The following is a 140,327-nucleotide window of genomic DNA, read 5'->3' on the forward strand; positions in this document are numbered from 1 at the left end:
TTTTCATTTATTTTATTTTTTCCCCATCACCATTTATCCCTGCCATACCCTTTTCCACCTCCACCCACTCTAGGAAACTAATTTAAATATTCATTAAATCCCTTGTTTATTGAATTCTCTTTATTAAAATAGCTTTTTAAAATGGTGATGGAAGGAGCCCTGGCCATTGTGGCTCAGTTGGTTAAGCATTACCCCATGCACCAAAAGGTTAAGGGTTCAATTCCCAGTCAGGGCACATGCCTGGGTTGTGGGCTTGATCCAAAGTAGGGGGCAAGAAGGAGGCAGTTGATCAATATTTCTCACATTGATGTTTTTCTCTCTCTCCCATCCTCTCTCTAAAAATCAATAAAAACATAGTAAAAATATAAATAAGTGGTGATGGAAGGAGCCTTGACTTGGGGTGGTGAACACAATACAGTATACAGATGATGTATTATAGAATTGTACCCCTAAAACCTATATAATTGTATTAACCAATGTCACTCCAATTAATTCAATAAGAATTAAATAAGTAAAAATAAAAAATAGACTTTGTCTTTCATATAGTCATATCATTTGTAAATATTTTGCCTCTTTTCTAATTTCCCAGTCTCGTGTATTTTCCTGTCCAGTTGCATTGAACACCTCCTGACAATGTTAAATCATTGGGGGAGGTGGATGGGCCGTGGGCATCCCCACCTCTTCACTTTGATGGCACAACTTTCATTATTTGCCCATTAAACTCAATGCTGCCTTTGCCTTGAGGTTTTGCAATTAAATGAGGGGGAAAAAATCTCTCTCCCTTATTTTGTATACTGTTCAGCAACGTTGCAAAGCACCATTTCACCGTTTACTCTGGTTGTTTCCTGATGCATTCATGTGGCTATTGACAGGCTCCCTAATACCGAACCACTCCTGGGTCTCAGGCACGAGTCTCCTTTAAATATATATATATTGATTTCAGAGAGGAAGGGAGAGGGAGAGAGAGAAACATCAATGATGAGAGATAATCATCACTCCCCCTACTGGGGATTGGGCCTGCAACCCAGGCATGTGCCCTTGACTGGATTCAAACCTGGGACCCTGCAGTCCTCAGGCTGATGCTCTATCCACTGAGCCAACCAGCTACGGCTCCTTTTTATGATCTATTTTTAAAAAGCTGCCACTAGAGCTTCTATAAAGCTCTATCTGGTGGTTTTGCATCCGTGTCAGTGGAGGTCCATGTGGGCACCTCCACGTGTGTCCCACAGTGCCTGCTCACGTGCCCAAGTGTCTGAAACAGACACTTTCCGTGCAGCTGTCACCTGTCCACCCTTCCTTACTGAGCTGCCCTGGTCACCATCCTTACAGGCTTTGCCCTCAAAGTCTGAAATGGGGGTGGGCAGAGGCCAGGACCCACTGTTACCCTGGACTCCCACTCATGATCCCAACTCCAGTGACCTCCAGTTCTCATCTGAAATGATCAGACTATAGCCCAGGCAGGGCAGGGTCTCCACGAACCCTCCTGTTTGCTGAATGACTGTGTGAAGCACCTGCAGTGTCCTGAGAGCTTAGGCTGTGCTGAGCACTGTCCCTAAATTATCACCTTCAATTGCAAGGAAGGCCTAGCACTGATGCCCCCTTCTCTAGGCATGACCCCATTCCTCCCCCACCCTCCTGACTCCACAGGGCTGAAGGCATTGTTAGTTGGCTCTGAGACTGGGGGTGGGGGTGGGAGGGGGGCTCCCACCTTGTCCAGGGGAAAATAGGGGGGTTGCTGAGTCACTATCCTTGTCCCCAGCATAATCTCCCCCTTCTGCTCATGTAGTCTTTGCGGCTCTCGGGGGCCTCCAAGGACCTACCCATCTTGTCCACCCAAAAGGGTACCTCTGGAGAGGGGTGGAGGGCAGACAGAGGACAGAAAGGGTGGGCCAGTCCGGGTCTTTTTATTTTTAAATATATTTTTATTGATTTCAGAGAGGAAGGGAGAGGGAGAGAGAGAAACATCAATGATGAGAGAATCATTGATCAGCTGCCTGCCTCCTGCACACCCCCTACTGGGGATTGAGCCTGCAACCCCGGCATGTGCCCTTGACCGGAATCAAACCTGGGACCCTTCAGTCCGAAGGCCGATGCTCTATCCACTGAGCCAACCAGCTTGGGCCAGGCGGGTCTTTATTTGAGTTTGGGCATGATTCGGATGAAGAGGATCATGCTGATGAAAATGAAGCAGACAATGATAAGCATCGCCCAAAGCAGCCAGTTGACGGATTTCTGTGCGTGCTGCTCCAGCCGTTCTGATTCCGTCTTCAGCTTCTCCAGGTTCTGGTCGGCCATCTTGAGTGAGTGCGACAGGGTCTACGGGTGAGAGTATGAAGAGGACTGGGGTCGAGTGTGGACTCTCGCTACTGCCCTGGGGCAAGCCAGCACCTCTTGGCCCTGGCGGGTGCTGGTTCCTCAGCTGGGAATCTTGTCTGCTAACAAATTTGCATTTATCCAGCCAAGTCCCAGCCACAGTGCCCCTCTACTGGAAAACCTTCTCTGATGTCCCGGGGCAGAAGCCGCAGTTCCCACAGTCCACACCTGGTTGTCCTTCTTGATGACACTCTGGGCGGCCAGTGTGTTGGTCTTAAGGCTCCGGGCCAGGCCCAGCATTTCTTCTGCCAGCTTCTCCTGGAGGTTCTGGTGCTGCTGCAGGACGAGGTCTAGCTCGGCTGCCGACTGCTTCTCATCCCTGGGCCTGGGACCTGCCACCCCACTGACCTCACACACGGGTGGACAGGCAGATACGAGATGGGAGTGGGGTGGGGGGTGGGAGGTGGGGGAAGAGACAAACATGTTCCCAGGGAACCCAGCCATAACCCCACTTGGGACTGTTTCCCCTTCTTTGCTTTGGCTTCTGGGTAAAGCATTCCCAGAAGTGGCGTCTGATGGGTGATTTAGACGCTTGTGGTGGCGCCTCAGTGGTCCAAGATTTGTCCAGCGCCCCCCCCCCCCCCCCCGCCCCCCGTGCTGCCCAAGGGCTGAGGACACTCACGTTCTCTTCCTCACATCCAGCTTGGGCTCTGGAAGAGGAACAGGCCAAGCAGAAAGGAGGAGAGGATTGGTTCTCTGCATTCTGGTTTCTTGACCATTACCTGGGATGGGTCTGCTACACATAGGCCCTTTCCCAACTTGCCTGCTGCCCAGCAGGCTCCTGATCACTCCTCAAAGCTGTAGCTCAAATGCCCTTTTGTCTGGGATGTTTTCCTCACCCCCCTGGGCTTCCCCTGGCCCCAGGTCCCTCCCTCTGTTTTCCTCTGGGGACCATTTCCTCTGTCCCAGCTGCCCTCTCCAGACATGACGCGGTAATGCCCCCAAGGACACTCCCGGGGCTGTGGAGGACCCTGTGGGAGCCGGATGAGACACAAGGGATGGGGAGCAGCAAGGTCACATGTTATGTTCCAGGCAGTTGGGACTTGAGTCCTGTTCTGCTCAGGACCACTCACCTCCAGCAGAGTCCTGTAGGAAAAAGGGACAGGCAGGAGGTCATCTACCTTGTCATGCCCCCAAACCTGTCCTTTCTGCTCTCAGAACCTCTGTATCCTTAGTCAGGGCCCCGGGCAAGTCCCACAACCTCTGATCCTCAGTTTCCTCAACTATTAATAATGACAGCAGTTCATATTTTGAATGATTTAGCTGATCTATGGAAAGTTCTCAGAAAGGGAGCTGTCATCCTATTTTACAGATGGAAAAATCTTGTCTATCGGTGGCAGGTGGCAAGCCAGGAGCCAAATCTTGCACTTAACCAGACATGGGTACCTTTTGCCACGTACCAAACAAATTTCTCTTCCTCTAGCAAAACCTTGACCAGAATGCCCCTCTGGTGGGAAGCCTTGTTTCATGGCCCAGGGCAGAGGCCCCTAGGGTCCCTGTACCTGACAGAAGGGTTCCCAAGGACCAGGGAGGGTGCCCTACCATGCCCAGCAGCTCACTCCGCATCTCGCTGGTGTACCGTGCCCGTGACTGCAGATGGACCGTCTTGGTGGCGGGCACCCGCTCCCTGGCGGTGGTGGGCACTCGGCCGGGGGCCAGGAACTGGTTGGCTAGTGCCTTCTCGGAGGAGGACGTCTACAGGAGAGGGAGGAGGCTCACAACAGGAACAGGTCCTGGGGACTCGGAGAGCCTGCTGGGGGCTGAGGAAGCCGCGGAAGGGGTGCCTGTGCTCACCAGCTTCTCCGCCTGCAGCATCCCCTTCAGAAAGTCCACCTTGCGGGAATATTCGTTGATCACTTCACAGACCGGTTTGCTGGAGGGCGAGATGCAGAAAAAGAAAACCTGTCCGCTGTCCCCAGTTCAGAGAAAGGTCCCAGCAAGGACTGGAGCCTCGGGGGCCCCCTACAGCACCTGCCCCCGCCCCCCGCGGCCTCCACCCTCCGATAGGAAGCCCTTCTGGCCGTCTGCACTCACCTCGTCTGGGCTTTCAGGGCCTGCAGCATGTCCTCGAGGGCTCCCACGTACTGGGGAGAACAAGTGGGTGTCAGCCTGCACCCCGCTTCCTCCCCATCTTGCTCGAAGCGGGCAGAGCCAAGAAGGGGTTAGGGGCTGGAAAACGGAAGGGGCCCATGTAGAGGAGGCGGGGACCAGCTGAGCCCCAGGGACGAGGGTGGACGAAGCGGGTGGACGTGGCGGCGCCCACCAAAGGGGCGTGGCCAGGGCGGCTGGAGGGGGGCGGGGCCCGGCTGCTAGCCCCGGGCACCTCCCTAAGGGAGTCGAGCTCTAAGCGGCAATGCAGGGCCCCCACCTTCTCTAGACGCCATTCGTCCGGGTCCCGCTTCTCTGCTGCCATCGCCTCGCAGCGGCACAGCAGCCGCACCAGGTTCAGCTCCAGCCTGGACGCGGCCATCACCGACCGGCGGTACCGCCTCTTCCGCCGGCGGCACCCGCCGCTTCCGCCCGCGCCTTCTTGAGGGCGGAAGTGCCTTCATTTGACCTCCTTCCGGGTGGGCGTGCCCCTCTCTTTCGCAGTCCCAGCTTTAGGGCGGGAGTAACGTCTTGTTTCCTGGAGAGGCCACCGGGTCCATATTAACTCAGGGCCGGACCGCCAGCTTTCCGGCGTGGCCATCTCAACCCTTAACGAAAGGTTGAGGACCACGTAGGTCCTTCGGTGTCAGGCGCACGTGCAAACTGATCACTCCCCTCGCCCCCCCTTCAGTCTGATCACTTCCGACCCCACCCCCCCTTCAAAATTCCTCACCACACTCACTCCTGGCTGGGTTCTTCCCACACCCCAGTAGCCTTCCCCGAGTTCTCTCGGGAAGGGGAGGAGGGAAGAGGTTCGGAATCCATGGGTTGGGTTCCCATCCGAACTTACGTGGTTATGAGCACCTCGTTCCCAACCCCGACTCTGACTCAAACCTCCAGCCCTTCGGAAGTGGGCAGTGGGACGGTGTCACTTCAAGGGGGACACAGGTTAGCCCTTGGAGTGAGATGGGGCTGGGTCACCCCTAAGGCTCAGACCCCCATGGAAAGAACCCAGTCCTGGCCCCCCGGCCCCCCAGGGAGCCAAGGCTCATCCTGAGCAGACAGGGTGAATGAAGATGGAGGCTGCACAGGGACAACCCTGGAGTGCAAACGTTTTATCTTCCCAGCCCCAGGTCACCTGTGTTCCCATCACACCAGTAGGCCTGGTGTCCTCAAAGGATACAAGGGATGAAACCAAGCCCAGGACGGAGAAAGGGACACTCTAGAGCAGTGGTCCGCGGACCACTGGCGACAGCTGCTCCAGAGGCAGTAGGTTTTGAATCCCAGCCATGCCCCATCCCAGCGTGACTTTGGACAGTTCCCTAACACGTGCAGTCTTCACTGCTCCCACCTGCCAGCCAGCTCCAACTGCCCCCGTTTGCAGCCTGGGAGCTTGTGTGTGGGGACGCTGTTCCTGGCTCTGAGGCCCTCAGGGTGGATGGCCCTGGCTGGGGTTAGGCTGCAAGAGGGTGACAAGAGGCAACTCCCAGGACAGCAGGCTCTTCTCACTGAATGCAGTTCCAGGTACTCCCTGCTCCCTCTGGTTTCTGGATCAATATGCATGAGCCTCCAGCAGGCCCAACCCCCCTAGGGATGGATACCTGTGAAATTCCAACAGCAGTGTTTGCTGCAGGAGCAAGACAGGTCCTTCCAGAGACCACAACCCTGCTGCCCCATGCTCCTCCCACCCAGAGCAGGTATCACATCAAACACCTCAGTCACCTTTTCTTTATTTCACATGGTTTGTAGGACACCTCTAGTCCCAGACCCAGGGCCATCTGTCCAGGTGTCCAGGGAGTGAGAGGAGCCTGAGAGACAGGAGCCCCGCTCTGGAGGTCCCCAGGCTGTTCCCAGGGATGTGCAAACTCAGGCCTCGCCCTCCTCGCTGTCCTGAGTTCCTGTTCTGCCACAAGGGGCAGGCAGTGCCAAGGGTGGCCTCCTCCACTCAGGGAACAGTGGACAGAGTGATGACCACATTTGAGTCACCCTGGATGTGAGGTCTGTGGTACCCCAGGTGAAGGCTTCCCCCCACCTCATGTCCTCACTCCAGCCAACAGCCTGGATCACCATGGAAGGCTCCACTGCTTCTTTGAATGCACGGGGGCTGATGACTGCTGGCCAGGCCTGAGGATGAGACCCAGACAGACTGGGGGCAGTCAGGTGCCCCAATTGTCCAAACCCCTGGTCCAAGCCGTCCTCACTGTGGGCCTGAGCCTTCGAGGTGAGGCGGCGGCCATGTGGGTTTTGCTCTGAAGTCCGTATCCAGGTTATAAAGGCGAGGCAGGGCGTTAATACAAAAGTTTGTACATACACATATAAAAAACAGTTTGGTCTTCTGTTAAGGCTGTTACAGTTTAAAGTTATGTAAACCAGGCACAAGGTAACAGTTAACTGTAAAACCATACAAAACGTACAAAACGGGGTGGGAGAGGCCAGGCTGCCTGCCAGGATTTGGGGCTCTCGGCGGCACATCTGTGTGAACCGGGGCTCAGCCCTGGCCGGCCTCTCTCTGCTGGACTCTGCAGTTGGAGCCAGTGCCCACCTCACACTGCTCTTGGAGCTTTTCATTCCAGATCCTTCTCGGAGAGCCGAACGCTGGCGCTCCGGCACACGGCTGTCCTCAGATGTTCTGACTCTGGTACTGCGGGCCTTCAGCCATTGGTCTGGCCTGAGGTGGGGGGCAGGCAGTAGGTCGGGGGGTCCGAGTACCTCCGTTTGGCCCCAGGTGGCTGGTCATCCTTGTCCAGGGGCTCCTGAGTGCCCTGCACAGGCAGGTGTGCACCCGGTGTGATATACACAGAGTGTATCTGGTCCGGGCGTCGGGCAGGTGTCTCTCGGCGCCTCACTAGCATGGCAGCCTCCTGGGCACCTGGTGCCTGACCAGGGAGGTAGGAGGGCAGGCCAGGGGGGAGCTTGATGTTGGCCGTGGGCATGATGGGGGTCCGCCGGGGAGTCTTCACTCTGACCGTCATGAAGGACGACGGCCTTCGTCTTGGAGAGGCGGCCACCTCGGGGAGGGGGCTCAGGGCAGGTGCACTGGGGCAGGGGAGAGCAGGTACGGGGGGTCCTTTTGAGAGACAGATGGCAGGGTTACTGCAGCTTCAGGCTGGCAGACAGACCCTTGCCCGGGGGCCTGCCAGGGGTGGACATGGGAGGAAAAAAGCAGACGCTACCTTAATACTGACCTTCCGAGGTCCCCCGCCCGGCCCGCTCTTCCAATAGACTCTCGGTGCTGGCCGAAGTCTCCGAGTCCAGGTTCTCCTCGTCAGAGCCCCGAGGGTCCAGCTCTGGCAGCCGGTAGGTGATATCCTCCCTGGGAACGAGAGGGGCCCCAGGTCCCAGGCTGTTCCCATAGTGACAGACCACCCCATGCAAAGTGCCAGGACAGTATGGGACAGAGCAGGACATCCTGGTCCTGGACGAGACTCCCTGCCTCCAGAACGCCCCACCCCCAAAGCATACCCGGCCCCAAATGCCCCGGCCCCGCAAAGCTCACAGGAAGGTGTCGGGCTGTTGAGGGAAGCCAGGCACCTGGCCCAGGACTGAGCAAGCGAGGAGCTCCTGCCTTAGGCGCCCTACTCTGTAAGACTAGGGTGGCCAGCTGCCCTGGGTCACATCTGTTCTCCTGGCACAATTTCACACTCACATCTCAACTGGACACAAATGAATCAGTCACCCCAGCTAAGGCCACCTTCAAGACAAAGTCTGAACATCACCCCTGTTGCCCTCTCTCTCCCAGTGGGCACCATGGTTCCCTGTGGTGAAGAAGGAATTTAAACAGAGCTCCAGGCTGTGTTTTAGGAGCGCAGCGCTCCTCCATGAGGTGGGTCCTGGGCGGCAGGACTGAGCCTGGCCCATCGGCCCCAGAGTGCATAGTGGAGGGACTGGTGGATGGGGCTGGATGGTGCAGGCGAGGGCGGGAAGGGGACGGAGGGACACTTGCTTCTCCTCCTTGATGGACTGGATCCGCTCGATGAGGATCTCCTTCTCCCGGTCCTCGTCCTCATCGTGGCCGGCTGCCTCCTCCTCTGGCAGCACCGCTAGCTCCTCTGGGCCGCCGCTGCTTCCCCGGGCTGTGGGGCTCTTGTTCTGCAACAGAGAAGCAGCAGGTTTGGCGGCCCCTCCAGGTGGGTGGGGTCAGTGCTTGTGGGTGGAGAGAGGGTGGCGTGCACAGCTCGAGGGGTGGTTAGTTCTGCTGTGGCTGGCTGGCTGGGCTTAGTGAGGCTTCTCCAGGAACCACTCTTAACCAAGTGGCCCTGGCAGAGCTGGTTAGTTGTCCTCAACACAGGTGGTCAACAGGCAACAGGCCTCCCCCAGCATGCAGTTCCAGAGGTTAGGACATGCTGGGCCTACCCTACGAGGACCCTGGGGGCAGAGGGGAACCCCAGCATGCACGGCACTGAAGACATGCAGGGTGGGCCCACCAATCGTGTACATACCAGGACCCCCTCATAGGGAGACGAAAACCCCAATTTGAGAGGCCATGGCTGGGGGGAGAGATGAACAGAGGGTGACCACATGGGACCACGACGAAGATACCAGTTCTGTTATGGTCCATGGGGACAAGGGCATGTCCTCCCATGGAAGCGCAGGACCTGCCCTTTTGAATCCCTCCACCCCCCACTCTGGGGCCACTTCTGAGGGATCAGTCCCCTATGGGCGGGGCCCAAGTCAGCAAGGACCAGGGCTGGAGGATGTAACACCACCAAGTGGGTGACGGTCTCCCACTGCCCTGAGAGGGGCAGTCGGCAAAGAGGACAGGGCAGTAGTCATTTGGCTGAGGTAGGAATCGGCCCTGGACCAAGCTGCCTGTGGCAGGGGTGTTGGTGGTAAGGGAAGTGAGACCCCGCCCTGACACCCAAGCCCTGCTCACAGGGCCACTCCCACCCAGGCCACATTCCAACCACACCCCCACGGAGGACCCCACCACACAGAGTGCTCACAGTGTTCTGTCGCAGGAGCGAGAGCCTGCGGAAGGCAATGCTCTCGGCGGCCTCCAGCTGGCTGATCTCATCCATCTTCACCTTGTACTTCCTCATCTGTTCTTTGATCAGCATCTCTACGCACCTGTGACGAAGGCCCACGGAGAGGGTGACTCAGCTACGGTGCCAGGCTGGCTGGCCGGGGGACCTGGTATCCAGGGAGGTGTTGGCTGGAGATGGCACCATGGCCAAGGCAGAGACCCATCCGGAGACCAGGCAGGGCCAGGGATATGGCTGCAGCTGCCATCTTGACCCCAGCTGACTGGCTGGGTGACCCTGGACAACTCACTCCACCTCTCTGAGCCTGAGTTTCCACCTCAACACGCCTCCTTGTCGGAAGGAGGAAGTACGCAGAGGGTCGGAGTGAACTGACTCCTGTCACACTGCAGGGTGGGGATTATCGCATTTCACAGAGAAGTACTAGTATGAAGTGCAGGGAGGCTGGGCGACTGGCCCCCAGGGCTCCAGAACATGCACTGTAACCAGCAGTTCATCTGCTCAGTAGTCAGGGCCAGCCTGGAGCGGTCAGTACTGAGGGACTCCACCTGGAGTATTCAGCACGGAGGGCACTCGGCCTGGATGGACGACCAGTCACACGCATTTTCCCGTCACCAGAAGCACAAAGGAAGAAAGGAGCACAGACGGTGCTGGAAGAGGCGGGAAGCAAACCTGTCGGGCCAGCCAGGCCCCTCTGTTCCCACTGCCTGCCCGTCACCTTTCAGTCGTTGTGACAAGTGTGGCCTTGGGCTCACTGTCAGGCCTTCTTGGTGTGTTTGCCCCATGAAACCACCTACAGTGACAGGTTCTTGTTTTCTCAAGTCACCTACACTATGTCCTCTTAGTGACTGATGTCTGATGATCTTCTGAGGAACATTTAAAAAAAAATTTTTGTTTAAATATATTTTTAATGATTTCAGAGAGGAAGAGAGAGAGAGAGAAACATCAATGATGAGAGAGGCCCTAACTGGTTTGGCTCTGTGGATAGAGCGTCGGTCTGCGGACTCAAGGGTCCCAGGTTCGATTCCGGTCAAGGCCATGTACCTTGGTTGCGGGCACATACCCAGTGGCAGGTGTACAGGAGGCAGCTGATCGATGTTTCTCTCTCATTGATGTTTCTAACTCTCTATCCCTCTCCCTTCCTATCTGTAAAAAATCAATAAAATATATTAAAAAAAAAAAATGATGAGAGAGAATTATTGATCGGCTGCCTCCTGCACGCCCCCTACTGGGGATCAAGCCCGCAACTCGGGCCTGTGCCCTTGACTGGAATTGAACCCGGGACCCTTCAGTCCTCAGGCCGACACTCTATCCACTGAGCCAAGCCAGCCAGGGCCTTTTGAGGAATTTCTGGAGAATTTTGCAGAAGGCTCAGGGGAAAGGAGAAACCTGGAGACCAGCGCTTCTGTTTGCTACCAGCTCTCTGCTGCATGTGTGTCCCTCACCCTGGGATGAGGGGTGAGGTCTTCCCCTCCTTCATAGTCTTCAGCCTCGAAAGAACTCGGAAGGGTCCCTGGCAGGGCCACCCAGAGTGTGTGTGGGGGTGGGGCTGGCCTGGCACTCACGTGGTGATCTTAAGGACGTCCTTCATGCTGGTCAACGGGTCTGAGTTGTCAGGGCAGCGCAGGAGGCAGGGTGCAAAGATGATGGCCAGTGCACTGGGCGACATGCGGTTCACGTCCTCGAGCAGGGCCACCCTGCGCAGCGAGCGGCAGTTAGGGGGGGTGGCCGGGGGATCCCCCAGACCCTCAACATGGACCCACGTCCTGGTACAGAACCAGCAGAGAACACTCGCCAGGAGTGGGCAGTGGGGCCTCCTGCAGGGACCCCCCATCCCACAGAGAGTGGCACTTGCTTGACCAGGTGGAAGATGAGCCGCTCCAAGGAGTTGTGATTGGCTTCCGGCAGGTGCTCCAGGACGGCATAGATGGCGGCCAGCTGCTCCTGCTTCTCTGGCAGCTCTAGGAAGGCCAAGGTATCAGCTCCCCACAGGCCCCACCTCCACACACCATGGGGACAGGAGAGCCTCCACCGTGTGGGGCAAGAATCAGGGCCACAGACGGTCTGGGTCCCACCCCAGGCCTTGGTTTCTTAGCTGTGACTGGGTGGCCCTGCCTCCCTGGCTGGCCACAGGGTGCTCATGCCTACGACCCTGATATCAGCCCCCTGCCTGCCCTTCCACCATCACAGGACTCACCCACAGCTCGGAGGAAGTCGCCATACTGGGCGAAGGTCATGAGGGGTTCGGGCAGCTCCCTCAGCCACTGCTTGAGCACCCCGGTGATGGCGTGGATGGGGAAGTTATCCAGCTTGACTGTCGAGGGGTCTGAGGGAAGGGTGGGCAGGGCCGGTGAGCACAGTGCAGGCAGGAGCCCCGCCTGTGCGCAGGTCCCACCTGCCGTAGCACCCACCTGTCTGCAGCGCTTGCCGGAGCTCCCGCGTGCGGTTGGCGGCGCCTGACTTGCGGTAGAGGCCCTCGGTGTATAGGCCGTGCATCTCCACGTGTTCCAGAAGCTTCTCCAGTACGATGGGCACCGAAGCCTTGTCGCTGGTTAAGCTGTCCACGCACACGCCGAAGTGGCCCGGCTCGGTGCCCGGCTCACTCTGCAATCCCGGGGTTGGGGGGAAGTCTGGGTGAGCTGTCCTCCTGGCTGCCCTCAGGCTCCTCTGTGGCTCCACCCCTCTGTCCCTCATCCCCCACTGCAGGCTGCAGAGGTCAGATCAAGGACCACGGGGCAGTGTCTCCCTATGAGGAGCACCCATGGTCCTCTCAGAGCCGTCAGCCCCAGCTCCTGCCTCCGCCCAGTGCTCAGGACCCCGCCTTCCTCGGGGGCACAGTGAGGGGGATCCCCTCCACCACCCAGGGAAGGGAAGAGCAGGGCCAGGTCTGAGATGCCACACAAGCCTGGCCCCTGCCTTAGGGGCTGAGGCAGAACCGGATGTGCTTGGTTGGGGGCACCTGGGCCTGAACCTAGTGTTGTTTTGCACAGCTCCCGGCCGCGATGGGCTCACCTTCCTCCCACATGGATAGGAGCAGTAGGTCTGAATCTTGTGCATGCACTTCTTGTGGCAGGTCATCTTGCACACTAGGAGGTCATGGTGGGGCAGGGCGGGGGAGGGTGGTCACAGGCGGAGCATTAGGGACCCCAGGTTCCTGTGGCTGCCCGTCCCAATGGCCAAGGGGAGAGGGACCCGCCGAGTGAATTCTAAACTTGCACCACACAAATCTCTGCCCTGATTCCCAGGCCGGGGGGCTGTGTTGGCAGGTGTTCGTAGCTGGTGGTCCTCAGAGCCAGCCTGACTAGTGAGACAGGAGCAAGGGCTTAGGGGCCTACGCCTCAGTCCTGCCAGGGGTAGCCCCTAGGATTTGGCCTGTGATAGTGGTATGAGTGATGTTGCTTTTGTTTCTCCCAACCACACCAAACACCAGACTAGGGGAATGGCATGCATGGAAAGAAGAAATCAGCTACAATAAACAGTAGGTGGCACCGGGGTGCATCCTCATCTCAGCACAGTGACAGCTGCTGAGGTATTGATGGCAGGTATGGCAGGGAGAACTGCTCACACATGGCCCAGAGGGAGAGGAGGAGACCCTGTGTGGAAAAGAAAGCCAGGCCTGGCTGGTCCCAGGAAAATGCAAGTGCTTGGTTGCTCCTGTCCACCTGACCGAGGGTCTGTTGGTGGGGGCTGATTGGCTTCCCCTGGAACAGGTGGGAGGGGCTAGCAGCTCAGGTGTGCGCCCATAGGCCCAGAGGTGGGACACAGGGTGACCTGCTCTGGCGGGGGGTTGAGTGGGTGAGATGTGGCTGGGGGGAAGGCCCTGGTGCTCAGCAAGGGGTTGGGAACATGGTGGCAGGGTTGGGGGCACTGTGAGGGGTGAGAGGGTACCGAGGGGTCAGGAGGTACAGGGGTAGTCTGGAGATTTGGTGGAGGGTCAGGGGTTACCATGGGTTATAATGGGTAATCAGGGGTTTGGTGGAGGGTTGGGGGCATGGTGGAGGGGTCAGGGGTACAGTGGGGAGCGGGGGGGAGAGCCGGAGTTCTGGGACACTCACCGCTGCAGATCAGGGCCTTGTCCATGAGCCAGATGTAGGAGAGGCACTGCTCGCACGACTGCGGGATGCTCACCTGGTAGCTGGCGAACACGTGCCCGTTGTGCTGCTGGACCTGGGGACCGAGGAGGGTGCTGAGCAGCATTTCAGGGCCAGGGGCGACTCATTCATTCACAGCTGGTTTCTTTAGGACCAGGCGGGAAAACACACGCTCACCTGCACACACACACACACACACACTGGTTTCTTTAGGACCGGGCGGGAAAACACACGCTCACCTGCATGCGCGCGCACACACACACACACACACACACACACACACACACATACACTGGTTTCTTTAGGACCGGGCGGGAAAACACACGCTCACCTGCACACACACACACACACACACACACACTAGTTTCTTTAGGACCGGGCGGGAAAACACATGCTCACCTGCACACACACACACACACACACACACACACACACACCCCCGAGTGCGCACACTCGTACTTACAGCTCGTTCCTGCTTCCGCTTCTTCTTCTGAGCTTTGCTTTGCTGTGAGGGAGCACAGGCAGGTCTGTGTGGGCCCCGGGGTAACCCTTTCCCCAGCTGCCCCCCACACCATGCTGGGACCCTGCTTATACTCAGAGTGGCTCCACCAACCTTGGGCAGCTCGAAATCATTCTTGCTATGCCCACGGGTGAACTCGTCCAGCAGGGACTGGAAGAGGTTGAGGACCAGGTTGGGGTCCTTCTCGCCGCGCTCGGCCGCCAGGTTGCTCACAACAATCTGGTAGTTCTCCATCAGGTCCTTATAGCCGACGTGGATCTTCCCATTCTGCCAGGATGGAAGGTGTGACTCCCCTGGACAGACTGACTGATGGGGTGGGGGTGGGGGCAAGGTGCGTCCTGGGGAAGGCTGGGTGATTGCCAGGGCCCCCTGGGGGCTGGGGTCACACATACAGGGACTGAGTACATGGTCTTGAGGTTGCTCCTGAACTTCTCTGTGGCCTCGATGAACAAGCTCTCGATGGGTGTCTTCTGGGAACGCAGGTCATTTATCTGTGGAGGGGGCGGAAAGGAGAGACCCACTGACCCTGTGCCTCCTCGGGGTGGGCATCTGAGTGGTCACCACTTGGCCCCATCCCAGACCCTTCCCTGGTTCCCCTGGGCTCACAGGATAAAATCAGGGCTCTCTGGCCAACTCTGGTCTCTCCGGTCCATTTAGCCCAGGTTCAAACTGTTGACATTTGGGGCTGGATCACTCACTGGGGATTGTGGTGTGGGGAGGGGGCAGGGGCGGAGAAAAGCAGGACTCCTGGTCTCTACACACCAAATGCCAGTAGCACTCTCAACTGTGAGGACTAAAGACATTTGTAGACGCTGCAAAGTCCCCTGGAGGCAGAACTGCCACACGAGCACTTAACCCTGGACAGGCCCCAGGACCAGGGCTGCTCAATAGCCTGATTATTTCCCGATGAAGCCACCCTCTGCAGGGTCCCTGCCAGCCTGCGGTGCCTCTGAGAAGCTCCCAATCCTGTTCTGTCTGCTGTGGGCTTTTCCACAGCCGGAGCCGTGAGCACCACGAGGCCACGGCTCAGTCACCTCAGTGGCACAAGTAAGCGTCCAATCAGTATCAGCCACGAGACCCAATGCATTTTGTAAAAGCTTATTCTAAACAAAATGAGTTCATGGCCACGGCTGGGCCACCGCTGGGCCATGGCTGAGTCACAGTGAGGATGATGGACTGAGAGACAGTCCAGTGGGACATAGGTGTGTCCTGTGCAGGTTATTCCGGATCTTGGTGTTTCTTTCTTTCTTTATTTATTTTTAATTTTTATTTTTTTATTGCTTAAAGTATTACAAAGGGTATTACATATGTGTCCATTTTATCCCCCTGCCCTAGACAGTCCCCTAGCCTCCCCTATTCCCCAGTGTCTTATGTCCATTGGTTATGCTTATATGCATGCATACAAGTCCTTTAGTTGATCTCTTACCCCCCTACCTCCTGCCCCCCAACCCTCCCCAGGATCTTGGTGTTTCTGTGTCCTTGTGTGTGTGAGCAAGAGGGGCAACTGCCCCCAAAGGTCACCGCAACACAACAGATGAAGCGTCTAAGTGTCTTCTAACTGCAGGTTTCAAACATCCTGGGCAGGAACCACAGGATAAAACGCACCTGCTGGGCGTGTGCAGATGAGACAATGCCTGAGCGTGTGCACGTGAGACAATTCCAGCAAAGGTTGCAACCCCTTGCCATGGCCCCTGGGTCAGGTTCATCCCTGAACCAGATGCTTTTTAAAAATATATATTTTTTTATTGATTTCAGAGAGGAAGGGGGAGGAAGAGAGAGAGACAGAAGCATCAATGATGAGAGAGGATCATGGATCGGCTGCCTCCTGCACGCCCCACACTGGGGATCCAGTCTGTAACTCAGAAATGTCCCCTGACCAGGAATTGAACCCTGGACCCTTCAGTCTACAGGCCGACGCTCTACCCACTGAGCCAAACGGGCCAGGGCTAAGATGCTTTGGATTGTAACACAGTTCTGCACGTTGTGTCCAGCCCCTAATAAGACCTCACAGACATTTTGCAGAGAAATTTAAGTAAAGTTGGCCCTCCATAGCCATGGCTTCCATATCTGTAGATTTAACCAATTCAGAAAACAAAAACAAAACACAACACCCTGGAAAGTTCAAAAAGCAAAACTTGAATCTGCCACGTGCTGAGCACGACTCGGAATCCACGTGAGTGCGGTGACGTGTCGGCACACCCTGCTGTAGCCCACATACAAGTATAAGGGACTTAAACATCCACGGATTTTGCTATCCACAGGGGCCCTGGAGCCAATCCCCTCAGATGCTGAGGACACCTGTTCCTGGGCTGACCAAGGTGAATATAAGTTACAAGTGGCCTTGTGTGAGCCCAGGCCAGGTTTTACAGGAAACGTCACTTCCTGTGCTAGAACGGTGCCCCTGAGCACTTTGCTGGGTGGTGACAGCCTGGTGGCCCCGATCTGAGCCTGCGCACGTACCCCACCCTGTGCCTGTCTTGTGCCCCCCGAACCCGCGCTGGCCGACCTTGTTGAGCAGGAACTCATCCAGGTACTTGAGCTCGTTGGCATTGGTGATCTGGCGGAACACCGACTCCCGCCACTTCTCTGACACCGTGATTCTGCCAATCTTGAGGTTTCGGTTTTTCTTCCCTTTGCCTCCTGTCTCCTTGGTGTGCTTCTCGCCCGTGGTGTGGCGGTGCTGGTGGCCCGATGGGGCTGTTGGGGAGAAGGAGTGGCTGGTGAGGGTGGGCTCTGGGGGGGACGGTGGTCAGCCTCTCGGGCCTGGTCACAAAGGGAGCCAGGACCCCTATTGCTGTAAACGGATCCACAGCCAGAAAGTGCCTCCAAGGGCAGAACCAGCCCCGAGGGTGTGCCGAGGCCTCACTGGGGATGGGTGTCCCCAGGGCCCCCAGGCTCTGCCGTCCATCCCTGAGGCTTCGGGTGACCGACCTTCGAGATTCTTCTTCGTGGTGACGGCTTCCAGCACGATGTGCCCGGGGACTGAGCCCTCTGCCTCCTCCGTGCCCTCCAGGCTGTACTTTTTATCCTTGTTCTTATGCAGGAAAAGTCTCTTAAATGTGGACCTGAAGGAGAAAGTCAGGGTTTCTGTTTAAGCCTCAGGAAACAAAAAAAGATATAAAGCCAAGGAAAGGGCCAGCTTACCATAAAGACAAATACCCCTTCTCTGTTATCGATGGAATCGGGTGCTACTAAAAATGAGGTCGCCCTAGCTGGTTTGGCTCGGTGGATAGAGTGTCGGCCTGCGGACTGAAGGGTCCGAGGTTCGATTCCAGTCAAGGGCACATGCCTGGGTTGCGGGCTCGATCCCCGTAGGGGGCATCATTGATGTTTCTATCTCTCTCTCTCTCTCTCTCTCCTTTCCTCTCTGAAATCAATAAAAACATATTAAAAAATTTAAAAAAAAATAAAAATAAGGTCAATTTTCGTGAACTGACGGTGGAGTCAGGTGAAAAAGCAAGATGCCAATCAGATGCTGACCCCATATTCATACAAAAAAATAAATAAACGCACCCCATCTTCCTCATGTTTTTACGGTACAAGGTTAGAGGGAAAATATGACAAAAAATAAACACAAAGTCGTGCGCTGTGGCTAGTGTATGTGGGGGGTGAAAAGCTGTGTCTAAGTGCTGACCCTCAGAGGCTATGAGCATGATCTTATTTGGGGAAGGGTCTTTGCAGATGTGAACACGTGTAATAGACTGTCTCTGTGTGTCTCCCCAAATTCATACGCTGAAGCTGATGCCACCCGCCTGACTGTGTGCTGGTCGCCAGGATGGCACTTCAGAGATCGTGATGGGCTGGGTTTGTGAAAGGATCAACATGCCTTTGGCTAGAGACTTACTACATCCATCCTTGGAAGAGGAAAGGAAAAACTTTAAAAAATTGCTAGTTTAAATCCAAATTCTTACTTTATGTATGTAAAATGTCCAGGTTGCTGCAAGATCACCACAATTTTTTTTTTGTTAATCCTCACCCGAGGATATTTTTTCCATTTTTAGAGAGTGGAAGGGAGTGGTGGAGGGGAAGAGAGAGAGAGAGAGAGAAATGTTAGAGAGACATATCGATTGGTTGCCTCTCGTATGCGCGCTGACCAGGGCCAGGGATCGAACCTGCAACCCAAGTATGTGTCTTTGGCCAGGAATCGAACCTGTGACTCCTCGGTGCCCAGGCCAATAGTCTAAACACTGACCCCAAAGAAAAATAAAATAAAAACAAACAAAAATACAAAAAACAAATAAATAAGATAAACACTGACCCACACCGGCCAGGGCAAGGTCACCCCTTTCCAGCCAAGCTCAGACAGTGGCTCTTTGTGTAGGTTGTTAACAGGGTTGTGCCGCTGACAGGAGGAAAGGCTAGACTCACAGCAGGTGGGTGATCATTTAGAAGAACACAACACTACTGATCCACACAACTTCCTGAATTTTTGTTACATCACAGAAAACCTTATCAGCTCAGTAATTCTAGTTAATCTACCAAGATAATGTAACTACATTTAATTTTGTGAGTATACAGCAGTGATCTCCTATTTTGGTGTCAGTTTTTCAATAAAGTTTTGATTATTGGCAAAAAATCCAGTCATATGCTGAAGCCTAATCCCCAGTGTGATGTTATTAGGAGGTGGGGCCTTTGGGAGGTGAGTGGATTGTTAAGGGTGGAGCCCTCAGGAATGGGATTATGCCTGCCCTTTAAGCTGCTCATTCTGTGGTATTTTGTTATAGCAACTGGAATGGACTAACACACTAAGTGAAAGATCTCAAGATGAGGTCATCTGGGTTACCCAGGTGGGGATAAGTATCCTTATGAAAGAATGAGAGGTGACAGAGAAGGTCATGTGACAACAGAGGCAGAGACTGAAGGAATGCACCCACAGCCCAGGGCACCTGGAGTCCCTGGAGCCGGAAGAGGCATGGAGCATGCTCCCTCAGCGCCTCGGCAGGAAGCGTGCCCACGGCGCCTGGATTTTGGACTGGTGGCCTCCAGGACGGTGAGGGGAAAACTTCCATGGTCTGGAGCCACTCTACTGGTGGCTCTTTGCTTTGGTGGCGGGGTGTCTGCAGTGGGGACTCTGCCTCCCACTCCAGCCTGCTCTTCACCTTCCCTCTCCACAGCCCACCTTCTCTGCTCTGGGATGGAACCAGCCGTAGCTCTTGGGCAGGAGCTTCTGGGGATGGAGTCTTGGCCTAGATTTTCTATCCGAGGACCCAGGAGGTGTTGGAGGTAGGGACGGGGCAGCTGGTTCTGATTCCATAAAAAGCCCAATGGAACCCATCTGTGACCCTGAGGTGACCCAGATTGGCTCTAGGCATCAGTGGCATCGTTTCATCCTGATGCTGACAGGACCTGGGCTCCACGAGGGCCTCTTGTTATAGATCTGCCACCGAGCAAGCACCTGCCTGACGCAGCTTTGTAACTGTCATTGGTGTAGGAGACCAGAGCGCTCCAAAACCGGAGGCCTGAGCCACCCCCAAACCCCACACTCACTTAGAGTCCGCCTGGGAGCCCGGGGACAGCCCTGAGTCTGTGCTGGTAGATGCATCGCCCGACTTCTTCTTCTGGACGGCCGCCTTCTTCGTGCTGGGCTCGCCATCCACGCTTTCCGACAGAGGCTGGAGAGAATGGGGCCAGGTAAGCAAAGGCGGCGCCTTGCTGGAGGAAAGCAAGGGGTCCCAGCTTCACCGTGTGCTCTGTCCACTGACTCCCCTTCTTGCTCTCTCTCTTTTCAATGGATTTTTTGAGAGAGAGAGGAAGGGAGAGGGATAGAGAGAGAAACATCAAGGGTGAGAGGGAATCACTGATTGGCTGCCTCCTGCACGCCCCCTATGGGGGGTTGAGCCTGCAACACGGGCATGTGCCCCAACCGGGAATTGAACCACCAACCTCTTGGTTCATGGGTCAGCGCTCAACCAGGTGAGCCCCCTTCTGTCTCCAGCTGCCCTTTGGGGCTGAGGTGAGCCTGGACCCTGAGGGGAGAGAGCTGCAGCCTGAAGCTTTACCTGAGTCTTGGCCTGGGCCGGGAGGAGCTTGGAGACATCACTGGTGGATAATGAGATGCGCCTCTCCCTGCGAGATCACAGAAATGTGGCTTTTATAGACAAGAAAGAGTTTGGATGTGTTTTTTGTTGTAACAGGAGGGTAATTCTATTGGCATCTGGTGGGTAGAGACTGGGGATGCTGCTCTGTACCCCGCAGTGCACGGAGAGCGAGCCAGCCCCAGGTGCGGCCCTAACAGAAGCCCGCCTCCACTTCACTCTTCTTTCCTCCCACCCAGTGGGCCTCTGGGACAAGGGTCTGGTCCTGGAGTCACCGATATTTAGGTATAGGGTCAGGCAGGGCATGCTGAGAGCAGGGTGCTCCTCTCACAGCTCCTGAGCAAGTGCAGTGACCCCCATTCACTGATGAGGAAACTGAGGCCCAGGTGGGGTGGGGAGTGGGGCCCCTGACCGGAGGGGCCTCGTCCCTGGAGGCCAGGCACGTTTTGAGTGAACACAGCTTATTTCCATGGGAAACCCAGGGTTCTGGGTTTTGTCAGGCAGCCTCAGGCAGGTGCCTCATCCTTGCTAGACCCCTCTCCCTCCTTCCTCAGGGTCTCACACACCTGGTGTCAGATCTTGGACATGGAGCTGCTCATGTATTTTGGGGACACCTGCACCCCACAGTGAACAGGGTGGCCCCACCCAGAGAACAAGTGGGCCCCAGATACTGTCGTGTCAGCTGGTCCTGCTGCCAGACCTTTGGCGGCGAGTCCCCTGCCCTGCCTGCCCACTGTGATAGGACAAAGGAGGGTGCGGGGCTTACTCTGTGGCCGTGAGGGAGGTCCCCGTGACCCGGTGCCGCTCGCTAAGGTCCAGGGACTGGCTCAGCACAGCGCTGGGGCCAGTAGCCATCAAATTCTTGCCTCGCCACAGCTCCACGGCACTGGCCAGCCGCTCGGAGACTGGTTCACGGTACCGCTGAATCTGGGTGGAGCTTCCGGGGCTCAAAGGCCTGTCCTGAGCCCTGGGGCCACCACTCGGCTTGCTCTTGTCCTGGGGCTTCTCGGGGGTGGTGACGGGGGCCGGTGCGCTGACCCCGCTGTCCAGAGCCAGGCTGGTGGGCCGTTCCACGCGGTCCTGAGGTGCCTGCGGGGTCTCCCCGGGCACATGGCAGGCTGGCAAGGCTGGAGGAGGCGCCCCGGGCTGATTTTCAGGAGCAGGGCTCTCGGCCTCCGGCCCTGTGTCTGCGAGGGCTTCATCCTCCCTGCTCTCCTTTCTGTCCCGGGGGAGGCGCTCCTCCTGCTCGGGGGAGGCCATTTCGGAAGGTTCCCCCAGGGCGCTCTCGTCCTTACAAGACTGCATGTGCTTGTTCTGGAGTTCCACGTGCTCCAGTCCTCTCTGCCGCCGGGACTCGCGCTTCTCCCGGCTGCTGGGCACTTTCTCGTGACTTTCAGGGGGCGTTTTCTGGGACAAGGGAACCTTCTCTGGGCTGGGGCTCTCCTCAGGGTGGACGCTCTCCGCAGGGGGCCCGTGGCTCAGCCACACCCCGGGTTCCAGCGGCGAATGCTCGCCGTCCTCCGGTGGTTCTTGGCTGGGCCTACCCTCGGCAGTTCCTTCCCTTGAGGCTTGCAGGGCTTCCCTCTCCTCTTCCGCCTTCTGCTTCTCTGCGACCATCTGGCGGAAGCTGATGCGAGGAGAGTAAAGGGGGTGGGTTCAGGAACTACCATACTCGCAGCCCCCAGAATCCACCCGGTTTGTCGGGGGCCTCCGAGCCACACTTTGGTGGGACCCCCGTGCTGCTTGCATGCTGGCCAGCCAGGCACAGCCTCCGGCCCTTAGAGAGGCTTCCAGAAAGGCGGAACCTCCTCAGCTAGAATAGGGGGATTGGGGAGTGGCCCTGTCCTCATGGCTGTCCCTGCCCCAGGTTTGCCTGGCTAGCTCAGGGGTACCTTCATTGTGGGGGAGGCCTGTTAAGAAACCCCGGAATTCCTTTGGAGCCCCGGCCTGGTGGACACCCAAGCTGCATGTGTGCGGTGTGGTAGGAGGGGAGCCCAGGGTGGCCTGAACCCCCTGATTCCAGGTGCTCCAGATGGGCCTGGGTGAGCAGGTGCAGATGTCCCTGGTGGTGACCAAATGCAGTGGATGGTGACTTGGGGCTTTGCCGTCAGCACCACCCACCAGCCCTAGAATGTCTCTCTGGGATTTGTGTCCAGATGGCTGGATCCCACCAGTCCCTCCCCACCCTCCCTGCATTCAGAATGATATTCTGACAGCTCTACCTGTATCTCAGGCAGCTTTAGGGTGAGTGAACTTTCTGGCTTCTGGAACATTCTGTGGGGAGGGCCCTGTTCTGCTCACCTCTTGCGCTGCAGGTGCCCCCGGCAGAGGCTCTGCAGGCGGATGATGCTCTGTCTCTGGCGCCGGTAAGCTGCCCGATGCCGGTAGCCCCTCCATGTGGCCTGGAGGTATATGGCTGCCTGTGTCCGCTCCAGAGCCCGTCGGACGCGGTAGGACCGCCAGCAGGCCTGAGAGCAGGGCAGGTGTTCAGGGGCCAGGTGTGAGCCAGCCTGGCCAGCCCCACACCTGGGCCCTTCGGCCTCTGCGATACCTGGATGGTAATGGCCGCCCGCCTCATCTGTAGGAAGTGCCGGCGTTCCAGCACCATCCGGAACCAGCTCTGCAGGAGCAGGATCTTCCGGACGACCTCCCGGTGCAGTGTTTCCTGCAGGGCCTGCCGCTCTGTCTCCTTCAGGAAAACCTGGGTAGGGGATGGGGGTGGGGATAGGAGCGGTCAGAACCTGAGTCTAGGAGGTTTGCACAGCCACCTCGAGAGTGAGTGCTGACTGACCTGACCAAGGGGAGTGTTTTTTGAAATGTACGGAGATGCAATTCCTGTAATATGAAATTCAGTGCATTTAGAACATTCACAGTGCTGTGCACCATCGCCTCTATCAGGTCCAGAACATGTCTTCACTCCAAAAGGAGACCCTGTCCCAGTGAGCAGTCACTCCCCATTCCTCCTCCCACAGGCCCTGCATCTGCTCATCTGCTTTCTGTCTTTCTGGATTTGCTTCTTCTAGCTATTTCGTCTAAATAGAATCACAAACTATGTGGCCTTTTGTGTCTGGCTTCTCTCACTCAGTATGAGGTTTCCGAGGAGGCAGGGCTGAGGAATATTCCGCTGTGCGGATGAACACTGTGTTCACACATCCACCAGTTCATGGATATTTGGGTTGTTTCTACCTTTTGGCGATTGTGACTAATGCTGCTATGAAATGTACAAGTACTTGTCTGAATGCCTGCTTTTAGTCCTTCTGGGTCACTATCTAGAATTGGAATTGCTGGGTCACATGTGTTGGGGAGTCATGAGGGATTTTGCACAACAGGGAGGTGAGCTTGGCACTTGTTGGACAAGAAGCAAGTAACATACATCCAGAGGTGGAGACGGTTTCTGGAGGGAAGACGAGTGAAGGGAACCTGCCAGATGCTACAGTGGTTGCTGCCTGGCCCTTGAACACCCCGTGGAATGCTGTGATGGTCTGTGGCCTCCACGTGAGGAAACTGGAAACGGGCCTGAGGCTTGCGCCCAGCCCCATGTGCTCCCTCGGCTTCCAGGATGCCCGGGCATCAGGCCTCAGCAGAGGCCTCTATTTCCCAGTGTGTGACCCAGGGGCGTGGAAGGACCCTGTGTGACGGAAGGCGGGGGGGACGCTGACCTTGGTCTTTCCGATCTGGTAGCTCCTCTTGTCGACGTTCATCTTCTCCAGCAGGGCAGAGATGACCTCCCTGCAGGGCTGGGCGTTCTTGGGCAGCAGCACCTGGAACTGCTCTATGAAATCCTGGGTGATTTAGGCAGAGAGGGGAGAATCCGAGTGAGCAGCACCAGCAGGGATGGCAGTGCCCTCATCAAGCGGTTCCCGAAGCCGAAGCTTAGTCTGACGTAAATGGTGTGGGAGCTAAAATCGTGGCGTTTCTGAAATCGTCTGAAACCTAAGAAAGCCTGTCGCAGACACAGAGCACTGGGTCTTTCAGTCCGCTGTGCGTGGCCATGGAGGGCCTGCTCGGTGCTGCTACTGTTGGGGGGAGTGCCCAGGAGACGGGCCACCTCAGGGAGGACTCAGTCTACGGCTCAGTAGAGGGGTGGACTAACTGGAGGCACATGCTTTTTAGGAGAACAATTATGTTAAATTTCAAGAGCCAGTCATTAGTAAAACACACTTAGCACTTTCTCCCTTTTCTGTAATTTTGCCTTTCCCATTTATAAGGTTAGAAAAATCATACTTCCATTCTGTGGATAAGAAAAGAGAGGCACGCCATGATGCAGTCACGTCCCCACAGCCCCGCGGGTAAATCTGAACAGAGACCAGGTGTTGCCACTTCTGGCTCTGGGGCCACTGCTCAACCTAGCACCTCACAACTGGTGCCAGCTAGCATAACGAACCTGGGGTTTTCAACCTGGGCCATGCTGACCTGTGGGGACATTGGTGATGTCTAGAGACATCTTGAGTTGTCAAACTTGGGGGCAGGGGTGAGTGTGCTACTGGTATCGAGTGGGTGAAGGCCAGGGAGGCTGCCCAGCACCCACGGTGCACAGGATGGCTCTACCATAGAGAACGACTCAGTCCCACGTGTCAGTGGAACCACGACTCAGAAACTGCTCTACAATTTGATCTTCACCAACGTGAGGTTACTAATGACCCCTGTGTTTTGAGAATGCCCAGAGAGCCCTCTCTGAGGCTGCCATTTCCCTGGGCCTCAGTTTCTGTATCAGGAAAGTAGGAACCCGGCCCTCTAGCTGCTGGTGGGCAGAATGAAAGAGTTGGGTATAAAAGCTGGCAGAAGGTGCTCAATAAAGGGCAGGCCACACGGGGTCTGCTTGTGCAGATCCCTCCTCCTGGCTCGGTCTCACACCTCCGCATCCTTTATGGCTTAGCTGTGGCCCAGACACCTCTTCTGAGGAAAGCTGCCCTCCTATGACGGAACGATCCGGCGGTGCCGGGTGGAGAAGCCCTGGCGTAAATAACCGGATGGGCTCGTGCTCCAGAGCAGCATCCGTCCGGAAGCAGAGGTGGCTGGCCCTCGGCCCTCCGCTGTGTCGTGGGCAGCCACGCCTGTCAGCCCACCTGGAACGTGTACTTGGCGCTGTAGCCTGACCTCCGGATCCGCACCGTCTCCAGCATGCCCGTGTAGCGCAGCTGCTGCAGCACCAGCTCCTCGTCGAAGCACAGCTCTTTCTGAAACGGGATGCAAGCAATCAGGGCAGGTGCCTGTGGCCAGATGTCCAAGCCGGCAGGCGGCGGGGGAAGAGGGACTGTGGGACAAGGTCCTGGGGGATTCCAGATACGGACATGGTCCTGGCTGGCCTGGAACTGTCCCTAGCACAGCAGGCATGGGCACCTGAGGATCCGCCTTTCCTTTTTGGAATAAAGGAGTGCTCAGGGCACTCATTTTTTTCTCGAAAACCTGATATCTGATTTGTTCTAATCCTGGTGTTGAGGAGACATATGTCACTCCTTACTGCCTAATTCAAGGTAATGTGTTGCAAAGAGCCCTTTTCTAGGGGCCCAAACCAAACCTGGGCTGAACTTGTCCTCTGTGCCAGGTGCGTGGGTAAGCACTGAGGATTCCACAGAGGAGAGCATAGCCTGGGGGTGGGCAGCCAGACGCGTGTGTGAAGGGTGGATGCCGCTGAGGTCCCTGTGGGAGGTGTCATAGGAGAGGGGACCCTGGGCCGAGTGCTGAGGTGGAGGGCGGGGAAAGCCGGGTGAAGGCCCAGAGAAGGAGGTGGAGGCCGAGGGGCTGACAAGAGACGTAGGGAGATGCCTGCAGCTACGGGGCAAGGGGAAGGAGGGAACAATGCTGGCTCAGGGGGCTACAAGCCCGGAGCTCAGGGGCACGGCCTTCACGCCAATGGGTGTTGTTTTAAGTGGATGGAAGGGAGGGAACGGCACTGGGGACGGGGTGGTCATGACTGGGTGGGGGATACTGCTTCTGGCATCTGGTGGGCTCTTGGAGGCCAGGGATGCTGCTTAATACCTTACAACGCACAGGTCAGGCCCCCGCCCCCCTCCCCAAGAACCATCTGCTGGCACAACCCTTGCCCAGAGCAGGTATTGGGGGAGCATTTCCCAGGTTGCCCGAAGCTGAAGTAAGAATCCCTGATGGAAGAAGGAGGGTCATACTCTGTTGCCAGAAGAATGGGGGTGGGGGTGAGGGGAGGAGAAGACCTTCTCTGAGACCCCACTGGGAGAACTGAAAGGCAGGAAGGGAGAGGAGGAGAGGAAGCCACGGCACCCGCAGGGAGAGCCGGGCTCTGGGTGTCAGTGGAGCACCCCAGGAGCAGGGGGGAGCCAGGGTAACAGGAAGAGGAAGGGTAGAGGGTACGGGAGAAGAGAGCCACCAGGTCCCCTGCCCCGGGGTCACCGGTACCAGAGGGAGCCTAGATCCCAATGGCCCCTGGGGCAAAGGAAGCTGGCATCGAGGGCCGAGCCTGCCGTCAGAGCCCCACCAAGGCTCTGTCTTTAAAGAAACTTCTGGATGAGTGGCAGGCTCTGTGCTCCTGCTGCACCACCTCAGGCCCTCCCTTCAGGCACACTGTGCACTGGCCGCTTTTGGGATGTATCTGAAGAGCATCGAGACCTGTCCCTCCTCCAGCAAGCCTTCTCCGCGGCCCCTTCCTGTTCCAGATGACTCCTGCTTGTGGTTGCCCGTGTTGACCGCCCCCTCCCCCCCCGCCCCCCAAACCGCCGGTCATGACACTGTTTACAGTTCCCAGAACTCAGGTGAACACTTGGCTCCTTGAGGCTTTTCCTGCCCCACCTCCCTTGGCCACCAGACCTCGGCCTTCATCTCCCGCAGACACAGGAGCCCCTCACCTTCTCAGCGTTGGAGCGGATGCAGCGGATAAAGAAGGGCTCCGCCTTGCCCAGCGCCTCCAGGAGCTTGTTAAGGGATGTCTGGGGAAAGAGAAACAAGGGATTTAGCTGAGGCCCCCGAAGGCATGCCTCCCAGTGAGAGGGGATCCAGGTCACCTGCCTGCATCACCACGGGAGTCCGTGCTGACGTGAGACATGGGAGGTCACAGCTGGACATTCTGACCCGAGGCTGCGCCACTCTGGGGAGCCCCTGAGGGAGTTGTGGGGTCCCTGTGGCCGCCACCTTCCTAGGGTCATCCAGCTCTTTGCTTCAGGTAGAAGTGGAGAGGGACTAGATAAACTCCTTCTGGGGATTTAAACATGTGTCAGCCTCAGAAGGGACCACGTATGCAGTGATTTTGGTCTTTGGTCTGCTGTTTCCACAAAGGATTTGTGGGAGCTCTTGCATGAGGTAATTGTAAAAAAGCTGAGGTGGGAACAGAAGACTCAGATTGAGAAAAGAGAGAAGGAATAAAAAAACCTAATGGTGAGGCTCAGCAGCCATTGGACTCCCCACAAAAGGTGTCCTGATGTCTGCTGACAGCCAGGGAATAAAAGGAAAACATGAGCTAAGGGCACAGCTCAGTGGTTATATTAACTCACATACTGACTCATGATATTTTTTAACTTTTTCTGTCTTCCCTGGGGTATTTGGTAATATCTGGAGACTTTTTGGTTGTGTGATGACGGGAGGATGCTACTGGCATCTGGTGGGTGGAGGCCAGTGATGCTGCTCAACATTCCATAGTGCACAGGATGCCCTGCCCCCCTGGGAGAATGACCCAGCCCCGATGTCCAGCCCCGCCAGGGGCGGGAACCCTGGGAGAATGAGTCTGTTCTGGCTGAGCCCGGGGAGCCGGCCACCCACCTGGAACTGGGCGCTGATGCTCGGGGGCTTCTTCTTCTTGTGCAGGTGCAGCAGCGACTTGGTGGTGCGGTCGTGCAGGGTCATGCTGATGATGAGCTTCAGGGACTTGGAGTCCAGCAGGTTCTAGGACGGACACACAGGGTCTGGCCTGCCCTCCTGAGGCCCCAACGGGCACCAGGAGGCACTGATTCTGGAGCCAGGACCATGCTCCCGGGGGTGACAGCTTAGTATTGGTTTCACGACTGCTACCGGAAAGTGGGGGCAGGCGGTCCTGGCGGGACTAAATCTGGGCTGTGCCTGTGAATGGCACTGGCGCCAGGAGGGCTGATTACAGCCTCTCTTGCGGCCCAAGTGCCTGGAAGGCCAGGGCCATCACAGCCTCCCGCTATGCAGACTCTCACTGTTGCCTGACGAGCACCGGCACTGTCTCCTCTGCTGACCAGACTAGAGGCTGCTCTTACTCGTCTACCAACTTCATGATCGTCCACATGCTGCATGTGGAGACGGAACACCTGGGTGCCCGTTGCCCACAGCCAGCTGCTGGGGTCTCGGCTGCCTGGACATGTGCAGCAGGTGTTGTGTCTCCTGGAGATGGCTGGTGGCTAAGACCCCTGCTGTGGGTAGGACGAGGGTCTGTTGCCTCCGAGTAGCATAAACTCTGTGGCGGTTCATACTCTGGGCCCCGCTGGACCAGGCCGAACCCGCCTCCTGCTCAGTCCTTGCCCAGCCCCTCAGGCTTCTCCTGGGATTTCCTGCCTTTGTACCACTTGTGCAAACTCTACTTCTAAGAAACCCAACAGGAGGCATTTTGGGGGGTGGGGGTGAGGGGGGAGAAGGAGATGAGGGAAAGAAGAAGGAAGTCAGAGAGGTTAAAAGCCAGCCCCCGCCCCCCACCCCCCCCCAACCCGTCCCCATTTTCTGGAAAATGACATGAGCCAGGTGCTCTAGACAGAAAAAGCAAGGCAGCGTTAGACGGCGCCGCGGGTGTTTACCTTTGGAATGATCTGCTTTTGTTTGGTACCTTTACTTTTCCTGTCAAAAATATTAAAAATGGTTTTGTGAACAGAAGGAACATGGGGTCTGGACCTGGGTTAGTTCAGCAAGCCACGCCTGGCGGGTTAGACGGAGCGAGAGCAGAGAGAACAGAGTCGAGAAGCACAAGTGCAACGAGGCCATACCGCTGCCTCCAAGGACCAGGCGGTGCTTCTGCCGGCTCTGCACACTGGCCCGGGGGGAGCCGGGGAGGCGGGCTGGTAACCCACACGGCAGAGCATGCGCCTGCACAGGGCCGGCTACGGGGCAGCTGATGGGTCTCACAAAGTGATGGGGATCCTCCGAGAGGAGATTGAGGGGCCCTGCAAGGCTCGGACGCCTACCAGGTGCCCCAGCTCTATTTGCTACATGTTGGCAAACCTGAAGCAGGCCCGCAGAACCCCTTCTGGACCTCCCGCCCTGCAGAACACTGAAATGGGGCCTGGGAGGAGCGCCATCTGAACTTGTGCTGGCGCAAAGTTAAGAATGAAACCTGATCTTTTGGTGGAGGAAGGAGGGATGGCCCCCACACTGTCGGACACTATGGAAACAAAAGAAACATTTTTTTTAAAAAAGTGCAGCTTAGCTCGTTTTTTACGACCAGCTGAGGAGTGGGGCCCGGTCTGCACAATGCATGGCTGTGAGGGCCTGTGTGTGTCAGGTTTCATCTTAACCTCCATGGCGTGGAATGAGGCCTAATAAAAATGTACTTGGCCCTGGCCGGTGTGGCTCAGTGGATAGAGCGACGGCCCGCGGACTGAAGGGTCCCAGGTTCGATTCCGGTCAAGGGCATGTACCTGGGTTGCGGGCACATCCCCAGTAGGGGGTGTGCAGGAGGCAGCTGATCAATGTTTCTCTCTCATCGATGTTTCTAACTCTCTATCCCTCTCCCTTCCTCTCTGTAAAAAAATCAATAAAATATATTTTAAAAATATATTTGGAAATTGGCCGCCTTGTGGGCACTAGCCAGCCCCAACTGTCTCCCTGGCGCTGTGGGCATGAAAATCATCACCCCCGCTTCGCAGACGAAGGCTGAATGCTTGGAGCACTCAGGCCAGGCGTGCGCAGGAGGGGGTCCAGGCCTAATTTATGTGACTTCTGGGTCCTTCCTACCACATCGCACTCCTGTCCACAAAATCACATGCCCGACTTCTGACAGCTTTTTTGTGAGCTCAGTGGCAAGGGGGGATGGAAGCAGGCCGTGTCCTGCGTGTCTGAGGGGAGAGACGTAGACTGTGGGAGGCGCGGTCCTGTGAAGCTGTGCAGGACACGAGGGAGCTGGTGGGGATTTGGCCACAGCAGACACTAGGGTGAGCGTATTACGAGGGCCACTGAGCTGAGCAACTGCTGGTGTGAGAATGGAACCGCAGACAGTGCAGCGTTTGCAGCAGCTGATGCAGCGTTACGGGTCCAGGGAGCAGGGGGGGCAGTCGTTGCACTTGTGGGGGTGGCACCCGCAACCTTGGGGGGGACTCACAGGATGAAGGTGCGGGGTTTCTGGAGCCGACTGAGGGACTGGAGAAGCCTACGGGGGTCCTCACCCTGCCAGGGCAATCCTTTGATGGTCTTGATGATTTGGTCATGCAAATCGCTGAGAGCGAAGGGGTAGAGGGGCAGTGACAGAAAGGAAACCAAGTTAGAGCAGTGGGTCCCCCACCTTGGGGTCCCTGGCATGGTCGGGGCTGTCCCCAGGCCACTGGAGCCGAAACATGCAGCTGGAGGGCCTGCTCACTGCTGCCTCTCCCTCTACCACCGAGAAGGCGCCAGGGGTTCAGCCAGGAGCGGCCCCCACCCCAAAGAGGCTCCCCTTCCTCTGAGGGAGTTGAGGCCACTTCCAGCTCAATGGTTTCGCCTATAATTGAAAAAGGCCTCACACTGAAGAGCCTTCTGGAATCTGCAGAAGGCATCAAGGGACTAGAAGGGGGCTTCTCGGAGGAAAGCGGATGAGTTTCTCTCGATGTTCCTGTGGCCACACGTCAGCCTCCTTGTTGCCTTCAAGAGGCCTTAGGAAGAACACACTGAAATTCACACAGGGGTTCTCAACCAGAATGGTACTGCCCCTGCCCTCCCTCTAGGGGACATTTGGTGGCCACAAGGCAGGGGTCAGTAGGGGGAGGCCAGGGACGCCGGCCACCACCACAGGGAGCAGCACGGAGCAGAGGGCGGGAACCCTGGCTGCAGGAGCTCTTTACCCCAAAGAGTTCAATCTTATCAGCTTCGTTTTGTTCAGTGACTGTGGGTTCAGGTTCAGATCTGAGAGTGTTCTAGGCCCAAACTCGGCACCGGCGTGTGACCATGAGAACCTAGAGGGGACCTAGCGCTCTGAAAAGAGGTATTCGTGAAGGACGTCTAGGCGACAAACGTCTTTGATAGAACTTCGGAAGTGAGGAGGCACTGACTACAGAATGAAGACGGGAGGTTCCGGTTTTTGATTGTTTTGTTTTTGTTTTAAATTCCTTATTCCAGTTATTTCAAATGCATGTTTAAGCTCTGGGCAGTTGGCCTGGGAAGACCCCGACTGGCAGCCCCTCGTGTGTTCCATGCACCAGGCCCAGCTGGACAGCCTCACTTACCTCTGTTCCCTCACCCTCCAGGGAGGCACGGAGGGCAAAGACAACAGAGCGGTCACATTCACTTCCACACCCCGAGCAGTCAGTGCAGCGGCCGGGGCTCTGCACAAGGCCTGTGACTTCCGTCTGTACCCCCCTAACTTGATTAAACACGGTGAGAGTGCCCTGGTCGGAGTGCCCTGTGGCTCACCAATCCCCTCTCCCCTGGCCCTGGACGCTGCACTGAGAGCCTAGGGACCAGCTCCTCTGTTGTGCCTCCCTGGTCTTGGGTTGGAAGGCCCTCGCTCTACTTACTTCTTGCTTTCATAGAAAGCAAAGATGTCCTCAAAAGCGTTAATATCGAACTCCTCAGAGCCGTCAATTGAGAAATCTAGCATTGAGCAGCTGAAAGGGAGAGTCTGTATGAACTGAAGCACTCCAGGGGCGGGACCCACAGCCCGGGGGCCAGGCCCTGGGGAGACTGACACTGCAGAGACTGCCAGTCAGGGGCCACCGGTCAGTCTTCGCAGGAAAACAAACAGACAAATCAACCAACCAACCAACCAACCAACCAACCAACCAAAAAATACCTTATAAGCAAAGGGGGGGACGGTAATGTGATTTTATCTTATTCTCTTTTGGATGAAAAAGCCGATTTAAAAATGCACCTTTATAAAAGCAGGGAAATGACACACTATGCTTCCAGACAAATGACAGCAGTCACTCAGTTGCTAGTTGTACCTACACACACACACTTTTATGTATCTCTTAAAATTATTACAAAGGGCACAAAAATAACATTTTGATGTTGGAAAATGTAGTGACTTGTGCTTTGGGGATTGATGTTCAGGGACTTGGTTGCCCCAGAGCCGGGGCATGTGCTGCCCGCTGCTGGCATACCCCGCTCCTTGTCCGGCTACACAGCTCCCTCTCTGGCTTTGTCACTGCCTCAGCCATGTGTCCGGGTGGCCTTTTCCACCCCACCTTCCTGGGAGCACTGCCTGATCACTCTTCCGCTTGGTACAAACTGGGGAATGTGAAGGCCCTGGGTCATTCCTAAGTGGCCACAAAATAGCCCACCTCATCTCATGTGCAGAAAAGAGGTATCGGCGTTTCTGACTGTGAATGAAGTATTGTAGCGTCTGCTTTCAGGACAGCCTGGCCGGGCTGCGGGAGGAAGTGCTTTTAAATCAAGCCTGTGGATCTGAGGGAGCAGTGGCTCCTTGACCCCTCCCACAACCTGCCACAACCCAACCATGGGAAGGATTCTTTGTAAACTGAGCCATCTCACATCTAAAGCAGATGGCCCGGGTGCAGAAAAGTGGCGGCCAGGTGCTGCTGCTTCTGGGTCTCTTTGGTTCAAGCAGTTGCCGGGTAAGGGCAACCCCAACCTGGGTTTAGGGTGTGGGGTTTCTGTCTTAAAAACGCTGCTGTCTACCAGCTTCGGTTGGGACAGATCAAGGTCATGCTCACCGGTACAGCTTTTCCGAGGGGGTGATGGCTCCTCTCTGTAGCTCCCCCAGGTGACTTCGGGCGCCAGGGCTGCACAGATTTGCTGGGGACACAGATAAGATGGAGTCGGGGATGTGGGGTTGCCTGGAGCTCGAAGGCCTTTGTCTTTGCTAGGAGGCTGAAGTCCTGACCTGAACTCATCTTAATAAAATAGCCTGATACTAGAATGTGGGCAGAGTAGGGAACTGTGAAGTGTCTGATCTCCAAACAGCAACCATTTATTCCGATTTCTCATAAAGGCCTTAAGCTTTTGGTCCCTTTAATCAACGCCCTTCGTAAAACAGAGTCCCAAGGTTGGTGTCTAGAGCCCAGTGGCCCTAAGGGAGCCACTGAACAATTCCGGGCCCCAGGTTGTCACAGAAAAGCAGGGTTGTGCCTTCCTGCCTTGTGAGGGTGATGATGTTAAATTATACACCCGGCAGAGTTTCTGTCTGGGATGACAAAGAGCTCTGGAACCAGGCGGTGGTTGCACAACACTATGAATGCGCTAACTGCCTCTGAAAGGTGCACCTCAAAAGGGACTCCAAGGGCCCCCCTCTTGAAGGTGACAGGGGACCCTCCTCTCACCGGCAGCCTTCTCGGCCCGCTCGGCCCGCAGGCGTCCGGCCTCCCGGAGCACGGCCATGGCGCGGATGGCGGCCCGGAGCATGGCCCAGCGGAACACGGCCACCGGGTCCATGCCGATGAGCTCCCGCACGTAGGAGCTGTCACTGCCCCGCAGAAGTGCCACGATATCTGGCCGCATGTAGTCCATGTTCTTCTCCCGGAAGTCCTGGTGGGAAAGAGGCAGGCAGTCACTCACTGGTCTAGAACAGGGAGGGCTGGTGAGGGTGAGGGACCCATTGTAAGAGAGAGTGGTTTCTGCCTGTGGAGCGGAGATTCAGGGGTCGGGTCTGAGCACCCTGGTGCCTGGCCCAGAGTGACCGAGCGGAAGGGAAAGGGCCAAGCAAGCACCAGAGAGAAGGGGCCTCCAGGTCACCCACGTGCTCCCTTTCCCACCTCCGGGCCCGACTCGTACCTTAATCTGGTATTTCACCTTCCCTGCGAAGTGCTGAATGATGAATGCTGGCTCCATGATGGGGGTGCCGAGGAAGTACCTGTTGTCTTCGTGCTGCTGTTTGAACTTGGCCAGCAGAGTCTGGCTCGTGGCGTGGGGGAAGCTGGGAAGATGGGAAATTGTGAGCTGTAAGAACGGTGGCTGATCACCTGCTCTGCATGGCAGGTTGCAGGTCCTTTGACACGGAGGTGGGTGGGCAGACAGGTGATTGGGTTGCCCTGAGTGTTGAGGTTTAGGGCCAGGAACCGGCTGCTGCCATGAAGGGGCCGAGGGCGAAAGGACGCACTCAGGGCTGTGACGTGAGCTCAGAGCAGGGCAGAGCTGTGAGACTGGGACTTGGACCTACCACGGGCAGCTCCTAGGAGTGATCCCAGGACAGAGTGACTCTGGCCCCGGGTCCTCTGTGCCTGGATGGTGTGTCTTGGAGGGGGTCTTGCCTGGGCTCCCGTTAGAGGGAGGAGAGTGGGAGCAGAATAAGGAACCCACTGTACCTGGCCGTATGTGCCTCCCAGGAAGGATATGCCACAGCCAGCTTTGGCATGCCCTGCCTGTGCGCCCCCAGCCTTGCTGCAAACACAGCAGTAAAACATACCTTTGAATCCCCAATGCCTACTGCTTAAGAGGAAGACCCTATAGCTATGAAGCACATCATTTCTAGGTATGGACAGTGAGGGACCCGTTCGTGTAGTCATCTGGATAAATAATACTTTTGTTGTTGTTAATCATTACCCAAGGATCTTTCCTCCCCCACTGATTTTTAGAGAGAGTGGAAGGGATGGGGAGAGACACAGAGAGAGAAACATTGATGTGACAGAGGCACATTGATTGGTTGCCTCCTGTATGTGCCCTGACTGGGGCCAGGGATCCAGCCTGCAACCAAGGTACATGCCCTTGACTGGAATAGAACCTGGGACCCTTTAGTCCACAGGCTGATGCTCTAACCACTGAGAAAACCAGCTAGGGCTGGATAAATACTTTAATGCACTGTTTTAGAAAATCCAAATCAATATAAAAATGAAATCCTTGATAAACCAAAATGGGGAGATTTTAAACAAAGACAGATCTGACCCTGGTGGGCCTGGTCTTGCCTCCCACGCTTCCCCCACACGCAGGTCTGGGACCATGTAGCTAGCCCTTCCTAGCACCCTGCCCTTTCTCTTATCTGAAGGTTCTCTCTTTGAGTTCCAGTGTGAATGAACCTGTCTGTCCCCATCCTGGATGGAGACCTGGTGTGAGGCAGGAGGTGAGCCTAATTTTTCCAGCCCCACAGAGGCCTCAGCAACACACAAGGGCCCAATAAAGAGGTGTGATAAAAAGACGTGTCCTGATACCTGGGAGCTATGAATGTGACCTTATTTGGAATTAGGATCTTTGTAGATGCAGTCAAGTTAAAATGAGGCCATGAGGGTGGGCTGGGCACTAATTCAAATGACTGTGGTCTTTGTAAGAAGAGGAGACGAGACACTGACAGGCAGGAGATGGTGATGTGACCACAGTGGTGGAGGTAGGGGTGATGCAGCCAAACACCAAGGGTATCTGGGGCTGCTAGACGCTGGAAAGAGGCAGGAAGTGTTTGCCCCCTAGAGCAGTGGTTCTCAACCTTCCTAATGCCGCGACCCTTTAATACAGTTCCTCATGTTGTGGTGACCCCTAACCATAAAATTATTTTCATTGCTACTTTGTAACTGTAATGTTGCTACTGTTATGAATCGTAATGTAAATATCTGATATGCAGGATGTATTTAGGCGACCCCTGTGAAAGGGTCGTTCAACCCCCAAAGGGGTCGCGACCCACAGGTTGGGAACCGCTGCCCTAGAGCATTTGGAGGGAGAGCGGCCCTATCAACATCTTGATTTCAGCCCTTTGACACTGATTTTGGACTTCTGGCCGCTAGAACCATGAGAGAATACATTGCTGTTGTTTTAAGCCACCCCTTCTGTGGTCATTTATTACAGCAGCTGCAGGAAACTAATTCAGTCAGTGAATTTTAGTGACTGCAGCTGGGTGACCAAGCATGAGGCACCTCATAAATATCCCTTCCAGCCGTCGGTGCATCCGGGACAAGGGGCCAGGCTCTGCGGAGAGTAGGCGTCGGGGCCCCGATTCCACATGCTGCCCTTTGCAAGGGTGCACCAAGCCCGTTCCCATTTTCCACCATCCTGTCCCAAGGACTCGTGGGCGGGCGGGTTTCAGTGATTGCATGTGCTAATATTTCCATGGTGAACGGGGCATGCATTTCGCAAATGTGAGGTCAAGATTTATGGCCAAATGAGTTTGAGAAACTCAGAAGCTCTTGGGCTGTTCGGCTTTGGGGTAAGGCTCTGGGGGCTGCGGAACTGGACTGAGAGGCCGGGTTTGTGGACACACCGGGACATGGACACTCACTTGCTCTCTTCATCCAGCAGATAGAAGAGGCCGGTGGGCTTCTTGCTGATCAGATGGATGCAGCCGACGTTGTCTGTGTAGTCAATGTTGTGCCACGAGATCCCTTCGCTCTGGTACTCCTCCTGCAGAGTTTGGGAGGGGCATCCGGTAAGTTCATTATTTCATGGCCAATTTTTACATATAAACATGTTATACAAGGGTGGACAACAGTAGGTTTACAGCTGTGAGTGCACTGTCCCATTGAGTTAATAAAGCTATTGTAATCATCATAGCCTGCATGTGTTTTTCCACGAGCAACTGTAAACCGACTTTTGCCCACCCCTGAATTTATATATGCATGCACATATCTACCAGATGTACCGGTTAATAATGGCAGATTTTGTAATCAAAGAAAACACGATAATTTCAAGAGAAACATCAAAAATGCTTTCTTATAAGTAATGTCCATCGCTAGCTACACAATTTCCTCATCTTTCAGGTAATTTGTAGATATCATCCCAATAGAACTTTTCTTGTTTTGAGGCAAACCACTCAGAGACCCAATTTTCCACTTCTTCATATGTTTTGAAGGGCTGCTCAGAAAGTACATGTGCCATCGATCAGAACTAGTGGTAATCTGAAGGAGCAAGGTCTGGTGAATACAGAGGGTGGGTCAATACTTTCCAGGCAAAATCTTTTAACATGTCTTTAACTGGTTTTGAAGTGTGTGATGGTGAATCATCATGAAGCAAAATTACTTTGCCGTGTCTTCTGGAACATTCTGGTTGTTTCATGATCAAAGCATGGTTCAAATAGATTATTTGTTGTCGGTAGTGATCAGTATTAACGGTTTCACCTGGTTTTATTTATTTATTTATTTTATTTTTTTAAAAAATATATTTTATTGATTTTTTTACAGAGAGGAAGGGAGAGGGATAGAGAGTTAGAAACATCGATGAGAGAGAAACATCGATCAGCTGCCTCCTGCACACTCCCCACTGGGGATGTGCCCGCAACCAAGGTACATGCCCTTGACCAGAATCGAACCTGGGACCCTTGAGTCTGCAGGCCGACGCTCTATCCACTGAGCCAAACCGGTCAGGGCATGGTTTTAGAAGCTCATAATACACCACACCTTCCTGATCCCACCAAACACAGAGCATTGTCTTCTTTCTGAAGCGATTTGGTCTTGCAGTCAATGTTGATGGTTGACCTGGATCAACCCATGATTTTGTGCATTTGGGATTCTCAAAATAAATCCACCTTTCATCACCAGTCACAATTCAATGCAAAAAAAATTTTCTTTCGTGCTGTTGAAGCAACATTTTACTGATGACTTTTTGGTTTTCCATTTGTGGCACCCATTTTCCTTCCTTTAAAATCTTTCCTATTGCTTGTTTGCTGAGCAACGTTTAATCTTTCTGCAAGTTGTTTTTGAGTTTGAGATGCATCTTCATCCAATAATGCTTGTAATTGTTGGTCTTCAAACTTTTTCGGTTGACCTGGATGTTCTTTGTCTTTCACATCGAAAGCATCACTTTTAATGCGTTTAAAACAGCGTTCACAAGTATCTTGAGATGGAGCATGTTCACCATAAGCTTCCCGAAGTATATGATAACTTTCAGCAGCACTTTTCTTCAAAATAAAGTAATGAATTAAAACTTCCGGCAGATGGTCTTTTTTGGGGGGCATGAAATTCAACATTTTTAAGCACAAAAATATCTATGATGTTAACACCTTCAGAAAATTTGACATATGAAGTTTTGAAGCTTGCGGTCAATACAACAAAAGAGCATACATACCAAATCGCATATATATCAACATATGTGTAACTCCATCTATTGAAGAAAATCCGCATTATTAACTGGTACACCTGGTATATATGGATGTGTAAGTAATAAAAAACCTATTATTATATCAATAGAAGTACATTAATAACTATATGATTATTACGTAAGTTAATAATTAGCAACATGAACAGCACACTTTTTTAAAAAAAATAATTTTATTGATTTTTTACAGAGAGGAAGGGAGAGGGACAGAGAGTCAAAAACATCAATGAGAGAGAAACATCGATCAGCTGCCTTCCGCACACCCCCCCACTGGGGATGTGCCCGCAACCAAGGCACACGCCCCTGACCAGAATCGAACCTGAGACCCTTCAGTCCCCAGGCAGATGCTCTATCCAGTGAGCCAAACCAGCTAGGGCCAGAACACACACTTTCAAACATCTAACACAGCAAAGTACTTAACATCACACTTAAAGTCACCGAGGAAGCCAGAGAACGTTCTTTATCAAGAGCCAGACTGTAAATATGTTAGGCTGTAGGAGTTAGATGATCTCTGTCACAATCACTCAGTTTTGTTGCTGTAGCTTGAGAGCAGCCAGGGATGATAGGTAAATAAATGGGCATGTCCATGTGCGAATAAAGCTTTATTTATGAAAACAGGCAGTGGGGCTGAATTTGACCCCTGGGCCCCTGCTCTGAAACTGTAATGTCTATAGTAGCCATATAATGTAAGTGACCTATGTAACTTCAAATTTACTCATAGTCACATTTTAAAATGTAAAAAGAGTCCTGGCCAGTGTTTCTCCGTGATCAGAGCATCAACCAGAGCACCAAGGGGTCTCGGTTTTGATACCCCATCAAGGGCACGTACCTGGGTTGCAGGTTTGATCCTCGGCCCTGGTTGGGGCATGTGCGGGAGGCAATCAATTGATGTGTCTCTCGTTCTTTCTTTCCCTCCCTCCCTCCCTCCCTCCCTCCCTCCCTCCCTCCCACTCTCTCTAAAAAGGAATGGGAAAATATCCTTGGGTGAGGATTAATAACAACAAAAGTAAAAAGAAATGGGTGAAGATAGCTTTAATAATATACTTAATTTAACACCATTTATCCAAATCTTTGCAATTCACTGTGTATTTTGCTCTTCCCGTTCAACTCAATTTGGACCAACAAACATAATAGTAAAATCAGCTAAATAACTACATAACCCCATCAGTTCTTTCCCCTGTCAGAATCATCAATGTGAAGGGTAACATGTGGATAAAGTTGTCTGAGTATTTAGAACTGAAAAGACACATAGATTATAAATATTGTTGACTTCAAAGGCAACTCCGTTTCTCCCATTAAAGGACTTTCACGATGGAGCAGAGAGAAGGTGCAAAATTGACCTGTGGCCAAAAACATCCCTGACAGTTTGCCTCATCGCAGGCTGGGCGGAATTTTCCCCGGACTTTCCTTTTTTGCAGAAAAAAATTCTGGGCAGGTTTGAGGACAACCCAGGCCCCCAGGGAGATCCCGGTTCTAGCACATCCTGTCCTCCCTTGGGCTGGACGGGTGACAATGGCACTTCCTTACCTGCTCTAGTTTGAAAATGTGCTGGTTGAAGTAGTACTGGAGCTGCTCGTTGGCATAATTGATGCAGAACTGTTCGAAACTGTTCCTCTCGAAGTCCTCAAACCCAAAGATGTCAAGGACCCCGATAGACAAGCACTGGGGGAACAGAGAAAACACTTGTTACTGGTGGGTCCTCGCTTGGGAGCACCTGTTCTGTCGTGTCCTGAGGGCGCTGTGCTTGGCATGCTGCACGCTCTGCTATCGCTGCCTTGGAACCTGTAATATTTGAACAAGGAGCCCGTGTTTTCATTTGCGCTAGGTCCCGAGAATTGCATTCTGTCCTGTACCCTGGGCTGGGAGGAACTGGCCGCTTGCCTGACACTGGCTACAGCCACCTTGGCTCCCGATGCCACAGGCCATCCACCTGTGTGGCAGCAAGGGCACAACCTTCCCCAGCCCAGCTTGGCTGGGCGGCGGGGTGGGGTGGGGCACTCACCGAGACAGACTCTTCCATGTCTTTCTTATTGAGGAGGGCGTGGTTAATGCGCAGCACAATCCAGTCGAACAGGGCACTGTACAGAGACTTGGCCATGGAGTCTCGGGCGGTGATGGCCTGTGGGCACAGAGGAGCATCATACCTTAGCAAGGTGGGCCTGAACAAACCACCCCAAGGTCTGCACACAGGGGAAGTGGAGGCAGTGATTTTATTTTATTTTTTTTGTTAATTTGCACCTGAAGGTATTTTTTCCATTGCTTTTTTAGAGTGGAAAGGAGGGAGGGAGGAGGGGGGGTGGAGAGAGAGAAACATCAATGAGAAAGAGACACATAGATTGGTTGCCTCCCGTACATGCCCCGATCAAGGCTGGGGATGGATCAATCAATTGATCCTGCAACCCAGGTACATGCCCTTGACTGGGAATCAAACCTAAGACCCCTTGGTGCGAGGGCTGACACTATAACCACTGAAGAACACTGGTCAGGAGAAGGCAGTGAGTTTATTTTATTTTATTTTTTTAAGAGAAAGAGGAAGAGAGAGAAATGTATAGGTGACGGTCCAGTGCACAGGAGGGCACTCAAGCAACTGAGCCACACTGGCCAGGGCTAAGGCAGTGATTTTAAATATCCAGCTCATCTGACACTTCCCTTATCAGTTTGCATGCCACCCTGTCAGCTCAGACAGCCTTGCCCACCGAAGCATGAGCTGAAAAGCCTTGACCCAGCAGCCTGTGGTTCAGCCAACTCATTCCTCAGAGCTACCGGGGACTGGTGATGCTGGAACGCAGACTCAGGGAGGCCACTGGGCCTGCCAGCCTGGGAAGTAGCCAAGAGGCCCAGTGGGTTCAAAACCTGGCCTCTTGCTGTTCTTGGAGCATCAGGGGCCAACATTGTAAAAGTGATAACGGCTTTAACAATTTTTCTTAAGCTTATGGAGGTCTAATTTACATGCAAGAAATTCCTTCTTTTTATGTGCTCAGATCTAAATTGTGACAGACGGCCCTAGCTGGTTTGGCTCAATGATAGAGCTTCGACCTCCAGACTGAAGGGTCCCAGGTTTAATTCTGGTCAAAGGCACCTGCCCTGATTGCCGCCAGTGTGGGGCGTGCAGGAGGCAGCCGATTAATGATTCTCTCATCATGAATGTTTCTATCTCTCTCCCCCTCTCCCTTCATCTTTGAAATCAATAAAAATATATTAAAAGAAAAGCAAAAGCAAAAAAGAAATGGAGCCTCGAGAGTCGTAGCCTGGCATCTTTCACATGGTGCCTCGGGAGCAGCCGTGCTGCTGGGGCGGCAGGGGTCCTGCACACTCCAGGGGACTTTTGCCCCTGGGGGCTCCGACTGTCCACAGTGCCCTTCTGAGATGCCAAGCAGCCGTCACCAGCAAAAAATCCCCCCTGTGGCTAGGTGCTTTCCTGCTGCTGTCCAAGCTGCAAGCTGCAGTCACATTGCTCTTGAGATAAAAACGCAGGAAAAACACACCACACACATCCAGGCTGGGGCAAAGGCCAGAGAGAGGCACCTTATCAATATTTAGGGACCACATAATGGTTGTAAAGGTCATGCTCTAGCTCTGTGATCGACCGAGTTTTTCTGCAAAAGGCCCGACAACCCACATTTCAGCCTTTCGGGCCAGATAGGGTCTCTGTTGCAACTCCTTAGTGCTGTGCTGTAGCAGGAAAGCAGCATGTAAACGAATGAGCATGGCTGCATGCCAATAAAACTTTATTTACAAGAGCAGGTAGGGGCCGGATTCGGCTGCAGGTCTCACTGCCTCTGCTGGTGAGAACCAGGACACCCACGAAGCAGCCGGGAATACAGAGATGAACACACAGGCCTGAGCTCTGACTCTTAGGCTGCGGTCTGCTAAGCGGGTCTGTGCTGAGCCTGAGCTCACTGAGCACCGGAGGCACCACAGGGCTCCCTGTCACTGCGCAGGAAAGAGATCGCCAAGCTGGCTGTTCCCAAAGGACCTCCCCTCACTTGTGTTTGGGGACCCGATGCCTTGAAAGCCCAGGGGAGTGCTCACCTCGCTGAGACTGTAGGGAAGGATGAGCTTGTCGTTGGCGGTCACTGTTTTTCTTTTGGTCAGAACCTCCACCAAGATTTCTCGCTTCACCTGTTTCAAGGTCAAGGAGGGAGATAAAAGGAGGGTGGGGGTGGAGGACTTGTCTAGTGGGTTCTTATGTCATTGGGACAAGGCCTGAAGCATGAGGAAGATCAGAGAAGGACCACCAGGGGCTGTGCCAGGAAGTGAGCCCAAAGCCCACCCTCAGGGCTGCCAACCCATTACGCTCAGTGCATTTCAGAATGATCGCACTCACAGGCTTGCTCAGCACCCATGATGACAGCCTGGGTGCAAGGCTGCACAGCCTGGGTGTCACTGTGGGCCTCAGGTTCACTGCTGTCTGGTGACCTGCACTGATAGCTGTTCCAGCCTGTGTGCCGGTTGTCAAGGGCCTTGACCCTGCCTGACTGCCAAGCCCCCTCAAGCCAGCAGCAGTCAAGAGTAGGAACTGGGGAAGCTGCCCTGATCCCCTCATACGTGCTCTTATTCATCCCCATGAACACATCAGAAGCCAGGGCTCCTCCTTTAAGAAAAGCCAGGGATGGAACACACGATTAGAGAACAGCAAGACTGAGGGCAGGGCTTCTCAGCCTTGGGGCCACTGACATGTGAGGCTGTATCGCGCTCTGCTGTGGGTGGCCATCCTATGCATTATATGATGTCAAGCAGCACCCATGGCCTTCACCCACTAGATGACAGTAGCCCCCGAGTTGTGACAACCAAAAATGCCTCCAGACACTGCCCCTGGGGTTGAGAACCAGGGAACAAGGGGATGGCGGGTCCGATGAGAAAATGACCTCGCTGATCAAACTATGGTTTTTAAAGAGCCATTTGCATGAGGAGCTGAGGTGGGAGGTGTTTCTGTCCAGCGGGGAGTCCCTCAGAAATGAGGAAGGGACTCTGCAGAGATGGTGTGAGGAAGCAGGCGCAGGCCTTGGTTTACAGAAGCACAGCCAATGCAGGAAGTTCTGGGCCCTCTGAGGCCACAGTACCTTCAGAAGCTGCGACAGCGTGTCCAGCACCTCGGGGGGCCCGACCTCCAGGCCTTCGTCTCGGCCTGTGGCTCGCTTCTTGTACGTGACGTTGCCCAGATACAGGATGGCCGAGAGCACAGAAAAAATCCTGGGAGAGAAAAGAGGTTCGATTGGGGCAGTTTCCACAATTGTGAGATGATGGAGGCGTCCAGCCAACTGGGCTGAATTTGAAACACCATCAAATGAAGTTTGAAAAATATAGAATCCTTTTGTCGGGGACTCTCTCTATGCCATGTGACTTGATAGACAGATATCTCTATTTTTCTTTGTAAGGCGGGGCTAATAAATATTTTTATGGAGGCATAAGGTGTACATGCAAAAAACTACACAATTCCCAAGTGTAGAACGAATTACCACAAAACGTACAGATCCTCGTTAATTAGCACTCAGACCAAGGAATATAACATTCCTGGTCCTGGAACCACCCAGCCCCACAGAGCTGAACTGTTGTCCTGAAATCTAACATCGTCCATGAACTTAATGTCCAGGAAATCATCGCATGTACTTGTATCTGGCCTGTCACTGAAAAACTGTGCTGTGGGCTATGATGCGGGCACTGCACATAGTCTAGGTGTGTTCACTCTCAATGCTACAGACCAGCATCTCTCAGCCTTGGCACTGCTGGCACCAGGGGCCAGACTGTTCTTCGCTGGGGATGGAGGGTGTCCTGGGCACGGTGTGATATGGAGCAGCATCGCACGCTCATGCGGTGTGACAACTAAATATGTCTCCAGACAAGGGCCCCCGGGCACAGAATCGGCATCTCCAGTGAAAACCACTACTGTGTGGAGTAGCCCAAGAGTTGGCAAACTGGGGCCCATTTCTGTATGGCCCCTGAGCTAAGTTTTTGGTTTGGTTTTTAAATGGTTATTAAAAAGCAAAATGAAATGCAGAGAAGAACATGTAACAGAGACCGTCTGGTTCAGGAAGCTGAAAATACTGACTCTCTGGCCCTCTCCAGAAAGTTTGCTGACCCTTGCCTGGATAGATTGACATTCATTTATTTAATCTTCTGTTGGTGGGCATTTTGGGGGGCGGTTCCCAGGCTATGGGGCTGTTATAAAGGAGGCTGTTGTGTGCATCTGTGTGCGTGTCTTTGGGTGAGCAAATGTATGCGTTTCGTTGTGTACACACAGCTGTGGCAGAAAACAGCCAAATAGTTTTCCGAAGTGGCTGGCCCAGTCTGCACTCCCCCGGCAGTGAGGGGGTTCTCGCTGGATATACTGGCAGGTGTGGAGAGCACCCTGTATGGTTTTCAAACATTAAAACATTTTTAATGGCGTAAAATACACATCATGTAGAATCTACCATCACAGCCATTTTTAAGGTACTGCTTGTTGGCAAAAGCCCCTGTGGTTTCAACTGGCATCTCCAAATGACTCATGACGAGAGTCCCTCCCCATGTGCTTACTGTCACTGGGCTAGCCTCCTTCCTGCAGCTCCCAATGGGGGTGTCAATCACATCTCAAAGTGACCAGTGAGACCTGGGAGTGCCCACGCGGAGACGGCGGGATGGCTGGCCAGCCCACTTACTGTTTCTTGGTGGCGGGAAGGAAGCCCACCATCTCCATGGCCTGCTTGAGTCTTTCAAAGTCATGTTTCAGGTCTTCTCCGTCTTCGATCTTCAAGTTATGCTAAAAAACAAAGTCATCAACACTCTGGGTATTTCTGGGTCAGAGAGGGTGGCGGCGTGTGGGAATGGTTTTGGCTGGAACTGATGGGGCAGGGCCCAGGACATGGGGAATGAATGGGCTCCTTTATGCTGCCTCCTGTGGGCCTCCTTGGAGCCGGCCTGGGGGCCGGAGAGGGCCAAGGCAGACGGCACAGAGGCGGTGTTTGTGGCTAGGGCTTGGTGTTTACCTGGTTGAGGTAGAAATAATCTTCAGGCTGTTTGAGCTGAAATTCTTGTCGCTCTTCCTCGCTGACGCCAAGTAACAAATAATAAAACACGTGGTAGTTTCTGCAGGTCAAAATTCGGGGAAAAAAGTCATTTTTGGAAGCCAAGCAACAGCAAGTCCTCAAAACCGCTACTAATATTGCTTTGGAGAACACACCAGGGGGAAAAAGCACCTCAAATATATTGTCTCAATTTAGAGACAATAAGTCGGTTCTTAGTATGTTTTAAAAAAAGCCTCCCCCTTGCTCTCCCTCCCAGGAGCATTCCTGTGCCTTCCATTTCCCTCCCTCTCCTGCTTCTCCTTCTCGTCTTCCTCTCCTCCCTTCTCCTTCCCCCAGGCGCTCACTCCCAAACTTCTAGGGCCCTTCCTTTGCCACCATAACTCTTTTCCTTAGTCCGTCTCTTCTACGAATTATCTTCCCCCACGCTGTGATTTTACCAAATACATGTTCTCTTACCAAAAAAACAAACAAAAAAACCTCCCCAAACATGAGCTTCTCCAGTGAGATTTCTCCAGGGGGGTGGTAGTGGTGGATGTGTGTCTCCCTCACAGGTCAATTAGAGATGCCTCTAATCTAAGCACAGGGGTCAAAGCCCTAGGGAGGCACAGAACTAAGCACAAAAGGTGACTAGGAGGTGTGAGCACAAGGCTCGGGGCTACACAGCTGGCCGCACACACTGGGGAGCTGTGCCTGGCCTCCTGGGAGAGTCCCTGATCTCAGGATGTCTGCTTCTCTCCTGTGTGCGGAAGGCAGAGCAGATGCTCATGGAGGAGATCTCCTACCTCTCATCCTTCTCCTGAGAGACCAGACGAGACTTTTCAAGCAGGTATTTTTCAACAACAGCTCTGTCATGAAAGGAAAAAGAAAGAGTAAATCATTCCATTTTAATTATCTCCTTAAAGAACTAGAATAACTTGTTACCCATGATAAAGCCAGCTGTGCATTAACTTCCTTAAACACAAAACATATACAGGTATGTTGATATAATCACCCTAAATGTAAATACAATCACACTGAATGTTGTAAATCAATCTAAATGTTGCAAAAACAAATATCCTACATGTTGCCTTGCCCTATGACCACCATCTGTAAAAACAAAGAACTTGGGCTCTAGCTGGTTTGGCTCAGTGGATAGAGCCCTGGCCTGCGGACCAAAGGGTCCTGGGTTCGATTCTGATCAAGGGCACGTACCTTGGTTGCAGGCCCCTCCCCAGCCTGGGCCCTGGTCAGGGCTTGTGCAGGAGGCAACCAAACGATGTGTTTCTGTGACATCAATGTTTCTGTCTTTCCCTTTCTCTTCCACCACTCTCCCTAAAAATCAATGGAAAAATATCCTCGGGTGAGGATTAACAAAAAAAATAAATAAAAAAAAGGAACTTGGGCCGGCCACTTCTCCCGAGACCAGATCACAGAAGCCCAGTGGCATCATGGGGAACCTTCCTCCAGGGAAGCGGGGACTGGAGCGACTGCACCCATGTGAGCCTGGATGTTTCAGGAAGCTCTCCCCTGCTTCCACCAGCTCCCTAGCAATTAAATGTTTCTCCAATTCATAATCTAAATATAAGATGATAACAAATTCATTTTTCTATTCTTTTTACAGATTTATTGAATAAATGGTACACAAAGGGTACAATGTGATTAAGTTTTGACTGGGTCCTTTCATAATCCATATCTTTATTTGTTTATTTTAAATCTCCCCCCAAGGATATGTTTTTATTACTTTTTTTATTTTATAGAGAGAGGAGCAGGGCAGCAGGGGGGGGAGTAAGTGAGAAAGAAACATCAATGTGAGAGAAACATCAATTGTATGTGCTTGCAAGCTAGGTATGTGCCCTGACCAGGAATCAAACCCACAACCAGGATGACGCTCCAACCAACCGAGCCACCGGGCCAGGGCCCATATCATGCTAAAGCAGCTTTATTAAGAGTAATCGATGCACAATGAACTTAAAGTGTGCCCGTTGATGAGCTGTGACAAATGCAAACACCCATGAAACCCACCACCATGATCAAGATAGTGAACACATCCACCACCCAGAAAAATTTCCTTGGCCCCAGTATCATTCCTCCCCACTCCTCATCCCCAAGCAGCCACCGACCAGCCCCACTTTAGATTAGTTTGGATTTTCTAGAATTTTAAAGAAATAGAGTCATCAGTATGTATACTGTGTCTGACTTCTCTCACTCAGCCCAGTGATTCTGAGGCTGAGTCACACTGTAGCATGCAGCATTCATTCCTCCTTCCGGCTGAATAATATTTTACATATGTGGACACACCACATTTTGTTAGCCATGTGATGGACATCTGATGACCATGGGTCCATGAGGCTATGTGGGTGCCGTGGCAGGGACCGGGCACCTCTACAGCCACACTATCAACACTAAGAGTAGTGATGGCAAACGTTCCAGGCACTGTTTCACACACTGTATGCGGGAAACGTATTTATACGTTTTACTTATACGTTTTCCGTTGACTAGTAGTAGAGCGCGGGACACGTATTAATACGTTTTTTATAGCCTAGCGGTAGAATGCGGGTAACGTATAAATACGTAAACTAAAGTTATCGTAATTTTACTGAACGTTGCCATTTGCGCAAAAAATTAGCAAAAATGGCCCGCGCCAGCTGTTAGCGTGTGATAAAAACTACCCGCAAACAATGTGTTCATAGGATTTAACACACTGACTCCTCCCATCCCTTCGAGGTGGGCACTGGGGCTCCTGTTAATGAATGAGGTACTAAAATTGGAGAGGCTACACGCTGTTGGGGACCCCACAGGAGGGAGGTGGCCCAGCAGGGACCTGAGCCTGGTATGGGCCCTGCTGCCTCCACACCCACTGGGGTCGGAGGGGCCTGTCTCTCAGGGGATCCACTATTACCAAGTAAGGGAGCCGGGCGGGTGTGTGGGCCAACTTCACCCGAGCCCGTCCTATTTTACAGGAGAGGCAGCTGGGGCCCCAGGGGTGGCAGGGCCGGGCCCCTGGTCCATCACTTGCTGGGTCAGCTGGCCTGTCCCTCCAGGATGGCAGCCGTCTGTGCAGCCTTGAACAACGACACGCCTACTCCATGCACAAGTGGGTTTCCAAGGGCGTGGCCTGTGTTCTCTCTTCTTTCAAACCCTCGTTTTCTTCTATCCCTGCCCCTGGCTGGTAACTATTTTGGTGAGCAGCAGTTTGTTTTCCTGGCACGGGAGGCTGCTCTGGTTCCAGAATCAGACGTCTGTTGGAATTTCAACCTGTGGCCAATTTCCTGGACTGTGTCAGCAGACGGGGGAGAATGGCAACCCTCCCAGCAGGGAGCTGTCATTTCATTGACAACAACCTCTTTCTTCTTCTTCTTCTTTTTTTTTTTTTTTTGTTGTTAATCCTCACTGGAGGATTTTTTCCATTGATTTTTAGAGAGAGTGGAAGAGAGAAACATCGATATGACAGAAACACATTGATTGGTTGCCTCCTGCACGCACCTTGACCAGCAGGGTTGGAGGAGCCTGCAACCAAGATACGTGCCCTTGACTGAAATTGAACCCAGGACCCTTCTGTCCGCAGGCTGATGCTCTATCCACTAAGCCAAACCCGATAGGGCAGCCTCTTTCTTCTGATCGTCTTGGAGACCCAGGTACCTATGGCGGTTAGTAGGTAGCCAGGAATCCCCCGGCACTGAGGTCCTGAACCCACAGGAAGACTAGGTCTTACAAACTGGAGAACTGGGGGAAGGCTTGGATTGCCCTTGACCCTTAGCCTCGGCAGGAAATGGCATCAAGAAGTGTCACCTGCCCAAAAGCAGAACAAGGTCTGCGACCGATCCTTGTGAGCAGCTCCCTGGACGGGAAGTACACCTCCCTCCTCAGAGTGTGGGCAGGCCATGGTCGTGGGCCAAGAGGGGACTTCCTTTCCTGAATTCAAGACCACAGATATGACTCTCAAAAGCTAGTCTATGAGACCGGCTACTCAGGGCCACTGGCCTGAGCTTGATGGGTGCCTGTAGTGGCTGGGCTCTTTGGTTATGGCCAACCCTCGCTGGGTCACATGGTAGCCCCCAGAAGATACGCGTATATGCTTGGAACCTGTGACTGGAATCTTATTTGGAAAAAGTCTTTGCAGATGCAGTCAAGTGAAGGCTTTTAAGGTAAGATTATCCAGGATTATCCCATGGGTACTAAACCCAATGACAAATGTCTGTCTGAAAAGACAGAAGAGGACACACAGACACCGAGGGGAAAGCTGTGTGAAGATGGAGGCAGAGACTGGAGTGATGTAGGCACAAGCCAAGGAAGCCTGGGGCCACCAGAAGCTGCAAGAGGCAGAGAGGATCCTCTCCTACAGCCTCCAGAGGAGGCGGGGCCCTGCCGACACCTTGATCTCAGACTTCTGGCCTCCGGAACCACGAGAGAAGAAATTCTTGTTGATGTAAGCCACCGCTTTGTTACCGCAACCACAGGTCACCAAATGGAGACCATGCGAAGGAGAGAGCTAGGGGGCAGGTGGGGGAAAACAGTGCCACTGGAAGCAAAGGCTCTGGCGTCCAGCCTGAGGCCTGTAGAGCCAGCCCAGGACCCAGGCAAACATGAGGCAGCCTGTCGGCATGTCTGCTTTCCCCAAGGGAGCCCCTGTAACTGTACAATTAGTATGTGTCTATGTTTTCTGCCCATTCAGATACTCTGGGCAAATGTGCAAGAAAAAAACCCCTTTAAATCAGGAGTGAGGGTCTTTGTGGAGAAAAGGTGAGGACTGTGGAGCAAGTGGATGGCTCCAGGTGTCTCTGAGTAATTGGGGTGCATGCCCTATGAGTGAGTGGTGGTGCCCATGAAGGTGCCAAGCTGGAGCCCCGCAGTGCTCGGGGAGGGACCTTTGCACGGCTTGGGAGGGGGTCTGAGGAGGTGGGAAGAAGCACCAGCTGCTGAGCACCCCTGAGGACTGAGGAGCAGAGCAGACCATTTGAGGGCCTCTCATCCACACCACTGCCTGTCAGAGCTTGGGCAGCAGGAAAAAGGGAAGAAACCAGGGGCTGAAGGATTAGCAACAATATTAGATTTTTAAAAATATATATTTTTATTGATTTCAGAGAGGAAGGGAGAGGGAGAGAAAGAGAGAAACATCAATGATGAGAGAGAATCACTGATCGGCTGCCTCCTGCACACCCCACACTGGGGATAGAGCCTGCAACCTGGGCATGTGCCCTGACCGGGAACCGAACCATGACCTCTGGGTTCATAGGTCAACGCTCAACCACTGAGCCACGCTAGCCAGGCTCCTATTACATTTTGAATATAAACAGTGATTGGAATGATCACCAGTCAGGTTAAACAAACAGGAGAACCTAGACTGAAATCCCTCCCCAGTCCGCCACATTTGAGGACCCTTCTTCTCCTGAAGTGCTGGTGCCTTTTCTCGGCCTCCAGGAGCCTAGTGTTCAGGTCTCCCCACCTCTAACATCCAGGGCTTCTCACCCTGCTGTTCAGAGCAGCGGTCGCCAACCGGTGGTCCATGCGGTCGGAAAGGTTGGCGACCGCTGGTTTAGAGCATCACCTGAAATCTTTCCACTGTCACCACAGACCCTCATACCAGATTGTGATGTGGAGGAGGATTCCAGGCAATGGACTGTGCTGAACTGGCTCTTTTTCTTTTACTTTGAAATAGTTTTACTGGCTCATAAAGCCTTTGCATATAAAAACAACCCCAACCCTGGCCAGTGTGTTTAGTGGTTAGAGCACTGGCCTGCGAACCGAAGGGCTGTGGGTTCAACTCCCTGTCAAGGGCACATTCCTGGGTTGCAGGTTCCATCCACAGCCCTAGAGGCAACTAATTGATGTTTCTCTCCCTCTTTCCCTCCCTTCCACTCTCTAAAAAGTCAATGGATAAAAATATCCTCCAGTGAGGATTAGACAAACAAAAAAACAACCCCAAAACACTACACAGTATTAAATCACAATTAAATTTTAACAATGGAAACTATACAGAATATACATTTTTAATTTTTTAAAAAATATATTCTCCTTAAAAAACTGAAAATGGAACTCCCATTTGACCCTGTGATCCCACTTCTAGGAATATATCCCAAGAAACCAGAAACACCAATCAGAAAGGATATATGCACCCCATGTTCATAGCAGCACAATTCACCATAGCGAAGATCTGGAAACAGCCTAAGTGCCCATCAGTAGATGAATGGATTAGAAAACTGTGGTACATCTACACGATGGAATACTATGCTGCTGTAAAAAGGAAGGAACTCTTACCATTTGCAACGTCATGGATGGAACTGGAGAGCATTATGCTAAGTGAAATAAGCCAGTCAATAAAGGAAAAATACCACTTGATCTCACTCATTCATGGACAATAGAGACCATTATAAACTTTTGAACAATAATAGATACAGAGGCAGAGCTGCCTCAAACAGATTGTCAAACTGCAGCGGGAAGGCCGGGGAGGGTTGGGGGGCAGGAAGTAGGGGGGTAAGAGATCAACTAAAGGACTTGTATGCATGCATATAAGCATAACCAATGGACATAAGACACTGGGGAATAGGGGAGGCTAGGGGACTGTCTAGGGCGGGGGGATAAAATGGACACATATGTAATACCCTTTGTAATACTTTAAGCAATAAAAAAAAATATATATATTCTTACTGATTTCAGAGAGGAAGGGAGAGGGAGAGATAGGAGCATCAATGATGAGAGAGAATCATGGATGGGCTGCCTCTTGCATATCCCCTACTGGGATGGAGCCCGCAACCCAGGCCTGTGCCCTAACAGGGAATTGAATAGTGACCTTCTGGTTCATAGGTTAATGCTCAATCACTGAATCACACTGGCCGGACCAGAATATACATTTTTTAAAGGAAAAATAAAATCCTACAGAACTGAATTTAGAAATGATGCTATGGCTTAAAAACTATAACAAAATATATAATTCTTTATAACATTAATTCATTTTACAATGCTGCCAGATAGTTTCATAGGCATAACCAGTGCCCAGAGCACAAGTAAGCACAATTTCAGTGTTACATTTAGTTGAAGTAACTATGTCCCCACCTAAAGAACTCACATTTCTGGCACAAAATGTTGGTCTATTTTAACTTCCACCAGGCAAACAATTTCACAATCCAGTTATGCCTACCCATTCATCAATCCATTCATCTATCCATCCACCCTTCTCTGGACAACTGCCTCATTTTGCTATCCAAGATCACATATACTTCTGGCTAAAGAGACACATTTGGCAAGTGCCAGAATCAACAGCGACTCTGCCTATGGCATCCCAGACCGACCGAATTAGAACCTCATCAATACCAAGAAACAGGTTGGTCTGTCCTTGCCTGTTCTTGGCAAACCCCACCACACTAGTACCTACAGTTCATTGCACTTACTCCCTTGGTGCCTGAACCCACACTCAATGCTCTGGGGCCGGCAGGGTCAGTTACCAAAGTGCTACCCTCCCACACCTTCACTTCCCACCTTGACCAATGCTCAGATCTTCATATCAAGGACTTAAAATCCCACTGGCTTCCTGTGGGATTCACAAATGTAGCTCTTGGGCTGGCTCCCGCTGCTGGGTTGCCCAGGATCCCACACTAAGGCTGGAGGGCACAGTACAAGTGGCTGTCAACTCACCCTCTCACGATGCCACTCTCTAGGTAGTTGACCTGGATGAATTTTCCAAATCGACTCGAATTGTTGTTGTGGGCTGTTTTGGCGTTTCCAAAAGCCTGCGAGGAAAACAAAAGTAAGTTTTCAGGGGGTGAGGATGAAGTTCCTACAGGCCTCAGGCTGGAGCTTCAGAGCTCCCTCTGGGCATCGCGGACACCTGCGTGCTGGAAGTCACTCAGTGGCCCTGGGGACAGCTAGCGAACAAAGTTGTGCAGTCCAGGTGCGCTCCAATGTACTCACTCGTTATCTCTATGTTTGGGTTGTGGGAGAGGCTAAAGTTTTAAGTGTCGGACATTAAAAATTACAATCATTGGAATTCTTTCCCAGTCATAATTGTTCATACAGCATACTCCAGTCTGCTGCATGTTTTTCTTTGCCTACAGGCAAGAGTGGTTTTCACATTTGTAAATGGCTTTAAAAACCCAAAGAAGAGCAGTGTTTCCTGACATGCGAAAATTCTATTCACGACTCAGTGTCCATAAATGAGGTTTTCCTGGCACACAGTCAGCCTATTCATTAACGGATTGTCCGCGGCTGCTTCTGAGCTGCGAAGGCAGAGTGGCTGAGATAGAGACCATCTGGCCTGCAAAGCCAAAAACATTTATTGTTTGGCTCCTTCCAGAAGGAATCTGCCAGGCCCTGGTAAAATATGAGCTCTGGGCTCCAGGAGGGCACCAGGCTGGATGTGAGGGAGCAGAGGTGAGGACAGGTTCCACCCTGGAGGGATCCTGCAATTCTGTGGGATGACAAGCAGTTCACAGCAAGTTTTTTAAAATTGGGGTAAAATTGATACAACATAAAACTAACCATTTTAAAGTGAAGAATTCAGTGGCATTTAGGACATGCAGAATGTTGTACAGGATGCAGAATGTTGTCACCTCTACCTAGTTCTAGAACATTTCACCACCCTAAAAGGAAATCCCATTAGGAGTCACTCCCCATAATTCCTCTCCTAATCCCTGGCAACCTCTAATCTGCTTTCTGTCTCCACTAAGTGGGGGATACCCTCTGTGGTCTTTTGTGTCTGTTTTCACTCAGCATAATGTTTTTGGGGTTCTCCCAGGTTGTGGCATAAATCAGGGCTGCATTCCCAAAATGAAGAGGAAAGTATGCATAGTGCACGGAGCTTGCAATCCAGTGGGGTCCCCCTGGAGCCTCCCAAGGGACCACCACCCATATAACAAATGGGAACACACCCTCCCCCCTGCCTAGGTTCCCAGACTGCCCCCTTCCCACACGGGACCCACTGTCTCCCGAGGGGTAAACAGACAGAGAGGATATGATAGAGCCTTGAGGGAACACAGGGTAGGGAAGATGCTTGGGAGTGGGGTTCACTGTTTCAGGGAGAGGGAGGCTGGCAGAGGTGGGGCTGGGGAAGGGATAATGATGGGGGTAACACCCCAGAGTCAAATGGGGAAAGCTTGGTGGCAGTGAGAAGGGTGTCAAACTGACAATATTCCCATTTGAGGAGGCTGAGCTGTGTGGGGAGCTGACTGTGGGCAAGGGCGGCAGGGAGAAGGGGGCAAGGCCACTGCAAGGTCTGCTGGGGGGGGGGGGGGCAGGTGGTCAAGGGCAGGGTGGGGAGAGGCAGCCAGGCTTGCAGGCTCACAGAACAGGGAGATGTGCTAACATGGAGAGGAGACTGGATTTTCTTGAAGGCCTCATTCTGCAAGGGATGGATGCAGGTGGATATCAATCGGAGTTCCTGATGGGGCAGCCTGAGGCAGAAACCCCATAAAAAAGCATCTGTGGGAAGGCCTAGCACATTTCCTTGGAGAATGGCTCCATTCAGCACAGCTTGAGGCAGGACGGGAGACCAGTCATGCTCCTGGCTGATGGGGTCACAGGATGAGCGATTTCCTGCCCCACTGCTCCAGGAGCTCCAGACCTGGGCAACAGACTTCCCTGTAAAACCCGAGTCAACAGCCAAGTCATCAAGTAGGAGAGTGACAATGAGAGGGAGGCCCCGGAGAAGCGACCTGGCCCCTTACTATGAAGGGGGGTTGCTCAGGGCGGGAGCGTCAGCTAGGTGCTTTGGGGGGCTCCAGTGGCCTTTCGAAGTGCAACCCAGCCTGAGAAGGCGCTTTCCTGAGTCAGACAGCAGCCACAGAGCCCAACCCACTTCTTCACAATCGCTATCTCAGGGTTCATCACCGGGTGGGTTTTGACAAAATCTTTGGTGGGACTGATTACACACTGGGGCTTGTCACCAGGTCCTGATGCATGTGACCAAGCTGTTGGCCAGCAGCTGTGCACCAGCCCTGGGTCTGCCCTTCTCTCCCAAGTGTCTGCAACCCAGTGGGCTCCTGGCCTGGGCACTGCTGACACTTAGGCCATCCTGGCACTGTCAGATATTGAGCAGTGCCCCTGGTTTCTACCTGCTAGATATCAGTGCATGTGGGACAACCAAAAATGCCTCCAGAGGTGGCTGAGTCACCCAGGCTGAGCAGCACTGCTACACACAGATGCAGGTACAAGGGGTTTGCACGCCAGGCGGTCTGAGCCTCACTGGACTCTTCCCCCGTTATGAGGGCCCCCACGTCTGTTGTAGTTCTGAGGGCTCCTCTGGGGAAGAAAACTGTCTTTCTAGGTTTACTCTCCAGTTTCGCCTAAGTTCAGCCTTAGAATTGTGTTTGTTGTTTGGGGCAAAGCCTGTGGGTCAAGGCACCGCTCCTGGAAATGCAGACAGTGGCTCTATCTCCTTCCATTCCACGCTTACCAGAGCCTGCAGGGTGGCATCTGAGCTGAGAACAGGCCTGCTCTGTGCTAAAACGAACTCCTGTGGGTGAGCCTGCAGAGTCCTGCCTGTCCTAACTACAAGCAGATGGCGAAGCAGTGCCCAGTCCCGTGTGGGCTCCTTCCTGGAGCAACGGGCCTCTCTCTCTGCCGGGATCCTGGCAGCACCCAGGTCCAGGGCCTGCCACCAGGCAGCCCAGACATGCACATTCGCACCCTGGAGAGCCACAGTGGTCCTTTTTGAACGTGGGACAAGTCATCGTGGCGATTTCTAAGGAAACAGCCAGGCCTGGCATCCTGGGGACAAGAGGGAACGTTTGGGGATGTGGGGCCCGCTTGCTCTCTGGTTCTGCAATTACCAGTGCGGGGCCGGGGTGACTTCATGCGTCTGGTATGTGGTCTCAGCACACTGCGGCTTTTCAAAGCCGATCTAAAAATATCCGGTTGGTGCTATTATACGTCCGAGGAGGAGGAAACAACGCTGGCCTGGCCTTCGAGGGGAGCTATTGTGTGGCTGCTCCTGGGTTGGCCAGGAGCACTTGCAGGGATGGCCTCCACGCACCAGAGCGGCTTGTGTGCCTGTGGGTCATGTGAGACTGGGGGTGGACAGGAGGGAGGAAGCGGGAATCGGGTGCCAGCAATGATGCGATGTAACCTGGCCTTGGGTCTGGGGAGGTCACATGCTTATGCCATTTGCCCACCAGGCCAGAAAACCCGTAGCCCTGGATTTTGCGGGAAAGGTCTGGGCTTTCTTGCAAACACGTTTTCCCCTTTTATAACATAAAACATACGTTTCTAATACAAGCACACACTTTGGAAAAAATATGTAGAGCTACACTAAAAGTTTACCGAACAGAAGAAAAAACATAACGAGATAACCCTATAATTCAATCTTGAACTCCGGTCACGGTTTAACGCACTGTCCTCTGGCGGGCAGAGCAGGCCAGGACCCGGGGGGCGCTGTGTGCTGGACAGGTGGTTCCCACTCTGCCAGCGATGCTGAGAGCAGGGCAGGGGCTGTCTGGTGGTCTTCCAACTGCCCCTGTCTCTGAGGTTCTTCTTTTGAGTCAAAAAAGTTTTTAAAACTGGAGACATTCATGATTGAGCATCCTACCTAGCCAGAAATTTCTAGAAGGTGCATATTCTATGTAAACAGGATGGCTCTTTTCTCGGTTGGGATGCATGATAAATATTTTAAGAAGAATGGTGATGATGTACAGATAATGTATTGTAGAAGTGTGCACCTGAAACCTGTATGCTATTATTAACCAATGTCACCCCAATAAATTCAATTGGAAAAAAAAAGATAACATCATACAATGACTATGGTATGTACTGGCCCCACCTCAGGCTCACTGTGGGCTTTTCTCCTCTAAGACACAGTCAGACGTGCCATTCCCATTTTAGATGAGGAAACTGAGGTGCAGAGGTCAGCCAACCTCCCTGAAGTCTGAGAGCGGGTGGTCAATGTGGCCCCGGACTCCCATTCCCAGCCTATGCCCTGCCTGTCTGACTCTCAGTACCCGAGGCCTGGGCTCCTTCTTCAGACCCATTCGTAGTGCCTGGAGTCGGGCAAACTGGCCTAGGACTTATCGGGGTGCCTGTCCACGCTGGCCCAATCCCTCTGAGTTCATACCTGGCCTCTGGCACATCCAACCCAAAAAAACGGAATAAGCCTTGAATCAGATCGCATTAGGCAAATAATGTTCTGTTTTCAGATGTCAGAACCCAAAGCTGTGTGTAATGAGCTAAAAAGGCAACCTCACTCGCCCATCTCCCATGTTGACAGGTGAGCCCTGGGTCAGGATTTCCTGAAGAGAAGTTCCCTAGCCTGGCCATGCATGGTGGTCCTTCCAGCCAGGCTGACATGGCCAACCCTGGCATAACATCATCTCCAGATTTACTTACGCTCATCCTTTCTCGGAGGAAACTTCCAGGTCATTCTTGTGACTTGGTCTAGGTTGTGGGGTTGGCCATCTCTGTTTTCCTGATCTTCCGGCCACAGGGACCTCACTTCCCAAGTGTTTATGGTTCATATGTGGGCTCATTCATTCATTCATTCATTCATTCACCTGATAACAATTGATTGACTACCTGCTGTGTGCCTGGCACCATTCTAGCCTCAGAGACTTCACCTTCCCTGAGAGTCTCTGACAGGCCCTGGCGGTCTATTTTGGCCAAGACTGGAAGCCCTCTCAGCCCACTCGGTTGCCTGCCACCTCCTCAGGCCTCGATGCTACCTTCCTCTCCAATGCCACCTCTGGGTGAAGCTTCTGTTTCCCCCTCAGACCATGAGCCACAGAGGACTTCAAGATTTCTTGTGTCTGGTCAGGGCCAGGCACTGAGTTGAAAGAGTAACTGATGTTGCCAGGAGAAGCTGAGATTGGTAAAGAACATTGGCAAATATTAGGCCACCATGGATCATAAAGATGGGGCTGACGGAGAGAGTGAGATCGTCCGCCGCTTCCTGGCCTCCCAGTCCAGCCGGGTGGGGAAGAGAACGAGACACCCAGCAGTAACTGAAAGCTGGGGTTGGCATGGTGGCCCCATTGCTTGGAACCCAAGTAATTATTCTCCCAAGTGTTCCCCATGTTCCTGGGTACCTTTCTACATAAAGGAGTGCGTGGCCCAAGCCCTCTGATAGGTGGTGCCCCTCTGGGGACATGGACAATAGTCAGACCCGGGAGAGGAGGCCTTAGAGGTGTCCTACGGCTGTGCCAGGCCTGCATGGAGCAAGGGGCCGTGTGGGTAATGTCCCTGCTCAGGTGGCCCGTGATCCAAGGACATGGGAGGATCTGCTCCACCTTGTCTGCTGAGCAAACAGCCCTAGGACATCGAGTCAGGGCTGGGGTTTTCCTGCGTGGAAATGTCGGGAAATAACCCCTGGCCTTCCTGGGAGGGCTGGAGGTATAAGGCTACTGTCCGCTGTGTTAACTGGGACCAACTGGTTTCGGATTCCTCTCCTGTAAAATTAGGGAGAAAACCCCTGCCTCCCAGGGGAAGGATGAAATGACTGTGAATCAGGGGCGGCAAACTTGTTCGATGAAGGGCCAAGTAATAAATATTTGGGCTCTGTTGCAACAGCTCAACTCTGCTGTTGGAGGGTGAAGCAACCACATACGATCTGTACACAGCGGATGTGGAGGATGCCCTCCTGAAGCGGGGGGTGAGGCAGTCCTGGACAATGACTTCTGGGGGGAAGGGGGGGGTCCTGACAAATGACAGCCAGCCATTTGTTTCTATTTGGCCTGTGAGTAGTGTCCACGAGTAAGGTTTTGTGGGCATACAGCCACGTCTGCTTACACATGGTCTGCGTCTGCTTTTGACTAAAGAGCACAGTTGAGTCGTCACTGTGTCAGAGACTGTTCCGGTAGAGCTGAAAATACTGACCCTCAAACGGGCTGTTTACAGAAAAATTAGGCCCCCTCTCCCCATGGGGCCAGAGCAGTGCTGGGGCTGGGAGAGAAGTCGCTGACACTCAGACACATGATGGGTGAGCATGCGAGGGCGTGAGTGTCACACAGGCTGACTGGTCTACCCCGGGGCATAGCTGGAACACTGAGAAGAAGCCAGAGATCGCCAGAGAAGCCTGCTCCCTGGGAACTGGAGGGGATAGGCGGTGGGGAAGTGAGAAACACAGCTGATTTGCTTTCCACAGAGCTGGCGCGGAGGGAGCATTGGGTTTAGGAGGGGGTGGCCTGTTCCAGGAAGGGAAGATGCCGGGTAAGGACAAGGAAGTGGGGCAGGAAGTGGAGGAGTCTCCCCCAACCTCATGGCTCCCCGACTCATAGATGAATAAATGGAGGCTCTCCAGGGCCTGGCTGACCCAGCCTCTGGCCTGGTTCTGTTCTCTTCCGGTTGGTTGCCCATGGGGCTTGGGGCACTTGGCGGGCTCTTGACAGCCAGTGGCTAACTGGATGGACAGAGGAATGGATGAACAGACAGATGGGTTGCAGGCATGTGCAGGGAGCCAAGTGATGATGGGACATGATGCTCACCCACCTAGTGCTCCCAGTGTATTACAGGTTGTGTCAGAATCGAGATTAGTACCAACTATCAGACACAGACATAGACAGAAACATTGAAAACACAGACAGAGAGGACTCCTGGGGCAAGGACCAGACCCTTTAAATAGGCAGACATCCACCAAGGGGCAAAGTTTCAAGACAAACTGTGCCAGAGTGGGGGTTGGGAGGGAGGTGGAGCAGGGGAATCTTAAAAAAATAAATAAATAAATAAAAGAAAAAGAAACCAATTATAAAACAAGTTGCTGCATCTCATATTTCCCTAAATTTTGGTTTAGGTTATAATGAAACCATGTGCTAGATCATAGAAGGAATAAGACCCAGATCTAGCTTTGAGTGGGGAAGGGGTCCTGCTTGCTTCTTACTGTATCAAAAATATTTGAGGAATGCATAAAAATCCTTGAGGGCTCATCCACTGCACACCCATATCATTCTCTTTTGGGTTTGGTTGGTTCTTTTTCTCAGGTTTTTGAGTTGCAAAATTAATATACTTACTTCCACTTATTCATATTTATGGATATTATAGTTATGAAATGCCCTCTCGTTACTGCTTTAAATACATCCCGTGGTTTCTAATAATAATGTGTTTGTTTTTTTAAAAAAAGTGTTTTTATTGATTTCAGAGAGAAGAAGGGAGAGGGAGAGATAAAAACATCAATGATGAGAGAGAATCACTGATCAGCTGCCTCCTGCATGCCCCCTACTGGGGATCGAGCCTGCAACCTGGGCATGTGCCCTGACCAGGAATCAAACCTGTGACTTCCTGGTTCATAGGTGAATGCTCTGAGCCACTCCAGTCAGGCTAATACTATTATTTTTGTCACTGACTTTTAGGAAATCTATAATTTTGATTTGTAGATCCTCTTTCATGCAAGAATTATTAACTGAACTTTATTTTTTCTTTTAAAAAAATTTCCACATGGAAGGGCCTTTAAAAAATTAATTTCTAGTTTTATCACATTAAGAATGTTGCTTGTAATATTTCTACTTTTGGAAGTTCTAGATACTTTCTCTGTGACCTTATAAGGAATGGATTTTGTGAATATTTCACGAATACTTAAGATTTATTCTCATATGAGTGTGGAGGGTTTGTAATATGGCCACATAATCTGTCTTAAGCACATGGTTTTGCCATCTTACATTCTTGCCTTTTGCTGTCTACTCAACCAGCTTGTGCTATACAGAGTGCAGCAAAAGTCGGCTTACAGTCATGAGTACATGAAACAGAGTTTATTCTTGTATTATTACTTATTAATTATTGTTATTTTACCCTCCCCTGTATGTTTGTACCTGTTTCTCCTGGTATCTTTTATAATTTCCACTTTGTAAAGACAATAGCTATGTTGTTTGATGCATATACACTGAGTGGCCAGATTATTATGACCACCTGACATTTGTAGGTAAATTAGCTATAATTTTGCTCTGCAGTTGCTAGCGGGCCAGACCATTATAAACAGTTTGTTTACCACGACAGAAGTGATTTTTTTTTCTGAAGATATGGGTAAAAAACGCGATTTAACAGCCTTTGAACGTGGGAGATATATATATATATATACACATATACACACACACACACACACACACACACACACATACACACACACACACACAGTATATTGACAAATATTATACCAGGTTTTTGGCACTGTGACAAAGAAGATTCATAAATGTAAAGTTCAGAGGCCCAATTTCTACCTTCTCCATGTCAAAATTATAGCCCTGCTACTTCTGTTTCTACCTGCCTATTCCACCTGTGCCTATCCCTTTATTTTTAGCTTCTGGAACCACTTTAGTTTAGGTGTGTCCTGTTCATAAGGCATGGAGTTGAACCTTGCTTTGTGAGCCAAGCTGAATATCCTCTCCTTTAATAGGCGGATTGAGCCCATTTAAACTTAGCAGCACATGGACTCATTCCTTCCATCATTAGCTCTCTGCCCTCTCTGCTGCTGAGTGTGGCTGAGTGACTGGAGGCTGGAGCAATTCTCCAGGCCATTTTGGATGACTTCTTAAAATCCTGCACCCTTTGCAAGACTTTCAAACCTCACTTTGCAAATCATTTGCATCCAAGAGAGAGGACCCACCGGTTTTGGTGGATGGACAGGAATAAGCCATGTTTAGGCTGAGCCAAGATGGGAGTGAGTGAAGAGCTCATTCTGTAAGTGGGTGGCTCATTATGGAATCTTTCCTCTTAGGATGACGTTTGCTTCCCTAAATAATTCCTACACTGCAGGGACTCTAGTGCTGATAATGAGAAAAACAGGGCCTTCTGGTACATTAATAAAAGAATTTGGCAATGTAGCAGGATACAAAATCAACACCCAAAAATTGATGGCTTTAAATATATATATATATATTTTTCTTGATTTCAAAGAGGAAGGGAGAGGGAGAGCAAGATAGAGACATCAATGATGAGAGAGAATCATTGATTGGCTGCCTCCTGCATGACCCTTACTGGGGATCGAGCCCAAAATTTGCACATGTGCCCTTGACCAGAATCGAACCTGGGACCCTTCCATCTGGAGGCTGACACTCTATCCACTGAGCCAAACCGGTTAGGGCAATCGATGGCTTTTTTATACACCAATAATGAATTCTCAGAAAGAGAAACTAAACAAACAATCCCATTTACCATTGCAACAAAAAATTAAGATACTTCATGGATTGGTAGAATTAATATCATTAAAATGTCCATACTACCCAAAGCAATCTACACATTCAATGCAATCCCTATTAAAATACCAATGACATATTTCACAGATCGAGAACAGATACTCCAAAAATTTATATGGAACCAAAAAAGACCCCAAACAGCTGAAGCAATCTTGAGAGAGAACAAAATTGGAGGGATCACAATACCAGATATCAAGTTATATTACAAAGCCACTGTAATCAAAACAGCCTGGTACTGGCACAAGAAAAGATCAATGGAACAGAACAGAGACCCCAGAAATCAACTCAAGCCATTACGCTTAATTAATATTTGACAACGGAGGCAAGAACATACAATGGAGTCAAGGCTGTATCTTCAATAAATGGTGTTGGGAAAATTGGACAGATACATGTAAAAAAAATGAAACTAGACCACCAACTCACACCATACACAAAAATAAACTCAAGTGGATAAAAGACTTAAGTGTAAAAATCCTAGAAGAAACCATAGGCAGGAAAATCTCAGACATCTCTCATAGCAATATGTTTACAGATACATCTCCTAGGGCAAAGGAAACTAAGGAGAAAATAGACAAATGGGACTACACCAAAATGAAAAGCTTCTGCACAGCAAAAGAAACCATCAACAAAAGGAAAAGGGAGTCTACTGCATGGGAGAACGTATCTGGCAATGATACATCGGATAAAATAGATGAGGAATTCATGCAACTTAACAAAAGGAAGACAAACAATCCTATTAAAAAGTGGGCAAAGGACCTAAATAGACACTTCTCCAAAGTGGACATACAGATGGCCAAGAGATATATGAAAAGATGTTCAAAGTCACTGATCATTAGAGAGATGGAAATTAAAACAACAATGAGGTATCACCTCACATCTGCCTGAATGGCTACCATCAACAAATAACAAGTGCTGGTGAGGATGCAGAGAAAGGGAACCCTAGTACACTGCTGGAGGGAATGCAGACTGGTGCAGCCATTATGGAAAACAGTATGGAGTTTCCTCAAAAAGTTAAATATGGAACAGCCATTTGACCCAGTGTTCCCACTTCTAAGGAATATATCATATCCTAAGAAACCCAAAGCACCCATCAGAAAGAATGTATGCCCACCTATGTTCATAGCAGCACAATTTACAATAGCTAAGATCTGGAAACAGCCCAAGTGTCCAGTAGGTGAGTGGATTAAAAAGCTGTGGTACGCCCTGACCGGTTTGGCTCAGTGGATAGAGCGTCGGCCTGCAGACTGAAAGGTCCCAGGTTCGATTCCAGTCAAGGGCATGTACCTTGATTGTGAGCACATCCCCAGTAGGGAGTGTGCAGGAGGCAGCTGATCGATGTTTCTCTCTCATTGATGTTTCTAGCTCTCTATCCCTCTCCCTTCCTCTCTGTAAAAAATCAATAAAATATATTTTAAAAAAAAAAAGCTGTGGTACAATTATACCATGGAATGCTATGCAGCAGTGAAAAAGAAGGATATCTTACCCCTTGAAACAGCATGGAGGGACCTGGAGAGTATTATGCTAAGTGAAAGAAGACGGTTAGAAAGACAAGCATCACGTGATCTCACTCAGATGTAGAATCTAATGAACAAAATAGACTGATTAACAAAACAGATCCAGAGACATAGAAGCATGGGACAGACTGTGGAATCTCAGAGGGAAGGCGGGGGCGTGTGGGTGGGTGGGAAGAGATCAACAAAAGAACTTGTATGCATGTATGCATCACCCATGGTCACAAACAATAGTGTGGTGAAGGCCCTGCGTGGGGGTGGGGGGCGCGGCTAGAAGAGATCAATGGGGGAGGGGGACATAGGTAATACTTTCAACAATAAAGATTAAAAAAAAAAAAAGTTTGAAAATCAAGTGGAGGCTGTGGGGGCTTATTAAAATACAGTCTTGGGTCCCCCACCAGACTTGTAGAATTTCTGGAAATGCCGAGAAATCTAAATTCTTAAACCAGAGATAGAGGAGGTTCTTGTGATTCCTGGAAGGGTGTAAACTATTGCTCTAAGGTGTATTATGGGTGTGAAGTCTCTTTGGGGAGAAATAATGCACAAGGATGTCTACTTACACCACTCCCTCCTTCTTGAGCATCTGAAGTAGGGGTCAAGATAGTCAAAGGCTGGGCAAGCGAAGAGCTTTGTTCTCGGCATACTTAGTTTAATCAGACGTTTTCCTAATGCTTAGCCCTGAGATGGGAAACTTTCGGACTCCAGGGCTTCACCAAGATCAGTTGCTTCCCACTTGCACCCCGATCCCAGGCAGGTCTAATCCCCATCTGCCGCGCAATGGCCTTGTTCTACCAAGCACAGTAAGGTGAAGGGTTGAGGGAGGAGAAACCAGGTCTCCATGATGATGCAGAAATAGGCACAGGAGAATAAATCATTGCTGAGAGCTTGCCTCTTGGCTTTGCCTCCTCCCAGCCCTGAGAAGCAAGGGTTTGCCGGCTCATTAGAGAGGCAGGGAAACTGAGCTCCCTGCAAGGGACTGCACTGCCTCCTAATGAGGGCCCAATCAGCAAACCGGTGCTCTGGACACCACCCCGGCCGCAGGACGCTATCACCTGTACACATCAGGAGGGCCTTGTGGCCAGAACGCAGCCAGCGGTAGAAAACATTTCAGAGGAAGAAGCAACAGGATATGGTGACAGCGAGGAAAGACCAAAGACGGCTGGAGATGGCGCTGGTGACTGAAATGGGGAAGCGGAGGAAGGCAAAGGTGCGTTAGGTTAGAGTTCAGTTTGCCATGACCTCACTGGCCTGAGATCTGCTTTACACACCTCACTGAGGCAGTGAGAGCTTGTCTAAGCTGGGTGTCCTCAAACCTGTTGAACAAATCAGGTTTGATGCCTTTTTTTTTTTTTTAAATAAACTTTTTAGATTTACAGGGAAGTTATAAGAATATTACAGCAAATGCCTATATAACCGACATTTAGTTTCTCCTGTTGTTAACATGATAATGGTGCATTTGTCACGACTTATAAACCACTACTGATTGATATGTTATTATTAACTAAGTCTACACTTTATTTATTTGAAAGTCCTCAGTTTTCTCCTAATGTCCTTGCTTTTGAGACCTTAACAGGTTTTTAATTTTTAAAATATTTTATTTATTTAATTGTAGAACCTCACACCCAAGGATATTTTTCCATTGATTTTTAGAAAGAGTGTAAGGGAAGGGGAGAGACTAAGGGAGAGAAACATCTATGTGAGAGAGACACACCGAATGGTTGCCTCCTGCACGTACCCCGACAAGGGAGGGGAATGGAGCCTATAACAGAGGTACATGCCCTGGACCAGTATCGAACCTGGGACCCTTCAGTCTGCGGTCCGACGCTCTATCCACCGACCCACACCTGCTAGGGCAAGTCCTTGGCAGTTTTGAGGACAGTCTGATATTTTGTAGGATGTCTGTCAATTTGGGTCTGTCTGATATTTCTTCCCACTGCCTGTTTTGTAAATGAAGTTTTATAGCACACAGCCCCACCCATTCACCACATACTGGTACAGTCTATGGCTGCTTTTGCTCTACAATGCCGAGTGAGTGAATAGAGAGCTGAGTGGCCCTAAAATCCAGAAATACTAATTATGTAGCTCTTAAGAGAAAGTTTGCATATCCCTGGGCTAAGCTACTCTGCAAGGGATTCAACTTAAAATGTTTAATATATACCTAAAGAGTGACCACTGCAAACCACTCTAGCTAACTTTATCCCTCATCTTTCTGTCTCTATTGATTTACGTTTTCTGGACCTTTCACATAGACGGGATCCTAGAATACATGACCCTCTGGCTTCTTTCATTCAAGGAGTAATCTCCACTGCAGCCACTCTGCTTTGAAAAGGGGCAGTAGGAGCAGCAACAGCCTGTTTGCCCTGTGGGTCACTCCATCTTCCTTGGGTCAGGGAGCCATGGCTGGTGCCCAGGAAGACCACTGGATCCAAAGCCATGTGATAACCCCAATCAACCGTTGGGGAAAGTGCCCCTAGCCACCTCTTTTTCGGGTGGATGCAATTTTCTGACTTTCTTTTTTTGCTGTGGTTAATCCTCACCCGAGGATATTTTTCCATTGATTTTTAGAGAGCGGAAGGGAAGGGGAGAAACACAGAGAGAAAAACATCAGTGTGAAAGAGACACATTGACTGGTTGCCTCCTGCACACGCCCTGACCAGGGCTGGGGATCGAGCCTGCAACCAAGGTACATGCCCTTGACCAGAATTGAACTCGGGACCCTTCAGTCTGTGGTCTGACACTCTATCCACTGAGCCAAACTGGTCAGGGCCAATTCTCTGACTTCCATTCTTTGCTTCTTTGGAGAGCCCCTCCCCAGTGTCCACCATTCTCCTGATGGGGCAGCCCTGGAACGGACATGGAAGCCTACCCACACATCGGAGGACTGCCCTGGGATCTCCACAAGGTGTCCCCCTCCCTTGGTGTCACTGTGACCTCATCTCAGCACTCACTCACTCAGCTGACACCCGGGGCTGCTGAGCTAGAAGAGCTTGCTGCAAGAAACAAATGGCCCCTGAACAACAAACGGCCCCTCAGAGCATAAGGGTAGAGTGGCAGGAGCCACACTGTGTGCTAGCTCTGCAGGCCACAGGACATTCCAGATTTCTCCCAGCAGGCCTCGGGGCAGGACTTAGCTAGATGACAAAGGCAAGAATATTCCAGACTAAGGGTATAGCACATGCACAAAAGCCCTGGGCAGGAGAGTCAGGAGGCAGAGCAGAGAGGTTGACTTGCTACAGGTCACACAGTATACTGGAAGCTGAGCTGGGCTGCCTGGTCCGACTCTGACTTCCTGGCAGGGGGCAGCTCTTGGCCCTGAGGTCCTGCAGGTGGTAAATTGCACTGGGAGGTGCAGGGTCACGTGCTGAGGGTAAAGAACCAGTCCGGGCATGTTGGCAGGATTGGAGCTCTCCCCTCAGGGGCTGTATGTGCTTGTCATCTCTCACCTCTCCCCACAATCTCACCGAGTAGCTCTGTCCGCGTTATGGGATCTACGTGGCTCCCTGTCCAGAGCCCTAGGCCAGATTGTCAACTGCACATCCTAAAGGCGCCTAAACTAGAGCAAGTTTCTCAACCTTGTCACCGCTGGCATTTTGGGCCTGGATCATTCTTTGCGGAGGGGGGTGCCCTGTGTATTATAGGATATTGATTAGCATTCTTGGCCTCTGCCCACTAGTTGCCAGTCTCCAGATGTTGCCAAACATCCCCAGGGGTAGAATTACCCCTGGCTGAGAACTGAGCCTTAGATTCAGTTAAAAGTGGCTTCTCTGGAGATCCCCATGTGGCCAGGAAGGGCTAAATGGGACTCTAAATTCTCAAAGGTTGCTGTGACTCACTCTGCCAAAAAGGGGTGATGATAACATCTAGTCTTTCCCCAGGAGCCTGCCCCACCTGACCACTGGCAAGTGGGGCCACTCTCTCCTCCACCCAGGAGCAGCTGGTCAGCAGCCACAAACCAGGGTCACAGGGCTGGGCAGGTGACTGTGAGCCTCAGACTTGGCCCCTTGGCCTTTCCCAAAGACAGGTCACCTCTGAAGGCCTCAGGTAACCAATATCTTGATGGGCAGCTGATTGACTGACACAGAAGAACACTTCAGAGGGCAGCCCCAGTGGCTCTGGGGACACTTCATCCTGGATAATAGCTAGGAAAGAAATGGGCTACCAGAGCCTGTGGTCGCTCAATGCCCGGCCATGTTCCTGCCTCAAACAGTGAGGCAGATACAGCCAATAGATAGACAGACTCCCCCTGGCCCAGCCCTGGTGTAACGAAGCGTCCAGAACATTTGGAAAGGGCAGTGGCTGTGGAAGGAATGTTCTGGGCCCAAGCAATGCTTCACCTTTTAATCAACTCTTCCTGCAAATTCCAAGGAGGCCTTTCTGGGTGCCTAAAATATACCCCATAATTTCACTCTTAGATGCAGCATTCCCAAAAATATAACTTCCCCCTTTGTCTAAAATAGCCTTAGATCACTGCAGAGTGTCAGGGCTCTGTGTTTTTGCACAGCAGGACAGAAAGGCAGCCTCAAAGCTCTGCAGGGCACAGGAGAGGCAGGAAGCGCTGTCGCCTTTTGGATGGCCACCTGTCCCTGGTTCTCTCAGAAGCCCTCGACACCCCAGTCCTCCATGTACTCCCCCACGGATACCCTCTCATCCTTCTGCACTCCCTCCCTCTCTGGTGCAACCCCGCTTTTCAGCTAGGCAGTCTCCCAGCAGTCTGTCGCGCTGTCTGTTCCCTACTTCTGATACAGGTGGCTCCTAAAGCTGCTCTCGGTTTTCTTCATTTTGCGACATCCTTGTGGTAAGACTGAAATACCCATGCCTACTAGTTTGTATTAGGCACTGGGGATGGGAATGCTGCCACGTCCACTGGGGGCCATGAGAAGCTTGTCCTCATGTCCTTTCTCTGGCTGAATAATTCCCCTCCTCCACCCAGTCCCACCCCCCAGCTGTGAGCTTCTGAACATCCTCATGGTCTTACGTCCAACACCCAAAATGCCGGCTTTCTTGGAGGGTGCCATGACTCTGGGCACACATTTCTGGCCTGGTCCTGTCAGCCCCAGTCCTGTTAGCATCAGCCTCTCCTAGCAGCTCATGGTGTCCTCATCCCGTTGTGCCCCCGGCAGACTAAGTTGCCCCATAGTAAGGATCCAGGTGGCCTCAGGGCCCAGGGTGCAGCTGAAAACCCTCAGAGGGCCTTCCATGAGGGTGCAAGATGGGGATGAGCTCCCACACAGTCCCTGCCACCGTCAGCCAGAGTTGTAAAAATTCTCTGTGCCTGTGGGACACAGCTAGTGAGTCCCACATAGGGCGAAAGGCGAAGCCCATCCTGTCAGGATCTTAGGGGACTTCTACACCCCAGTCCTTCTTTGCAGCCTGTCCAAAACTGCTTTAAGACCCTATGATCCTGATACCAATTCCAAGGACAGTTATTTCCTCCACACCAAGCAGTTCTCTGACACCAGCTGGGTGTCCTATAATTCAACCCAATTCTGATACTATCTACCTGGAGACAGGCTCAACCTCACAGGTAAGGGCTCAGCTCCACAAGACTGCCTCCCACATCCCCTCCAGGTGCCAGCTGCATGTCTAAGTTGTAAGCTGTGCTTCTGACCAACTGGCTATAAATTGAGGTTCCCATGACCCTCTCCTTGGATTCTGTTAACTTGCTGAAGCCCGGTGGACGAAAATTCATGCACTCGAGGGAGGGGGGTCCCTCAACCCAGCCGGTGCCCTCTAGCAGTCTGGGACCCTTCGGGGGATGTCCACCTGCCGGCTTAGGCCTGCTCCCCAAGGGATTGGGCCTAAGCTGGTAGTCAGACATCTCTCTGGGAGCTCTCAGGGGATGTCCGATTAACGGCTTAGGCCCGCCGTTAGTCAGACATCCTTAGCGCTGCCACGGAGACCGGAGAGGCTCCTGCCCCTGCCAGTGTGCTGGCCAGCCATGAGCTGGCTTCTGCCTGAGCGGTGCACCCCCTGTGGAAGCGCAATGACCACCAGGGGGCAGCTCCTGTATTGAGTGTCTGCCCCCTGGTGGTCAGTGCGCATCATAGCGAGTGGTCATTCCGCCATTAGGGTCAACTTGCATATTGCCCTTTTATTATATAGGATACAACGCAGTAAGAGCCAGATGGAAGAGATGCACAGGGCAAGGTATGGGGAAGGGGCAAGGAGCTTCCATGTCCTCTCTGGGCATGTCACCCTCCCAGAAGCTCCACGTGTTCACCAAGACAGGAGCTCTCTGAACTCCCTCCTTTGGGTTTTTATGGAGGCTCCATTACATAGGCATGATTGTTTAAATCACTGGCTATAGGCTAGTGAATCTATCTCTAGTCTCTCTGCCCTTCCCCCAGGTCAGGACGAAAATTCCAGCCCTCTAATCAGATGGCTGGTTCTCCTGAGAACTAGTCCCCATCCTTAGGTACTTTCCAAGTCACCAATAACAAAACGGAAGACCTCTTTCTCATTCTCTTTAGTTAGGAAATTCTAAGGGTATTAGGAGCTCTGTGCCAGGAATAGGACCCTGAAAACCCCCCAAGTGTTTCTTATTATAAAGCACAAAATCACAGACTGTCGTAGGTAGATGTCTGCAAAAGGATTTGATGTGGTGATACAAGTCACCTGAAATGAAGATGGAAATCTTTTCCTTACATTTAGGAAGGTAGAGTTCAGCAGATGAGAAGAATGACTGTGGAATGATCTAGAACAGCGGTCGCCAACCAGTGGTCTGAGGACCACTGGTGGTCCATGAGGTCCGAAAGGTTGGCGACCGCGATCTAGAATGTTCTATGGGTACTATAGGTATAAGGGCTCAGTAAACCTTTCCTGCAAAGAGCCAAGTGGTAAATATTTTCAGCTTTGCTTTCAGATATGGTGTCTGTCACACTGCTCTGCTTTGCTTCTGTGGCCTGAAAGCAGCCACACACTATTATGTAAATGAGTGGGCATGGGTGGGGGCCAATAAAACTATTGAAACAGGTCAGAAAATATGTAAATGAAGGTGTGTCTGTATGCCAATAAAACTTTATTTACAGAAACAGGCAGATTTAACCTGTGGGCTGTAATTTGTCAATTCCTGGTATGCACAAAAGGAAATTAAACCTCAAATAAGTGCAGTGGATAACCATGCGTGCTCCCCTGCAGCAAAAACCACCACAGCAGCCCTGGTTTGTTTCCTGTTGGGGAGATGCTTATAGGAGAGCAGCTGAACCATAGCCAACACCTGGCATTAGGTTCAGAAAGTCACCCCAAAAGAACAGGGATGGAGGGGTGATAAAATCCCAGTGCAAAGAAACCAGTGCTAACTGCATCAAAAAAACCACCAAAAGTGCTTTCATTACATTTGTCTGCAAGAAACCCCACAGGGTGCGTATGACTTTTCAGCTCTAGGGGTCCTCAAATCAGCCACTGCATTTTTGGGCATTGATGAGCAGCTTTAAAAAAAAAAATATATATATATATATTTAAAATATATATATATATATATATATATATATATATAAATAAATAAATATATATATAAAATAAAATATATATAAAATATATATATATGTATATATTCTATTGATTTCAGAGAAGCAGAGAGAGGGAGAGAGATGGAAACATCATTGAAGAGAGCATCATTGGTCGGCGCTCAACCACTGAGCCACACCAGCGGGCAATGAGCAATTTTTAAAATAATATTTTAAGAAGTTGTTCAGTTCTCCTGGAAGACCAAACTCGGATGGAAAAGCCGACCCTTACACCGAAGCATGCTTTATCAGTGATGGGTAGCAAAGACACCAGGACATTTCTGGTTGTGGGTGGTCAGTAACTATTCTCTTGGCTGTGGCTGGCCTGGAGGTGGGGATGGGGGAGTAGACACCACCAGTCACCTCTTCCAGAGATGAATGAGAACACTAGCCGGGATCGTTCCCTGGCTCGACGGCCTCCATGAGATGGAAGAGATGGCACTAAATACAGTTGGGTTGATGTGTAACAATAGCAAAATATTACTGAAAAAGAAATTGAAACTATTAAGGTATAGAACACGGAACATCTGTTCAACTGAAATCAGTCTTTGCATGCAGTTGGCCTGAAATTTATTCTCAACTGGTGTGCTCTGCCACTCCAGAGACACTTAGTGATGTCTGGAGACATTTTTGGTTGTCACAACTGGGGAAGGAGGTGCTACTGGCCCCTGATAGTTAGAGGCCAGGGCTGCTGCTCAATACCCTAGAGTGCACAGGACACCCCACCCAGGAGGAAGGATCCATCGGCACCCAGACGTTGGTGGCCTTTGTCCTTGTGTGTTTCTGTCTGTGAGGCCTTACGTCGACATAAGGCCTTAATTACCTTCCGTTCTCTGTGCCATTTGCCTGCCCCTGCCCCAGGGTTCCAGCCTTAGCACCTACCTCCTTGGGGCTGCTCTGTCAACCCAAAGCCCCCCAAACATCCTCGGGAGGCCACCCTGGGGACAGAACCAGCCAGAGATTCTATTCTTTACACTCTGTAGCTATTCAGGTGGGGCCCATCTCCCTTATGGGCTTTCCATAGCCCATCTCCAGGACACAGGCTTCTTCTCCCATCCCTGCACCACCATATTTCCCTATACCAGTGATGGCGAACCTATGACACGTGTGTCAGAGGTGACATGCGAACTCATATTTTTGGTTGATTTTTCTTTGTTAAATGGCATTTAAATATATAAAATAAATATCAAAAATATACATCTTTGTGTTACTATGGTTGCAAATATCAAAACATTTCTATATGTGACACGGCACCAGAGTTAAGTTAGGGTTTTCAAAATGCTGACAGGCCGAGCTCAAAAGGTTCGCCATCACTGCCCTATACTGTCCATTTTTCTAGGATCCCATCCTGGGCTCTCACTCTCCCTCCCACGCTGATGGGTGACACGATGTTGTACTGATCTCCCAGCCAGCCAGAGCCTTGACCACGGGCCAGGGGCTGGGGGCTGACTTCTGAGAGCTCTAAGAAGCAGATCAGCGGTGACGAGGCTGGGGGAGAGGAAATGGGGAGTGGCTGCTAATGGGGTTTCCTTTTCGGGGTGATGCAAATGTTTTGGAATTAGATAGAGGTGCTTGTTGAATAACATAATAAATGTGCTCAAAAATACTGAATTATTCACTTGAAATGGATGGATTATATCTCAGAAAGGGTCTTAAATAAAAACCCTAATTGCAGAGGCATGCCTCCTCATTCCAGAACCTTCCATCTCTGTCCTCCTGGCTGAGTGTCTTTGCCTATGCACTCCCAACACTGGGTAGTGACTGACCTATCAGTGCCCTGTGGAGAGAAGGATATGGTCTGGGTAGGTGTCCATGAGGACATGGGTCAAGGTGGATGATGACATGTGGTTCTGTGTGACCTGCCTAGGCTGGTGCCCTGGTGCTGACAGAGGGTAGTGGGAACAGCAGCTGGGCAGGTGGAAGACGGCTGAGGGCAGTCTGGGGTCATGTGATACTGGGTCTGTGGGGCCCTAAGAAGGGGTTTGGTGCTCAGGACCAGGTTGGCACAGATGCCAGTTCTAGAACAGGCTCCTTTGGGGCCCCACAGGCAGATTGGAGGCAGCAGCAAGTTCCAGGAATCCCCTGGGTCCTATGTCTCGCTATCTTGGGTCACCAGTCTCCTATGAGTATGCTGAGCAGATTGGGGCGTCACTGTTTCTCAGCTTCCTCTCTCTGTGTGGGCCAGGGCACAGCGGCTACACGAAGGCCTGAACCCTGGCACACAGTCGCCTCTGGCCGCTTGGGAAAGCAGCTTGACCAGCAAGGATCCTCATTTCATTTCTGCTTTCGAAATTAAAACCCTATGTGCATTTGCTAATGTCGGTGGCGTTGTTACAGTTCAGGAAAGACAAAGAGAACCGAGGCCTTAAGCCCTCCATGCTAAGCCTTGATGGTGAGGTCTGTGGCCAAGGAGGAGGCACAGGTCCTGGCAGTATTTTGTGGTTGGTCCAGTGGCCAATGCTATGGGCTGCTGCATCTGGAGGGGCGAGTCTCCCTGAGAAAGACCCCAGACTGCTCAAGGCCCTAGTGAGTCTGCCATCTGCACCTTCAGTCTTCCTGAGCTCAGGCAAGTCCCACATACATGTCGTGTTTGGGAAGGGAGGGCGGTTCAGAGGGCAGGCTGTAGCTGAGCACGGTCAAGTGACACCGTGTGAAACTGTGACAGTAGCAGTTAAGTGCAGCAGGCGACGAATCAGCTGATTGGAACTGGCTTTCCACAGTGCCCCCTTCCTGTTTTCTGGTCAGAATTGCACAGTGAGACTGCAACCCGCGTCCGGGGGATGGGGGTGGGGGCTACAGCAGGGAGGTGGCGCCTGGTGACACTCAAACCTCAAAACAACTCAACTTCTCCTTTTGTAGAGCTGTAAAAAGTACCAGACACGGCCAGTGGTGCCGATCTTTGGCCAAGGTGAGGAGGGAATCCTTCATGGGGATGCAGGGAGATACCATGAACTCAGGCTCATCTCCAGCTGGCTTTGAACCCTGGTCCAGCTATGGCTGCCTGCTGTGTGGCCAGGAGAACCCAGACTAGAGTGGGTTGAGTTGTGTCTCCCTGCCCCCATGTCCCAAATATGTCCAAGTCCTCATCCCAGGAGCCTGTGAATGGGTCCTTATTTGCACAAAGGGTAAGGATCTAAAGGTGAGCTCATCCTGGATTTAGAGTGGGCCCTAAATCCAATGACAGTGTCTTCATAAGAGAATGGAGAGTAGAGACATAGAGACACATGGGGAGAAAGCACGTGGCGATGTAGGAGGAGACTACAGTGATGCGGCCACAAGCCAAGTAATGCCAAAGGGCTGCTGGAAGCTCCCAGAAGTCGGGAGAGAGGCCTGGCTCTGCTCTTCCTCAGAGCCTCCAGAAGCCAACCTGCCCACGCCTTGACTCCAGACTCCTGTTGTCTTAAGCTCCCCAGTTGGTGGTACTTTATAATGGCAGCCCCGGACACTTGCATCCTAGCGTGCCTCTCTGCAGCTCTGTTTTCTCATCTTTAAAACAAGCAGAGCTGTTTCGAGGGCTCAGGGAGATGACAGATGGAAACTGTGGCACCTGAAGCTTGAGACCCAAGTGGGTCCCGAAGGCCGATAACCAATTATTCCTGTTATTAGAAAGTGCCTGTTGGATTAGCACAGGAGGGCTGGGACTTACTTATGGACAAAATGGTTGGCACCTGAAAGAAACAGTGACTGGGTCTCGTGGGATCCCAAGCTGTGACTCTAGACAGCTGTTTTCACCCGAGGAAGACTCTGCCCCCCAGGAGACACTTAGTGATGTCTGGGTACATTTTTGGTTGTCGTAACTTGGGGAGAGGTTGCTTTTGGAACTTGGTGGGTAGAGGCCAGGGCTGCTGCTCAACACCCTGCAGTGCACAGATGTCCCCCACAGAGAATGACCTGGTTCCAGACACTAGTGGTGCCTCAACTGGGAACCCCAGCTCTAAATTAAAATAACCTTCTCCCTTTCCAAAAGGTCGCCCCAGGAAGCATGTTTATGGCCCCGATGTGGATTTGGCTGAAGCCAGTTTTGGAAGCTGGTGCGGGCACCGCCCTCCAGCAGAGCACCGCCCTCCAGCAGATTCTAACTGCTGGGGAAACTTGGCTGTGCTGGCTCTTGCTGAGGCCCGAGGGAGGCAGCCAGGTCAGAGGCATCTGACTCATAGGGTGCAGATGCCTGCCACAGAGGGTGACTAACGGCACTCCAAGAATGTGCCAAGATCCCTTGAGGCAACTGCAGGGGGAGGAGCAAGGATGCTGATGCGAGACACTGAGGGCCTCCAGGCTGACTGCTGAGCCAGGCGGCCCTCAGGGGAGAAGGCCTCAGACACTGCCAGCTGTCACTCAGTGGGGGCTGTTCTGGACACGTCCCCCAAAGTCACGTCCATGTCCTGATCTAGAACCTGTAAACATGGCCTTATTTGGAAATGGGGTTGTTGCTGATGTAATTAGAATGAGGTCATCCTGTGTTAGGGTGGGCCCTAAATCCAATGACTAGTGTCTTTACAAGAAGAGAAGGCGATGTGACGATAGAGGCAGAGATTGGGGTGATGCAGCCACAAGCCAAGGAATGCCTGGAGCCACCAGAAGCTGGAAGAGACAAGGATGGGTCCTCCCCTAGAGCCTTTGGAGGGAGCGTGGCCCTGCCAACACCTGCATTTCAGACTTCTGGCCTTCAGAGCTGTGAGAAAATAGAGTCGGCCCTCTGAATCTATGGGGTTTGCACCTGTAGATTCAACTAACCGAGGATCAAAAATATTCGGGGGAAAGAATTCCAAAAATTTCCCAAAAGCAAAACCTGAATTTGCCAGGTACTGAGCACTATGCTGAATCTACGTGAATGAAGTGATATACAGGCATCCCCGGCTGTAGCCTCTGTGTAAATATAGGCTATCTGCAGTTACTGTGCCATTTTATAGACGGAACTTGAGCATCTGAGAACTTTGGTGATTCCAGGGGTCCTAGAACCAGTCCCCTATGGATACTGAGGGACAACTTTAAAGTCCTGTTGCTTGAAGCTCCCCGTCTGTGGTAGTTGGTTATGGCAGCCACAGGAACCTCCTCCAGGTGCCCTGGATGGTCCTTAGCTAGAAGAGGAAACTACACCTGATGTCAATCCTGCCTCCTCACCATGTCAGGTTGATACCTCAGGGCTCAGCGTCCTCACCAAGCATGGGCACACCCACCTGCCTGCCTGGTTCCACGAGGGGTGAATGACCACTTGGCAAAATGCTCCACTTGGTAAACACTGGGTCTGCCCTCTCATTGATGTTCTTAATTTCTAACGTCATTGACAGCCTGCAGCATTTCAGTCAGGACTCTGATTGGTGCCAGGAGCTAATGCACTGGCCTAGAGCACATGCCACGGCTCCTGATACTTGTTGGGAGGGCGGTGGGGCCACTGGCTTCACCACAGCTGAGTTTCAGAGCTGGGATGGAGCCAAAATTGAACCTGGGACAACCTCCTTAGCTCCCATGTCACACAGGGCCGTCCCTGCGGCCCACAAGGCCATGAGTGATTTCCCTGTCACCTCTCTGTCCCCACTGCCTCCCACTCACCCCACTCCTGGGCCCTTGCCTTTCCTCCAACACACCAGGCACAGTCCAGCCTCCCGGCCTTTGCACTGGCTGTGCCTCCTCCTGTATGGATCCCCCTCTTTGCAGGTAGGTCCAGCTCAGCAGCACATCTTACCTCCTACCCCCTCAATCCTTCTTCCTTGGGCCTGCTGGCTTCTTATTGGCTCCTAGCTCTGCCTGCCTTCTCATCATTGAGGCGACAGTTCTCCTCAGGCAGCCTTTGTGTCCACTGTGGCCACCACATAGCCCAGTGCCTAGAACAGTGCCTGGCACATGGCAGACATGTGTGCGAAATATTTGTAGAATGAATGAGTGATCAGAATAGAGGAGGGAACATACACAGAGTACACAGCATTAAAGAAAAAAGTGTTCATTCTGCAGCTGGGTTACTCAGTAATTTTTAAAACATTTACACAAAAAATAATAATCTTTACATTACATATATAGGAGAAGACAGAAACAGGCTATCCATGTAGGCATAGGGCCAGGCCATACAGCCATTTCCAATGAATTTCTTGCTGATGATCTCAGAGATCAACAGGGAGGAAGAGGAACTGAAATGCATTCAGCAGGCGCAGTCTAGATGTGATTTCAGTGAATTTGCACAGCAGCCCGAGGTAGCTGCTTTAGGCCCTCAGCTTGGGGGGAATGGCAGAAGCTGGAGGTCAACACTCCAAGGTAGGCAAGGCTACTGCACCCTCAAAGAGGGGGGTCTAGATGGACAGGTTATGGCACATCCAGATTGTGAGGTGTTAATTGGCAAATGAAGTCTCAAGCCAGGAATCTTACACGCATATCGCTGAGTGGAGGAAACTAATCTGGAAAAGGCAAAATGATGGAGATAGTGAAAGATCAGTGGTTGCCAGGAGTTTGAGGGGGAGAGGGATGATCAGGCGGAGCATGGGGTTTTTTTAGGGCAGGAGAACTACTCTGTATGATACTATAACAGTGGATAAGTAACACTGTACATATGTCCCAATCCACAGAATGCACAGCACAGAGTGAACCCTAAAGTAAACTGTGGACTTCAGGGATCTCTTGTACTCCCTGCTCATTATTGCTATAAATCTAAAACTGCTCTAAGAAACACAATAATTTATATTATAATGGATAAAATTAAATCCTTAAGATTAAAATTATTTATATAATAATTATTTATTGTAAAATCTTTTTTAAAGAAGAAAGAGTCCTAGATGCCAAACCCAGAGCCACACAAACTCTGGGCCACACAATGCCCGGGCCCTCCCCGGCGATGACGGTTGGGCCATGTTCTGAAATGTGAATGCCTCTTGTCTCAAGAACCCGAGAGTGAGGAACAGTGCATAGTCATTTCTGCTGCCCCTGCATCCAGAGGGCTTACCCACAGCAACACATCGATGGCTTTCACGGGGTTTGGCCATGGGATACTGGACAGAGGGCCGAGAGGGATTCCGCCCCCACTGACCATACAATGCTGCCCGGTGGCCCTCTCCTCGCCTCACTGTCCCTCGGCCCCCAGGCCTGCACTACGCCTTGATGGCTTTCTTCCACGCCACAGCCCCACTGGAAACCCTCCATCACGAACTGCTCGGTTTGGACATGCCATCCTTTTATTTCTGGGACCTGGAGTACAGATTGCTGCCTCCCAGACGTCAACAGCGAATATCAGGCCTTTTTTTCCCCCCTACCTTCTGATGTTTTGACATCTGGGGCCTACCTGACCCTGGAGGGATTGCCCCTCCTCGGGTTAGCCAATACCTAGAGAGGGCAAAGGTCTTGCCTGTGAGCATATCTCCCATATGCAAACCCACCCAGTCAGAGCCCACACTCCTACCACCTCTCCTATCAAGCTTTCACAGTCAGGACCACTATCCACCTGCCCTGATCACCCAGTGCCAGATACCAGACAACCTGGGCAGCCCCTATGTCCAAGAGCCCTCAAATGATTGAAACCAGCCAATCCTAAACCTGCTCACCCTGCCTCACCCATCCCTTCCCATGAAAATCACAATAGGGACTCTTGTCCATGATTCCCCCTCACACCTGCCTATTCCTGACCAGCCCTGGTGCCTCCTCGTGTGGCCCTGTTTCTAGCAAAGCTCCTGTTTCTAGGGAACCGTGCGTATAACAAACTATCTTCTCGCAATAATAAAACCCCCATGTTAAGGCCCCTTCTGACGCCTGCCCTGCTCACCTCTAGCACGGGGCCGGCGCCCAGGATGGTCCTCTCAACACCACTGGCGTAGCCCTTCTGACTCAGGGCGGTGAGGCAGTGGATCAGGAAGTTGGTGGTCTGTGTCTTGCCTGAGCCGCTCTCACCCGAGATCACAATGCACTGGTTGACACGTTTCCGGAGCATGGCGTAGTAGGCCACGTCGGCCAGCGCGAACACGTGTGGCTCTAGCTTGCCCAGCTGCTGGTTCTCGTACATCTTCACGTACTTGGGGTTGTAGATGGGGAGGAACTTGAAAGGGTTGACAGCCACAAGGATGCTTCCCGCATACGTGTAGATCTTCTGCTGTAGGAAGCGGTGCTTGAGGTTCTTCAGGAGGTTAGCCTCGGTCAGCTCAGGGAGGTTGCACAGGTCATCAAAGTCCGCCTGCTGCCTGGGCAGGAGGCCGCGCTCCACCAGGCGCCGGGCAGCTGTGGCCTGGGCCATCAGCTGCATATGTACATATTTGATGGCCCCATCTGAGTCACGCTCTTGCAGCAGGAAGTAGTAACCATCTTCCTGCGGGTGCTCGTCCTGTGCCCGTCGAGGCCACAGCAACACGCGGTGTACAGGCGAGTCGTTGGCGTCCAGCACCCACTCCTCCCCGCCTGTCTCCTTGACCTCCACCAGCACATAGCGCTTGGTTCCATCTAGCCGCAGGCTGGTGACAGCGTCCTGAATGACGTCGGACGTAGTGCTGTCCTTGGTGGCTGTCACACAGCACGGGGCCTGGCTCTCGCTGGTGGCCAGCTGTGGGTAGATATGCAGGTGATAGGCCGCCTGCCTCTGGCAGCCGGAGCTGCCTGCCTCGTTCACACTCATCTTGCCAGCCGCCTGGCTTCAGCATGCCTCCCAGGCTCAGGGCACGCTTCTGGAGCTGAAAGGGAGGGGGCAGCACCGTCAGTACGGTAGTTGTGGTAGGAAACACTGACGCCCACCCTAGACAAACAGCCCCTGAATACCCTGCCAGATAGGGCTCTCCCGAAAAGCCAACAAGTGGTGAGAGCCTCTGTCTGTCCTTAAAGGTGACCTCTGTGACTCTTGCAGAGTGACAGCACCAGACCCCCTCCTCTCCAAGATCAAGCCCTTCCCCTGGAGTTTACACCATCCTAACCCCCATCCCTCCTCACCCAGGGTCAGCCCATGACCCTGCAAGCCCTATCATCACAGTCATGTCTCAGCTAAGCCTTTCCCAGTCCACATCCTTCCTGGCTTTTCCTCTTGGACAAAATCTCCCCGCCAGCTCTCCAAGATGAAGACTTGATCCCACAGGCCTTGGTTACCTCCCCACAATATACTGGGACAGCAAGAACCTACCTTGAAACTCAGGGATTCTGAAACAACAGGGTACCCCAAATTCCAATGAGGAGGGCCAAGTCAGGAAGAGCCCTCAAAAACTCACTCAAGAAAACTTCTCAGAATGTATTTGCTTCTAGAACCCACAACCCCAGTCTCCTATGGAGAACATCAGATGGATGCCCAGCCCGTCCTCCTAAGGCCGCCAAGGTTATGAGCAACAAGGAAAGACAGAGGAGACGTGATAATTAAATTCAACGGGGTTTCCAGGACGGGGTCCTCGACTAGAAAAAGAACACAAATGGAAGAATCGGGGACATCTGATAAGGTCAGGAGGTTGGTTAAGAGCAGTGTATCAATGTCCATTTCTTAACTGTACAATGTGCCTGATAATGTAAGATGATCGCGGTAGGGGAGGGTGCGGGAAGAATTCAGGGAACTATCAGTACTGTATTTGCAACTTTTCTGTAAATCTCTAATGACTCCAACAGGAAAAGTTTATTTTCAAAAAATGCATTTGTTTCTGAAGACACTGCAGAAAAAGATAAACTGCAGCCAATGTTGGCAACAGTGACTGTCTCGGAGTAAGAGGCATAAATACGTGTGGGTCAGGTGCGTGCTCAGTGTGCCACCTAAGCATGACTGAGGATACAAAGATGAACCAAACTTGGCTCAAAGCCCGGTGAGAGAAACTGATATGCAAACAAATGTGAGAGAGTATAAACCACAAAGACGCACATGCATGGACACACTCATATGAACACACCCACACTCCTGCACTCACACACAGAACATGCGTGCATGTTTGGATGCACATATATGAAAGCACACAAACATGGACACATGTGCACAGCACTTTCATATGCACACACATGTGTGCGTGTACACACAGAGCCAGGTCTTTAGGAAGAGATGACACCTCTGTGACTTGCACTCGTGGAGACATGGCTGATAAGCACCACAGTTTCCGGAAGGGTGAACCAGCTCACAGGCTGGGGGCTTTGGATTGTCTCACTCTCAAGCTGCCTGGATGCAGGTGGTAGAGAGGTCACATGAAGAGTCTTTCTCCCTCCAGCAGACACCAACCTCAACAAGAAGCCATCGGAGGCGAGTGACATGAGCCTGCTCCTGCAGTTTCACCACCTGCCCTGACGAGGGTCTGGCCGAGGCCTGGATGGGCTGCGGGCCACATGACCAGCGGCACTCAGGGCCACCCCACATCCTCCAGGGAAAGCTGATCATCAGACGCTTTCGGAGCCCCGCTGTGAACAGAGGCCTATAGGAGACATTTGCAGCTCCGGGGCCCTTGGTGCGGGTAGCAGGAGACCCTGCGCTCAGAGACTGGAGATTGGGGGGCGAGGGGCATTAAAGAACTAGTTGATGCATGCCCCACCCCAGGCCAGGAGGAAGCAGATAAAGCTTGCTCCAGGCAGCTGCTGATAGCCAGGGCTGCAGGGAGGGGAAAAGCCTTTGAAAGGGGGTAGGGCCAAAACCAGCTGAGGCCGCTTGTCCACCAAAGGGTCCACCCGACTGCCCTGCTGCAGCTATGCCTCTAGCCGTTGTCAGAGCCCACCCAGGCCCACCATGTCTGCGTCCTGGGAATTCCTCTGCCAGACCTGTCTGGTGGCCCTTACTTGCTTAGCCCGGCCTCACTTGGCCCTTCTCTCCTCCCAGAGTAGCCTCCTTCCCCCACTTCCCCAGAGGTTTTAGGGGGAGGACCCTCCCAGCAAACAGCTCACGTTGCCTTAAAGCCAGAGACACTAATAAATCCTTCTCCAGCCCAGGGTAAAGCCCGGTCACCTCCTTGCTTCCGCACAGCCTGAAGCCAGACTTCCCCATTCCCACCATGGAACCACTGCCCTTGCCCCAGAAAGTACCACCAAGCTCCTGCTGCCAGCAGCCTCTCCCAGGCCTGCTCACTTGCTGTGCAGCCAGCATCACCTCTGCCTGCCCTGCCCCCGGGCTCCATTCCCAGGACACTGACTGCACTGCACCCCCTCAGGGACTGTGCTCATGTCCAAGGACACCTGCCCCACCTCCAGCCCAACACAGCCACCTCTATCTGCCCTGCCTGGAACATCCAAAGGGCTAGATCTCTGCCCCTCTCACTGACCACATCATATCTGCTGTCACCATGTCCCCAGAACAGCTGTCTCTTCCCATCAGCCAGCCAGGTCTTCCCATGGAGTCCCTGGATGCATCGGTGTAGATGTGGGTGTCCCAGCACAAAGCCCCTTGGGCGCATCCCATAGCTGGTCCTCAGAGCCCCTGGTCAGCGGGGTCCATACAGCACAGCACTCTTCCGTCTCCACACTGGCTGAATGGCACCCTGTGGCCACTCCCAACCCAGCCCAAGGCCAGGCTCGGAGGCCAGACCTTGCAGGGTCTCTCCAGCCCAACCATGGAGAAGCTGCCGAGAACCCCGACCCACCGGAGGACGTAACATTCCCCAGTGAGCCAAACAACCATTCACCTACCCCCAGACCCTGCCCACTGCTTTGCATACCCAAATCCCAGATGGAGGTCTGCCCCACCCTGCTGCTTCCTTGCGGTGCCATCCTTAACCTCAGGTTGGCATGCCATTCAAATCCCTCTGCCAGGTCCCAGGCAATAACGTTCCTGGTGCAAAATCTCAGGACGGACCTTCTGGCCCAGCAGCCCTCATTCCATTTAGGTGGCACCATTGTGCCTGTAACACTCCACTGATCAGACCCTCTCTGGGCACAAAAAAGCATCTTGCTACTCATATTACTTTGACTGTCAGGCTGGATTTTTTAAAAATTATGTCTCTTGAACAGATGTTTTTCTATTTTTCTAAGTTGTTCATGCCTATTGCCCATTTCCCCACTGAAGCATACTACTGCTTTGGGGGGCTTACTGTGTTAGAGGAGCTCTGTGTATAGGAAGGCTATTAAACTCTTTGCCATGTTTGATGAAACTAATTCATATCAATTTACTTTTGAATATGGTGTTTTTTGAGACAAATATTTTACATTTTCAGGCTGTCAGATCTGTGGTTTATTATTATTTTTATGTCTACTGCCCATTCCTTCCCCAAATCTGATTAACACAGGACTATACCTTTCCTTCCCAGATTTATTCCTTTTGTTAAATGTTACCCAAGGATATTTTTTTCCATTGATTTTTACAGAGTGGAAGGGAGGGAGGGAGAGTGAGAAAGAAAGAGGGAGAGAAATTGAGAAATAACTATGTGAGAGAGACACATCAATTGGTCGCCTCCCACACAGGCCCTGAGGGGGAATTGAACCTGTTACCCAGGCATGTGCCCTGGACTGGGGATCGACCCTGAGACATTTCCATGCGCAGGCTGACACTCTAACCACTGAGAAACACCAGCCAGGGCCCAGATTTATTCTTTGCATTTAAGCCTTTATCCATCTGGAAATTATTTCAAAAGGTATCTGAGTCTCCTAGGGCTGCTGTAACAAAGGACTGCAAACTAGGTGGCTTAAAATAATAAAATTAATTGTCTCACATTCTGAAAAAGTCCAAAACCGAGATGTCAGCAGGGCTGGCTCCTAATGGAGGCTCTGGGGGAGAATCCATCCCAGGCCTTTCTCCCACCTTCTGGGGGCTGCCACCAACACTTGGTGTTCCTTGGCTTGTAGATGCTTCACTCCCATATCTTTCTCCATCGTCACATGGTGCACCTCTCTGTGTCCTTGCCTCTTCTTATACAGACACCAATTATTAGATTCAGTATGAGTTCATCTTGAGATCTTTACATCTGCAAAGACCTTATTTCCAATCAAGGTCACATTCTGAGGTTCTGGGTGGACATGAGTTTTGGGGACAATAATCAACCCAGGAAAGTGTGGGAGGGTAAATGGGGATCCAAATGATTTTCTCTAGAGAGTGAAGTGATTGTTTTAATGCTTTTTATTAAATAATCCTTCTTTCTCTGACCAGGAGCCCCCTCTGTTTGTTAAATATCACATATAAGTTATTTGACACACGTGAGTCTGCCTCTGGGCTGCTGATGTCTGCGTGGTGCCATGCTGTTTTAATGATCACAGCTTCACAGCCATGATGATTCATGGGTAACTCATTAACTAATTGTCATTAAACAATGACATCTCTGTTGGAGGGTTTTCTTTGGCTTCCAAGTATGCCTTCCTCATTGAGTCTTAACAGAGTCTGAGACCTGGAAATCCCTCACGCTATGGCTTAAATTCCTTGTTACAAGTGGATGTGAAACCTGTGCCTCAAGAATCCCCGGACTGAAAGGAAGCAGGTCAGGGGCTGAGGAACTGGAGGAGGCAGGTCTGGGGGTGGAAGGTGATGGTGGTGAGACACAGCTTGGCAAGCGGCAATCGCAGGCTGCAGCCATGTGTCGGGGCAGCAGGTCCTAAAAACCCATGGGTCCGTCCTTCATACAAGCCATCTCACCAAATATCCTGAAGTTAAAACGCCCATTCTATCCTCCAACTAATACTCTCAGCCGTGCATACAATGTGAACAGAAGCAAAACATACCCCCACATTGATGGAATCTGCCTCCCCAGGTCTCAGGAGAGAACTATGCCACCAAATGGAAGTCAAGCTGGCAGACTATAAAATTCCCGCTGAGAGGACCAAAAGGTGGGAATGAAATGCTCATCAAAGGATGAAGAATAAGCAAAATGTGGTCCAGCCACACAGTGGAATATTAATCAGCCATAAAAAGGAGTGAAGCACTGCAATATGAACTTTGAAAACATGCCGGGGGAAAGAGGCCAGACACAAAAGGCCACATGGTAAATGATCACATTTATATGAAAAGTCCCGAACAGGCAAATCCAGAGACTGAAAGCAGATTAGTGGTTGTCAGGGGTGGGGGAGGGGAGATGGGAGTGACAAACGAACGGGGATGGGGTTTCCTTAAGGGGTGATGTAAATGTCTTGGAACTAGATAGAGGTGATGGCTGTATAACACTGTGAATGCACTCAATGTTATTAATAGTGAATTTTATGTTATGTGCATAATCAAAGTTCCCACTGTAAAACCTGAACTGTGAAAAATTAAGGCTTTGCAAACGCCACACTCGTATACTTTCTGCACTCTGAGAAGACGTGAACCTCAATCCAGGGCCTTTCTCTCATGCTCCTAGAGAAAGGAGGCAGGGGAGAAGGGGAGGCAACCACAAATACAGCCCCAGGGGTGGATGAGTGGACAAATGTGAATGAGCTCAAGGCCTGGCCAAGGCTTTATGCATGAAAAAGCAAGGTTCTGCCTATAGGTTTGGCGAACAATTTGGAATTTACTGGAAAATAAGGCAGACGGGGCCTCCAGAAAGTGTAGTGGAGCAGCTTCGTTTATATAAGGCCATAATTTGCAGCCACATGTTTATCGGATGAAATCATTCTCAAGCTAAAAGGAGGAGGCTGGCATGACTGTAGAATCATGTAGGAGGTACCACTTAGAACACACAGCATTTCCGCATCTCCATGCGGGTGTCCTTGAATTTTTTAGGAAGAAATGATCATGTGACATTATTGGGAAGATGGATGCTGAGAAACAGCTACAAAACAGGTGTGTTTCTCAGTCAAGGCAGCTCAGAGCTGGAGGACAACTTAGGGTTTAGATTGGGGTGATGCAATGCGGCCACAGCCACGGGAACACCTGGAACCCCCAAAGCTGTAAGAGGCAAGGGTCTCCCAGGGAGGCTTAGGAGGGAGCCATGGCCCTGCCGACACCTTGATTTTGCACTTCTGGCCTCTAAAGCTGTGAGAATAAATTTCTATTGTTTAAGTTGCTTGGTTTGGGGTACCAGCTTATGGCAACCCTGGGGCACAAATCCAGGTCCCCAGTGCAGAGGGTACTGGATACTCCAAGTATAGACATCCTCTCTTAACTGTTGCCTGAGTGTGTCCCTTTCTTCCCTAAGACATACCCCTCAGGCTTTCCAGTCTGGCCCAACCGGTCTGAGCCCTGGAGAAAGCCCCTCCCCAGGCATGTGCTAGGGCAGCCACCTCCTCCAGCAATTCCATTCGTCTGCCCCTCAAGACCTATCCTTCCCCCAGGGGTTTGTAGCTACATCCTTCAGCCTGTCCTGTCAACAAATGTTTCTCCAGTCCCTCCACCTAGCCAGGCCAGTTGGGCACAAGAGAGTGAGAATGCCAAGGTGTCTTGGCCTTCAGGAACCTTGACCACAAACCAATCCACGAGCAGAGGCATTTCCAACCAGATGCGATGTGTGTCACACCCAGGGCCTCCCCAGTGGACACTAGGACATGGTGGGAGACGTTTTTGGACCTCACCATAGAGAGGAGGGGTGGTGTGAATGGCATCTGGTGGGTGAAGGCCAGGCACACTGCTCAGCACCCTACAGTGCACAGTATGACGCTACAGTGCACAATATGACTGCAGAGAATGATTCAGCCCCAGATATTAAAGGTGCTTTGGTGGGAACAAATGACCAGGGTGGCTTTTTTTTTGGAACAGGAAGCAGGGAAGTGATTAGAATAGACAGTTGCTGAGGCCTGTGCAGTGAGAAGGGGCGGACAGGCCTAGCCCTTGGGGATGGCGGCCCAGTGCGGGTGGTGAGCTCCAAGGGCAGAGGCAGCCTCAGAACAAGGGGACCAGTGTGACCAACAGAATGAGGCTGGAGGGGGAGGGGCCAAGGTTGAGGAGGTCAGATCCTACCCAGTAGCCTGGTGAATGTGGGATGTAGTTGAAATTTTCATGCAAGTTTGACGGGGAGCCCCGGCTGGTTGGGCACAGGGAGCACCAGGGCACGAATGACACAAGGGGTTAGCCAACCAGCATGTGACAGCTGGATTACCAGGGGGGAGGGGGGAAGAGGAGGGTTTCCCCATTGGGTGGCTCCTATAGCAGTGTGTGGGGGGACTGATGGTAGTCAAGCCAGGCACTTGGGATGCAGGTGGGTTCTGGTTACGGGGGGACAGGGACAACAGACCTTTGAGGCTCTGTAGGAGGCTGGGTTCTGGGTCTTTTACAGGTGACTGGTGGGCTCATAAAGACATGGAAGGCCGCCAGGGAAGAGGGTCTGGATGGGCAGAGGAGACCCCTTTGGGATCTCCAAATCACACAGTCCACCTGTCGTCACGCTCTGGTGGAAAGCCACCTTGAGAACCTCCTGTGGGCAGAGCTACAGTGACAACACACGAAAGCCCTGCTTCAGACCTCGGCTCGGCAGCCCTGGAGAAGGAGGAAGCCCTACTCAGCTCTAAGGTCCACAGGACCCGCCCCCCTCTCCCCCGAACCTGGGACATGTCCCCGTGGATCCCCTGTCGCAAGTCTGGGGACACACTCTGCCTCACTAGCTGCAATGTGGGATTTGGGCAACAACAACCATGCAGCTGTGAATCTCATGCCTGGAACTAAACAGCCACTCAATTAACACTGGTTGTTTCAGAGCTCTTAGCGCAGTGGTTCTCAACCTTCCTAATGCCGTGACCCTTTAATACAGTTCCTCATGTTGTGGTGACCTCCAATTTCATTGTTACAAATTGAACATAATTAAAGCATAGTTATTAATCACAAAGACAATATGTAATTATATATGTGTTTTCCGATGGTCTTAGGCAACCCCTGTGAAAGGGTCATTCGACCCCCAAAGGGGTCACAACCCACAGATTGAGAACCGCTGTGATGAATTATTTCACAAAAGCCACCTGTTGCCTCCCACCAGGAGTCCCTGTTCCAGTTTCTTTAATAACCCCTCCTTGGACTCAATTTTAGAACATTCCCACCATCACAAAGAGATCCTGAACCCTTTAGCCATAGCCCATTGTCCTAACAAGACCCCCACGTCCATCCCTGTTTTCCATTCTTGACTGTGGCCACCCCAACAGCATGGGGTGCTCTCTGGCCCAGAGTCACCCCCTCCCACCTGTCTGCAATCCCCGTCTCACGGTCTTCACATGAGCAAGGCCCCCTCCTCACAGCTACGAAGCACACCCCTTGCCCAGTTTCTGACACAAAGATCTGGTTTCACTTTCAGACCCAATGATACCCTCCATCACCTGGGTGGCTGATGGTCCAGGGTTCTGACCTGTTAATAACATCCTTGGTCATAGCCACCAAACAGCTCCCTTCCCAGCCTATCCATGTGCTGTCATGGAGGCAGAGTAAAGGTGATCCTTTAGGCTGGTCACAGGTTTGGCAATACTCAGGACAGAGACCACAGTATGTCCCGATTATAAACCTTGGCCGGACCCCTGGTGGACGGAGGGACACACACACACACACACACACACACACACACACACACACAGGCCTCCCAGGTCTGGCTCCAAATATGCCCCTTGCAGAGTCTGAGATACACTCCTTCCCAAGCCGGGTCCTTGCCTCTTTACAGCCACCCCAAGTGTAAGGAAGGACATGTGCAAGATCTGGAAAATTCCCTAGCAGGGAGCTGCCAAAGTTGGCGTGACCAACCTGCCCACCACCCCTAAAATGTTTACTTAAATGAGTGAGACAAAACAAAATGTACTCACTCCCTATTGGTCCAACTGTTTGTCCAAAACCCCTTTACTAAATAAAAATAAAATTGGCCCCTTACCCAGTGGTATGGGCTGAATTGTGTGTCTCCACCCCCTCCCCCAATTTATTATGTCGAAGTCCTAAACTCCAACATCTCAGAATGTGACTGTCTTTGGAGACAGAGCCTTTATTATTTACTTATTTATTTATCCTCACCTGAGGATATATTTTTTTATTGCCCCCCCCCCCTTTTTTTAAGAGAGAGGAAGGAAGGGAGAGAGAGAGAAAACGAACTATTGATGTGAGAGACACACATTGATTGGCTGCCTCCCACATATGCCCTGACCAAGGCTGGGACAGAACCTGCAACCCAGGTACATGCCCTTGACCTGGAATCAAACACCCAACCCTTTGGTGTGCAGGCCGACACTCTAACCACTGAGCACCACCGGCCAGGTCTGGGGTACATTTTTATGGCAGCCACAGGAAACGCGCACAGCCAGCAGTGACAGCAGTGAAAAGCTCATTCTCGCACATACAGACCCATGAAGCAGGGCTGAGCTGGGATATAAATGAATGAGTCAGACCAGGTCAGCTTATTCATCACTCTGACTAATCCACAGGCCAAATGCTTGAATCACCACTTTATTTATCATTGGGATCCGCCGAGGAAAGAAAGTCTCGACGAGGAAATGAGTAGAACCCAAACTCATCCCTGCGTTTCTGAGACATGCCTCCTCTCTGAGGCCCTTTCTAGGCCAAAATGAAAACTGGAGCGGTGAAGTGAGGGGGCTCTGTGCAGTGGCCGGCAGCAGGCTGGCTCTTCGGGGCCCTGGCAGTGCGCAGACAGAACCCTTTGTTCTGCGACTCCCTCTATCCAGGAGGACAGAGAGAAGGGCCTGTCTTGCTCTGTGGGGAAGCCGAGCAGGGGCTGCCTGGCACAGTTGGTTGGGGACTTGGGGACATACAAAGGGCTGGTGGGTGGGGAAGAAGGGGAGGAGGGACATCGCCCACAAGGGCTCGGGAAGGCCCCAGAACGTGCATTTCCTCTCATGGAGTTACCGCAGCAATGTCACAGTTGGGGAACAAGCGGAGAAGCATGCACTAGGCGCAAAAGTTAGACAATTTGTCTAACATTTTTTTTGTCTTAGAGATGGACTGGCATCTGGAGACAAGAGGGCAAACATGAGAACATAATGTAGCTTCAAGAGCCACCTTGATCCGGGATCACCTCCAAAGTAGCTCTTGAAAAGAGAATCAAATACCTCTAATCTCAGAAGAAAAGCAACAACTTGTGCCAAGGCAAGGACGGTTCCTGCAGAAATCCAGGTCAGTGGTAAGACAAAGAAGGGAAAGACAATGGCATGGTTGTCTGGGCGAATGCAGACAGCCCCCGCTCATCTCCTGTTCCTCCTCTGCTGTCCATTCTGAATGTGTGTTGTCCAACTCCCCCTCGGTCCGTTCCCAGTGGCGCCCCCTTTTTATCGAGTCTCCAGATTAAGAACTGCCTGGAGGGCAGAATTCAGTTGCTGACCTCTTTTCCCCACTCCTGCTCTTGAAAGCAGCTTGCAAGGAGCTCAACTTACACCAAAGATCCACTGAGGCAATGGTGGGCCTGGGGCAGCAGCCAGATTTTACTATAGAGCAGAGGCTCTTACTGTTGGCAATTCTGCCCTCAAGGGACACACAGTATGTCTGGAGGCATTTTTGGTTGTCACAATTTGAGGGATGGGTGCTATTGGCATCTGGTGGGTGGAAGCCAGGAATGCTGCTCAATATTCTAAATTTATGGGGCCCCCAGCCCCCCAGCAAAGAATGATCCAGTCCCAAATATGAATGGCGCTGCAGTTGAGTAACTCTGCTCTAGAGATTTGGTCCTCACCCATTTGAGGTTACTCATGATTCTTCAAGTTTCTAGCTCACCCAGGGAGCCATCTCTGAAGTCATCACCTCCCCGAGCCTCAGTATCCTTACTGGGGGAATAGGAACCAGGCCCTCCTTGCAGAATAAAAGAGTTGGGTACGAAAGTGTCTATCACAGAAGGGTAGAGCCGCACAGGGACCTGCTTGTGCAAATCCTCCTTCCAGGTTTCATTTCACACCTTCATATCCTTCAAGGCTTGGCTTGAGCCCAGCTATGTCTTCTGGGGAAATTGCAGGAATTCCCAAGCCCTGAAGCTTGCACTAGTCATTCCTCATTCTATTCCTATGACTTCTTGGGCTAGCTCTGTTGCTGAACTGACTGCCACTCAACTCCACTACAGTATTCCTGTTTTGGGGGGTGGGCACGAGGGCTCATCTCTGTGCCCTGGAACCAGCCCCCAGCACAATCAGCCCTTGCTTAACTGAACACTGGGCCCACCCAAGACACACAATTTCGATGAGATGAGGAGAAGGAAGTGGCAAGTTAACAAGCCCCTATTGCGGACGAAGAATGAATCCTACAGCTGAACAAACGGGGGATTCCTACATCTCACCTGTTTCTTGCAGTCATAGGCCTGGACCTGAGGGAAGGTCTCACCCAGCAATTTCCAACCACAGGATGCAGCTAGAGCTTTGCGAACAAGTGCGGTGTGCAGAGCATGTTTGGCACTGCAAACTTTCCCTTTGAAACATGAAAGTGCAGTTTAAAAAAAAAATCATTTTTGGGTATAAATTGTAGAATGGAAGGCCACACCACTGCAGCAGGGAGGGGATCACCAGTTGGGGAGCTGCATAAAATCCAAGGGGGCTGTGTGCCGAACACACCAAGATTATCAGGAGGGGATGGGTCTCAAAGTTGAGAAATGCCGACTGAGGTCAGTTCATTCATTTTGCAGGTGAAGAAATAAAGAGACTTGATGGAGGTGAGAACCCCCAACACAAGACCCTCCAAGAGAGCCTACCTGACCATGCTCCTGGTGCAGGGAGGAGAAAACAGCCAGGGCCATGCACCCAGAAGATTCTGGTCCTCTTTATTGGGGCTGCTCTGGCCAGGGCAAGTCCATGCTCAATGTCTGCACAAGGCATGACTGCGGGCTCTGAATGAGTATCCTGGAGCCACCTTTCATAAGGGCCAGAACATTCTGGAGGTGAAGGGGGTGGCTATCTTTCTGTGGTCCTGTTTACATTCAAGCTATCCAGATTTATCTCCTGTGTGAGCTATAAGCCCCGGCTCCCCGGCTCTCTGGCAGATCCCAGACAAGGTTCACCACAGTCAGGAAAGGAGAGACATGAATGCTGATCAAAACTGCCCTATGCAAGGCCCTTGCCAGAATCGGGCCCATCAGATGGTGAAACAACTTTCCAGCTGCCCTTGTCACCTCCCACTGCTCCTGGATGGCTTCAGGGCCTGGAGACTCCTAGACCCGGACACAGCAAGGTAGGAGCTGGGACCCTCCAACTGCAGGGCACAATGTCTCCACCAGCTACCACCTCAGACACAGAGCGCAGGAGAGGCTTTGCCTTTGAGAGCCCTGGCCTACAGGCATGCAGAAGAGAAGCAGGGCACACTGGCTGCGTCTGGGGCTGAGCTCACAGCCACTGGAGGACAGATTTCCTGTATGTCGTTTTACCCATTTAAGTCCAAGGATGCAACTGCGAGGAGGTGGTGACAGCCTAGCACACAGGGAGCGTGCACATGCACTCCCTCCCCTCTGAAACCCAGTTCCGGTCCCAAGGAGGGCCCAGAGTCTGCTTCCTTGCTCCGGGGGACACCCTGCTCCCCCCACCTCCCCACCTCCCACTCCCCCCAGGGCTTCAGGCAGCCAGGTCTTAGCAAAAGAGTTGTGTGGTTTTCCAGTCCGGAATCCCGGCGCAGACAGCGCTGGGACTCACCCAGGGTCACCCAGCGGCTGGGGGTGAAACTGAGAAGATGAATCAAGAGAAGCCCCCCCCTCCCCAACCAATGTCCATGGGCTGCATGCCAACATCCGAATGGGGTCACTCGACAGTCCTTCCTTCCCCTCTTCCCCAGGCCCTCCCTGGACAGGCCCTCAGTTCTTGCCATAGTTTTACCCTCTTTTGCTCCCTTCCATCGCCCATGTTCCTCTTCCCAATTGAGCGGGCCACCGCGCCAGTGCGTTCCGAACCTCTTGCATTTATGAACACCCACGGAGTCCCAGGCGCCGCCCGGCCTCAGGCACTCTTCTTCCACCCCGTCGGCCGTGGGCAGACGCCCCCAGGCTGTCCTGCACCCCTTCCCCCGCTCGCACCCAAGCTGTCCCGCCCCCACCAGCCTGGCCCCGTTTCCCCCAGCGTGGGCCCCTCAACACCGCCTCCTCGCCTCTGCCCCTCCCAGACCCGTTTCCTGCGACCCCTCAACTACCACTTAAGCCACGTCCTCTTCGGAGAGGCTGCTCAAAGCCACAGGACCTACCACCCCCACTCGCCCACAAACTCCCCGACAAGGTCTACCCCAACAACTCTCTTCCGTTTCATCCGGCGCCGGCGCACGCCGTCTCCGGCAGCTCCTCCGCGACCCCCAAGCTCGTTCCCGCCCCCCCTCCACCCCTGCCTCCACACCCCCCCACTGCCCCTCAGCTCCGTCCCTGCGCTGCAGCCCGCCGACGCGAGCTTCGAGAGGGAGCCCCCGCCCGCGGGCGCAAGCACTCACCTGGGCCTCAGCCGCCGCGCGCCGCCGGTCCCGGGCCGGGTCGGGTCCCCGGCCAGCCCGCCCGCCCGCCCAACAATCCTCCGGCCGCTCCGCTCCGCCCCGCCGCGCCCGCCGCTCCCCTGCGCGCTCCCGCTTCCGGGTCCCGGAGGGGCGGGGCGGGGCGTGACGCCAGCGCGCCGCGGGGCGGGGCGCCACAAACCCCGCCCCCACTGGCTGCTCCCCTGCACCTCCCGCTTCCGGGGGGCGGGGCCTGGGGCCCTGTCCGCGGCCTCCCTCGCTGGTGAGCGGAACCAAGTGTGGGGGGGGACCACGAGGCGCGCGCTGGGCTCTCCCGCTCCGCCTGCAGCTGCTCTCCCCGGTGGCCCGCGGCCACCCCTCCGGAGGGCTCGGGGCAAGGGAACTTGACGAGCCCGCCTTTGAGCTGAAGGCGGGAAAATGGCGGACTCCTCGGGGCGCGGCTCTGGGTGAGTTGAAATCCCGCGGGTCTGGAATTTGTGGTTGCCGGAGGGAAGCCCTTGGCCGACGGCTGGGGGCAGCGGGCAGCAAAGTTGGGAAACAGGGACCCTCGAGGTGAGAGTCCGGACCCGACCCTTCTAGGAGCCACCAAAGATGTGCAGGTTCAGGGAAGCCCCGGGTGCGACCTCCGCGCATGCTGGGAAAGCGGGCGCGTAGGGTAGACCGCGAGTTCGAGTCCCAGGTCTGCCGCTTCGATGGGGGTCATCCCGGCCAGTGACTTAAATTCTCCGAGCCTCGCGTCCTTGGTTGCGAAAAGGGGCTGATGACGCCACCGCTCAACGTGTAGGTCTCACGTGAGCCTTGAAAGCACTTAGAACAGCGGTTCTCAACCTGGGGGTCGAACGACCCTTTCACAGGGGTCGCCTAAGACCATCGGAAAACACATATATAATTACATACTGTTTTTGTGATTAATCACTATGCTTTAATCATGTTCAATTTGTAACAATGAAAATATATCCTGCATATCAGATATTTACATGACGATTCATAACAGTAGCAAAATTACAGTTATGCAGTAGCAACAAAAATAATTTTATGGTTGGGGGTCACCACAACATGAGGAACTGCATTACGGGGTCGCGGCATTAGGAAGGTTGAGAACCACTGACTTAGAACATGCCTGACCTGTAAGGGTGGCCTGTCGCTGTTAGAACACTTTGGAGCGGACATGTGCTGGGCCAATACAAGATCTCTCTGACTCGTCCCACCCGCCTTCGTACATGCTTCCCATTTACTGATGAGATGGTGGGGGCTCAGGGAGAGACGGTTATTTGCCCAGAGTCCCATAGGCAAGAACAAGAAAGGCATGGAACACATACCCGGTGCCAGGCGTGATTCCAGGGCTGAGTTTTGTCTTATTTGTTCAGTCGGCTAATGCTTATGGTGCCAATGAGAATGAAAATTAAATGGGCCCCAGAAATCACTTATATTTCCTCCTCAGCCCTTTGCCCTAACTGTGAGATTGATGTTAGCTTCTCTGAGCTACAGTACCGGGGTGGTACCTGAGGCTGGCACAGGTGTGGTGACCACAACCCCAGGTCCCTGCAGTTTCGGCCTGAACTCATTTTGTTTGGCTCCAGAGCCCTAACTTAGATCCCAGGGAATCCTTGCTCTTTCCCGTTCCAGCATTGAGACTAACTAGGGGTGACCTGTTGAAGCTCAGGCCCTTGCTGGAAAACAGATAAAGCAGGCCAAAGGTAGGTATGCATTTGTAGGGTTGGAGATGCCTCCCACCATGGCCTGGGTCTCACTTGGGGGTCCCCCAACCCAGCTCCACAGGAGGTGGCTACAGCGAACTGAGCAGGTGACCTCTGCTGCTGCAACTAGTGGGGCCTGTGATGTCAGCAGGAGTCAAAGAGCCCAGGTCTCACCCTGGCCCCTCAACCTGCTCCTACTGCATGGCTCGTCCCCTGTTCCTGGCGTCCCTGCTTCTTCCCATTCGCCCAGACTGGAAACCTGGGAGGCATTCCAGACTCCCCCGCACCCCACAACTGATTTGTCAGCCATTCCTACCTCATTGTTCCCTCATCTATTACGTCAGGCTTCATTCTTTCTTTCAGGACATCAAATTAACCATTGTAAGGTGAGCAATTCCATGGCATAAAGACGTTCACAATGCCGTGCATCCACCACCTCTGTCCTAGAATGTTTCCTTCAGTCCAGAAGGAAGCTCTGTATCCATTAGCACTCCCCATTCCTCACCCAGTGAGTGCACGTACCCAGGTTGTCGGTTCGATCCTGCAGGAGGTGGCCAATCAATGTTTCTTTCTCACATTGATGTTTCTCTCTCTCTCCCTCTCCCTTCCTTCTTTCTAAAAATCAATAAAAACATATCCTTGGGTGAGAATTTAAAAAAAAGTCTGATCGTCAAACTTCAGAGGGGCGGCGGGTGGTGGTGGGGGAGTGAGAGATCAACCAAAGGACTTGTGTGCATGCATATAAGGATAAGCAATGGACACAGACACTAGCGGGGTGAGGGCATGTGCTAGGGGGTGGGGGTGGCCAGGGAGAGGTCAATGGGGGGAAAAGGAGACATATGTAATACTAAACAAAGGATTTTTAAAAAGTCTGCTGTTTGAGCCTCCTAGTCTTATATTTTGTGATGGAAGGCCAAGCAGATGAATGTATAGGCACAGTGGGATGGTGAGGAGCAGACCCGGTCCCTGTCCTTCTAGAACCTCAGAGCCTGTCTTCTTCCCGGCTGCCAGCAGTCTTCATGAAACATGGCTCTGACAGCGTCTGTTCCCCAGGGGCTACAGTGAAAGCCAGAGCCCCCCCTTTTTTGTATGGCTGGCGAACTGAGAATTGTTTGTACATTCTTAAATGGTGGTTAAAAAACATCAATAGAAGAAGAATGTTTGGACATATGAAAATTGTATGAACTTCAAATGTCATTGTATAAATAAAGTTTTATTGGCACATAGCCATACCCGTTTCTTTCCGCATCATCCATGGCTGCTTTGTCCTACGATGGCAAGGTTGAGTAGTTGTGACTAAGCACATTGCCCACAGAGCTGAAAATATTTACCATCTGGCCCTTTGCACAGAAAGATTGCCAACCCCCGGGCTGTAGGACCAGGTGCAGGCCCTTACGATGGGCATTCAGAGCTGCCGGCTGGCCCAGGGTGCTCTCCTCCTGATCCCACTCCCCGGCCAGTGTTCTCTAGCTAAGCCATGGGGCTGGTCACTTCCCGCTTCCACATCACTCTCCATTGCCCTCCCACCCTTGGTCTTGTTGATCCCTGTCTTAGGATGCCCTTCCCAATGTACCTGAGCAAAAGGTGCATTATCACCTCCCCCACCCCGTTACCTGTCTGGGGTACCTTCACACTTGCCCAACAGAAAGATGCTGCTCTTCCCTCTCACGGAGGGAGTCCCACCTGCCGTTCACCGTGCACCCCCAGGGGCAGACAGCAGGCACATAGCCACCTGCTGAATTAATGAACTCATGACAGAGGTTGAGATCTTTGAGGTTCGGCAAAAATGTCCCCTCTTCTTGCTCTGTGGGGCGACTGTGGCACCCAGGTGATGGGACTCCACGTTCTTTCTGTCGAGGTGGCCCAGCTTCGAAGAGAAACCCGAGCTGCTCACAGGTTTCCCTCAACTACTTGTCAACTTCATTAACAAGACCTTGCCCCTCTCTTTTAGGTTGCCTTCTGCAGGGGACCCCAGTACTCCTAGTGGCCCCAAGCCGAAAGGAAAGCAAACACAAGGTGAGTCAAGTTAGAATCTACCTAATGATCCCATGAAATAAAACGTGATTTTTTCCCCCTAGTAAGTGTTTTTGGGGAATAAAAAAACAAAACAGCAGAGCAAGGGAAATACGGTTTTATCTTCTGTTCAAATCTTGGGAGATTTCTAGTCTGGTCACCCAGCCCCGCCTGCACCCAGGGTTGTGGCAGGACCAGGTAGGGCTCATTTTGGGCTATGCCCAGGACTTGTCACTTGGAAGTGTGGGTGAAGAGAGCTTGAGCTGAGTTCATTACCAAACATCAGAATTTCCTGTCTCTTCTCTGAAAGCATATCAGTCCTTTGGGGGTGCCCCATGTCCCATGTCCACCTGAGAGTTTGGGGTCATTGTGAACAGCCCCCTTGATTCTTGGCAGTGCCCAGTGGACTCTTGAGGATCTCCCATGTTGGAGCTGCAGCCTCTGAAATGAAATATTCTCTTAAAGTGTGCTCTGTGGTAGTGCGCGTCTCAGAGAACTTAGAGCAGCATCTTGTCTATAACATCTATTTACATGCGGTCTGGTTCTTGAACACAAATTCTGTCCTTCACTGTAACATCGCCACTAAACAAACAGATGCATACCAGTTTTCTGGAAATTTGAAACTGCTTTCAATTGTCCAAGGAACCCAGAGCCTCAGGTTTTTTCCTGGCTGTACAACACCCAACACAGGATGGCCATGCCTGTTTGGAACCAGGGGTGTCCTTTGCCCCAGTCCCTCATGTCCGGTGGCAGACACTGGGGTTGGCTTGATTCTCTTCCTGGACCCCGCCTGACCCAGCCTTGACTCTAGGGACCTCCTTCCTGATGGCCTGAGCCCACTCGTGCTCTGAGCCCATAGGCACAGCTCTTCCCTGCCTGGAGCATGCTCAGGGTGACCACCGCCTCCATGGCCCGCACCAGGCTCCCTGTTAACTGGCGCACCTCCTTTCCTCGTGGGGTGGCACTGCAACTGGAATTGCCAATGGAAGATGCAAATTCTGGTGTGAAGTTCTGGTTTGAAATCAGTCTTGCTCCACCTAGCTGTTAAACTGTGTGATGCTGACTGACACTCTCCCTGGGTCTCTTCAGTAGAAAGGGAGAGACTGAGCTCTACAGGCACCAAGAAAAAGTGCAGAATCATGCATTTGATCTTTGTTGAGCACCTACTTCCTGCAGGGTGGTGGAGTATAGCAGCAAGCCAAACGGACACAAGTCCCGCCCTCAGGGAGCTGGTGGTCTGGGACACAGGCGGTGCACTGAGCGGAGAAGTAAGGAGACCCAGGGTTCAGAGGATGATAACAGATGCGGTGGGAAAAACAGCAGGAAGGGGGTAGCTTATGGGTCCAAAGGAAGTGCTGGGCTGAATAGAGTCGGGAAGGGGGCCGGTGCAGGAGCAGCCCGTTGGCTGGGAACAGAGTGACTGAGGGGAGCGAGGAGGTGACTAAGTCAGAAGGACGTCCTGAGTCGTGCCAGGCCTGTAATGTGCCTAGAGATGCTCAGGCTCCACCAGCTGCTGGGTCTGCCGGATAGCCTGTTGTCAGCCACCAGGGGCCAGCCAGCCTGGAGGCCACAGGTGTGTCTGGAGGGGAGGCATGTGAGCGAGCACTGTGCCCAGTGCTGCTGGTGGCTCAGTATGAGGGTGGCTCGCTGAGAAGGGCCGATGGGCTTTGGAACACGGAGGTCTTGATGGCCTTGCTGAAATGCGTTTCTTCTGTGGGGTGGTGGTGTGAGAGGCAGGTGTGTGGGGTGGGGGATTCAAGGGAAGAGGGAAGAGAAGAGAAAGCCAGCGTTGTAAAGGGAAGCAGAGAAATGGGGGTGAGCCAAGGGGGTGGGTGCGGGGAGATTAACAGTGTGACTTGTGGAGAGGAGCAGGAGTGGTGTGGGGGTGAGGAAGAGAGGGGTTTCCGGGGCAGGTTTTTTTTTCTTAAATAATGTATGTTTATTTATTTATTTATTTATTTATTTTATTTCAGAGAGGAAGGGAGAGAGAAACATTAATGATGAGAGAGAATCATTGATCGGCTGTCTCCTGCACGCCCACACTGGGGATCAAGCCTGCAACCTGGGCATGTGCCCTGGCCAGGAATCGACCGGTTTGTAGGTCGATGCTCAATCACTGAGCCACGCCGGCCAGGCTCCAGGGCAGTTTCTTTACGGGGTGGGGCATGGCTCCGACAACAAGAGAGGGGGTTCTCTTTACCCAGGAGCAGAGGTCCATCCACATGGGGTCAGGATGCTGCCCTGAGGTTTGGAGTGCGGGTTTCCTCCATCCTTGTTCAATGCCCCAGGGGCAGGAATGGAAGGAGACCTACGCTGTGTCTGAGAAAGGGCCTTGGTGCTGAGTGCGTCCAGGGGGTTGGCCCTGAGCTAGGAGAGGTGGGGTGAGGGGATGTGAAAGGTGGTACCATGAGTAGGTCAGAGGAAGTGGGGGAAGCGGTGTCTGGGGTCATGAACACAGGGAGTGAGCTGGGGAGAGTGGAGGAGGCAGCAAACAGATGGCCGTCTGTGCTAGGTCTGTCTTCCTTTACCTGCCCCATCCTGAGTCCCCTTTCTGCTCCTGTGGATCTCTGGCTTTGCCCGGAGCCCTGGGACTTGTACACAGTAGGTGTCTCATACATGTTTTTGCACACAGTAGGTTCCCATAAATGTTCTACATATAATAGGTGTCCCATACATACTTGAAGGTACTGAAGGGCAGGCTCTGAGGAGCAAGGGGGATCAGCTCCCCCGTTCCTGCTGTTGAGCAGGGAGGGCCAATAGCACCTGGCTCTAGGGGAGGCAGTGTGGTCCTGGTGCGGGTGGGTCTGCACACACCACTATTGTAGTTTTGTTACAAACTAACAGTGTGTTCCCCACAGGAGGAAAAATGGTCGAATCCCGATACCTGCAGTATGAGAAGAAACCCACTAAAAAGGTAACACACAACGTTTAAAACAGTTCGGAAGGGAGATCTAACGAATTTAGGATTCTGACACAAGTTACCCGAGCCAGGCACCCCCTGGTTCGGAAGGCAGAGTTTTGGGGACTTTGCCTAGTTGCTTTTGAGGTCATCGTGTCCTTCCTTCAGAGACCTGTGTCTCTGTCGTGAGTGGCCAATCTCTTTGAGAATCCTTTTGCAAAGCCATGATCTCTGTTGAAACCTAAAATTGTTCTGCTTTTCAACCCCATCATTTCTTTTCTGGATTCTGTCCTGGGAGCAGTTCTGGCAAGTGCCCAGCGCACGGTCTCTGGCCTTAGCTGGTATTTAAAAAAATACCTGCAGGGCTATAGGAATGGCTGGGGAAAATGACGTACCTGAAACACTAGTAGTAGAGAGAGTTTCATGAACTACCTGTAGTCACACCATGAAAATTATGAAACCATTTAAATGACAGCATGAAACACTTAACAACATGAGAGTATACTTTGTATGATGTTTAATAAAAACTAGCACCATGGCCCAACCAGTGTGGCTCAGTGGTTGAACGTCAACCTATGAACCAGGAGGTCACGGCTCGATTCCCAGTCAGGGCACATTTCCGGGTTGTGGGCTCGATCCCCAGTGGGGGACATGCAGGAGGCAGCCAATCAATGATTCACTTTCATGATTGATGTTTCTATCCCTCTCTTCTCTTCTCTGAAGTCAATAAAAATATATTTAAAATAAACAAACAAACAAAAAAACAATCAGTATGTTACCCAATTATATATTTGTTTCAGTGTGTACCTACTGAGAATGTGTTGAGGTGAAGGTCATGTTATACCCAAATAATTGTTTCTGGTAAAAATTAGTTACATATTCATTTCTACTCTTAAAATTTGGATAGGGTGGGTGGTGGGTTCTTAAAAATGTGACCTAAAATACAGCTTGAAGAAAAAGGATAGTTTTATATAAACTATTTGATATGCTTCTTGGAGTGGTTTTTTTTTAATGGACTTAAAAAAAAGTTTATTGGGATGGCATTGGTTAATCGGATCATATGGGTTTCAAGTGTACAGTTCTATGATACAAGATCTATATATTGCATTGTGTGCCCAGCACTCAAAGTCAAACCAGCTTCCGTCACCATATATGTATTTGGTCCCTTTTGCCCCCTCCCTACCCCTTTCCTCTGGTGACGACTGTTGTCTGTGAGTTTTGTATCTCATATATGAGTGAAATCATATGGTTCTTAGCTTTTTATGACTGACTTCTTTGCTTAGCATAGTATCCTCAGGGTCTATCCATGTTGTCGAGAATGGCAGTATTTCATCTCTTCTTATGGTTGAGTAGTATTTCATTGTGTATATTTACCACGTCTTCTTTGGACTTTATTTTTAGAGCAGTTTTAGGTTAATAGCAAAATTGAGCAGAAGGTACCTCCCCACCCCATGCATGTGTAGCCTCCCCCACAATCAACATCCTGTACCAGAGTGGTGCATATTTACAATTGGTGAGCCTACGTTGACACATCGTCACCCAAAATCTGTAGTTTACAGTGTTGAAGTGATACTCAACAAAGGATCACAGTCCACACGTCATAATTTTAATGTTGCCTTGCAAACTTGGTTACAGCGCCCCCGTGTGTCTACTTGCTGCATGTAGTAGTCTATTTTATCTTACCTTATTTTATTTTATGTTATGTTATGTTATTTTTTGTTAATCCTCACCTGGGGATTTTTCCCCATTGATTTTTGTAAGTTTTGAAGATTAATACCTGTACAAAAACTTGGTTTTTCCTGATATCCCAAGTAATATAGTTTGTCTATAAAACTGGCAAATACTGAAAAGTATACAGAAAATCAGTCGTCTGTAATCTGCCATGTCAGAGATAGTCACTGGCAAAAATTGTGGTGGTTTTCTATGTTCTGTGTACGTGAGGGGGCCCTTTTTGACAAAAGTAGCTTGACCTGCATGTATGCAATTAAATGTCAGAACTCCTTAAGCCTGTCCTTTGCCTCAAAGTATGAGCAGATGCAAACCTTGCAGACGTGAAGGGGCCCCTCTCATGAAGAGAAACTATTGTGCGCCCTGAGTGTCCTGTGTTCCCAACAGGCTCCTGCAGCAGATGTTTTAAAGACCATCGGGAAGATCCCTGAAGGCGGACGGAAACCCAGCTCCCTCCAGAAGAGCAAAGGTGTGTACGATGGGGGGAGGGCGTAGGTCAGCCGTGGAGCTAGCAAGTGTTGAGTGTGCTGGTGAATTATGTTTTCAAGTTAAAAGTCCCTCTTTTCTTTCTTGGAAGCATCAGACGAAAGAGCTGGGCAAAGTGTAAGGACAGATTCGGGGCATGTGGGGAGCTGAAAGGGGGTGGCGGGGGAGTGGGGGGTCTCTTCCTTCCTGTGTGACCCCAGAGAGGAGCCCAGTTGCCATTATGGCTCTTCCTTGTGGCACCAGTTCCTTAACCGAGTGACTGTTTTCGCCAGAGCTCCATGACCAGGACCAGAAAAGGTGCGAGGCCTCATCCTCCTGCCTCTCACTGCCTTGGGGCGCGTCTTCCTATGTAATGGTCTCCCTGTGTTTTTCATCTAAAAGCTGTCACCAAAGTGACATGAAAAGCTTTCAGTTTTTCTGATTATAGAAGTGGCCTGTGTTCATTGTTTAAAAAAATGGAAAATGTGGACGAGGAGGGAAAGTTCCCTCACAATCTGCCAATCAGACCGTCCCTGTTGGTGGGTTTGGTGTTCCGTCGTAGGCAGTGTGCTCACCTAGAAGTCTGGGAGGGCCCCTCCCACCGTAGCAGTTTGTCCAGTGCCTCACGTGCCCATCTCTACGGCAAATTGGGCAGCTCTATTGCATGAGAGCAATTCACAAAGGGCAGAACTCTTCCTTGGCTCTCACCTCCTTGTGCAAAATGGTGGCAGCTTTGAGTTCTCCTACAACTATAGATTTTCAACTTTATTGTTCAGATCAAGGGTCAGCAAACCTTTTCTGGGCCAAATGGTTAATATTTTAGTCTTTGCAGGACAGACACTCTCTGTCACAAAGACTTCACTGCCATTTACAGCATGAAAGCAGCCACAGACCATACATACATACATGAATGAATATGTCTGTGTCCCAATAAAACTTTTTTTAAAAAAATATTTTTATTGATTTCTGAGAGGAATGGAGAGGGAGAGAGAGAAAGAAACATCAATAATGAGAAAAAAAATCATTGATTGGCTGCCTCCTGCACGCCTCCTATTGGGGATTGAGCCCACAACCTGGGCACATGCCCTTGACTGGAATCGAACCTGAGACCCTCCAGTCTGCAAGCCAACGCTCTATCCACTGGGCCAAACCACCCAGGGCCCAATAAAACTTTTAACAAACACAGGAAGTGGACTGGGTTTGGCCTGCAAGCTGTAAGTGTGCTGATACTAGGTTAGATGTTTGTCAGAATTTGCACTGTTCCTTGACGCAGGCATGACTGAGAAGCAGGCATCGTCTTCTAGTGTTTTCTTGTGCAATTAGTTGAGCGCCCTGCATGAAGCTGAGAAACAGCACGGGCTGAGGGGCCCAAAACGGGGCCTGCCACATTTTAAAGTCAGGGTTCTCAGCTGGGGCAATTCTGACCCCAGGGGACACTGGACAATGTCCAGGGTTGTTGCAGAAGTAGGCGGTGTGATGGGTGGTGGCCCAGGACCTGTTCAACGTCTGGGAGTACACAGGACAGCACACAGCAAAGAATTACCCAGCCCCAAATGTCAGCAGTGCCAAGGCTGAGAAACCAGAATTCAAGCGTAGCCATGGTGTAGAAGGACTGGTTTTTGAGTTCTATCATATAGATTTATAGGAAATTACATTTTCTAATGGAAATACTGTACATGCAGATGACAAAACATTTAACCTGTGCAAAAACCATAGCAATAAAAAGTCATTCTTTTCCACGTCAGGTTCCAGCTTCTCACCCAGGAGGCAGCTGCTCTTGATAAGTTTTCGTCTATCTAGAATTTTGTAAAAGTTTTAACACAAACAGTACCTTGCCCTACACATTATTGTGACCTTGCTTTTTTTAATTTCCTCGTATTTATTTTCTCAGTTGCATAGTTGCTCATGAAATTGTTTTCTCTTTTAGTTCCTGACATGACAGTGTGTATCTGACATACCACTGCTTGTTTCGCAGCACTCTGGGGGCCTTGCTAAATTAACGCAGTGCACCACTGCCCATTTCAGATGGTGTAAGGCATAACTGCACAGTTTTAAATAGAGGCTAAAGGATAAAGGGGACTCCTGGGAAGATGAACACCCCAGAAGCTGCTGGAGAAAGAAGGAGAAAGAGCTGAGGGCAGAACAAATACATGGCATGCATTAGGCTCATACTGTGCACACAGCAGCTTTTATTAAACTAAGTAGAAAGACTTACTTGCATCTTTGGGTTTTACAGAATGCCTCTCTTGTCTAGTTCTTTAAAATATATTCAAGTAGCCCTGGCCGGCTTGGCTCTGTGGATAGAGCATCGGCCTGCAGACCGAAGGGTCCCAGGTTCAATTCCTGGTCAGGGCACATGCCCGGGTTGTGGGCTCGATCCCCAGTGCAGGACCTGCAGGAGGCAGCTGATCCCATGATGTTTTTCTCCCTCTCCCTTTCTCTCTGAAATCAATAAAAATATGTTAAAAAGATATAATAAAAGAGAAACATGCAAATTAGCTGCCCCTTCACGTTGCCCATAAGCCACCCCACGAGCCATACCCACAAGCCAGTCAGGATCGAGTATGCAAATTAACCCAAGCAAGATGGTGCAACTGCGGAGCTGAAGCCACAGGAGGCTTGGGTTGCCCCCGGCGATGGAGGAAGCCAAGCCTCCGGCCTGCACTGGCCTGCCCTGGCCTCCACTCAAGGCTACAAAGTTTTAATTATAGAAGATAAATAAATCCCAGATACCTGCTTCCAGCCTCCCTGGCCTCCGCTGAAGGAGGCCCTGAAAATAAAAAAGAAAAAAAGGAGGCGCTGGGAGCTTGGGTTGCTGGGAGCCGTGGCCAGCCTGCAAACAGCCATCAGCCCCTCACCCAGGCTGGCCAGGCACCCCAGGGGAGTCCCCTACCCTGAAGGGGGTGTGGCCAGCTTGAAAACAGCCCTCAGCCCCTCACCCAGGATGGCCACGCCTCCCCAATGGGGACCCTCACCCCATGGTGTGGCCGGCCTGCAAACCACAGGCCCCTTGCTCAGGCCGCTCCATGCCCCAAGGGAACCCCTATCCTGATCCAGGACACCCTTCAGGGCAAACCAGCCGGCCCCCATCCGTGCACCAGGCCTCTCTACTAATAAAAGGGTATTATGCAAATTAGACTGGGAGACCTTCTAGACATTCTTCTGGACAAAGCCATGGTGACGGGGCCGAGGTAGAGGCGGTTAGAGACCAAGAGGGGAGGGCATTTGTGGGTGATCAAGCTGGTGGGGGGTGGGGCTGGTGGGGGTAAGCAGACCAGCAGGGGGGCCAGTTGGGGGCAAGCAGGCCGTCAGTGGGGGTCAGTTGGAGGTGATCAGGACAGCGGGGGCGGGGGGCAGTTTGGAGTGAGCAGGCCTGCAGGGGGGGTAGTTGGGGGCAAGCGGGCCAGTGGGGAGGGGAGGTGGGGGCAAGCAGGCCAGCAGAGGGGGCAGTTGGGAGTGAGCAGGCTGGCAGGGGAGGCAGTTGGGGGCGAGCACACTGGCATGGGGAGGCAGTTGGGGGTGATCAGGCTGGCGGGGGAGCATTTTGGGGCAAGCAGGCCGGCAGCTGGGGAGGCAGTTGGGGGTGAGCAGGCCAGCAGGCAGAGTGGTTAGGGGCAATCAGGCAGGCAGGCAGGCAGGTGAGCGGTTAGGAGTCAGCAGTCCCAGATTGTGAGAGGGATATCTGACTGCCGGTTTAGGCCCGATCCCTGTAAACCGGCAGTAGGACATCCTTCGAGGGGTCCCCGATTGGAGAGGGTGCAGGCTGGGCTGAGGAACACCCCCTCCCCCCGTGCATGAATTTTGTGCACCGGCCACTAGTGTATATATTTATTTATTTATTTATTCGAGTTGATGGCTGGGAATTTCCCAAGGTTTTCTGCCTTCTCTACTACCTAGCAAGAAGCTTAGTTTTAGAAGCAAGTGGTATTTTCCGGAAGGTTGCCTGCTTCCTGGCCTGGGTGTAGAGCCTCTTAGGGACTGTGTTGACTGAGGGATTCTCATTGGGCCCACAGAAAGCAGTGGGATCTTCGACAAAGGCGACCTGCAGTCCACGTTGCTGGAAGGACACGGCACCGCCCCCCCGCACCTGGATCTCTCAGCCATCAATGGTAAACTGTTCATTTCACCCCTTGTTTTCCCAGCTGGGGGTGGCAGTGCATCTTAGCAAGCTGCCAAAGGATGCTCTTCTCACCTTAAAAATGCTTTCCTTGATCTTAGACAAGAGTATGCTCAGAAAGACTCCACAATTAGAAAAAAAAGTGTCAAAGAAAACCGAGTCGACATCATTTTCTGCCTCACAGGAAAAGGACCCAGTAAGTGTATGAAAAGAGAGGGAAGTGCTAATGGGTCGGATAAATCTGGTTTAGCTCCTGCCCTGGGCCAGGTGCTGTGGGAAACCTGGGGCTCCAGGAACATGCCTTTTAGGACAAAAGTCAACACACATTCTTTTTTTTTTTTTTTTAAATTTTAAAGAAATATATTTTATTGATTTTTTACAGAGAGGAAGGGAGAGGGAATAGAGAGTTAGAAACATCGATGAGAGAGAAACATCTATCAGCTGCCTCCTGCACACCCCCTACTGAGGATGTGCCTGCAACCAAGGTACATGCCCCTGACTGGAATCGAACCTGGGACCCTTCAGTCCACAGGCTGACGCTCTATCCACTGAGCCAAACCAGTTAGGGCAAGCCAACACACATTCTTAGGTTGTTTAAAGAGTTTGTTTCTACAAGAACACATACAGGAGTAGATACAAACGCGGGATCATGGGAAGAATGGGATTGGGACCTTGTTTGCGGTGCCGTGCTAGGGAAGGTGCGAGGCCGGACCCGTCCCCGGGCAGGAAGAGGTCCAGGCTGTGGTCTCACTGGGGTGGGAGGTCTGAGTCCTGGTTCCAGAGTGGCGCTGAGTGGGAGGGGCAGACCATCCTCTTCTCACAGAGCACCCAAACAGGCTAAACGAGATCATAGAAACAGCAGGTGGAACGAAATAAATAAAGTGCGTGTGGATCAGCGTTCTTTCCCTCCCGGGGAGAAAGCTGGATATGTACCAGTTCACTGGGGACCCAGAGTATCTTTTCTTTCTCCTTAAGGATCTCTCCGAATTGATGGAATCCCAAACATTACTCCTGACTCTACTGACCGTGAAGGTGAAAATGGAACCGCATTATGCGTGACCTGGGTGGAAGGGCAGCCTCTGTCAGCCAAGAGCTGGAGTCCCCTCCGGCCTGAGCTCTTGTTCTACACCTAACAGATGGAGAGCAGCCTCGCAGCATTTGAAGAAGAGGCAGAAAGGAATTTAGTAACGGTGTGCCAAGAGAAGAAGCAGCTCCTGAAAAAGGCCCACGAGCTGAAGCGCAAACTTCTCCTCTGTCAGAAGAAGCGGGAGCTGGTGGATGTCCTCAACCCCCAGGTCAGTGGCGGCAGGGTCTCTGAGCCATGTGTCCCCGCTGGTCATCGCGGTGTCTGGAGGGATTAGTTACAGTGGCTGTCACCCCTGGCCTGGCTCTAAGTTTGTGCTTGGCTTTTGACACCAGCGGGTATTGGTCTGTAACTGTTTATAAGAGGATGTGCCCATAATGTTAGGTGCCAGCCCGCAGAGGGACCTGTCCTTTCGGCACACACCTATCCTTCAGGCGCCCACAGCTGTGCCCAGTGACAGGAAGACATGCTTCAGGCCTGCCCAGGGGGCAGGTGGGAGGCACAGTCTTGGCACCATGTGGTCAGTGCTGGGACACAGTCGTCCACGCCAAGGAAGATCATGGAGCAAACCCTTGGGAACGAAGGGCTGGTCAGGGGCACAGCTCCTCATTCAGTGTGCGCGTCCCGGGCTGCCGTGATGAAGTCCCACAGGCTGGGCAGCTTCGCCAGCGGACACTTACTCTTTCTCAGCCTGGAGGCTGGAGTCCGAGATCAAGGCGGCGGCAGAGTTTGCTCCTTCCAGGGGCTGTGCGGGAAGGATGTGTCTTGGGCCTCTGCTTGGCCTGGAGGCTGTCTTCTCCCAGTCTCTTCACTTGGTGTTCCCTTTGTGTGCGTGTTTGTCTCCAATTCTCCGCCCTTTACGAGGACATCGGGAGTATAGATCAGTGCCCACTGACTCAGTTCCCTCTGTAAAGGCCCTGTCTCCAAATCAGGTCACATTCTGAGGGGTTGGTGGTTTGGATGTCAACCGAGGAATTATGGGGTTCAGCCTGTGACGCCCAGTGGTGCACGTGTTCGTGCATGTGCCCAGGCTGTGGGCTGAGAAACGAGTGGAAGGAAAAAAAAAAGACAAATAATGAATCCTTACCGTGCCCTGTGATAGCGTGTATGAGGGAAAGGGGAATTGGTGGGGATGGCCTTGAGGTGGGGCAGGCGTTTCAGCTCAGTGCTCCAAAGCAGGAGGGCACAGCCTTCCTGGGTCCCCTCTGATCCCAATGGAGGGCTGGCCCTGGAGTGCGCTGACAGGTGGATGCATGTTCATGGCCAGGAGGGTGGCCAGGAGTGAGGGGAGAGCCCACCCACCTGCTGAACCTCCTGGAGGATCCCTAGATCCCGAGAGAACAGCCTGTGTCTTACCCTCACACATGCCAAGTGTGAAACTTCCGGGGCGGTGACTGCCGGTCTCGTCTCATCGGCCCCTCTCCCTCCTGCTGCAGATCGAGATGCTCAGCCCCTACGCGGCTGTGTCTGAAAGCTTCAAGGAGCAGTACAAGGCCCTCGCGACGGCCCTGAACACCACGAGGCACGAGCTGCCTGTGAGATCAGTTCACCTGGAGGGAGGCGCGCAGAAGTTCTTAGGTAGGACGGGCATCTGCTGGGCGAGGAACAGGAAAACTACCAGCGGGTTTGGCACTTCCTGTGTTCTGGCACCTTTATTCCTTCATGGCATCCTCACAAGCCTCATTCATGTTAGGTAGATGGCATGTCCCCCTTCACATGGCACAGGATGTAGGGTGCTGGCAAGACTGGCTTGTCCAGAGTGGCACCCCAAGAAAGAGCCATGTTGGGATTGGAACCCAGGCCTGTGGTTTCCTTGTTGATGTCCTACCCCGCTGAAAGGCATTCTTGAGGAGTGGCCTGCAACCCCACAGCCTTGAGAGAGGGGTCTACTAAGGTGCATTGTTGAGAGGGCAGTATAGGGCTGCAGACCCCCACCCTCTGCCTTCTGCACAGAGCCACGGGGTCCCTTTCCTGCAGAGGGGTCCCATCCAGTCCTTCACCTAAAGAAATGGGCAGGTGTGAAGTGCTGTGCTTGATCTTAAAATTCTCTTTAGAACAGCTGTCTTCCCAAAGCAGGTTTTCAATTGCCCTGGAGTTTGGTTATTTCTAAGCAGAGCTCTCATGAGCCTCTAAATATGTTTTGCTGATGTAGTAAAATATCGCCACCTAAAATCAGGCGGACTTTCCCTGCAGAACTTTGCACAAAGGCAGTTCAGGATCCCAAAGGGTGTTGCTGTATTGGCAGCTTCAGACAGAGACTTAAAATTTTTTTAAAAAAGCTTTATTGATATACAACTCAGGTACCATACAATTTGTCCACTTAAAGTGTACAGTTCATTGTTAATATATTCATAGGGATGTGCAACTATTACTATACTCTAATTTTAGGACGTTTTTGTTTCCCCCAAAAGAAACTCAGTATCTATTAGCTGTCACTTCCCATCGCTGCTTATCTCTCAGCCCTAAGCAATGACTGATTAACTTCCAGACAAAGATGGTTTTTAATAAAATCAAGCCTTTTCCAATGTGAAATAGTATATATCTGACATGGGATCTTGAAAAGTGAGTCTGTTGAATGACTGCCTGTGTCTGGGTTTCCTATTGTATGGTTGTTGCAGTCAGTGGCACACCTGTGCCTCTTGGACTCCGTTTCAGAAAAGCTCCTTGGATAATTGCTAGGAGTTGGGATTAGGGAGGGTATGAGTTGTTTGTGGCTGCTGTAACAAAGGCCCACAAACCGGGTAGTTTAAAACAAGAGAAATGTATTCCCCCTCCGTTCAAGGGGCCAGAAGTCCAGAATCAAGGTGTGGGCATGGTTGGTTCTTTCTGGAGGCGCTGAGGGAGAACCCATTCCAGGCTTCTCTCCCAGCTGCTTCCTTGGCTGCTGGCAGCATCACTCCAGTCTCTGCCCCCATCTGCTCATTGCCTTGTCCCTTGAGTGCCTCCGTGTCTGAATCTCACTCTTCTTAGAAGGGCCCCAGTTATTGGAATGGGCCCCACCCTATGACCTCACTCTAACTCAGTTACATTTCCAGTAAGGTCATATTCAGACATTTGAGAATAGGACCTGAACAGGTCTTTTGGGGAGGACACAATTTAGACCACATTGGGGGGAAAGAGGTGTGTTTGTAAGAACCCTTATAAGGTTCCCAAAATGTTCAAATGTTTGGTTGTGATGTGTATACACGTGTAGCTGGTAGATGGGACATGTGCCAGGATTGGAGAGACGCTGGTGTCCCTAGAGCAGGTGGGACACAGCGCAATTGTAGGCAATACTTTACTGGGGCGGGAGGTACTGTATCGAAGGGAACCATGGGATTCTTTTTTAAGTTACTCACAGGACAGGCTTTCTCTACTTTTTGCATTCGTTTCTGTTGGGGATGCTGGAGTGGCATTCTAGATCTGTTCCAATGACCGCCTGGACAGTGGACACGCCTGACCCATGGTCTCAGGCAAAGGGGCACAGAGGTGGTACCAGTGCACGGATCTCATCCTTCATGACCCTCTCAGCCTTTGAGCCTTCGTAACAGGAGAGCGTTCCGATGAAATGAGAACTATCTAGCCAGCCACCTCGCTCACGCGTGGGCTGCTTGGGGCACCGTGAAGCCCGTGGCTGATGCCCTCTCCCCACCCTCCTCAGATGATTTGCAGCGGGAATTGACGACCACACACCATCTGTTGGGAGAACTTGGGGTCTGCAGTTCAGAAGAAAACGGGAAAGTGCTAGACCTGCTGGGTGAACTGAAGGAAATGACCCAAAAGAAGGATCTGGAGCTCCGAAGGTATTTCAGAAAATACTTTAAGAAAAAGATAGCACCCTGGCCGGTGTGGCTCAGTTGGAGCACTGTCCTGTATACCAGAAGGTTTTGGGTTGGTGCCCATTTGGGGTGCACACCAATCAGTGTGCTCTGTCACATCAGTGTTTCTCTAAAATCAAAAAGCATATCCTCAGTGAGGAGTAAAAGGTGGCGCTGGGGAGGGGGAGACTGGCCAGTGTGCCTTATTTGGTTGAGCATCGTCCCGTGCACCTAAAGGTTGCTGTTCGATTCCTGGTCAGGGCGCATGCCCAGGTTTGTAGGCTTAATCCCCAATAGGGGGCGTGCAGGAGGCAGCCAATTGATGTTTCTCTTCCTCTCCTTTCCTCTCTCTAAAATCAGTAAAAACATATCTTAAGAAAAATATAGCATATACATAAATATATATATAATTACATAATATTACTTTTTAATAAAAGAAGAAAAATAGCCTCCCAGAGATGTGCCATTGACGGCTGCCCTGTGCAGAGAGCGGGCAGCCCTGGCATGGCAGGGTCCAGCAAGGCAGGGAGAAGGGAGGGGGTAAAAGCCTTCAGCCCACCTGAAACCTCAAGTGGGTTCCCCAACAGCCAAAATAGAAAGGGCAATGGCATCACCCCTCATTCACTCCTCGGGACCACACAGCACTGCGGGTGCCTTGGATCGGGCTGTTCGTGTTTTAAATGTTTTCCAGGGTAAGGGCCTGGGGTGATCTTTTTGGAACTTCTTATTGGAGTATAAGTACATGTAGAAAAGGCACATATTGTAGTGGTACAACGCGAGGGGTTTCCCAGCGTGTGCCCACGTGGAACCAGCCCTAGGACAGCCCCCCGTAATCACCCGATTTTCTTCTCTCCAGGGGATTTCTAACCATGGGGCTTTCTTCCACGTGTTCCAGAAAGAATCTTGCTTTCTTCTCCTTTACAATGCTAAACATACCTCCTGAGACGCCTACAATATTTGTAAGATGCTGATAAAAATCAAATGCCACCCGCTCTGGAGTTAGCTTCTTCTGGCCCCAGGACGAAATCGGGACACACCAGAGCATTCTGGAGTGCAAAGGTCACAGGCTCGAGTGGTTAAACGTGCTCATGTAACACCTGTGTCCCCACCACCATGTACTTCGAGGGCGGGCTGGGGTACTGCCGCATTCACAGTTCTTTTTAAAAACACACATATATTTTTTTAAAATATATTTTATTGAAACTTTACAGAGAGGAAGGGAGAGGGATAGAGAGTTAGAAACATTGATGAGAGAGAAACATCAATCAGCTGCCTCCTGCACACCCCCCACTGGGGATGTGCCTGCAACCTAGGTACATGCCCTTGACCGGAATCGAACCTGGGACCCTTCAGTCCGCAGGCCAACGCTCTATCCACTGAGCCAAACCGGTCAGGACTAAAAACACATATTTTTATTGCTTTCAGAAAGGAAGTGAGAGGGAGAGATAGAAACCTCAGTGATGAGAGAGAATCATTGGTCAGTTGCCTCCTGCACACCCCCTACTGGGGATCGAGCCTACAACCTGGGCATGTGCCCTGACTGGAATCGAACCGTGACCTCTTGGTTCATAGGTTAATGCTCAACCACTGAGCCACACTTGTTTCTTGAACAAATGAATCCTTCCTTTCATGCCTGCCTGGCCCTGTTCTTGGGGGCTTCCCTGTTAGTGTTCTGTTCAGACAGCTTACTGACCCGCGCTTCCCCGTGAGTGCTCGGGCGGAATCCACCCGGACCCGCTGCCTCCGCGCTGCCACCTTGGCGAAGGCAGAGGTGCCTTGGCTCCTCCCGGCCCTCGGGCACGGGGGACAGAAAGCGTCATCCCTTCCGTTATTCCCGCAGGAACTTTGCCCAGGTGCAGGAACTCTCTGCTGGAGTGAGTAAGGAGGCAGCCTTAATCAACCAGGAGGTCTGGGAAGAGGCCCAGGGCCCGGTGGCCCCCCGCCGGTGGTATTTCAATGAGGAAGACACTCGAGGGGACACTTGGGGAGAGGCCAGCAGCCCGCTCCTCTCAGGTGCTGACAAGCCCTGCGCACGGTGAATCCGCACGCAGGCCGTGACCCTAGCCCAATGGGGCCTCTGCAAACCCTCAGGAAGAAAGCTCTGCCCGGGACGCCTCTGTGCCAGGGCACCGGTGTGGTGTTCCGGAAACTCACGCACTTTAGTCACTTAGCTCAGCACTACAGCTGGTTTTGTGTGATAATCTTGTTTTATATTAAGAAATAAACTGTTTGGCAACTGAGTTTGGTTTCTATGTAAGGGGGAAGCAGGAGACACTGAGTATTTCACTCTCAAGGTGATTCCTTCCTCCAGTCACGGGGCTGTTCTGTTTAATGTCCGAAGCAAGTGAGGAGTTGGTCCTCAACTGGAAATTCTCCATCCAGTCCAATGTCCCAGCAGCGGTCGCTGGAGCACCTGCGGGCTTTGCCGTTGCTCCACTCTACACCCCACACGGGACGGTGCCACAGAGAATTTCCTCCCCAGCTCATCGGCTCCCATCTGCACCACGTGGGCTCCGGCAGGCCTGCTGGTTCCCGTGGACATGGCTGCTGCAGGGTGACACCGGGAGGGTTAGTGCTCTGGGGGTTCCATGGACATGGCTGCTGCGGGACGACATGGGAGGGGTAGTGCTCTGGGGGTGCCCGTGGACATGGCTGCTGCGGGGCGACATGGGAGGGGTGGTGCTCTGGGGGTTCCATGGACATGGCTGCTGTGGGGCGACACCGGGAGGGTTAGTGCTCTGGGGGTTCCATGGACATGGCTGCTGCGGTGCAACACGGGAGGGGTGGTGCTCCGGGTGAGATGCAGCATCCATCCCCACCCTGCATTCTGGGAAGAGAGATGTGTCTTGATCGAACACATGTTCAGCAGGCACACTTTCACTTTCATTTCACTTTCACCTCCCCCCCCCCCCCGCCCTTACTGTCCTGACCTGCTTGCTATCAGCAGGTTGGGAGCTATAATTGCAGGTTGGGAAGCAGTCCCCAGTCAGAGGTAGTAACCATTCCTACAACCATGTAGGTCAAGGGGACACAGGCTCTCCCACAGGTGGGTTAAACCTTCCAGTTTCCATCCACACACCGACCCTTTCATTCCCATGTTTCCAAGTCCATGACGTCCTCATTAGGGATGCCCCATGGAGCTCCTGTATCTGAGTCCCAGAAACGTCATCCCCTGGCCCGTTCCCCCCATTTGTGTGCAAAAGCTTTGGGTCCATAGACAGGGACAGACACCCCAGGAACCCCGGTCTTCCGTTAGTCTTAATGAGCCGGATTAATACCACATTCTAGTTATAATCTCTGCCTTCTAACTTTTAGAATTTCCCTAAACCGAGGTAAAAACTTCAGCTTGTTTGGGGTCCTTCAGTGTTCAGGGACTTGCAGGGGTTGCCTGCCCCACTCGCGCCCATAGTGCTGGATGCAGACCTTTGCTCCACCCTGCCCCGTGGGCACTGGCCTGCTGCCTGCTTCCCTTCGGCAGGGGCTCCGGAGTGAGCGATGGCGATGGTGGGTCAGATACACGCGGCCGTGCTGGGAACTAAAAGCTATTTAAGGAACAATTTATATGAATCATGTGGAAAGATTGCCAAGATTTTTAAAAATGAACGTAGGTCAAAATATGTGGGGCACAGAGCAATTTGTGTTAAAAGTAAAAACCTAGAAAGATCATGTCTCTGGGGGAGGGGTGGGGCTGGGGACCCTGAGGTGTGCGGGACGCTTGTTACTGTTGCATTTCGCCTTCCTTTAACGTTTCGGTTAAATGTTTTCTCATCCGCGTGTATGACATCTTCATTAAGAAATCCATAGGACGGAACTCGAGCGAGCAGGCTTTCTAAACGACCGTGCTCATGTTTACGTCACGGGGTCCCCGCCTTGGGCTGTTGATTTTTGGAGTCAGAGCGCTCTGTGCAGGGGCGTCCTGTGCATTGAGGGGTGTGGAGCTGCATCCCTGGTCTTCGCCCACCAGATGCCAGCAGCACTCCCCCATCCCAAAACGTGTCCCGACATTGCCCAGTGGCCCGGGTGTTAGAATTGACCCCCGTGGGAGAACCTCTGATGCTTCAGGCCCAGTCCTCCCCCTGCCTCGGCCAACACCATCTTTCTCAGCTTCATCCATTGACCTCAACCCAACTTCTGAAGAAAAGACTGGAATGCAGCTCCGTGTGGCTGCTTCTCAACTATGCCTGGGCTGAAAATTAGCACAAAATTCTGAAAAAGATATACATCAGGGTTGGCAAACCATAGACCTCAAGCCAAATCCAGCCTGTTTCCTCTGTGTGTGTAAATCAAGTTTTATTGGCACATAGCTGCACTCATTCATGTGCATGTGCCTCTGACTGCTTTCATGCTGCAAATGGCGGAGTTGCGTCTTTGGAGATCATCTGTTTTGCAAAGCCTAAAATCCTTACCGTCCGGCCCAGAAGAGGTTTGCTAGCCCTTGATCTGAACAAGAAAGTAGGGAATCTAACTTGTGAAAGGACATATTTAATATTTTCCTACAGGACTCAAAGCTGTCACCATCTTGAATAAGCGGGTGTGGGCTGAGAAGCAGTTCTGCTTTTTGTGAATTGCTCTCAAGCGAAAGAAACTCACCTACTCTTGCTGGGGAGGTGGGCACGTGAGGCACTGGGCGAAGTGCTCCCCTGGAAGGCAGCCTTCAGAGACTTCTAGAACGAGCACACTGGCTGGAACTGAGCACCAGGACGCCAGCAGCAATGGCTGGCGGGCCAGGCGAGGGAGCGTCCCCTTCCTGGTCTACATTTTCCTCTTTTTTTTTTTTGAGAATGTTTATAAGAGTTCATTTGAGCCCAACTGTCCACATGTGCCAGGGTGCAAGATCTCGAATACTTCCTACTTTCCTTTTTTTTTTGTACTGAACGAATGTCACATCCAGAATCCGAAAAACTACGGTTTTCCGTCAGTTTGGTGACAGCTTCTAGAAGGAGGGCTTGGGGGAGGCCATCACAGGAGACGGGAGATGAGAAAACGCAACCAGGACGGCACTCAGATCCTCCCTGAGTCGGTAGGGAAACTTGAAGCCAAGAACTGATGTCCAAAGGCAGTGCCATCACAGTGACACAGCTCTGGGGCCCGGGAGGAAGGAAGGGACCTGCTCTGTGTGGGGAAGTTGTAACATCCCACTTCCCCACTGTCCTCCCTCACGCCCCATGCACCCCAAATCTGCCATCACCAAAACTCGTTACCAGCAACCCGGGTTCTCCCCGTAAGGAGAGGGGCTGTAACACACACCTGAAACGGTTTACCACCGCATCATCATTCCGGGACCAGCTGTCTCACCGCCCCCTCTGTGGTTACACACCTTTGCAGTTCACTCCGAGGCACACCCCCCAAAGAGTTGAAAACAGGCTGTCTTAGTCTGTCCGGGCGGCCATAACGGAGTACCAGGCTGGGGGGCCTGCAAGTGGTAGCAGCGTATCTTCCGTGGCCTGGAGGCTGGAAGTCCAAGATCGAGGCATGGGCAGGTTTGGTGTCTGGTAAGAGCCCTCTCCCTGGTCGAGATGGTCGTTTTCTCCCGGTGTTCTCACACGGCGGGAGAGGTGCGGAAGTGCTCTGTGGCCCCTTATTTCAGGGCGCTAATCCCAGTCATGGCGACTCCACCATCGTAACCCAATCACCCAACGGCCCCACCTCCCAATGCCATCACTTTGGGGTGTTAGGGTTTTAACATGAGTTTTGTGGGGGCACAGCCATCCAGTCTATCGCACAGGGACTCCAAGACATTTGTGAGTGATTGTAGCAGCACTATTTACAGTAGCCAAAAGGTGGAAACTGTCCAAATGTCCACCCACAGATGATGGACACACAAAACGTGCTGTCCCCTCCCCCTGGAGTGCTATTCGGCCGTGAAAGGGAACGAAGCACCGAGACGGGCTACACTGTGCAGGAATCCTGGAAACGTCATGCTGAGGGAGAGACCCTGACGGACAAGTACTGATTGTACTGCTGCTGCTCAGGAGGTCCCTAGAGGAGGCAAGTTCAGGGAGACAGGAAGTAGAATAGAGGTTGCCAGGGGCTGGCAGAGGGACAGTGGGAAGTTACTGCTCAGTGAACACAGTTTCTGTTTGGGGTGGAGAAAAAACTTGGAACTAGATTGTGGTGATGGTTGCAAAAGATTGTCAGTGTATTAAATGCCACTGAACCATGCAGTTAAAGGGTAAAATGTCAAATGTCACGTTTATTTCCCCACTATGAATAAATATAAAGAGGAGTGAGCGGGTGGTGGGGGACCCAGAGCGGGCCCAGCAGGTGGGCTGTTCGCACGGGGACCGGTTGGAAGGGCCGAGACGCAGGGGGAGGGGGAAGGTGGAGCCACCAGCCCATCCTCTCACGGTTGCACCACCACCACACCCGGAGCTCCTGCCACTGCTCTGGAAAACTCCGACAGGACTTGCAAGTCACCAGAGCCTTTGTTGTCTGCTCACTGGAACCTCTTGCAGAAGCAGGAAAGGGTGTGCCTCCCCCTTACCTGCCTGTGCCTCCTAGGATCCCGCTGGATGGGGAAGGGATCAGAGCCGCCAGGTCCCTGCACTGGGAGGAGGCCCGAGGGGAAGGGACAGGACACGCGGGCAGAGGGGAGGAGCCTGGCCCTTGGCCCCTCGGCTGCACCGCGCTGCCAGGTGCCCGTCCCTCCTGCTCTCCTACAAGAAACAGCGTGCTCGCTGTCCGAGGAAACTTCACAGGTTTCGCCAGTGGACACCGGGGGCTGAAATCGGGGGTTCAGTTACAGTCCACACCCATGCCCCTCTCCCCACCCTGTTTGCAGGAAGCCAGAAGTCGGCCTTCCGTCCCGCTTGGAGGCTTCAGCGTGGAGCATTTTTCCCGTGAGAAACTGCCCCCAAAGCAAAAGATTCCACCCCCTGTCACATGGGGGCTGTCAATGAAAATGCCCATGTGTTCCATCGTTCCAAGCACCCTCGCCCCCACTTCCTGCCTGCACGCACGCACACACAGCGTTCCATGTCTCATTCTCAAGTACAGACTAACCCCTCGGATCTCTGGGTATCTTAAAAGTCCCATGAAAACCAAATAGGGAATGAGAATGAAACTATACTTAGAGACGTGGGTGTATGTTTGCATTTATAAAATAAGAGCGGGAGGGATACTCTGAAAACATGTGACGTCTTGGAAAATAGAAAAATCCAATAGTAGGGTTGAAAGATAAAATGGTGAAAAAATCTCCCAAAAAAGAACAGAAATGCCTGGTGAACAAAAATAGATCCAGAGACAAAGAAACACTGAACAGACCGTCTGCCCAACCTCAGAGAGAGGCTGGGGGGGGGGGGGGGGGCAGCTCGGGGAGAGAGTAAGAGATCAACCAAAGGACTTGTATGCATGCATATTAGCAGAACCAATGGACAGGACACTGGGGCAGTGGGTGCTTGTCCTGGGGGGCGGGAGTGGGAGGGGTCAATCAGGAAAAAGGAGGCATATGTAGTACTTTAAACAACAATAATAAAGAACAGAAATGGAAAATAGAAGAGAGATATTTTTTTTAAAAATTAAGATTCTATCCAGGAGGTTCCATATCCGACCAGTGGGAATTGAGGACAGAGGAAACGGAAGAGGAAAGTGTAAAAGAAATACCAGATTGCAGAGGGCCCCTGAGGGCACAGCCCAGGAAATAAAGAAAAGGAGGTATATTAGCCACTTATTACTATAACAAATTACCCCACAATAGCAGATCAAAACAATGTCCATTTATTACAGACCCTCCGAGTCAGGGATCTGGGTACGGCTCAGCGGGGGGCCTCGTCTTCCTGGTCTCAGGAGGCTGCAGTCAGGTGCCTGCCAGGGTCCCACCCAAAGCTCCACAGGGGCCTCACCTGCGTCCAGCTCCCCTCCCCTCTTGGTGGGATTCCGTTTCTCACCGAGGCTGTTCCCCTGAGGGCCACTGCCCCGGCTGGCTGCTGCCAATGCTGTCCCTTGCTGGAGGTCACCTTCCGTCCCACCCCATATCTCCAACACTGAAGCGTATGTACTCAAAGTCAGCAGGAGACGGAGTCGGAGGGCAAGGCGGAGGGGTGACACCCCCTCAAGGGGGCCATGTTCCATCACTTAGAAGAGAAGCACTGAGGAGAGGGGGTAACACAGGGCCATGAGGACCAGGAAGTGGAACACTGGGTGCTGTGTTAGAAGCTGCCTGTCCCCTGGACAAGTCAGCACACATTTCAGAACAGCAAGGATTAAAGATTTTCACACTTGCAGAGAAAAACAGCAGGCACCCACGTTAGTGGTGTCCGAAAACTCAACGGCAACACCGGGAGCTGGAAGGCTGGAGCCAGGCTGTGTGTGAATGATTCTCAGGTTTTTCAAAATCGTGAAAAGGCTGTGAGGGCTCCACAGACAGGTGGTGGAGCTGACAAAAAAAGAAAAAGAAAAGGACCATTGTCACAACTCAAACTTACGGTTACTTTCAGAAAGGAAGTTTCCGTCGGGGAGCAGCCGATTCCTTAACTTGGTCGGTGAGCACATCATAGTGGCTCTGTTATGGCCTTTTACCCTTTGCCTGTGTGACAGTCCGGGCGTGCGAGGTGGCCCTCGGGTCAGCCGAGAGGTGAATAAAGGGCCCCACGTGGATGGCGCCCCTGCCTGTGGCCGAGGGCGGGGAGGGAAGCATCGCTGAGGGACCACTGCTGGCCACGCCTTCCAGGAGGAGATGAGGAAGGCGGCTTGCAGAAACCAGGGCACTTCACAGAGGAGTCTTACTCAGCCCTCTGTTTGGCTTTTAAAAATATGTATATTTTTATTGATTTCAGAGAGGAAGGGAGAGGGAGAGAGAGATAGAAACATCAATGACGAGAGCAAATCGTTGATTGGCTGCCTCCTGAACGCCCCCCACCAGGGATTGAGCCACAACCCGGGCATGTGCCCTGACCTGGTTCATAGGTCAATGCTCAACCATTGACTCACCGGGTGCGGGCTGTCTGGCTTTAATGGATCCATCTTCCATCTTCTGGTCCTGGTGCTGGAGATTCTTCCGAAGGCCTGTAGGGGGCAGCAATTCCCCCCGGCTCACCAGCTTCCCTGTGACCAGCTCTCTGGTCAATTCTGTCCATCACCATCAATTCAGGTGAAATTGTTCATGCCTTTGCATACTTAAAAAAATAAAGTATCATCACTCACAGATTAATGCTTTAGTATTTATTATATCTTGGCGCACGTCTTTTGACAAGTAGTCACAGGAGAGTTACAAATCATCCAGAATGGTTACCAGTGAGAGACTGGCATGATTTGCATTTTGGAGCATATAATTCTAATAGAATTTCAGACAAAGTGGAGTGGAATTGTACATTTATAACCTGACTCCCTTTCATCTGCAGTATTGTGGGCATCTTTTTTACCCCCCAATTTTATTATTTTATTGATTTTTAGAGAGAGGAAGGGGGGGGGAGAGAGAGAATGAATCATCTATGTGAGACAGACACACTGATTGGTTGCCTCCCACACTCGCCCTGACTGAGGATCAAGCTGGCAGCCGTGGTATATGCCCTGACTGGGAATCAAACCTGCCACCTTTTGGTGTATGGGTCCACGCTCCAACCAACTGAGTCACACTGGCCAGGCTATGGGCACCTTTTTGAGTCAAGTATCCTAGAGTGTCAGAGCTTCTAATGGCATCACACACTGTTTCATAGTTTGGTGCTGCACCAGCATCATCCGGGGCAGGTGTGAGTCCCAGCTCTCCTGGACCTGCTCAGCTCTGCACTCTGGACTGTCGCCTGGCCTCGTCCAGACTGCCCATTCATGTCACGGGGAACATCTGAGCGTTGGTTGTCTGTGGTGGAGGCTTCGATCCTGAGGTTGTTGGTCTTCCAGGAGAATTCCGCATCCTGAGAAGGTTGGGTCTGTTTGGGGCACAGTCTGGACAAAATATAAAGAGAATGAGATTTGCCCAGAGAACTGATAAGGCTCAGCCTGGTCTTCAGAGAGAACATGCCTGGAATGCATTAAATGCATTCACACTGTTGTGTAACCATCACCACTGGTGTCCCCCGCTCCCCTCGACCCCCGCCACCTGCCCCCGCAAGTTACATCACATGGAACTTGGACCCCGGAACTGTGACTGTGACCTTATTTGGAAAAAGGGTCTTTGCAGATGTAATAAGTGAAGGATCTTGAGATGAGCTCATTCTGAGTTATCCAGGTGGCCCTAAATCCAATGACAAGGGTCCTTATAAGAGAAAGGCAGTGGGAGATTTCAGACAGAGAAGAGGAGGAGGCCATGTGAAGATAGAGGCAGAGATGGGGGTGATGTGGCCCTAAGTCAAGAAATGCTGGGAGCCCCCAGCAGCCGGAAGAGGCAAGAAGGACCCTCCCCTAGAGCCTCCAGAGGGAGCGTGACCCTGCTGACACCTTGACTTCAGACCCCCAGCCTGCAGAACTGAGGGAGAGTAAGTTTCTGTTGGTTAAAGCTGTGTGTGGCAGTGGCCCTAGGGTCCAATCAAAGGCAAGGAGGGGTTTCCATGGGAACAAGAGGATGCTATGGCTTTGGTTTCAGGGACCATCCCTTCCTCCCAGGTTGACCCCTCACTGCATGGTTGGGGGTTTCCTCTGGCCTAAGATTGTCTAGTGAGTTTGGACAAAAAGTGCATCTCAAACTCCTCCCCGGCGGCCCCACTTCCAGGCAGGAGCTGTGGCCTCCAGGGGCCGGTACCCAGGATGATTTGGGGAAGAGAGGACCCTACATGGGAGAACGCCTTGTCATGGCCGGTTAGGGCTGGACCGGGCCACCATCAGAACAAGATGGAAGGAACGACCTGGATCTGGATCTGGACCAGGTCACTTCCCGTACAGTCAGGTTCAGACACCTCTGAGCACCTGCCACGGCCAGGGCACCAGGATAGGTACGCGCCGGCAAACCACAGGCTCCACCAGACCCCGAGGAATGACGGTGAAGCGGGGAGAGGGCGGGGGCCTGTGGAGCAAGAGCCTGTGTTCCCGGGACCGTGGGATAAACGGCGCCACCTCCCCGGGCTGCACACGCCCCCCTACAGACGGGGACCGTGGCAGCCACTCCCAAGGAACCTGCTTCTATACCCAGTGCCCAGTGTGCTGTTTTCTTTTCCATGAAAGAATGCAGTCTGAGAGGCTCTGCAGAGTGTTTATCGTCTTGGCCATTTCTAAGTGTACTAGAGGTGGCATTAAATGCACTCACACTGCTGGGTAACCATCCCCGCCACCTACACCCACATGTCTCATCTTCCTCAACATAAACTCCCTGCTCTTTAACACGAACTCCCTCCTCCCAGCCCATGGGAACCTCTATTCTACTTTCTGTCGCGATGGAGCTGCCTATTCTGGGGACCTCACCGAAGTGAAACCGTGCAGCAATTGCTCTCCTTTCTCTGTCTGGCCTGCTGAAACGTCGCTTTTGAATGACGGGATCAGTGACAGAGGAGGGTGTTGCTAGGCCACCTGGCAGCCCCCACTGACCAGGAGGCCCGGGATCCCTCTCTTCCTCCCGGTGGCCGCTTCCCGGGGCGGCCCAGGCGGGGCCTCCTCTCCGCAGAGGAGCTCTTCCCCGGCTCCAGCCCCAGCCCACATGCCTGCCTCTGGCTAATTGGAACTGATTGGGCGCAGGCAGTTCCGGAAGTCCCTGTGGGTGATCGCAGAGACGCCGATGTCTGAGGATTAGTTCAGTGAACCTCTGACCCTGGCCAGTTTAGAGCAGCGGTTCTCAACCTGTGGGTCTGGCGCCTTTGGCGGTCGAACGACCCTTTCACAGGGGTCACCTAAGACCATCCTGCAGATCAGATATTTACATGACGATTCATCACAGTAGCAACATGACAGTGATGAAGTAGCAACGAAAATAATTTTATGGTTGGGGGTCACCACACCATGAGGAACTGTATTAAAGGGCCAGAAGGTTGAGAACCACTGGTTTAGAGCATTTGCCCGCACCGTGAGCACAGCCACTGTGGATCTGGAACAGGCCGGGCGCCCTCGCTGGGGGCCCAGACTGGATTTGCTCTGTGTGTGCAAATGCCTGAGTCCAGCCCATCCATCCCCACCACAGGGACCCAGGCAGCCTTCACCTTCCCGCTCCCTTTGTGGCTCTCTGCCGCCTCCCCGTGCTGAGCTGCAAGGTTCTGGTGGGAACCCCCTGGGGAAGAGTCACTTACTTAGTTTTCCTCTCACTTTTAACATTTGGGCCAAATAAGACTCCTGGAGAAGGCTGCCCTCTCCCTGGGGGGAGTCTCCCTGGACAGTAGTTCTCTCCATCCCCGCGGTTTTGCTTTCCAAGGCTTCACTTTTCCCTGGTCAAGCCTGGTCTGAAAATAATAAATGGAAAATTCAACGAAATAAACATTAAGTTTTCAATTGCATACCCTTCTGAGCAGCGTGATGAAATCCCGCGACACCATCCTGCTCTGTCCCCCTGGGATGTGAATCCCCTTGTCCGGCGTCTCCAGGCTGCATATACGCCCTGACCATTGGCCACTTAGTCGCTGCCGCAGGGATCAGATCGACCTTTCAATGGTGTGTTTATGGGGAAAGGAGCTTTGCAGACACGATGACATGAAGGGTCTTGAGATGAGGGGAGATTGCCCTGTGTTTGCAGGCGGGTCCTCAGTGTAATGCCAAGTGTCCTTTCGAGAGGGAAGCAGAGGGCAGTCTTTCACAGACGTCGTAGATGGGACGACGGAAGCAAGAGGTTGGAGTGATGCCGGAAGGAAGGGGTCACGGGCCCAGGAACTCAGGCAGCCTCAGACACGGAGGCAAGGACACGGACTCTCCCCTGAAGCCGCCAGAAGGAACCAACCCTGCCGACACCTCGACTTTAGCCCAGTAACACCGATGTCCGATTTCTGGCTCCCAGAACTGTAAGAGAGTACATTTGTGTTGTTTTGAGCCACCAGGTAGGTGGTCATTCATTACAGCAGCCAGAGGAGACTAATACTGACTGTGTTTGCAACAGTTTCTTTCACATAACAATCTACGGCTGCTCTGCTTTTCTTGTCAGTGGCCTGCTCTCTCACGGCGCAGAGGTCACCGTCTTCACTCGGCCGTTCCCCTGATGGACGTTTCGGGCATCTCCACGGCTCCACGCGGCCCAGCCCAACTCCTGAAAGTGTTTCATCACAGCAGGGGGGTCAAGCATTCATTAACTGCATTTGGTCTCTCGTCCTCTTTTTGATTGATTAAAACTGACTCGTGTGTGTTTCTGATGCAGAGGGCCTTCTCCACCCCCCACTCCACCCCCCTGCTCCCTCCACGGCCTTGGCCCAGGACCCTTTCCTAAACAGCTCATTCAGCCGGTTTCAGAAGGCGCAGGGGTCGCAGGTCGCGTCCATCAGCTCTCTGCAGAGCCCCCGAGGACTGCGCCCGCCCCGCTGCCGAGCAAAGCCACGGCAGGAGTGTTGCCAACATCATGACCACACGGGTTTCCATTTTACTGTCTCTCCAGTCGCTTCCACAGGGAGTTCGCTTAACTTACAAACCAAACACATATTTTCCTGTCAGCACCACGCATCTCCCCCCGAAGAGCTAGAAGCCTGTGGCCTCTGGGTCCAGGGCTGACCTGGCCGCGGGCCAGCGATTCATGCAGGCACACAGCAGCAGCCGCAGAGCCTCCCAGAGCTGCCGCCAGGGGCACGGGGACACGAGGCTGCTGGGAACACGGCCACGGACTGGCGTCAGGGTGGGGGCAGATATGTGGGGTTCCAAGGGGGGCCGGGGCAGTGGCTGAGCAAAAGCGCTTTGCGGTGATTCTGCAATTACGAAGCAGCATCTTTCTTAAAGATTTCTGAAGGCATTTTATGCAAAATGACTTGTGTCCCTCGAATAGAGAGACAGGGACCTTTATGTGCTGTGCTTTCTAAATGCCTGAGATCCAGTGGCTGGAGGAAGACACACTGGGGGGAAGTTACTTGAGGGGTTTCATTCTGAGCATTTCCCTGCGATTCTTCTCCCCCGCCCCTCCCTTGCAATGCCTTTCATCTCCCGCCTCCCCGCATCTCATCTGACAGTGAGACATCCATGTGAGCCACGAACGAGTCCCCGGGGACTGAAGTCCCTATTTCCAACAAAGGCCACACTCACAGGTTCCGGGCAGGGATTAAGACTTGGACTTACATCTGGGGAGGGGGACACACCTCAGCTCACGACAGAAGCCAACTTCTTCCCCCACAGTTTTAATAGCACTTGTATTTTTACTGATAAAACTTTTATAGCAGTAAATTAATCTTCACATTATAAAATAGGTCATTTGTGGCTTAGTCATGGTAAAGAAGAGGTTTTTTTCTCTTAGAGACTTGACTCTTGATAGAAGGATCGTTGATCTAAATTGGGACCTCAGTTATACTATCTGGCTTAATAAACAGTCAGTGGGTGACTTACAGTGCAACATGAAATGCAAAGATTAGTTTGTGCACCGATACCAACAGAGGATTTTAAAACATTTTGAAGATTAGTACATCAGACTGAATAACAGTGCCTTATTTATCTATTTTCTTTGGGGGTGGGGGGTGAGAACATTTAAGTTGGGGCCCAAATCTTTGCCTGGTTACCAGTCCCAAGGCTGCCATTTTGGGCAATGCTCCCCCAATCCCAGATGCAGGGGGGCTGCCAGCCATCCCCCGACTAGGAAGGCAGCGGCCATGCAAAGACTGCTGGGAACAGCCTTCCGGGCTGACAGTGCAAAGCCAGGGGCAGAAGGGAGGCTCCTTGCTGGGGGTTGTGGGCAAGGGAGGAGAGGGGACGGCGAGATCACAGCTCTGTCACTGGGTATCAGTGAGTGTCCAGAGGACTGGGGACAACAGCTGTCCTTCTCAAGGTGGTTATGAGAAGAAACAAAACACACAATTCCTACCCAGCGCATGGTGTCCACTCGGTAAAGGTCAACTATTATTATTATTATTGACTAGAGGTGCCTCGGCCTGGCCTGCGCCCTCTCACAATCCAGGACCCCTTGCGGGATGTTGGAGAGCCACTTTCAGCCCGATCCCCACAGGCCAGGCCGAGGAACCCCACCGGTGCATGAATTCGTGCACCGGGCCTCTAGTATGCATGTAAGATCTTTGGTTAATCTCTTCCTGCCCTCCTCCTTCCCACTTCCCTCTGAGATTCATCAGCCTGTTCCATGTTTCCATGCATGTGCATTGAGCGTCTGCCCCCTGATTGAACTCCCAGTTGAACTCCCTGTCAAACTCCCCGTTGAGGGGGAAATTTGCATATTAGCCTTTTATTATATAGGATGCCGTTGTTGTTGTTATTGGTCTTTTTCACATCAGGGGCTTTAAGGCCCTTCCTTGTCCTCAGCAGAAACACGGCTGGTTTTCTCCACCGAGTGTGATAAGCTGGGAAGAGTGCCTCTGGAATGAACCTTGAAAACATCATGCTGAGTGAATGAAGCGAGTCCCCAAAGCCCGCATGAGGCATGATTCCATCTATATGAGATGGACAGAACAGACAGACCCACGGGGACAGAAAGCGGATTAGTGGTTGCCAGGCGCTGGGCGAGGGGGAATGGAGAGCGACTGCTCATGTGGACGGGATCTCCTTTGGGGGTGATAGAAATGTTCTAGAATTCCGTTGGGGTGATGGTTGCAAAACTCCGTAAGTACACTGTTGAATTGTACATTTTAAGTGGGTGAACTTTACGGGAAGCAAATTTTATTTTACAAAAGAAAGAAGAGAGAGAGAGAGAGAGAGGGAATGAGTGGTGCCATGGGAGAGGAAGAAGGTGGCAAGGCCTGAGGTCTGCTCCCCGGAGAAAGTGCCCAGGTTCCGGTGGGCTGTAGCCTAGGGAGCCAGGAGGAAGTCTTGGACGGTTTGCACAAAGGAGCAACGAAACATCTCCTCCTACAAAGTGGTGCGCGGAACTGGTCCCTCCTGCCTGCGGCTGCCTGGCCCCAGTGCCACACCGGGGAAGCCCCCATCTGCACTAAGGGAAAGGTGTCCTATGTGCACTATCAGCTACTCCCTGGGTGCAAGGCCAGCTTTGCATCAGGTTCTAGTCCCCACTGGTGCCCTGTGATGTAAGTCCTACCGCCCGAAGTTCCAGAACTCACCTGTTAGAGCTGATTTTCCTAAATGCTGTGAGCAGCTGAGGGCTAGGCAGCCTGGTCCATCTCTGAGCACCTGGTTCACTTGGTGGGTGGTGTCCATAGACACGGGATGAGAGAAAGAAAGAAAGGGAGGTAGTCACCTCACCTGTGGGCTTCTACTCCTGTTCACCTTATCTGGGGTTTGCCTACACCTGTCCACCCTATCTGGAGTTCTGTAAACACCTGTCCACTTCATCTGGGGCTGCCTATACCTGTCTACCTCACCTGGGGGCTGTCCACCTCCCTTGGGTTGGAATGCAGTTGACCATGCACCATCCCAGGCTCTGCCTCCTGCAGACCCATTCCCTGCAGGGCCAGTGAATCCACCGTGGGGAGCAGAGGGTGGGAGCCCCACTCGGGCCCCCACTGTATGTTTGGAGCTGCCAGCGGCCTGGTGCCTCTTCAGTCCCTCCTGGCCTAGGGTGCGTCCAAAACATTCCTGACACGGAGCTGGCATCTTCCCCAGGACAGAATTGGCTGGGGGAGCCGAGGCGGGCTGGGCCAGTCACTGTGGTGCTTTATTTCCAGCCTGTTTGCCCAGAAGACATAGCGGCCAAGGTCCCCCATTTAGGGCTGAATCGTCTGGGCCTCCGTTTTCTCATTAAACATTAGCACTGGCCCAAGTGCCATCAGAGGCTGGTCCCTGCTCTCATCTCATGGGAGCCTCCAGTGAATAAATGGGGGGGGGGCCCTCGTGGCAGCCTAAGAAACTGATGAAGGTGCCTGGAGGTGTCTGACTCCAAGCTATGCCAGGGGCTCTGGTTACTGGTAAGAAGGGCTGCAGATGGCACCTCCACCCTATTGCTAGGACAGACACACATGCACTCACCCCACAGGCGCACGGCTCCCAGGTGAGGCTGGCAGGTGCAGACAGCCCCCAGGTGTGGTGGTTGAGTGCACGACCTTCCAGGTGAGGTGGGCGGGTACAGACCACACATTACAGGGACTCATTTGGAGGCACAGCCACCCAGCTGAGGGAGCCCCTGGCGGGGGCGGGGGGAGCTTCACAAGGACAGAGCCCCTGGATGGGACCTGAAAGATGAGAAGGAGCCAGATGGGAGCACAGGGCAGATTAGTGAGTGGCCTCCCCAATATTACTGGGTCATTACTTACTCTACATTTTTTGGTCATTTATCTGAGATGCAAATATAACTCTATTTTTATTTGCTAACTTTGGCAACCCTACACCTAATTCGTGCCTTTTCTCTGCTGAAAAGTTGCTATTTAGCCCAATGTTTATGTATTTATTTTTTATTGTCTTAAGTTTTATATATGTCTCCTTTATCCCCAATTGCCTGCCCCCACTCAACCATTCCCAACCCGGGCAAGCCCCCACCGCCCCAGTGTCTGTGTCCATTGGTTATGCCAATATGCATGCATACAAGTCCTTTGTTTGCTCTCTAACCATCCCCCCTTTCCCGCCTCCCCTGCCATTTGTCTCTGGATCTATTCTTGTTCATCAAATTATGTTGATCATTATATCCCACATATGAGTGAGATCACGTGATATTTATCTTTCTCCGACTGGCTTATTTCGCTTAGCATAATGCTCTCCAGTTCCATCCATGCTGTTGCAAATGGTAAAAGTTCCTTCTTTTTTATAGCGGTGTAATATTCCATTATGTAGATATACCATCGTTTTTTTAATCCATTCATCTGCTGATGGGCACTTAAGTTGTTTCCAAATCTTAGCTATGGTGAATTGTGTTGCTATGAACATAGGGGTGCATATATCCTTTCTGATGGGTGTTTCTGGTTTCTTGGGCTATAGTTCTAGAAGTGGGATCACTAGGTCAAATGGGAGTTCCATTTTTAACTTTTTGAGGAAACTCCATACTGTCTTCCATAGTGGCTGCACCAGTCTGCATTCCCCCAGCAGTGAAGTAGGGTTCCTTTTTCTCCACATCCTTGCCAGCACTTGTTTGTTGATGATAACCATTTTGACTGGTGTGAGATGGTACCTCATTGTTGTTTTGATTTGCATCTCTCGGATGATTAGTGACTTTTGAACATGTTTTCATATGTCTCTCGGCCTTCTCCAGTGCTGATTTATAGTCTGTCTTTTGGGCATAAACCCCAAAGTGGAACAACTAGATCATATAGTGATTCTATGTTCCACTTTTTGAGGCCCTGCCAGACTGTTTCTACAGTGGCTGCACCATTTTACATCTCCATGAGCGGTGTGCACACGAGTCCCAATTTCTCCACATCCTTGCCAACACTTGTTATTGTCTATTTTTTTTAAAAATAATACCATTGTGTAGGTGTGAAGTGGTATCTCATGATGGTTTTAATTTGATTTTCCCTACTGATTAGTGATGTTTCATGTGCTTATTCACCATGCTTAGATCTTCTTTGGAGAAATGTCTGTTCAGAGCCTTTGCCTGTTGTTGAATTGGGTTATATGCTTCTTCTTGTTGTTGGATTGTGGGCACTCTTTACATATTCTGGATAGTAATCCCTCACCAGATATATGCTTTGCAAATATTTTGTCCCATCCTGTGGGCTGTCTACAGTCCTATTGTTTAAGCCATCAAACTTATGGTAATGTGCTACAGAAATTCATCCTGTGCTCTTCCTCCCATGCTTCTACTGGACCAAGAACATGTATGGTGTGTACACACACACACAGACACACATGTGCGCACACACACACACACACACACACACACACACCAAGACATTACAGCCATTGTCGAGGAGGGCGAATGCATGTTCCTCTCCACGTGCATCAGGGAGAGTGCTGGGCAGATCCGCCTGATTTTTCTCCATCTGTAAAGGCATCCCCAAGGTGCTTCCCTGCTCCTCGGAGATTCTCAGCAGCTTCTGCATCCTTTTCCCGAGCAACTTTCCCTGCGAGCTGTTGCTCTTTTCTGGACACCTGGAAGTCCTTGAGAAGACATTGCTCTGCTGTGCTCTTTGCTGAGATCAGGTAAGGCCGGAAGAGGAGCCTCCCTCACGGCCCTGGGAGTGAGCGCTCACGGGCTGTGTGCAGAGATCTCTGCTCCTCCACCGAGCCAGCAGTTCTAGTCCTCACTCGCTGGGGCCTCGGGGACACAGGGTGAGGACAGCCACCCCTACCCTCAGCACCTGGCCATGCTCCCCAGACCACAGGAGGTGAAAGCCCTTGGGTCTTGTTGCAATTCCCTCCCTGCATTCTTCTCCATGGGTCTGTCTGCCCCTTCCCATCTCTCTTCACCTCACTTTCCCTGCCTTGTGGGCTCACATGTGGCACCTCCTTCGTCTTGTCCCGTGGATGGTCATACAGGCTGCTTCTGGTTACTCACGGCCCCTAACGACGCAGCTGCTTGGCTGCGTCACCTTGGTCACAGCCTTTTCCTGTTAGTGGAGTCAGAGGTCACATGAAGTTTTAACTTCATTAATGTCACTGGCTGCTGCCCCAGTGACAGGGTAGCTGTGCCCTCCCAGGCAGTGAGCTTCACACCTCACAGCTGCTCCCGCACCCAGGCATGTCTGTTTCCCCTCTGGTTAGGGGGTCCCTGGGGGGCGGGAGGGGGGGCGGCTGACGTGAGCTATGAGGGTTTTACTAGAAGACCCTGCTTGGTGGCCGTGGGAACTGTGCTTGTAGGCTGGCACCTCCTTCTGGTCTCTCAGCACCGCCACTGCCCCACTATTCCCTCATCTAGGCCGGTTCCTGCACTGCCCCCTCCATCATCTGCTATGGCAGATGCTGTGTGCCCCACTGCCTGCCCAGGGCTTGGTCCAAAGCCTATGGGGGAGGCTGGGAGAGGAGGCTGGGGGAGGAGGCTGCCCCGAGAGCCCACTGCCTGGGAGCAGAGAGGGTTCTGGGAAGGAGCAGGAGCTGAGCAGGCGCTGGAGGCGGGTGGAGGGGCGGAGTTCCAACAAAGGCAGGCAGTGGGGTCAGCACAGGGTGCAGGAGGAACTAGGGTGAATGAGGCTGGGCCATCAGGCAGCCTCAGGGCAGCCCCAAGTTTGGACTTGGTCCCCTTAAACACTAAAGAGGCCTCAGGCCAGCTGGGGTGGGCGATACTGGAGGGAGTGGGGAGAGGACTTGAACATGACATCGAAAGGCATTGTCCCCACCAGAGGGACCTACAACAGGGGGACCATTTTTGAGCTGGTGACACTGGGAGGGGCAGGAGGGGCCACGCTGCCCTCAAAGAGGAAGGGGTGCTGGCCCACCCCTGCTGGGTGCAGAGGGGAAAGAAGACCGAGAGAGGGAGGGGCTGGTCCAGGGGATTTGCAGACGCTGCGGTGCTGCGAGGGCAGAAGTGAGGAAGGCAATCAGGGCCGGGTCTGGAAGGTTGGCCCTCCAGCCAGCCTTAGCTTCTCCAAAGGGCTCTACTCCTCAGCCTCCAGGTGGGGGGTGGGGAAAGGGGGAGTTGGGGAGGACACAGCGGGCCCAGCATAGCGGGGGGTGAAGAGGGCACAGAGACGAAGCACCCCTGTGCAGGGGCGGGGACGGGTCCACCGTGCCATGGGTGGGCGGCTGGGGGGCAGACCGGCAGGGTGGATGGGGGTACAGTCCAGGGAGGGGGCGGGTTTGGAGAGGATATTGGGCCAGGTTGGGGAGGGGGGTAGGGGACAGTTCGGGTCGACGAGGGGAAGGGGATGGGCGGGTCTGGGGGTGCATCCGGGCAAGGGGCGGGTCCGGGAGGCTGTGGGGAGAGTCGGTGGATGGGATGAGTTCAGGGGCGGGGCGAGGGCGGGGCGCGCGGGGCGGGCCGGGCCGAGGCGGGTCCGGGTAGGGGGCTGGTCCCCGCTGCCCAAGCCTGGCCGGGCGCGGAGCAGGGCGCATGGCGCCGGGCGCACGGCGCGGGGGCTGCGAACAAAGGGTCCCCGTCCCGGCCCCCTCCCTGGGTGCGGCGTCTCCGCGGAGCCCGAAAATGTGGGGCGCCCTACTTGGGCCGCTGCTCAGGCTCCTGCTGCTTCTGTCGCCGAGGGACAGCGTGCACGCCGCCCGCCCCCAGGCCCCGTGAGTAGCCCCGGGCGACCGAGGAGGCCGGCCGCCTCCGGGGGTGGGAGTCCCAGAGACTGGCTCAGAGAGGTGCAGCGACCCGTCCAAGGCCACACAGCCTCCGCGCTGGTGGGACCTAGCTTCTTGTCCCCCAGTACGTACGGGTCGGACTGGGAAAGGGGGCACTCTGAGACTTCGGCAGGGGCCCCTGGAGGTACAGGGACTCCCCAGGGCTCGGGCTGCAGACGCTGCCCCCTTGGGTGGCCGTGGCTGTCGTCGGGGTGGCGATTTCAAGTTGCCCCTGGCATGAAGGTAAGAGGTTCACGTTTTGGCTGAGAAATGGGAGAAAGTTCGTTTTCCTAGGCAGGGCGTGGTGGTGGGGGAGGAAGTGTTTGTTTGGCTTCCACATTTTTCTTGGAGTTCACTTACAGAGCTTCTGGGGGATTGACACGGGAGGAGGTGACTTCACTGGCTGCTAAGGAGACTTTCCCAGGAGCTGGCTCCCTAGGGAATCTTTCCAGACCTGCCAAGTCCGGGTGAGCCCTGCAAGGCTGTGGGTTCAGGGGGGCTGCCTTCTGCTGCCCCAGCTCAGCCGCTTGGTCCGGCTCGGCCTTTCCCTCCTTCAGGAGTTCCCAGAATCAGGTCTCCAGGGGAGGGGGTGGGGTGTGCGGACTGCTCCTCTGAGATCACAGTTTGAAAAGTCAGACAGCACGCTGGCTTCGAGCAATGGGGTTCCCTCCGCTGGACCTTGTGAAGTTGGAACCCAGCAGACTTTTGTGCTGATGGACACCTTTTAGAATATCAGCTCTCAGCCAGAGGGCGATCGGTGTCCCCTCGGGGCCATTCAGCATTGTCCAGAGGCATTTGGGCCTTGTCACTTCCAGGGGCAGGCAGTGCTGCTGGAACCTACTGGGTAGGGGCTAGGGATGCTGCCCCCCATACAGATCAGCCCCCCCCCCCCCAACACACACAGCATGACACAGCCCTAAAGGAGAGATCCTGCCTTAGAAGGACCAGAGGCCCTTCGCTGAAGGGTTTTAAACAGAGTTTGACTGAATTAGCCCTGGGATCTCACCACTGTTGGGTGAAACGGAACCCCCACGCCGGGAGACACAGCGACTGACTTGCGGTTCCAGATCAGCTGGCCTCGAGGCCACAGCCCACCATCCTGAAGGACCTCGTTTTAGGAAAAGCCTTGGATAGTGGCCCACGTTGTTGGCTTTTTTTCAGGAGAAATCTCTAGCCGCAGAAAGCAGCATGGATTTGCAAGACCAACACCGTCTACCCAAGCATGTCAAACTCGCGGCCAGCGGGCCACATGCCTCATTGAAATAAAGGGCACTTTCCCAAACACCGCCTTTCCCAGGTCTAAAGAGTGAGAAGCCAGTGTCGGCTCAGATGCCAGGGTCGACGGTGGTCGGCTGGCGAGCACACTGCCAGGCGTAGCTCCTGGCCCTCAGGGAAAACGCATCTGGTCCCAGCAGGTCCTCTGGGCCTTTGGGTGGAGATGCTGACGGGGACCTGGATGAGGGCTCTACAGGCGACCGAGGAAAACAAACATGGGGATTGTGTATTTCCCAGGTGCTCTTCCACACTCAGCACACGCCAGGTGGGAGGCCTCAGGGATCAGCTGGGAGCTGGACGGAAAGACTCCGTCCTAAACGAGGCCACATTCCAGTGCGGCAGCGAGACAGGACCCATAGGAGTTCAGCGCCACTGCACACCCGAGTCAGTGCTGGAGTGAGAGGGTAGCAGCTCGCCCCTCGGGTGACTGTGTGCTCTGATGCAGTGCAGGACTCGGGATCATTGCATGCGCTGTGCACTGAGGCCAGCACTGCACAGGGGAACTCAGGGTCTTTGCACCCTCTTGTCAGTGCAGGAGCCACACATGACACATCACATACGAAGCAAGGGTCTTCCTGCTCGAGATGGTTCATGTCCATTCCCGCATCACTGCATACTCTGTTGGGTGCTGGAGTCGGACAGAATACGTAAGATCCGTGGTCAGTACACATTCGGGTCAGTGCCGGATCTGGACATCCATGAGACCCAGGGTCATTGCATGCTCCAGAAGGTATAGTTGCATACCCAGGGTCAATGCTCTGTGCGTGGCTAGGGGCAAACACTGCACTCAGGAATCCAGTTGGCAGGCACTTGTCGGTGCTGGAGTCGGGCAGAACAGGGGACCCTGTGGTCACTACTCCAGTCATTGCTGGGTCTGGCCAGTGCACCATCGAAGCTAGGGTCTCTGGCCACTCTCATTAGTGCTGGAGTCATATAGTAGAGGGCAAGTCCCTGAGATCCTTGCAGGCTGTGGTCAGTCCTGTAGTTGGACAGTCCATGTAGGAATCCAGGGTGCATGAACTCTGGTCATTGTCTGAGCCAGACAGAGCACAGCGGACTCCTAGGGTCAGTGCTGCGGGAACCCGTGTGTCTTTCGATATGCCAAACTTCTCCTGAAGTTGTAATGAAGTCGAGTTTATCAGTGATTTCTTTGATGCATTGGGATTGTGCTTTTAGGTGCCTTATTCATGAAATCTTTGCCTAACACAAGTTTGCAGAGCCTTCTCCTATGTTTTCTTCTAGTGCTTTTATAGTTTTACATTTAGTGTCTGACCCATATTGAATCCGTCTTAGTGTTCGATGTGCAGTAAGGGTCTAAATTCATCTTTTTGCGTGTGTGTGTGTCGGGTTGTCTCAGAGAGGATTTTGAGAAATGCCTAGCCCAGAGTTTTCCCTTTTGCCTCTTTCTTTCTAGTGTCCATAGTTCTGCTCAGTTGGAATTGTACTGCCTTTGCTGCTGGTGCTCTGGGCACCTGTTGCCTTGTGAACAGGTCCCGTGGTTATGGACGAGCTTTTGTGATGTTCGGTGGAAAGCTGCAGAACACGAGGAGGCAGGAACGCGGGTGGGGAGGTCTGGGACTCAGCCATAAAGGCACCCAGGGCCCTCTCCTCTCTGGCTGTGTGACCTGGTGCACATTCTTTCTCCTTCTGCAAGATCAGCTCTCCCGTCTGCAAAATCAAGCTGAGGATTTTTAAAAAGAGAGGGATGTTTTGATTCCATTGTTCGCGAAGCTTTTTCTGTGTTGGGTCATTCAGTTTGGTTTTAGGGGTTCCTTCTTAAAATTAACTCTGTGGGAAGCTCCTAACTTCTTCCCACTGGGTTCCGGAGTCTGCCTGTCTGGGTTCAAATCCTGGTGTCTCACTGATGCGGGCACATGACTTGGCTGCTCCAGGACTTAATTTCTGACACTGTAAATGGGAGATGCGCACACTTCTCACAGAGTGGCTGTGAGGATGAAGCAGAGTCCTGCCCCTTAGCCTGCAGGAAGAGCACCTCAGACTGCGCGTGGCACGTGCAAATGTCCGATGGCAGAGAAAAGGCCAGGGGCCAGAATGCAGAGATCGAAGGGGGGTGTGGCACTGGGTAGATTCAGAGAGGCCAGATGCTTCCCCAATGAGAGCTTCAGAAATGAGTTACCCAGTGAGGGCCTCAGAGGCGAACAAGCCAGTCCATGGTTTTCAGGAGCCCACAATTTGAGGGGAATACAGATGCATGACGTGACCGTGCTTTCAGGGTCAGGAATAGGTGGAGTCAGCCTGGGGGGCACCCTGACCCTGCCAGGGTGGCAGTGAGGCCAGGGGTGGTCAGACAGCCCTTGGCCTTCACCAGGGTTCTCCTCTCCTGCAGGGGCTATTTGATCACGGCGCCCTCCGTCTTCCGCTCGGGGGTGGAGGAAGTCATCAGCGTGACCGTCTTTAACTCCCCAAGGGAAGTCATGGTCCAGGCTCAGTTGGTGGCCCAGGGCGAGGCAGTGGCATGGAGCCAGGGAGCCATGCTGGGTAGGTCTCCGAGCTCTCTGATGGGGGCTTCCCCTCCCTTCGCCCCGTGGAGCCGTTTGCTGGCCTTCAGGGCTTGGGCAGGGTGGGCCTTGCTCTGCTTCCTCCCATCCCACCTCCCTAGAGCCCTGGCAGGGAGGGCGGGCGGGTTGAGTTCTCCCCATTTCTCAGATGAAGAGAGTGAGGCCCTGGGGGGGGGGGGCAGCCACCTCTCCAGAATGGGGAATCCGAGTCCAGGTTCTTTGGGTGCAGATATGGATGGAGCCAGGCACCCTTTCCTGTCAGCTTTGGCTAGAGGTGGGATGGGGCCCAAGTCAGACCTTTTCTTGAGCTTTGCCCCCCTCCCCCACTCCACCCCAGTGGTGCTGGACCCAGACCTGGGCTCCCAGCTGGGCGGAGCTTAGGCCCTCAGCCAGGCTCTCCCACAGTTTCCTTGGTAAATTGCAGAGAACAAAACGCCAGCGACAGCGCTGCCTCCTGGCCCTGCCTCAGGGGCTCCCAGTCTGGTAGGGCAGGTGACTCATTGCTCGCATGGAGCATGGGCAGGATGCAGCCACAGGAGACAGGATGTGCTGGGGCTCTAGTGGGGCAGCCCCTGTCCTCTGCGGGGACACGGGGAGGCCGACCAGGAGTGGAAACCAGGAGAAGGGATTGGGTGGGCAGGAGGAGTGCAGGCAGCCCCTGTTCCTCTCCAGGGGTCATCCCCGAAACCCAACTCAGGCTGGTTTCAGCGGCAGAGTTTTAGGGCCTCTCATAACTAGAAAAGTCCACGGACATTACTGGCCATCTCCTGGCCACACTTCTGGATGGGCCCCTGTCTCCTCAAAGCTCAGAGGACGTGGTGGTGGGGTTCCCAGGATTCCCTCTGAGTGGTGCATCTTGGGTCATATCCTCAACTCAGACCCAGTCCCTGTGGCCAGGGGCAAGGCCTCTGCTGGTTGGCCTATCTTGGGTCATCATGTGCTCAACCCTGAGCCAATCCCTGTGATAAGGGCAAAGGCCTATGTAGATTTGCACAGAGCTCCACCAAATGACATGGACTGAGAGCTGGTCAGGTGGTTCTTACAAGGAAATCAGGGTTTGGCTAGCAAGGAAAGGGGGTGGGGTGGAGAGGGGAGGGGGGATTCATTCTGGGAGGCAGGAACAACAGATGTCTAAATAAGCCCCGAAGGCCAGTAAATCCTGAGAGGTGTCAGAATAGCAAATGACTCCATTTGGGTAGAGGAGAGAGGCGATGGGAGACCGGTCAGATTCACTCAAGCAAGGTCCACTGGGAACCTCAGTCTCTTCTTCTTTCTCCTGTTCCTCTTCCCTGGAGTTTCTCTTTGCTCCCCTCACAGCTTACCTTGGGCAGAGGCCAGGGGTGAAGTGAATGAAGTATGCAGGCCGGCCAACTTTCCCCTGAATAGCTCAGCTTTGTCCATTCCCTCCGGCCTTCAACTCTCGCCAGTTTGGCAAGCCCAGCCCAGCCCAGCCCAGCCCAGCCCAAGCCAGACCAGTGTGACCCAGCGTATATGCTTGTTCACAGAAAATCCCTCTGGCTTGAGAAACCCCTGTTTGTAAGGCTGCAGGCCAGGGAGGTTGGGCAGGAAAACACAGCTTCTGATTTAACCGCTTTCATTTTATTTTCATTTTTTTAGATAAAGGAACAATCAAACTCAAGGTAAGCTATGAACTTTTGAAATCATAAACCCTACCTTGGAAATAAATTGAATTGGATGGAACCAAGAAACGTTGCATGTGTTCTGAGAAAAACAATGATTGATGAGGAAAAAATTTAGAAAAGGAGAAGTCACCCATAATCCCCTTCCCTATACTTTTCACTTTTTCACATTTCCTGCAAATCCTTGTCTCCTTGAGCACATTTTTTCATAGTTGCAATTAAAGGGTATACACCATGGTGTTTCCTGTTGCTTTCTCTAAACACCTTGTATAAACATATTTTCATGTGTCAAAGTCTCTATAATTGTATTTTGCATCCTGTTGTAAATAGCATCTTATTACATCCCTTTTTTTTAAAAAATATATTTTATTGATTTTTTACAGAGAGGAAGAGAGAGAGATAGAGAGTTAGAAACATCGATCAGCTGCCTCCTGCACATCCCCCACTGGGGAAGTGCCCACAACCCAGGTACATGCCCTTGACCGGAATCGAACCCGGGACCCTCCAGTCCGCAGGCCGACGCTCTATCCACTGAGCCAAACCGGTTTTGGCAATATTACATCCCTTTTATGTACAGTTGATCCTTGAACGATGAGGGGGTTACCAGCGCCACTCCCCCCATGCAGTGGAAAATCTGTGTATAACTTTTGACTCCCCCAAAACTTAACTACAGTCATTCTCTCGGTATTTGAAAAGAATTGGTTTCAGAACTCCCTGCAGATACCAAAATCCGAGGATGCTTAAGTCCTTTATATAAAACTAGAGTCCCGGTGCATGAAATTCGTGCACTGGTGGGGGGGGTGTCCCTCAGCCCAGACTGCACCCTTGCCAATCTAGGACCCCTCAGGGGATGTCCGACTGCTAGTTTAGGTCGGACATCCCTCTCACAATCCGGGACTACTGGCTCCCAACCGCTTGCCTGCCTGCCTGCCTGATTGCCCCTAACCACTTCTGCCTGCCAGCCTGATCACCCCCTAAACCAGCCGTGGGCAAACTACGGCCCGCGGGCTGGATCCGGCCCGTTTGAAATGAATAAAACTAAAAAAAAAAAAAAAAGACTGTACCCTTTTATGTAATGATGTTAGTTTGAATTTATATTAGTTCACACAAACACTCCATCCATGCTTTTGTTCCGGCCCTCCGGTCCAGTTTAAGAACCCATTGTGGCCCTCGAGTTAAAAAGTTTGCCCACCCCTGCCCTAAACACTCCCCTGCCAGCCTGATTGATGCCAAACTGCTCCCCTGCCGGACCGATCACCCCCAACTGCCCTCCCCTGCTGGCCTGGTCACCCATAACTGCCCTCCCCTGCCGGCCATCTTGTGGCTGTGGGCACCGCCATCTTTGTGATGGTGTGAGGGTCAATTAGCATATCCCCTCTTTATTGGATAGGATGGCGTAGAATAATGCATACCGTCAGTCAGCCTTCTGCATCGTGGATTCCCAACTCCAGATCAAAAATTCTGTTTTCACCCAGTGGTTGGTTGAATCCACGGTTGCAAAACCCACAGATATGGAAGGCCAATATTTATTGAAAAAAACCTGCAATTCAAGTGTTCAAAGGTCAACTGTAGTAATTTACGGAGCTCTCCCCTTGTGCATATTTAGATCTTTAAAAATTGTTTTTAGGGTTTTGATAATGTAACCCAAAGGTTGCGAGCATCTTTGTGTGTAAAGCTGTTAGCATGCCGGATGCCTGCCTTTGGCAAACACTCTGAAAAAGAGTTACCAGGTCAGGATCTAGGCCTGTTTCTCGGACCTGCTTTGTTTTATTTTAGTTCTTAAACAACTTATTTATTGATAGATTGAACTTAGAGAGAGAGGAGGGGAGACACACACACATACACACATCGATTTGTTGTTCCACCCATTTATGCACTCATTGGTTGCTTCTTGTATGTGTCCCGACTGGGGATCGAACCTGCAACCTTTGTGCATTGGGATGGTGCTGTAACCAGCGGAGCTACCTGGCCAGGGTGGTAGGAGATGCAGCATTGTCTGCCCACAGCACCGCCCGCCATACATTAGAGACCAAATTTCCCACAGCCTTGTCGGCATTGAATATTGTTATTTAAAAATTATTTTCCATACGACACTACACTGTAGGGAATTCTCTGACGCGGGTTTTGAAACTGGAGTCCTTGATTTCTAGGGGTTTGTAAGCACTGACATTGTAGGCATTTACTGAGTTAGCTAGTCCCTGACTTTTATCAGATGCTCAGGGGTCCCTGAATGAATGGACTACATTGAGGCTCATTCTTAATTATAACGCGCCCCGTGCCGTGATCAGAATGAAGTCCGAGGCGGGCGTGTCCTTCGTGCGGTGGCGCGGAGGGCAGTGATAACCCCTCCTTCGAGGGGGCATTTCTCCGGAGGACGTTACGCCCTTCCCTCTGTGACGCTTAGCAATGCCTGGAGACATTTATGGGTGTCACAACGGTGGTGGGCGGTTGCCACTGGCATCTAGAGACCAGGGAGGCCGTTCAACACCCAGGTGCCCAGGACCTCCCCGCCCCAGAGAAAACCAGCCCCAGATGGCAACAGCGTGCCGCATCAGAAAATAGGGCAGCCCCGGACAGGGGTTAAAGTTACTAGTGTGTGCGGTCCCCTGCCAGGATAGATGCTGTGGGTTTGTACAGGAGACCAGCGA

General features: G+C 52.4%; 4 protein-coding genes across 14 annotated transcripts in view; 2 read left to right on the plus strand and 2 right to left on the minus strand.

The window, feature by feature from the left end:
* Positions 1–1,901: 1,901 nt before the first annotated feature.
* Positions 1,902–4,896, minus strand: USE1 (unconventional SNARE in the ER 1). The gene is made up of 8 exons (XM_059696323.1): positions 4,742–4,896; positions 4,408–4,457; positions 4,168–4,246; positions 3,916–4,068; positions 3,447–3,459; positions 2,996–3,023; positions 2,542–2,716; positions 1,902–2,316 (listed from the first exon to the last, which is right to left on the minus strand). The coding sequence occupies exons 1-8, from the start codon at positions 4,841–4,843 to the stop codon at positions 2,134–2,136; spliced, it is 783 nt and encodes a 260-aa protein (XP_059552306.1). The 5' UTR covers positions 4,844–4,896; the 3' UTR covers positions 1,902–2,133.
* A 1,279-nt stretch (positions 4,897–6,175) lies between these two features.
* On the minus strand, positions 6,176–93,495 carry MYO9B (myosin IXB). Of its 10 annotated transcripts, XM_059696326.1 has the most exons (43): positions 93,350–93,467; positions 91,233–91,360; positions 78,995–79,889; positions 52,771–52,865; positions 45,945–46,007; positions 45,124–45,223; positions 44,797–44,897; positions 43,222–43,351; positions 42,191–42,280; positions 40,161–40,277; positions 39,686–39,820; positions 36,348–36,469; positions 33,923–34,064; positions 33,472–33,676; positions 32,866–32,947; positions 31,708–31,797; positions 30,321–30,434; positions 28,804–28,843; positions 27,812–27,934; positions 26,905–26,985; positions 25,153–25,263; positions 23,746–23,868; positions 22,638–22,787; positions 22,388–22,554; positions 20,853–21,713; positions 20,051–20,117; positions 19,539–19,663; positions 16,983–17,116; positions 16,558–16,748; positions 14,444–14,542; positions 14,145–14,318; positions 13,995–14,036; positions 13,496–13,607; positions 12,453–12,526; positions 11,852–12,044; positions 11,638–11,766; positions 11,296–11,401; positions 11,006–11,137; positions 9,405–9,528; positions 8,901–8,948; positions 8,405–8,550; positions 7,647–7,774; positions 6,176–7,528 (listed from the first exon to the last, which is right to left on the minus strand). In XM_059696326.1, the coding sequence occupies exons 3-43, from the start codon at positions 79,832–79,834 to the stop codon at positions 7,113–7,115; spliced, it is 6,522 nt and encodes a 2,173-aa protein (XP_059552309.1). In that variant the 5' UTR covers positions 79,835–79,889; positions 91,233–91,360; positions 93,350–93,467; the 3' UTR covers positions 6,176–7,112. The 10 variants fall into 10 exon arrangements, with proteins under 10 accessions (XP_059552309.1, XP_059552308.1, XP_059552307.1 ...); XM_059696325.1 differs by lacking the exon at positions 91,233–91,360 and having other exon boundaries at positions 93,350–93,495; XM_059696324.1 differs by lacking the exon at positions 91,233–91,360 and having other exon boundaries at positions 7,647–7,770; positions 8,401–8,550; positions 93,350–93,495.
* Positions 93,496–93,591: 96 nt separating this feature from the next.
* On the plus strand, positions 93,592–113,407 carry HAUS8 (HAUS augmin like complex subunit 8). 2 transcript variants are annotated; one of them, XM_059696335.1, is made up of 11 exons: positions 93,592–93,813; positions 97,016–97,080; positions 99,936–99,991; positions 102,092–102,173; positions 106,183–106,278; positions 106,388–106,482; positions 107,262–107,318; positions 107,423–107,581; positions 108,807–108,948; positions 111,011–111,152; positions 113,008–113,407. In XM_059696335.1, the coding sequence occupies exons 1-11, from the start codon at positions 93,785–93,787 to the stop codon at positions 113,204–113,206; spliced, it is 1,122 nt and encodes a 373-aa protein (XP_059552318.1). In that variant the 5' UTR covers positions 93,592–93,784; the 3' UTR covers positions 113,207–113,407. The 2 variants fall into 2 exon arrangements, with proteins under 2 accessions (XP_059552318.1, XP_059552319.1); XM_059696336.1 differs by lacking the exon at positions 113,008–113,407 and adding an exon at positions 112,024–112,336.
* Positions 113,408–132,062: 18,655 nt separating this feature from the next.
* Positions 132,063–140,327, plus strand: part of CPAMD8 (C3 and PZP like alpha-2-macroglobulin domain containing 8) — a 62,544-nt gene continuing 54,279 nt past the window's right edge. The window contains exons 1-3 of the mRNA XM_059696337.1: positions 132,063–132,194; positions 135,868–136,019; positions 137,657–137,679. Of these exons, the coding sequence (XP_059552320.1) occupies positions 132,106–132,194; positions 135,868–136,019; positions 137,657–137,679 (264 nt within the window). The 5' untranslated portion in view covers positions 132,063–132,105. The remainder of the gene's footprint in view (positions 132,195–135,867; positions 136,020–137,656; positions 137,680–140,327) is intronic.

The sequence above is a fragment of the Myotis daubentonii genome, chromosome 5, assembly GCF_963259705.1.
Source record: "Myotis daubentonii chromosome 5, mMyoDau2.1, whole genome shotgun sequence".
NCBI lineage: Eukaryota > Metazoa > Chordata > Mammalia > Chiroptera > Vespertilionidae > Myotis > Myotis daubentonii.

Bases quoted from the DNA above. Each gene is read 5' to 3' on its own strand.
- USE1 (XM_059696323.1), bottom strand. From the start codon at position 4,843: ATGGCCGCGTCCAGGCTGGAGCTGAACCTGGTGCGGCTGCTGTGCCGC. The intron at 4,247-4,407 runs GTGAGTGCAGAC...CTCGCCCTCCAG, and splicing joins GCCCTGAAAGCCCAGACGAG to CAAACCGGTCTGTGAAGTGA. The intron at 2,317-2,541 runs GTGTGGACTGTG...TCTCACCCGTAG, and splicing joins TCATCAAGAAGGACAACCAG to ACCCTGTCGCACTCACTCAA.
- MYO9B (XM_059696325.1), bottom strand. From the start codon at position 79,834: ATGAGTGTGAACGAGGCAGGCAGCTCCGGCTGCCAGAGGCAGGCGGCC. The intron at 46,008-52,770 runs GTGAGTTGACAG...CTTTCATGACAG, and splicing joins GAGAGTGGCATCGTGAGAGG to AGCTGTTGTTGAAAAATACC. The intron at 14,037-14,144 runs GTTGGTGGAGCC...GCTCCCTCACAG, and splicing joins ATGATTTCGAGCTGCCCAAG to CAAAGCAAAGCTCAGAAGAA.
- HAUS8 (XM_059696335.1), top strand. From the start codon at position 93,785: ATGGCGGACTCCTCGGGGCGCGGCTCTGG. The intron at 93,814-97,015 runs GTGAGTTGAAAT...CCTCTCTTTTAG, and splicing joins TCCTCGGGGCGCGGCTCTGG to GTTGCCTTCTGCAGGGGACC. The intron at 97,081-99,935 runs GTGAGTCAAGTT...TGTTCCCCACAG, and splicing joins GAAAGGAAAGCAAACACAAG to GAGGAAAAATGGTCGAATCC.